The sequence below is a fragment of the Agelaius phoeniceus genome, chromosome 2 (genome assembly GCF_051311805.1).
Source record: "Agelaius phoeniceus isolate bAgePho1 chromosome 2, bAgePho1.hap1, whole genome shotgun sequence".
NCBI classification, from domain to species: Eukaryota; Metazoa; Chordata; class Aves; order Passeriformes; family Icteridae; genus Agelaius; species Agelaius phoeniceus.
This window is the reverse complement of record NC_135266.1, coordinates 47,255,163-47,399,341: the sequence shown is the minus strand read 5'-3', so window position 1 is coordinate 47,399,341 and position 144,179 is coordinate 47,255,163. Positions and strand designations below refer to the sequence as shown.

General features: G+C 34.6%; 1 long non-coding RNA gene across 2 annotated transcripts; it reads left to right on the top strand.

Annotated features, from left to right (window-relative positions):
* Positions 1-30,089: 30,089 nt before the first annotated feature.
* On the top strand, positions 30,090-131,012 carry LOC129117508 (uncharacterized). 2 transcript variants are annotated; one of them, XR_013180896.1, is made up of 4 exons: positions 30,090-30,412; positions 98,195-98,287; positions 128,515-128,567; positions 129,269-131,012. It is a non-coding gene; the product is annotated as an uncharacterized LOC129117508 (long non-coding RNA). The 2 variants fall into 2 exon arrangements; XR_008533846.2 differs by lacking the exon at positions 98,195-98,287 and having other exon boundaries at positions 30,092-30,412.
* The last annotated feature ends 13,167 nt before the right edge of the window (positions 131,013-144,179 follow it).

Sequence of the window (144,179 nt, the reverse complement as noted above, 5' to 3'; positions counted from 1 at the left end):
CCTAGTGTGTCATCTGGTCCCACCTCCCTGCCTGAGCAGCTATGGCCTCACCAGAGCTGAACAGAGCAGCAGGATCACCTCCCTTGACCTGATGACAATACTTTCCTAATGCTCCCAGGATACTGTCAAGATCCAGTTATTGAGAGATGCCTCTACCCAAATTAAGGTTCAAATGAGACTATGTGCTATAGTCAATAGTATGGATTTTATTTAACAGTAAATATGAGGGAGGGAGATAGAAAGAAATGGGGAAAGGGCAGAGAAGGGGAAAGAGAAAGAGTGAGAGAGAGACAGATTAAGCAGAAAAATATCATCTCGCATGGATCCAACTGTGTCCCATTGGATCTTTTTTCCTTGTGGGTTTCTTAGTGGTAGGAGTCTCAAGGGCACTTAAAATTTTCACTATTTATACATTTCAGCAAAAAAATAATCAATGCTTATTGGCTCCACAGTTCTCTTATTCTATTGGTTGAATAATTCCCTCACTTCTAATTAGTCCCATGCTCAGTCTTTCTCTTGAGTGCTAACTTCTAACTTCTGTTGGTGAGCTATGACCTCCCCTGCCAGACCCAGACAGAGCTGATCTTCAGCACAGTTTCTGAGCTGGCCTTCCCTGTGGACTCCTTGCAGTAGTGTATTCTTCTCTCCCAGCCTTGTTCACCTCCCCTCTAGGCCTGAGATAATTGCACAATAGTAGTATCTTTATCTTGTCTCAATTTCCTTCAGGTGGCTGAACTTACAGTCCACATTCCAGGAATTAATAGAAGCCTGTTTGAGAGGGTGGGGGTGATTGGGGTTACGGTTAGGGTCACGTGTGTAGACATGGCCCCTAGAATGAGGCACCCCATCACCTTCCCAGGGATCAGGTGAGGCTGACTGGCCGGTAATTCCCTGTGTCCAGTCCTCGGGCATCTCTCCCAGTTGCCACAACCTTTCAAGGATGATCAGGAGAGGCCTTGCTTTAGTGTCTACCAGGTCTCTCAGCACTCGTGGATGCATCCCATAAGGGCACATGGGACTTGTGAATATTGTTTTCATATGTGTTCTCTAACCCAAATGTTCTTGATCAAGGGTAAGCCTTCCAACATTCCTTTACATTGGTATCCTAGGTCAGAGATTACTGAGACCTGGTCTTACCATATTTTTTATTTTTCTGATTTTTGGGTATAAGAACACATAGTTTTATTTTTTGATACAGTTTCACTTTCAAATTTCAAGATTCTCTTTTATAATATACCAAATATTTTTCTTTCTGCTTGTTTGAAAATTTTACCAGAAAAGATTAATAAGTCTCAGCAGAGATAGGGTTTTTTAATATTTTCTTAACACTTCAGTGTACTCAGGTCCTTAATTAGTTTATAAACTACTTACAGAAATCACTGTTAATACAATAGTGGTAATAATACAAAGGATCTTCAGCAGGAATAATGTAGGCTCAAATGACAAATGAGCACCATTTATTTGAATTTATAGGTCATTAGTTCAGATGCATCCTTGGTTAGGAGATTGTCCAGATTGTTAGATGGCTTATGCAAAGCAAGCATCCCACTTTTTGATGAAGAACTGTGCATGATAAAAAAGTACCATCAAGAGTAATGTGTAGTTACAGCACAGAAACAACATTTCACAGGATGAAAGCACAAACTGACTTCTCGCCTTCTGCAGTGTTTCCTCAGATTATATTTTAAACTCTTTGGAAGTAAGAAAGGCTGGAACTAGAACAGTCTCAGCTTTGTGTAACCTTTGTTAATGAATTTGATTATCAAGATTGTCAGTCAAGTTATTTCCATCAGATAAAATTTTGCAACACTAACAATTGCAGAAAAATCAAAAATAATGTTCTATTTAATAATCAGAAAGATTAATGAAAGCATGGAGTGTTTTCCATATTTTTCTGTCATAATTCCTGTAGTTCATAACATTACAATTTTGCAACAGTCTCAATATTCTTCCAGATCTCTGTGATTTTTCCTCCTTTTTAATTTTTTTTTTCAGACTCCCTTTCAGAATAAGGAGAGTCACTTCTTTGACATCCCTGAGCACTAGTCAACAGAGAAAAGCAGCATGTATGTGTGGTCTGATTAACTCCAAATACTCATAGCATGATTAACAACAGCACTTACCATAGAAGCTCTTCGCAATCATTTTCTTTTCTCTCTACCTAGAGAGAAAGATTTGCTAGTCTTTAGCAAACTTATTGGGAATTCTTCTTTTTGAAATCTCTTCTTCCTTCAGCACAACTGAAATAAGATAATGATTTCAAGAGTTATTTAGTGAGAATTGGAAGTCACTTTCTTTGTAAAATGAGGGGGAATAAAAAAGAAAAAAAAAACAACAAAGGGGGCAACACAATTATTTAACTTATTTCCTAGAGAGTTTTGGCTGCAGATTTTTCCTGAGTGTGGAATTGGAGCTGATGGAGAGCTTCTGGTTTAGAATGAAGGAAATAACATTCAAAGATGATTTTATATTGGGTGTCTGCTATAGGCCACCCAAACAAGGCAGAAGAAGTGGATAACAACAATAGGAGCAGTCTCAAATTTTAGTCTTGATCCTCACTGGGGACCTCAATCACCAGCATGATTGTGAAGGGTCAACACACTAAGGCATAAATAATTCAGAAGGTTTCTGGAGTCTATTAGTGATAAATTCTTCCTACAAATGATGGAGAGGTGCATTTCTGCATCTGATAGTCACCAATGAGGGGATTGAGGGGATCATTGGAAATGTGAAGATTAAAGGCAGCCCTGGCTATGGGTCACAGGATGAAGGTGTGAAGGATCCTGAGGTCAGGGAGGAGAGTGAAAATCAAGTCCCACAAACCTGGACAATGGGAGAGCAGACTTTTGCATCTTCAAAGAATCATTCAGCAGAGACGCATCCGGTAAGTTCCTACAGGGGAGATGCCCAAGAAAGCTGGTTAATATTCAAATATCTCTTCATACAAGCTCATCAGACATCCATCCCAAATTAATAACTAGTCAAATAAAAATGCCAGGAGGATGAACAAAGACCACCTGGCCAAACTCAGAAATAAAAAGAGAGCAGAGTGTGAAAACAAAGGTAGTCAACCTGGGAGGAATGGGGAAACACTATCTAAGCATCCAAGGACAAAGTTATGAAAGTTAAATCCCAGCTGGTATATGATCTGGCCCTGGATGTCAGATAAAGGGGGATCTACAAATGTAGAGGCAATACAAGAAAAATGTGGCACCAATGATGCATGTTTTGGTTACAGTGTGAGGTAGAGAATACTTTTTCTGTCTCAGTCTTTATTTACAAGACTTCACCTATGTGAGAAGGCTGAGAGTGCTGGGACTGAAGCCTGGAGAAGAGCTTGGAGGGCTTGTTACTCATGTATATGAATTCCTGAAGGAAGGATGAGAAGAGGTTGGAGCCAGACCCTCTCAGTAGGGCCCAGTGACAGGTCCAGATGGATGGGCACACACTGAAATGCAAGATGTTCCCTCTGAACATCAGGAAACACTTTTGGTTTGTTTTTTTTTCCTTCGAAGGTGACTGAGCGCTGGAATGTGTTGCCAAGGAAGGTTGCAGAGCCACCATTCCGAGAGTTATTCAATACCTGTCTAAATAATGTGCTTGACAATGGGCACTTAGTGGCCTTACTTGTGCAGTGTGGTTGGACAAGATGACCTTCAGAAGTCCTTTCCAGCCTCAACTCTTCTGTGATTCTTAATTTTAAGGAAAGGTATTAATCCAGAATAAACACAATGGTGTCTTGAGATAAGAAAGCTTTGCAAGTTTAGGGTAATTTTTTTGTCTGAGAGATTGTTTCCACTTCAATATGCAGTAATATTATCTAGAATCATTAGTAATTTTAAAAGAAAATATCATCAAGTCATCTTAAATGTCGTCACACTTCATGAAAAAGTCACAAGCATAACAGAGGCACCTCTACAGCCTTCCCATACTGTGAAAACTGTGACAACCTGCAGGCTATTAACAGCAGAATAATTCAAGATGTTATCATCATGTAGAAATTCAGAAATAAGAGTTCAGCGATATTTACAATATCTTTAAGTATGACTTTAAAATTCTCTGTTAAAGCAGAGAGTTTTAAAAACACTGCTACATCTTCAAGAAACAAGACCATTTATATAGCATGGGAGATAATTTAATAATGGGTTATATTTTCAAATCATATGTATTTCTGATTGTTTTACTGAGTTTTTTTTTTCCTTATTCTCATTAATTTTCATTGTCTAAAAGCAATGGTAAAGGAATGTGAAATATGTAAAGTAGATAAAGGAAATATTCATAAAGAATTACATAATAATTTACCAGATATTTTAATTATGTGACTATTCTAATTTTTTTGTTTGAGATACTAGTTATCAATAGTTATTCAGATAGTAGCAATCTCCACATTATTTCTGGGACTCTATTGTCTACAGTTCTACCTGATTTTGGCTAACTATCCATAGGAAAGTACACTAATATTTTTTTAGCTTTGTGATGTGTAAAATCATATGGAATTATTAAAATCAGAAGTTTTATTAAAAAAAATCAGAAATACACTGCAAGAAAAGGAACTGAAAAATGTAACACATTTATGCTTTTTATGTGGCCTGCATTCCAAACTAAGTGGCTTACCTTGAGCTCTAATTTCTAGTTTAATCAATAAAAGATTCCCTCCTGGTGGTTTTTATTTGCTTTTCTCCCAGATTTAGAAATATCTTTATAAAAATTGATATGAATAAAGCAAAGATAAATAAAAATGCCAATGCATTAAAAAAAAAAACTTGAGAAAATCTACTAATTGTGCTAAAAAATTGGATTTATGTTCTTATAAAGGAAATAAAAATCAAATAAATTAATTTTCATTCATATAAATACCCGTAAAATCTATGCCATCTAAAATTGTATAAATAAAATTTTTGGGCAATCTGCAATGGCTGAGATCAATTTTTTCATAAATTTAGATTTACATAATATACATAGTATATATAGTATACGTAATGTAGACATCATAATATACATAGTATACATAATGTAGACATCAATATCACCCCAACATGGGTATCTACATAATTGATTGTAATTGGTTGCTCTTCTGTGTGTGATTAGTTTATTTTTAAATGGACTAATTTGCTTCTCCCAAAGTGCATATATATCTCTGTGAATTTGAAAAGAAGTTTGAAGCAAGTATCAGATGTATGTGTTTACACTATGCACGCGTATTATGTAAGTGACATTTATCCACTAAACCCATTTTGATTCTCTTACTTATTATGAAGTTTGGCTTTCAAGCTCTAGTGGATTTGTGGAAATGACCTTCAATAGCCTCTAGTCAAGGACTCTCTAAAGATAAAAAGGTCAGTTATTCAGTGACTCTCCACTTAAACCTGTACAGCAGATGAGTGAAAATTGCTAAGTGCAAGAACAAGTCTCTCCTCTTGCTGGAGAGGACCTTTCAACCTCTGAGTCGAATCAGAGGTACATTTTAAACAGTTCTAATTACTTGCTCAAGCAGAACTGGTTCTAAATTTATCAAGAAAGGAGAAGACATGAAGAAAGACAAGATAATAGTAGCTGCTCTTTCCATAGTAACCCAACTGTTAGGCACATACTCAGGAAAAGCTAAAACTAGAAGCTAAAACCCTCATGAAGCTCATGAATCTCAAACACATATTATAGGTGAGAGAATGATTTCATAATGGCAAGTTAGAATAAAAACAGAGATGTGGATGACTCCTAGAGGAAGATTGGACTGGGCCAAAGGTCTCCTGTCAACAGGCAGACTTTGGGAAAAGCCAAGGGCATAAAAAGCAAATGTGTCACAAGCCCTGGGGCTTTTAGAAACTTGCTGGCATGTATGCTTTTGTGTTTTGGGGGGCTCTGGAATCTTTGTTTTTGGGGGCCTTTTGGCTTGGGTGCTTTTGGGTCTTATTGTTTTTTGGGGCTTTTTTGTGATTTGCTTTTGAGTTGGGGCTTTTGAGATCTGCTTCTTTCCCTGGCCATAGCCTGCTTTTTGTCCCTTTTGCCCTAGCCCAGCCTGTGCTCTCCTGCCCTGGCTGGCTCTTCCTCACCCTCAGGTCTGTTCTGCCTCCCTATCTCCCTGCCCACTGCCCAGCCTGCTTCATCTCTGCATCCCTGCCTGAGCCCCTTACGCCCACCCTGCCCGCTCTGAGCCAGCCTATGGCCCATCCTCACCAGGACCCCATCCAGAGCTCTGGACCTCCTGCCTGAGCACCCCCTCACATCGTGCCTGTTTGCTCTGGGTGCTGTCCACAGGCAGGCAGTGTGCACACCCCCTAGCTCCTGGCAATCCCTGACCTCCAGTGGTAGCACCCTATTTACCTCTGTCTCCACTTTCTCTCTCTTTCCCCTCTCTCCCATTCCTTTTCCATTTCCCATCCTTCTTTTCTGTCTCTTTAGTAGAGTGACTCCTTTCTATTTTGTTTTTTTTTCATTATCAATAAATGGTTCTCAGGTACAGTGTTTGTCTTGTTTGACTTGATTTCATTCCTGATCATCCATTTTTAAAAGAACTCCTCACAGTTTCCCACAGTCAAACACAGCAATTTGGTAAGACAAAGAGAATTGAAGACACTCAAGTTTCTTTTCTAACTCTTCACTATTGCATGAAGAACTTCAGGTGCAGGAGTCAGTACTAGTCATATCATTATGATTGTGACTTTGAATGGATATTGCCTGATAAATATCTACAGGTGCTTGACAATGGTCAATAGTCAAAATACAACCAAAAAGTTGGCTGTGAGAAGAATTCCGACGTTTGTAATAACAATTCAATTTCTTGTAATACTCACTTCATCTTGAAGATTTTCATTACTTAAATAAACCTTGCCAAGCATGGCATTTCATTATTAGAACTCCTAATTACAAGTGAAATGTCTATTTAAAGCTCTTGTGACTCTTTGTACTTATAATAAAAAAACCATCTCAGATAATATGTAAATTACAGTGCAAGCTCCCACTTGGCAAGACTTTAATGAATTTAGAAATGCAGAATTTATCTAAAGGATGGCACCATTTAACAGATTAATTGTTTGGTAAAAAGTACCCATAATTGTGTGTTCTGTTATACTTCCTGGAAATGCACTTAGGGCTCAAAAGACTGAAAGTAAGATGGTGAGAAAATGTTGTCCTGACAAATTGAGTTTTTGTACAACTTATGGCTAAGTAAAGGCCTCAGCATAGCTTTTGCTCAATTACCACAAACTGCAATTCTAAATTTTTGAGTAAGGCCTGTATGTACATTCATATAAAAAGTCTTCAGTCAGTGCCTCTTCCCACTAATTTAAACAACCCTTATAAAAGTAGCGATCTTCAAATCGTAAATGAAACAGATAACTGGTTAGAGCAAATGAAAACAGCACCAATTTTTAATATATTTAATTTTATAAATGACACCAATTATTCATAATATACAATATTTCTCAACATATATATGGTATGTTATTCTAATATTTAACCTTGTATCTCTGAAAGCTACATATACATTTCATTATACTGTACACAATATGACCTTTTGAAGCACTGTACATGGTAAAAATATAATTTTCCTGATAGCCAATCACAGTATGTTAAGGCCAGACAAAGTTTTGTAGAAAGAACCTGCCATCAGGTGAAAAATCAAAAAAATAAAGAACACACCTAGCTCTCCATTCAGAACATACTTTCTCAGTTAATTCCTGAGTTTCTTTGTTATCTTTGAGTTTGAGTATGGGCTTATGGGCTCATGAATCATAATTTTCTCCAGCCTTCTCATTAGCTATCAGAAAAAATACCTTCAGCAACTTCTGTCGTTGATCTATCTTGTTTGATGAGTATGTTGTTTGCTCGGCAGAATTTAGGTCTGCCTTACCCGAGCCCCCAAGCCTTTGATTTATAGAGAACATTTAACATAGTTATAAATTTTAAAAGTGCTTTACTACTGGTTTTTTTTTACTTGAAAAGCAGTAATGTTGATAGGAAAGCTAAAAAGATAATTATCAGAAAATAAGAATTTCACAGAAGCAAATTTAGAATTTCTAAGAAAACGGATTTGTTTTCTGTCTGTATCAGTTAATGCTGTCTTGAAGATTTTAAAGACATTGCTTGATAAGGTAGGACAGGTGAGGAGTTTTGAAAATTGAATTCCATGAATATGCACACTTATTAATATTTAGATTTTTCCATCTTCCAGTTTTGACTCATTCTAATTTTTTCTGTCCAGGACAATGTCCAGTTTTTATGATTCTGTGGATATTTTATTGCAGGAACAGCTCCCAGAAGGCACTGCTTCCATCTTTTCACTGTCCACCACAGTATTTTATTAAATTTTGCACCCTCCTATTCTCACTACATGTTCAAGACACACCCTCAATTTCATAAAAAGATCACTCAGTTGGCATGTGGCAGCTTCACATTATTTAAATACTCCTAAAAGAACAATCCACAAAAGTAGTAATTAAGAGACAGAAAGTCAGAGGATCAGTATGGGACCCAGGAAACCATGCTGTGGTGGTGAAAATAGTCCACTCTAGGAGGTGTGTCCATGTGAGAAATATGGACATCTCTGTATATCAATATGTCAGATTCTGGACCAAACTGAATGTTGGAACTCGTGTGGTGATAATTTTATTGTAGAGGTTAGACTAATCCTTACCATATACCAGTCTGATTTATAAAAATAGGAATGACTGTACGGGTCATTATTACACATTACTACATTACTGCTTTATTACACATTACTAATTACATCTTCAGGCTACTGCCCACTCTGTAAATTAAAAACAAACAAACCAAAAAAATCAAACAAACATCTGGAAATATCACCTAAATCATATTAAAGCTATGCCACAGCTATATTTAATTTACTATTACAACTGCAAAGTGGGTTCTTGTGTTTGAAAGGAGACACAATTTAGATGATTATTTTAAGAGTTCATCAGTTATTGTGGGCAGAGATATAATTCTTAATTGCAATCTAGAAAGTAATAAAATATAAATAAATTATGTTGCATCTTAAAAAAGTCTTATATTGCTGGTTAACTTAATGAAGTACAGCTTTCCCCAAGACATGTTTTTATTTAACTTTATTACCAAAATACAAGAGCTGAAAACCAACTGCTCCATTTCTCCTCATTGACCTAAAAACTAGGATGTAAGTACACCCATACATAACAGGGATGAATGTACATACAAATTTGTTTACCATTTATTTACTTTCTAATTTGTTACTGAGGCAAATATTTTCAACAAGCAATTATCAATTAGACATTCAAAATATAGTTTCATTAAATTTGTATTTAAAATCCATATAAAATGGAGAATACAAATAATTTTTTTTATTATTCTGTAGATGAGATTCACCTTGCTTGCCTGATAACCTGAATGTTTTAGTAGCTGTGTTTGAGACAGTCAGCCCAGGTCCTATTATCATTTAATAGATACAGGCACTTTCTGGCACAGTTCGTCTGACCCATTAGAGTCCATACCTCTGCCCACATATTCTTGATATATGTCTGAGGAGTTAAGTTTAATGGTGGCTCTTACACTGAAGATTTAAAAAGATATTTTATCCAGGTTATGCACCTGTAGATAACAAGTTCTTCCAATTTAGACAAACTCTCAGTACACTTTTGTGCCTGAATTGATTTTTCCTACTTAGAAATAGGACTCAATGGTTCTATTTCCTAATTATATAACCCCCAGGTCCCGGATTACAATAATTTTGGTGCTTCATTTTGTTTATGTGCTCATTCACATCTAGTCATACTATCTCTAGCTAAGACCTGCAGTGCACTGGATAGATCTCAGAGGACATTAATCCTAAAGAAGACCCAGAAAATGTTGTAAGAAAGCACAACAGGGAAATACACACATTGTATTGTTTACTGTTATGTACTCCTTTTGACTGAAGACAAATCAAACATCTAAATAACATTAATCTTTGCTTCTTACTTCTTTACTAACACATATTTCTGGAACTGTAAAATAGAAATTAGTTAACTTCTGACAATGAAATGAGAGTAAAGTATGGCGCTATCCCAGGAATCAGTCTGAACCTAGAAGGGAGAGTGGATAGGGAAAAGAAAGTTCGGTACTGAGAAATTAATTACAGCAAAAAACATTCAAGGCCAATAGATTTTCTACTAAAGAATTAGTGCTATATTTTCATCAGCAAGTCTGATGAAATTCAACCACACCTTCAAACACAGAGATACTGCATCCTGAGGAGCCTGCACACTCACACACACCTGAACAGGCCCTATGGATCAGCACATCTGGTGACAATCTCTAGGCAGTAATACACAGCTATATTTTGACTCCATATCCAAAATTTTAATTTTCAGAACCTTCAGTCTTGCTATTTCAGTACTTTGATTATGCAAGTTATTTTCTTATGTTTTCCTAGTCTCTGGACATTTCTTGCCCAAGAATTGTAGAGAATGGATTCTTAAAAGTCTTTTTATAGAGTCCCCTAAGGATGCAGTAAAAGCCTATATGGGACACATAAACACAGTTCACCCCACATGTAATTGCTGACCTCATCTCGGTACTCCCCTGCCCTGGTCACCCGCTTCCTCTTTCTCACCCCAAGGCAGAAAGTACCATGACTGGGCAGAAGGTCTAATGCTGGGGCACCTGGTCCTGTGTTCAGTCTCTGATTGCTCAGAAACAACACTTGATAAAGACTTCTTAAATTGATGTTTCACATTGGCTGGCTTCTAGGAAAGGGGTAATAACATATTGAGCATTAAGGAAAAGAAAATGAACAATAATGGATGAAGGTGAGAGAAATAGGCAAGAATCATTGCCGGCTTACAGACTCCTGGCTGACACTGCTTACCTGCTGCTTGGTACCTAGAGTAAAAAGGTGGTTATTGCTGCCTTCATCTCCCCATGCCTCTTAGACAGACACAAGCTGCATGAAATGGACTTCTGGTGGAGCCTATATCTATACAATCTGCTTCAAAGAAAAAGAAACCCTTGAAGCTTACAGAAGAAATTCACTAAATTTAGAAGAAGTAAAGTTCAAAAATTCAGTGTGAGTAGCTCTCCTGGTCTCTAGGGGACATAGATGTAAAAAAAAAAAAAAAAGAGAGAGAGAGAGAGAAAGAAAAAGAAACTAAGAAAAAGTAATTGACCTGAACAGGAGAGAGTAAGAGCAGGGAGAATGAAGGTAAGGTCCTTGAAGATACTAACTACTTCAAGCTTAGAAAAGATAAAAGGAAAGGCTGACTTTAGAGCAGACTCACTGCAGAAACTAAGAGATAGTATAAACATGAATAAGAGTGAGGCACTGTGAGCTCACTGACATGTATAAGGTTTAACCTAGAGAGAGGACATTCAACTCCTTCATAGACATTACATCAGGTTAGGAAAACAAAACAAAACAAAAACAAAGCCAAAATAGAAACCAAAAACTAAAAACAAACCAGCCCCCCACCCCCTCTCCCCCCACAAAAAAAAACCTTGAAACCAAAAAACCCACCCAAAAAACTCAGTAGCTATTGGGGAATAAAATGGTATGTAATGGAGCAAGAAATAAACACCTATAAGTAATTACCTAATAAAATCCTTAAATAAAAGTTTAATAGGATGAAAAGACTCTCTTCTAACAGATCTTAAGAAATATATAATAATTATTATGGCATGCTGCTTTTGGGGTTTGATTAACACTGGTTAGTTCTGGACTGAGGTTCTTGAGGAGAATGAGCAATCAATCACCAAAAGTCTTCCACAGGGCTCAATCCTATAGCTGGTTCAATAGGTTTTGAATTACATGGATGCAGGAGATGAATGTACCATTAGAAAATTTTCTGACAGTACCAAACTGGGAGGTTCTGATGACTCCCTTGAGGGATGATAGGACTAATCAAGGGATCTAGACAAATTAAAGCATTGAGGAATTATTAATGGCAAATTTAACAAATCCAGGTGCTGGATTCCACACTTGTGACAGAGGCACATATAATTGGGATGGGAGTGTCTGGAACACAGCTCCATAGAAGATTGGCTCAGGCTCAATGGGAGCCAGCAGTGTTCCCTTGCAATCAGGAGGGCAAACAGCATCTTCAGCCAATAAAAAGTGGTAATTATTCCACTGTATTCAGCATTGATACAGCCTCACCAGAGTACTGTTTGAAGTTCTGGGCCCCACAGTTCAAGAATGACCTGAAGGTCCTTGAATGAATACAGCAGATAATAACAAAGTTGGTAAAAGGGCTGGAAGGCACATCCTGTGAGTAGTGGCTGAGGATGCTGGATTTGTCTAATTTAGAGAAGCGGACGATGAGGGGCGACTTCAACTTATTTGTTTACAATATAATTATTTGCAATTATTTGTTTAGAGATAAAAACATTTCTCACTTTTTAATTTTATTCTTTAAAGGTTTTGTTTTTATTTCTGCTATATGTTATTACATATAGCAGAAATAAAAACAGTGTACCTGCTACTTTTGCATAATATTCTGCCACCAATTAAATAACTGTGCTAAAGAAAATTTTTCTTGAAAACCAGGAAAACTTCAGTGTTGTGTCACCATAAGGCACTCCTGAAGACCACTGCAGCCAAACCAGACCTCTTATTCTTAATCCAGTAGGATGATAAAACATAAGGTTAAAGTGCAATGTTCTTATACACAATATGTAAAACCCTTGGTTTAGTTTTCTCTTATGTAGCATTTGTCATAACTAACGACATGAAATAGTAGCAGCTCTGACCAGAGGGCACAGAAGTATCTTCATTGGAGATGTCTTTCACTTGACAAAGAAAGGGTTTTGGTTATTCACTGTAAAAGTCCACAGCTCTTCCTTCCCAGCAGGCACTCAACTTTTTTTACTGTTTAATTTTATGGCTGATGACACATAAAAATGGCAAGCGTCTTAGCCCGTTATTTTACTATGCAGTCCTAATGAAAAAAAAAAAAGTAGCTGAGTTAGAGTTCATTAAAAACAGCAAGAAGAATTTTTTTAACATGTTCTTATCCAGAAAAAAAATTAGGTTCATTTTTGAAAATTAAATTATACATGGAGGGTATTTCATCAAATAACCTTTTAGTCAATTATCAGACACTATTCATCTATTCACAATCCATTCACATAAAAATTAATGTCTTGCAGTTTTTTTAATGAATTAGCTATACTAAAGAATCTGTAACTGCTTATCCAGCTACAGATGCCAAAAGCCCAAAATAATTGTTTCAGCTGTGGTTTGGAGTGACTAATCAAGGTCATGGTGCAGCCTTCCTAAAGGGAGTTTTTCTGTTCCTCTTGTTGGCCATCAAGAATTCAGATCCCCAATTCAGGAACACTGTTTCCTAACCACCAGAAATACATATTTACATTGACCTAATTATATACAAACAGGAATAAATTTCAAAACCAATAATTCTGATACATATAATAAATTGAGACTTGTTTTGAGATGTTTACTTGAAATTGCAACCATAAAATCATAGACCCATAGAATGTTTCGTGATAAAAGGGAGCTTTAAAGATCATTTGTCCAACTGTCATGGGAAAGGACAACTTTCACTTGATCAGGTTGCTCAAAGCCCATTTAGTTTGATCTTGGAACCTTCCAACACTGGGGCATTCACTTCTGAGAAACATGCTCTGGTGTCTTACAAATTTGAGCATAAGAAAAGTTTCTTCCTTATATTTAATCTAAATCCACCCTTTTTCACTTTAAAACCAATCATCCTGGTTCTGTCAGTAAATGGCCTATTAAAAAGCCTGACCCTTTTTTCTTTTAAGCCCCACAAAGGTACAATAAGATCAAACCAGAACCTTCTCTTCTCCAGACAGAACAACCCCATTTCTCTCAGCCTTTCTTCCTAGGAGAGATATTCCAGCTTTTTGTCATCAATGTTGCATCAGGAAACACATTGCCAGCAGGTTGAGAGAGGTGATTCTGCCCCTCTACCCAGGCCTGGAAAGGCCACATCTCGAGTTTTGAGTCCAGTTGTGGGCTCCCCAGTACAAGGGAGACACGGAGCTCCTGGAGCAGATTCAGTGGAGGGCAACAAAGGCAATTGAGGGACTGGAGCGTCTCTCTTACAAGGAAGGGCTGAAGAAGCTGGGCCTGTTCAGCCTGAGAAGAGATGACTGAGACAGGACCTTGTCGTTGTCTCAGTATCTGAATGGAGGGTGCAAGAGGATGGAGCCAGGATCTTCTTGGTGCCAAGCAGCAAGACAAGAAGCAATGGGCAGAAACTGATGCACAGGAAGTTCCACCTTCTTTACTTTGTGGGTGACAGCACACTGGAACAGATTGCCCAGAGAAGTTGCAGTCAGTCTCACTGGAGACACTCCAGAATAGTCTGGGTGCAATCCTCTGCCACATGCTTTAGGATCACCCTCCTGAGCAGGGAGGTTGGGCCAGATGACCCACTGTGATCACTTTTAGCCTGACCCATTCTGTGGCTCTGTGATTCTCTGCTCTGCTGCTCTATCAGGTCCATTTCTTTCGTATACTGTGAACCCAGACCTGGATGCAGTACTCCAGGTGGGGTGTCAGCAGAGGAAAGTAGCAGAGCAGAATTGTCTTCCTAGACCTATTGTCTGTGATGATTTTTTTATGCAAACAGGCATGCAATCAAGTTTTTGGGCTGAAAACACACATTGCTGAATTATGTTATTTTTTTAAATCAACTAGTATTCCCACTTCATTCTTTAGGGCTACTCTCAATACGTTCATCCTCCTGTCTGTACTGATACTGGGGATTGCCCTAGCCCATGTCTAGGATATTGCACAGCTGATGGCAATTTCCATTCCTATGTGTACTGGTGAAATGAATGAATTTGCATATGGGAAAAGTTTGAACCAAAAGACATGGTGCATATGAAATAGCAAAATACAAAGTAATGATCATTGCTGAAGGTGGCTTTAGAAATGAAAATATCGATGAACTGCAGCAATTAAAATAGCTAAGCCAGCAAAATAGATATGCAAGATTAGTCCTTGGACAGCTCGCTCAACAGTTTCATATATAAAAACTTGAAGATATTAGCTTCTGGATACTTAAATCTAGCCCATTTCATTGTTACTCCCGCTGTCAACATTAATGAGAACTCTTCAAGTATATTGAAGAGAAATAGATCTTTAAAGGATTTCATTTATTTTTTAAAGGATCACTTAAATCTAAATTACTATTAAAAGGAAAAGAGTGCTGAAGTAGAATTGCATTAAAATTACATTAATTCTCTCTCTCGAATGACTGCCATGAAAGTATAAATAATGTATTGAAGACAAGGGAAAGAGAAGTGAAAAAGGCAAAATAAAAGAATGTTTGCAATCAAATAAAAAAGTTTTATTTAAAGTTTATTAGAAAGTATTTTAACACCTTCAAAATGTTACCTCTATTTGTCTCCTAATCAGAAATTCATAGGTAAAACATTATATTCTCATTTTCAGTTTGATTATTATAATCACGTTTGTTTTAAATATATGTATTATTCATCTTCAAAGATCAAATATCATTTTTCTTTAATTCATATGTTTATGGTGAATAATTTTGTATATACTACAGCATAAATTTCTTTATTCCTTATATAAAGTATTTTAAAATACAATCTATTTATAGCTTACTCTGCATAACTATTTCTTGATGGGTCTTATTGAGTCTGGCTGCCAGATACCCACCCAATCACTGTCTCACTCTCTCTCCCCAACATGACAGGAGAAAAAAATAAGATGAAATATTTTGCAGGTCAAGATACAGACAGGGAGGTCACTTATCAGTTGTCACCATGAACAAAGCATAGTTGAAGCAAGTAAAATGAATTTTCCTCCTGAAATTTAAAATATTTGGATAGTGAGAGACAAAGGCATACTAAAAACTCCTTTCTTGCACCTTCCTCATTTTTCTGGACTAAATTTAATTCCTTCAAACCCAACTCCTCTGCCTTCTTACCATATCCCCAAGGGAATATGCACATATATATTTTTCAATCTCCTTCTCTCTTTTTCTCTCTCTCTCTCTTTTTATATATATATATATATTAAAAAAAAATATATATATAAAAAAATATATATACATATATATATATGTCAGAATGGGCCGATGGTAACAGAACCATCTTTTCTTCTTTCCTTTATTAAAAGAAATTTGAAATGTAGATCTTATATGTTTAAAATTATTTATAATCTATATGTATTATTTTAGATAGAACAATTTCCAATATCATTTTCCAGGAACTCCAGGATGATATTCTTCCAAATCTTGCAGATGAGAATTTTTATTGTCTATAATGAGGTTTTGGCCACCTAATCTATGCCTAAATGATAGGCATTTTGTGATATCTTACTATGAAGAATAAATATCTAATTTCCAAAAAGTCAGTGCTAGGAAGTAGATGTTATCTTCCAGTTGTCCAAAGGATTTCAGAAAAAAAATTCTCAAATAACACAATCAATTTTATTTACAATGTTAAAAATCTTATCTAATGTCTTTTTGTTTGCTTGACAGGACAGCATTTCTAACATAAAAATTTTAAATATTCACACACTGGGTCAGCTTTGCAGATGGCAGAACTAGAATGATTTATACCATCTGAAAGATAGGATCTCATGTTTTTGAAAAATGTGTGACTAAAAGTGATATAGTACAATATGTTTTCTTACATGACAGCATGTCTCAAGTGTCAGCACATGATTTATAAAGGAAAATTTTAAAATGCTATATAAAGCAAGAAAATAAGAGATAGCATGTATGGAAAATTCTATATAAAACCTTGACTAGCAGCTATTTGTAACTTGAAATAATCATTAGTGCTGATTTCTTTTTAGTACTACAAGGTGTATCAGAAGCAATATGACTGTGTTCAGCCATCAAAGATAGTCTTTTGACATGCCTGAACACTTTATTACACAATTCCCTGTCATGCTATCTTTTGCCATAAAAGCTCCTCTGTATTCAGGTTGCAAGTTTTGATATGAAGTGGGGGGTAGAGAGGTAGAAAAAGGGTATTTTTAATGGTTCTTAATATTTTTCTTCTAATACTGTTTCACAGTTTTTCATAGAATTTTCAAAGTTCTGCTGAATCTTTTCCTTATACTCTAAGATCTATGAATGGGTGACAACTGACTGTAAAGAAAAATTAATCAAAACAGATTCAAAGTTACAATAAGTTTTGTGAATTTTTCACTGTCAATACTATGCCCTGTATATCTCCAAGACCTTGATCAAAATGTTTTACCCAAGTGTTCCTGCTCACTATATGAAGAATTTCTCACTAGGCACAGAGAGCTAACAATAACAACTAGTGAGTCAGTATTGTTTTTCTTTTCAACACTCAGCATCTACAGTCAAATGTCTTTAACTGTAAATAACTAAACAAAGATTTAAATGCTAAGCAGTTCATTTAACAGCACATGATAACACCAACATCTGTTTCAGTGGAACTTCGCTATCATACTTAAGCAGGTTATCAAAGTCCCAGGTTTGCTTGTCAAGGATTATTCCTAAGCAGACGTGTAGGGCAAAACAAAAGTAAATGGAAATGTATTGAGTCCCATTGTCAGTGTTATACAAGTCCTCATATTTATTGAGGGTTGCATCAAGTTTATACACAGCTATGAGCAATAAGTGTTCTTCAGACATGAGGACAAAATTCATGACACAGCTGGCATCCATACAGTCCGTAGAGGTACTCCTGCAGAACAGGCTGTCCACCTTCTTGTTGGGAAAGTCTAAAGGCCATGTTGTTCCCTGGACAGTACTCAGGTTTTGTCTTTGATTTCACTGGCATTGATAGTGGAGCCTTGGAAAATGTTGAAGATAGAACTCTGAAAATGTTAGGCTTTGTGTTTTCTCAGATCACTGCACCTGCGTAAGCAGTATGATAAATGATGTAATTGTTAGATGTGATGATTGTTTAGTAATTAAATATAATTATTATATAATCATGAGAAGAATCATGAGAAACTATGCTGGAAATTTAAGGGGGCTATGTTTAGCTGAAATCTATGTATACAATAGGACAATATGAGTTTAATAACTAACATGAAAGTTATATAACGATAGAATATAAAAACACGATCATCTCGAATGTATGGTCGGAGTCAGATTTGAGTTGAATATTCCTGACACCCAGAGTTCTTAATAAAAGCACCTGCATATAATCGCTTATGTGATTGTGTGTTTCTGAACGCTAACAGCATGGGTGAAAATCAAATAAATTGATAATATTATTGAAGAGTTCACAAATTCTTAATTTAACTCCATGCCTGATCTTAAGTTTTAATGTAACCTAAGAATTCAACTGCATAGTTCTCACAGCCAGGAGGACATCACAAACTTAATTATCTCACAATTCAGATTGCAGAAATATGCAAAAGAAATAATAAAAAATATATAGGCAGAGAATGGCAGACTATGTAGATATGTGGCAACCAAAAGTATAGCAGAATAAGGAAGATAAACTGTCATGTGCTGTTAACATTGAAGTCGTCAGGTCATCAATATCAAAACGTATCTACTCTCAGCTTTTAAGGACATCTCTTATCAGGAAAACAATGGATAGCCTATACTCCTGCTGTCAGGAAAACATAGTAAATAAAATCAGAGTCATGGAGACTCCTTTATCTATCAGCCTCAGTCCTTGACCTTGAACTGTCTGGGAAAGAAAGCAGCAGTAATACACTGCTGCCCTCTACCTTTAAATAAGTAAGACTTTTAAAGTGTTCCTATTCCATCAGTGTGCACCTGGACAACTATTTGCTATGTGTACTTTCTATGCACAAATAAAAGGAAGAAATTATTTAAAACTAAACTTCCACTGCCATTCATGGAATTGGGTAAAACTAGTTAAGATAATATAGAGGTGTTGCACAATCTATCCCATGATCTTGCATTCTTACATTTCTAGGTGAATTAGTTCATTGGCACAGTCACTCAGAAATGCTGAGGTGAGGAGGACTTTGAATTTCATGCCTTTGATTAATGTGGATTCATATCCATAATCTTTTAATAGAATAGTTCAGTATAACATTAAAAATCCAAATACATGATAACAAAATTAAGCTAGAATCCATTAATGTACTATAGGACTGTTGTTAATACTGACACTTTCCACTGATACTAAATATATAGTAATTTAACATCATAGCCTGTTATCTCTTGATACCATATATATGATTCCTTTTCCTATTTTCTGCTTTTCCTTCTTGGTAAGTCTTGGAGCATGCATGCTGAAAATATATTGTCTTCTGAGGAGGAACCAGGCTTATTCAAGATGAGCTTTACCTGCTTTGTGTCTGCAGAAGTATTGGAGGTCTCTAGCAAGGTCAGTACAGAGATTGCAGAGCAGAGCTGATTTGAGTTCCTGAAGGTGTACTCCGCATTTGCAGAGATAGTTGACAAGTAACTTCCAAAATATTCTGTTTGCAGGGAGAGATCAGGATGCAAGCCATACCTCATTTACAGTTTCTATTTATTATGAGCATCTTCTTTGAATAACAAGCTACTACTATGATCTCTCTTGGGTAAAGGGCTGGTGTTATAATTTAACCATACTGGCCATCAGATCAGCCCCACACAGCTTCTCACTTACTCCCTTTTACAGCAGGATGAGGAAAGAATCAGAAAAGTGAGAAAAATATTGGCTTAAAAGGAAGACAATTTAGTAAGTAAAGTAAAAGCAATGAATGCAAACAAAAGCAAAGTAAGAAATTCATTCACTGTTTCCTATAGGCAGGAAGGTGATGAGCCATCTCTAGAAAGTAGGGCTCCATCACCTGTAATGGTGGCTTGGGAGGACAAACACCATCCCTCCAAATGTCCTTCCTTCCTCCTTCGTCTCCTAGCTCTTATTGCTGAGCATGATGCTGGATGTTATGAAACATCCCTTTGGCCAGTTGGGGTCAGCTGTCCCATCTGTGTTGCCTCCAGGCTTCTTGTCACCTACTTGCTGACAAGGGACAGTGAGAAGTAGAAAAGGCCTTGACGGTGTGTGAAACACTGCACATCTCTGTATTACCAAAACTGTTCTTATCAACAATTCAAATCAAACACCATAAATGCAACAATTAAAAAACTTAATGCTATCCTGGCCAAAACCACTACTGCTAGCAACATGTGCTGATATGACTGCAAGTCTTTCAAACAGGCCAAGTTACTCCCAATAAATACATTGATAGGATCCAATGACTACATTTAGTACGGAAAAATTTCCTTCCTTTAGTCCTAGCTATTTCTTTTTTGACCTATTTCCTAGGCTGCATCAGCTAGGGAAGATTGCAGAAGACATGTTGATAATTATTTTATGGACCTATCAATGGTGCTTTAACAAGTAAAGCATATCCAAGACCCTTCAGCAGCAGCTGATTTAAGTTGCTGCCATTTCCTCCTGGGTGCAGCTGGGGTGGGATAACTGCTGATGCTGTTGTGAAAACAGCTGCACAAGCTCTTCAGCCAACTGGAGCTGGCTGGCAGCAAGCTGCTGAATACAAGCTGCTGCTTATTTGCAACAACAGCATCCTACTGGCTAGCACTGCTATTTGCTGCTATAGTGGCTTGAAAGTACTGCCAGGTAGGAACTTCTGAGAGTTAAATCCTAAATCCCATTTCCAGCTGGTATTCTGTGACATTCTTAAGATTACTGAAGGCCAAAAGACTAGCTAAGTAGTTTGGGATATGATCCTGCAATGAGGAATGTAAAATGAAGATTTTCTTCTGTCTACCTAGTGGTAAGAGCCAGTTGGCTGTATGGACATAGCTGCTGAGAAATATGTGATAGTTAATGTATTCAGCTTTTTGGAGCAGATGAATATAAACTTTTTGTGAGATTTGACATCCATAAATCATATCTGTGACAGATAATTTTGTTTTGGAGACAGTTAGACTGAAAATATGCCCTCATATTTTACTAGTTTGGCTAAAGTGATGGAACAAACCCTAAAATATTAACAGAAGCTATTCACATAATCAGTACAAATAAAGAATGTTGTCTCATAAGTGAGTAGGATCATAGAGACAAGTCCTTCCTGAAGCAGGATATTTATTTTATTAAAAAAACCAGTATTTTATTAAGACAAATCTCTTAGTTTCCTCTGCTCCAGCTTTTTTTTTTTTTTAATTCAGGATATATTGCATGTTCAATTTTTTCTAAACTTCTTTCTTTTTGTTTTTTTAATTTTTTTTAAGGTTGTTAAAGGATTAGCTTTCTTATGCTTTGAAAATTTTATGTGCTAGGGTTGCATACAGCAGATGCAGACAGCATGTAACAGTCCTTTCCAGAACAAAAATGAGCTCCTCAGGAGCGTTCTTTTTATTGATGTGACACATTAATGACAAGAAATGGAGAAACATAAAATGTTTATTTATGTCATGTCCTGTTTCACCCATATGAAGGAAAAATATTTTGAAGAGCAGAGTAGTTTAAAGGCAGGTTTAGAATGACTTGGAAAATTACATTAAACTATTCAGAGAATGAGGAACAGATCCAGGATGTTGCCTTCGGGGCTCATTTTTGAAGGACAGAAAAGGGATCTCCTATATTATACTTGTAAGGTTACAGCAGAATATAGACAAAAACTTACTAGAACATTTATTTTTTTATTTTTTTTTATAACTATCAATTTCCATAACAAAACTTAAAAATTCCTGAGGGACCTTTGCAGGACTGACAAAGGGAAGTTAAGGAGAAGGGCAGTGGAATTTCCATACTCTAAATATCACTATTAAATCAGATGTCTTTTCTTTTTCTCTGGAGCAATAGGTGTGATCTTGAACTGGGGAACAATTTTTAAAGGCTCCCACTAAGTAAAATTCAGCTGTGGGAATAAAAGGCAATGTGAAGAAGCTAGAAACAGAATACAAGAGTGTGATGGGAATTAGGATTCGCTTTCATGGCACTATGTGCAAAAAAACCCAGATGACCTTTGCCACATTCCAGAAACATTTGGAATTATTTTCCTCTACTTTCAAGTGCTTTCTTCTGCAGATATTTTGGAATATTTTTGGTATGAAATATTAAACCATCCTCTAGATATCTATGTGAAGGGTGAAGAAATTCTTTCTGTATAACAGATTATATCAAGCACATTGTCTAGACTTGAGGCAGTTGTAGAGGAAAAAACATTAGAGCAAGGTTAATAAAGTACATACAGAAGTGACTAATAGGTTTCGAATAATAATCTCTAAGAGAAGTTATTTAAAAAGTATTTTGTTCTGATACTTATTTCTTTTCTACCACTATTTACTTAATGCAAGAATGGGAATGTGTATTTTTGCAAGCTAGAGTACCACACTCAAGAACAATGATAGAAGTACTCTTCAGTGGGTTAAGATGACCTTTTTGTTGTTGTTTTATTTATTGCTATTTTTTTTCATTAGATTCTTATAGATTTTCAGGTGAAGCTTTTTAAAAGGAGATGCTTAGATTTATGAGCTGTTTTGTTTAACTCTTCCAACACCTTAGCTTTTTCTCTGTCTCTTTAATTGGATTAATTTCACTTTATATATTAATTTCTTGTAAATAATTTTCTTCTAAGAATTTCTGCACTTTGCCAGCTAATTCTGTCATTCCAATTTCCCCTTTTTCCTAATTATTTGCTTTTCATGCCTACAAAAGCATGAGTCTAGATAGTCTATTAAGGTAAATATATTTAAAAAAAAGGGACCTAAAGACATAGTGGGTTCAGTCATTTACACTGAAGCAGTTAAAGTAAAAGTTGAAAACTCCAAAAATATCTGAAAGTGTCTTACATGGGTGATTTTTGTTCTCAGGTACAAAAGCTTTTGATAGCTCTTAGTATTTGTTCAAAAAGATGAATTTTTTTTGCTAAATTGTCTTCTTGAAACTGAAGGCAGAATTTAGACCTATTCTTTTTCATGTGGTGGAAAAAAACCTACTAATACTTTAAAAAGAGAAGTCACAAAAGTGAAGCTGAAAATTTAGAAAAACTTGTTTGATATCATATTAGCTGGGTAAGTTGCCATAGAATGGTGGGTCCTTAAAACATTGTTTGTTTCATTTGGCTTTTAAAACTAGACTGCAGGTGCTCTAGCAGGAATTTAGACTCCTTTTTCTAAAGAGTTGCATCTTTGCAACTCCAATAAGTAACCAAGAGCTCTTATGTGACATGCACACACTAAATTCTAAGAATGTCCCTATAAGAAATATAACTCAGATTAACTCAGATTTTAAGAAAAACTTTTAATTGATAAGGGCTCATCTGAGCCACAACACACAAAAAATGGCATCTGTAAATTGCTTGGCAAGTGCCCGTGTGGAGCTCCATGGAGATTTTTAAATTCCTTAAAGGTCAAAACACCAAAAAAGTCCTGTGTCCGTTCCCCCCTGCCCCCCAAATTTTAAAGATAAAGGTTGTTTAATAGCATTTGAAATTTCCCAAAATTCTAAATTAATTAAGAAAAGAAAGCTTTTTCCCAATTGATTTTTATTCTTATTTTGTTTTCACAGTCCTACAATTTCCACAGCAATCTTTTTAACCTCTAGAAATCGTCACTGCTGAATTTCAAAAATATACATCTGTGTGTGTGTATGTATATGCATATATATAAAAATATGTGTATATAATTACTGTATACTTTAACAATTTTGATTTAGTAAAATCTGAATTTTATAAGCCTCTACTATACTTACACATATAACAGTCTTGCCTACATGGTCACCAATAATATACAAAACATATACAAACTTAATTCTCTTTGTGATCCATATCCAGCGTAGGTATGTTTGAAACTGGAATTCAAAATATATGAGATGGAAGAAATGAAAATGGCAGAGTAAGCCTAGGAAACCAGGCTTAAATCACTGTAGTTTTGCCAATGTTTTTATCTGACTTTAGTTCTTATAAATTGTCCTACATTATGTACCCCAAAGTAGTGCTTGCTGCTTGCCCTCCCACAAATGATTTTTATATGCAGTATCTATCCAACCACTAGCAAGCTAATCTTATTTAAAGTACAGTAAATAGAACTCAAAAGCATAATGCAATGAAGTGCTAGGTTGGCATAATGCCAATTCAATTTTCCTGATTTAAAATCAACTTCATTATTATGTGCATTTTTCATTCAATAATCTTAATTATACATTGAAAACATGAAGAATGGCATAGTAAATCTGTAGTTAGGAGACTTTTGACCAGGTTTAATCTCAAATGGCATTATATACAGCAGGTTTATATATTAATATATATTTATGCATTTATATACATCAGCTGATTACTGACCACCCAGTGATTTTGCTAACAGTGGAATGACAACTCTGTGCTTTTCCTATCAGGATTTCATACCTTTTCAAAGTGATCTTTTTTCCTTTTGACTCCTTAAGTTTCTGCATAGAAGGAAATAGAATAGACTATCTTAATTTGAAGGGGCCTGCTGCAGTGATCCTCTAGTCCAACTACCTGAACTATTCAGGGCTGACCAAAAGTTAATGCTGTTAATGGCATTATCCAAATGATTCTTGAACAGTGGCTTTGGGCATTGACCAATTCCTCAAGGAAGCCTGCAATGTTTGACCACCTTCTCCTGATGCTTCCCTATATCCAGTCTGAACTTGTCCTGGCACAGCTTTGAACCAACCTTTCTTGTGCATCTTGTCACTGGATTTCAGGGAGGAGAGGTTAGCATCTCTCCCTTCACTTCCCCTCTCCAGGAAGTTGTAGGAAACCTTAAGGTCAGCCCTCAGCCTCCATTTCTTCAAACTAGACAAACCCAGACTCCTCAGCCACTCCTCACAAGAAATGTCTTCCAGCACTTTCACTAGCTTTGTTTCCCTCCTCTGGATGCATGCAAAGACCTTCAGATCCTTCTCAAATTAATGTGGACCAGAACTGCACTTAGTACTCCAAATGAGGCCACAGCAATGTTGAACACAGTGGGCTAATTCTGACTGCCTGGTGACACTGTGTTGGATGCACATCTCCTCCTAAGATACACATCCATCTGAACTTTTATGTTTCTTATGCCTGAACAGATATTTTTACAGCTTGTTCTCACCACTTACCAATTTTATTGGAAGCCTGAGCCACGATTACACAGTTGTACCATGTTAGTGCAAGACTTTAGATCCTTACAACAGAAATAGTCAAATTTCTAAGAGCCACAAAATACTGTAGTAGAGGTTATGGAGAAAGACTGTGGAGCATCACCTATTATTTTATACATCCACTGACAGAGAATTCCTGAACAGAGAATCTTGGAGAAGACAAAATATAGATACTTATTTTAGGATTTTTTTAAAGCTAGAAGACATCCTTTTTTTTTTTCCAACTTCAGCATCACAGAGTTAGCTGATGGGAAATAGCTTTAATATTGTATGTGTCTAAATAATATAAGGGAAAAATAAAAGATCTTTGTAGTGATAACTTGATATGTAATCTATATGTCATTTAGAAACCCTCAAAAACCCTCAAAATGATTAAAGCCTTCTTCTGATGGTTTACTAAGAAATATTCCTGAAAAGCTAAGCATGACTCAGGTGAAAGGAAAGGAAGGAGAAAATAAAAGAAGATAATATTAAAAGAAAAAGTAGAAGAAGAGAAGAAAGGAATATTAGCATTGTCAGAAAACCAATATCAGTAAAATTTATGCAATTTTCACAATTCTGTTGTTCTTTGCCTGGGAAAACCAGCTTTTTTTTTTAAACTATTATAAAAGGATTGTTATAAATTTTGGGGTTTCTACATAAAAATGCACTTCATAATGACAATATTCTTTTCATTTTTTCATCTAGTTTATGTAAAATGGCTTAGCTAAATTAATCTTAAAAGATTACAAAGTAATTGCCTATCAAAGATATTGTGAAATCTGTACTTAAAGCAGTTTATCAGTCTGAGATAATTTGGGGAGAAAATGAGAAATATTAGAGATAAATTATGCATGTTTTTCCAAAATTTTAGATGGGAAGAATGTGAAAAGGTAAAAATCCCACTTTATACACATAAAACATTGCTTCTAAGGTCAAGTCTTCATGACAGGGTGAGGTTATAGCATGGTTTCATACAAAGCTCTTAAGGGGAAGATCTGCCCACATACATGAGCAACAAAGCATCCTGGATAGTCTGTATTTCAACTTCAAAGCAGATCTCCACTTGCACGTATTTGCGGAGCAGCATTTCAAAATTTCCCAGGAGTAAGTTAATGACTGTAATTACAATATTGAAAGAGAAAGAATATCAATAAATGCACCAAAATCTATATGAATTTTGTGGTTGAAAAGACAGCAGAGGGTTGAATAAATGTCATTCATAATGTGTCGAGTCAGACTGAACAAAAGCAACTGACTAATATTTGTCTATAACCATACTGATCTTTCATTTCTTTGTAATGAGAATTTAAAGGGTTTTCTTTCCATTATGCTTTCCCCCTCTTCCATCTGTTTCTATGACTTCAGATCATCTAATTACTTCAGCCCTTTGTAAGTTATTTCAAATTTCTCTTGAGGTGTTTTCTCCCTGTATTGATTACCACTGAACTGCAAGAGATCTTCCATCAGCTTGCCCTCTTTACTGAAATATTGCCACAGGAGGTAAACAGTTCAGAAAGAACTTGCAGCAAGAGTTCAGTGTGTTCCTTAATCAAATTCTCATTAAAGACCAATATACTCCATGAATTGCCATCCATAATGTCATCTATCCCATGAATTTCTATACCAGACATCACTGTAATGACATCTGTAAAGCTTTTACAGACTTTTAAGGTAGACATTAAGAATTTACACCCACAATGACAGTCTTTACACTCAACTAAAGATTAACTAGCTGGTATAGACAATTACTTCAGAAGTATTTTTTTTTATAGTGGCATTGAATGAGCACAGACATTGTTTTATCTAATGTTGGTGACCTCAAACAGAATGTGTAGCAAAATAACAAGTGAAAGAGTATGGAATTGGTTTCTTGGATCAATATCCTTATAGAAAAAAGGTGTAATAATGATGAAAAATGAAAGACTTGTCAAAAGTAATAAAAATAACTGTATCTGACCTACATAATGGGATGTTTTTATCAAATGGTAACTGAAAATCATGCAGGCTTTTTCAGGTAGACCTACACTTTCTCTTTCATGATGGTCAGGAATCAGACAACCAGATAGTAAAATTCGAATGCAGAAATCTAATACAGGGAGAAACTAAAAGTGCTTCATGTAGTGGAACACCTGAATTTCCTTTTTGACCTTTTTTAGTTTGTTTTGGCTGGTTTTGTTGCTGGGGTTTTTTAGTTTGTTTGTATTTTATTTTTAATGCTCTAGGAGCAAAAGAGGAAGCTTTTGGAATCTTCACATGTTGAGCCCAGCTACTCTAAATTAAGAATGACTGTAAGCAAAGCTGTTCACAACTACCATGACTAGGAAAAAAAGCACTCTTTGTCATTGGGTGCTGATCCACACTTCGGCAGTAAGTGATGTGATCTTGATCTTATACCCTTACTTCTGGTAGTTTCATTCTAATTTAAAATGCAAAGGCAGCCTAGGTCCTCCAGGTCTGTCACTCCCAATTGTGAGACGCTATATTAGATGCTAAATATACGCTTGATCCATAGCATTCTTTGTCCTTTTTTTCCTTCTCTAGAAGATTTCATTCCTCATGCCAGTAGCAGAAGAAACTGAGGAGTTTTTACTACCAATGCCCAACACTTGCTGCTTACAAAGTATTCATGCTTAACACGGGCCAGCACAGGTGAGTGACTTAACTAGAAAACTGATATGGAAAATGGAGAAAAAAGCTGCATCATAGACTCCTATCTTCTGGTATTCAAAGTTACTACCAATATTCAGGCCTACAGGAAGAAAATATTGCAGAAAATATTGATTACCTGTTGCTGTACCTACTGGTATTGACTAGAATTATTGAACACAGATAGTATCAACTAAATTATTTCACTATTATTAAAACAAAAAAACAGGCAGAAAATTATTGGTTACAAAAGCCTTATGACTGTTGAGGAATCTGACACATAAATCCTGATTTTAATGAAGATCTGATCTTAATATTATTTTCTCCCCATCTCACAGTTGCCTTTTTTCCTCAGCTTCAATTCTAAGTGAATTAATTTAGGCTATATGATATATTCTCAGACAATATTCCAATATACAGAAATTATTTTAAAGTTGACAAGGGTTAAATGTAATTAACCAGTCTTTTTAGACCAAAATTCAAGCTTCTCAAAGTCTTTTATCTCCCTAGATTTCTTAGACTTATGTTTTAAATTAAATTTATTTGTATATAACTATGTAAACATACAAGAGTTGGTGGAGTAGGAGGGCTGATGGGACACTTGATAATATACAAAATTCAGTAAAATATATTTCTTTTTTATATAGAATTATAAATAATTTCAGTTGGAAAGGTCCTGTAAGATCATCAAGTACAATTGTAACCACAATGTTGCCACTGCAAAGTCCACCAATTTTTATTGCCTACAATGTTAGTATCATTGTATTAAAAACTATGTAATACTTATGTTATTCTTCATATAATGGTGCTTCTTAAATTCATGAGTGAATGTCCTCTTGACTAAATCTGTTCTAAAAACACAACTAAAACCTTAGAACTTCCTTTAAATAAAGTGTCATTACGTTTTATAGCTAATAATCAAAGGTCAGGAAACTTAATGCAGCAGTGCCCTTACAAGGCTGTTAATGTGTCATGTGAATTGTGTGGATGTGTTGTGGTGTGCTTATCAAAACATTAATAATTTTAGAGAACCTGAACTACCATGTATGAACTTTTTTAAGCTTCTAAGAGTAGATGCCATACCAGAATTTATTTGGGGTATAGAAAAAAAATACAAAACAAAGAGTACCATTCTTCTGGTTTTGGTTACAAAGTTTTAAATTATGATATTTAAATATTTTCTAAAAAGCAAACCATAAAAAAAAAATAGTTAACGAAAGAAGAAATTGAATGAGCTTTAGAGAAAGACCATATTTGCCTGCATACATATCAGGATTTGGTTTTCTGGCAGGTCAAAAAGGTAAAAATGGAAATTACTTAAATATAGAAAATAATGATTTATATTGATTTTTAAATTGCACTTTCAATAAAATTGTAAAAAACAAGTGGAGATAAATGTGTCTGTAATTTTCATGTCTCATAAAACTTCCCCAAATCTGAATGCCCATGCAAAAATCTGTCACTCCAATATTAAAAAAAAAATTATTCATTTGGCTTACTAGACAGAATGAACAGAAAACATAAGACATATATTTGAACGTAGTGTTTGTTGATGTTTGTGAAGAAGAAGTTTTTGATGTAGCAGAACAAAATTATTTATATTTGGATATTGTTCAAGCAAATTTGGGAGACGAACAATGCGACATCTGGTCTTGGCAAAGGAGGCTCTGGTCTCTTCTGCCCTTCAATTCCATTTTGAATGGAAATTAAAAGGTCAAGTATAGTATTTATTAATGCCTAATTAAAATATTTTAAAAATACTAAATTAAATTCTGGCAGTCAAAATTCGTATAGAAATGACCATCAAAGATTTGTTACTGGCTTTGTTTCTGTGTTGTTTAATTTTGATATTGGAAGTTTTCCAAACAAAGCCGATAAACCCAAGTAAGGAGTAAGACTGAGAAGAATCAAGACAAGAAGCAAAATTATAGATTTTTCTTTTCTACATAACTGGAAAGAAATATAAACAAATACGAGTCCAAGATCATTAGCTGGCTTGCTTGCTTAGAGATGGGGCACAGAACTAGATTGTAATATATAAAGAACTAAATTATTTGATGGCCAAATTAAAGACTGGCCTGAAAGTAAATGCTTCAGTATTCTAAATTATGAACTGAATTTTAGGTTGAGACAAATTAGAAACCCACTTAGATGTTCTGATTAGACATTGTGAATTTTGGACCAAAAACCAATTACAGTGTTAGAAGTAAATTGGAGGTGCTGAAACTATCTAAATGTATCCATTGTTTGTGTTTTAACAATTAATTTAACATGAGGAATCAAAAGAAAATAAAAAGGCTTTTTCAGAGGTTGAAAAATTAAAAAAAAACCTGAAAACAAGAGCAACCATGTGAGAATAAATCCTGCACCACTTTATTATGTTGATTAATGCTGGAATCATTTATATTCACCATTATAATCAAGCAAAAAATGACATTTCAGTGAGTCAAAAAACAGAAGTTTGGCAGATATTAGAGATTCAAATTTTTTCTGGTTTTTTAAAATATTTTGTTCTTCTACCAGACTGTCTGAAAAATCTTAGTTTCACATTGCCTTATGAATGGCAAAAGCAATTTGGAGCTGATTTTCAAGAAATGTTTCAGTGCCACTTCCCCCACATAGCGAGACTTACTACCTGTTCAAAGAATGTGAAGAGGGGAAAAGAGTTGAGGTTTCCATAGTAACCTTTAGTAGTCCAAAGTAAAATTGCATAAAATGAAATCATTATCACTCAGCAACTAAAGAAGACAGCTCAACTGATGAAGATCCAAGTTGTAAATGACTGCCGGTGAGTAGCAATTTTTTTTCCCTACCTTTAGTATTACTGTGCCTTTTATGGCAGAAACAAAAGAGAAAAATATAACAAACCAAAGGAAAAAATGCATGCTTCTGTTATGTTTAACAGTTTTGAAAACTGACTTTTAATTCAGAAACAATGTGACTTAGAATACATGGTATCCATGGTAACCCAGGAGTTCCTAAAGATCACTCTGTTCATTTATCGGGAATATGAGCAGATTGTTTGTCTCCTGGTAGACTGCAAAATGTCCTGTTACTATATGGCTTGAAAACAAACTCAAAATGGCTTAAAGAGCTTTCATTTCTCTTGCACTGCAGTAAAGAAAGATCTTTATTCACCAGATAATAGTAGTATGAAATAAATTGAAATATCTTTTAAGTTCTTAATTCCTGAGACCTCTTAAAAGAAGCTGAAACATTGAGCAAAAAATACCTTATCAGAATCAATAGAAGAAAGCAAATCCTTGAAAAGAAACAGTCTTTCTGAGGCTTTTTTCTCCCCTCTCACCAAGTGACTGAAACTATACAATCACCTCAATGCTGTTGATCCTTAATGGGTTTAATCAGTCACTTACTGTGAGTGACAAATGTATCAGAACATTTATTTATTAAGTTATTTCTTTATAGATATAATCTGATACAAAGAAACATAATTTAAGTATGTGGTGAGGAGGGGTTTGCTGCTTTGGTCTCCTTGTTTTTGTTTTTTTTTCTGAATATATATTTACTGAGAATGGAAGGAAGAATTTTGTGTATCTTACGTTTCAGGCTCCTATTATTAAAACAGCCTTATGCAATTTACTGCACCACCAAAAAGATAGAGCTCTTCAGTCACTAGAAACATAGGAAAACATATCTAGTGCTCCATTGTTAATCCCCTTTGGGCTACTCAGTAAATAATTTGAAACAAACCAACAATACCAAGAATACAAAGAATCACAGGAAATAGATGAGTTTGGTATTCTTAGGTTGATTCTGCTGTAGCCTCTACTGGGATAGGAACTGGTGTGCAACCTGTTTCTGAGGAAAATATGGAGAGTTCCCTGTCCCTACTCCATGGTCTGGATGAAGAGATGTACACAGGGACTATGAAAGCATGTGCATGTTTATAGCTTGCAGCACAGTATGGCTAGGATTTCCAAGAATCCTGATAGTAAAATAAATAAGAGGTTTTCCCTGCATTTTGCTTCTGGTATGATATTTGAAGTAAATTTTAGTCATCATACCTGAAGAAAAAATTTCCTTTTTAGACATCCCTGCTTCGATAGAAATGGGTTTTGACTGATGTTTGGGCAGTATTACTAAGCTGTGTGTTAGGATGTGTCTTCAGACAGATGTTGTCTTGACCCGTGCTAACCCAATTGTCACCAAGGTGGAAGTCGGGGCATTATATAAATCTGATACTACATCCAAGCTAACAGAATGGTGCTCCAAACTTCTCCAAGCTCTTGTGCTCCACAGCATGGCACTGCAGTAGCAGTGTGCCCACCATGAACTCAGTGCCTCATTCATTTAATGACTTGACATAATTGGATAGAAACTGAAGTAGAAAGCTTAAAAATACCTTTTTTGAGATACTGCATAAAATTCCCATAGAATGACTTTGATAAGAGTGCATCATTCTAGAATGGAAAGATGAAAGAAAGACATCCTTGAATGACATACACATATTTTTGGACTGTTTTCTTCCTATATGCTTTAGTTTTCTAAGTGGATTAGCTTATATACAGGAAGCATATCTATTCATTCATACATGAGTTGCTTTATTTTGTATGTGAATTCATAAGAGTAAAACAAGAATAAAGGACCAGCAATTGTGAAAAATTTAAGTTTTTCTTTCTCTCAGTCCAGGATCACTGATGGTTTAAAACATCAGTATATTCTATTTCTGATGATTTTCCCATTAAAGTTCTCTAAGGCCTAGTCAAACCTCCACTTCTGCTGAAATGTCTCACTTTAAACATTTCTTTACTTTATAACACTCTCAAATATCTCAAAAACTTTTTTACAATATATCATAATGAGTTGCAAAAATTCATTAAAATGAAACAAAGAACAAGAGATCCTTTCAAGAATATTTAAAAGAAACATAATTTATTAAAATTAAAAACTGCATCTCAAAAGAAATTCAAGTGCCGCTTTGTAATAATTTCTAATAGATTTTTCTAAAGAAAGAAAGCATAAGCGCAGTTGAAGTAATTGGAGACAACTAATCATTTAACTTAGTCAATATATTGTATAAGAACTTTTACAGAAATAATATTAAGGATGTTCAGCTCAGGGAAATTCACCAGCAGAACTAAATTTATTTCAAAAAAAATGTAAAATGAAAACTGAAATTGTACATTTCTGCAGAAGATCATTCAAGATTGGAAAGTCCATTTCACAAATAATTTGCCTGAAGGCTTTATAATAAAGGAAAAGCTAAAGAAAATATATAAGCCATCCATACATATATTAACAATATGCCATATATTAGCATATATTCCTGTTACTAAATCTTCAATGTTTCTTCTTACATGGATTTAGCTACTAAGTTGATCTTGTCAAATACAGCTCTACACAATTTTGCCTCAGACATGACAGTATCCAGTCCTTGCTCCTTATCAGTGGGCACTGATTCCCTGTATTCCTATGCATTTATTATCTTATATCTTCCCTGTCCTTTCTCAAAATTAGCAGTCAGCATGATTGTTTTTCCGTGGTTATTGCTCTTTTTTTCCCACAAATATGTCTGTTCCTGTTACCTTTCTGAGGAGAGCATGCATTTCATTCTTTCCTTAAACTCTTCAAGGTCTGTCTTTTCCTCGGTGTCCTGAATTGTCCTGATACAACTCAGCTGAAAAATAAAACCACGTTTCTTGCAAGAACACAGCAAGACCATAGTTAACCTTATTCCTTTACTGAAGTGTTTTATGTACTGGTAATTTATCTCAACATTTACTTACATGGAGTTTCTAGTGCAACTAGTAACCACAGGAGTGGAAACAAATCATAACCTGGCATCATTTCTGCAAATGATGTCTCATTCACACTGAGAACAAGATTAATCTCGCCCATGTTTACATATGCAGATGTAAGACAAAGCAGTTTGTTTTCCTGTAAGTAAAAAGAAAGAATGAAGCTCACAAAAGCATAATTCAACTAATGTATTTTAGATTTCCTTTAGATGGCTCTATGTGCTTAGAACAAGTGGATGATAATATTTCAGATATAAACATCTATGACTTGATTCCTCTTCCTGCACTTAAACACCCAGTGTTCTTTGAGATGTCTTGGGCTATTCTGCATGGATGTAACAGGAGTCTTCTTGAAAGGTTTGGCTCTCTATGCATCCTCTGTCTTGTCCTTTGAAGATGTTTACTATGCCTTAGGAACTCTCAGATGATTCCTACTGATTTGAAGTTCAGGATGTACACATTTTAATATCAGTGTGTAAGGCAGGGGCCAAATTTAGTTATCCAAACATAAGTATTGAATCTTACAGCTACTAAAGCTTATAGTAACCGGCCTGCTTCCAATTGTTACTCCAAAAAGGCATTGGTCCTCCATAAGTCCTTTGTAATAACTTCCAGCAGCTACTTTTAAGTCTTCTTAAATAAAACTATATGCATCTGTATAGCAAACTGAAGAGCTCTTTAGATGTGGAAGCTGTCATTATATCTAACCAGATGTCATTATATATAACCAGTGAACCAGAATTTAATTCTGTTGCCTAAATGGTGCTGATTAGAAGTGTCTGAATGTCCCAGCTTATCCTAGCCTATCTCCAGTCGCTACCTTGGAATAGCATCTATCTCCCTTCTGTCCCATGTAGTGCCCAAGAGCCTCATGCATGTCTCTGCCATGCCAGTACAACACAATTATATAATTTTCTAAAATTTCACCCCACATCAAAATGTTCAGTGTTGACAAAGGTGTTACTAAAAACAAATGAGCCTTTCAGTTACCCAGAGGTGGGCATCCATTTCCATGCATTCCCAAGGATATCCAGGAACAATACCAAATGGAGACCTGCATGGTTTTGGCCCAGATACAGGAAGCCAGACCTTGAAGCAAGAAAAATAACTCCAGGTATGTGAAATTTTGGCAGCTGAGAAGGTAACTAAAGTGCTTTGTATAAAGGTGCCCATAGGCTCCCTTGAGGGTGTTACCTAATTCTCCACTGAGCATAATAGTTGCATAAATGCCTCTTTCACAGGACTACACCTTCATTTAGAAGTTTTAATCTGCAGCTACTTTCTTATTTAATCAGATAATGTGCTGATTAGACCAAAATCAGGAAGTAGAATTTAAAATAATCATTATATCTATAAGTTCTCAAATTAGACTGCCATGCTGTGATCAATAAACTAAGTCACAGAAAGAATATCAGAACAGCAGTCTTTGAACTGACCTTAGTAAGGAACATAATCAGTCTGATTTTAAGTATAGTAAAACTTAGAACACATATGGGAGGAATAGCATAAAGATACTTTTCCCTTTGAACACCCGTTTTTCTCACCTTAAAAAAAATATGATTTTCATGCTTTTCTAAACATTTAAAAACTACTTATAGTTAACAATTGAAGATATTATGTCTCTTTATTAGTCTTTTGAATGATATTACAGTGATAACTGAGTGGTTATTGAGGAGGATGTACTGATTCTAATTTAATCAATAGTGTAACTTTGAGGGTACACAGAGTAGAAGCTTTTCTAACACTTCAGGCTAAACATATATTTTGAATGTAAACTTTCCCTTTTCCTCTTAACACTCCCATGCAACACTTGCTGCTTCTTTTTTTTTTTTTTTTGACATTTAAATACAGAAAAGGATTTAAAGCATATCAACAGCATCTAAGAGAACATGCTGCTCCTGAAATAAATTTAATTACAAAAGTATTGTCTTATTCTCTCCTGTGACTATATTAATGATTCAGCAGCTACCTCCATTATCACTCTGTTAAGTTTCAGTTATAACAGAGCAGCACACTTTTATTATATTATGTGAATACAGACTCTTTTTGGTTCTTCACTCTGTAAAAGAACTGAGAGTGAATGCGGGTGTGAAAAAAAAATAGGACAGAATACTTGCTTTTTAGAATGCTTTCAGGACTGAATTCATTCTGTTATTCAGCTTCTCCCGGTTTCATTAAAAAGCACAAAACAGAAAAACATTATTGCACTGTATTTACATCATAGTGCTGTTTTTCCATAGCTCATATATATCTCCTATGTATTCAGATGTTGACACAAAGAGTACGGCTTGCTGAATCTGTTTTGATTTAACTTCCCACCTATCTGACAAGCATTCACATCAGACAAGAATTCTAGCTACATGAAACTTCTTTGCTCCTACCATGAGTTCTGAAGCTAGGCATAGGTACAGGTAAACAGGCATACACACAAAACAGGAAATTATGGAAGTTTATTGTGACTGTGTTCACAGGGGTTCTTGGATGAGGGAAGAGACGAGAATGTTGACTCCATGTTCAGAAGGCTTGATTTATTATTTTATGATATATATATATATATTACATTATAACTATACTAAAAAGAAAAAGAAGGACAGGTTTTCTCCAAAGCTAACTAAGCTAAGAATAGAATAGAAAAGAATGATAACAAAGGCAGCTCTCTCGGATTCTGTCTGAGATAGCTCGGTCCTTGATTGGTCATTAATTATAAACATCCAAGATGGGCCAATCAAAGATCCACCTGTTGCATTCCACAGCAGCAGATAACCATTGTTTACATTCTGTCTCTGGGGCCTCTCAGCTTCTCAGAAGGAAAAATCCTAAAGAAAGGATTTTTAGTGAAAAGATGTCTGCGACAGTTTATTATTTCCTTATACATTAAGGTGCTCTCTATGTAATAAAGTATGAGCAAAATGGAAGGCTTGGGTCATTTTGCAACTGTATTCTTAAAAATGCAATAAAAATATTACATGATAGCTTATTTTTAAGCCAATGTACACTTATATGCCGTGCATGTTAGCATGTTGGTTGCGTGGTGAATCAAAGTTAAGATGAATTCAGATAGATGGGGAAAGGTTAGAAACTTTTGCTTCAACCTGAAAAGTTAGCCTTGCTATCAATTGCAGCAGAGGATGGCAGATCCCTGGAGACACAGTCCCAGCACGGCCAGCAGAGCCATGAGGATTGGGACAGGCTGACAGGCCAAGATATGGGCTCATGTGCATCCAAGTGTTTTCTGTAATGCCAGCAGAACCTCAGCACTGGGCTTCCATCTGAACTGTCCACTCTTAGCACTTTCCATCTGAAAGTGCTTGTTCCTTTCAAAGCAATCCTGAAGACCCACACTATCTCTTTAGTCTTTTAATAGATGTGTTTGCTGGCATTCTTTAGCTTGGATATGCCAGTTCTTGACCAGCTCTTGCCAGTGTTTGTCCAAAGCAAGACTGACAATAATTCTTTCTCCTTCATTAGCCCCAGCCATTCTAGTTGGTGTTATCACACTAACACTACTGGGGACAGCTAAAGCACCTTCCCTGCTACCCTCTTTCCTCTCCAGAGTCTGTCTGACCTTGTCTTTAAGGTGCAGATGCTTCACAGCAGCAGGAGAAGTGAAGGAAATGGCTGTACAGCAGAAACATTCATGATATAAACAACATTAAAGCCATTCTCCACTCCCTCTTCAAATCAGGTTGGGATGGTAAACTAAGATGTGTACTTGGTTTCAGTTCCCTTCAAGATAAGTTAATTTGAATAAGGCACCACTCGTGAGTAGATAGGCTCAACTCCTCTTTTTATTTTCCTGAATACTTAAGTGAACACCTTTAGTATTAATCTTTTACTAAAGATGGCAAAATTTATAGAAATTAAAATGAAACAGTTGCTGCTGTTTATAAAATATTTTGAAGTGTTGTTGCACATTTCTATTACTTATCTATATGACCTTTTCATTACTAGATAACCATATGTTTCATATAACATCAACAACTTATAAAAAATCATTGGTGAAAATTTCAGTAGTAATTCAAATGAATAGTATTATTTTATATGAAGAAAATGAAATAAGTCCTTTGGATTGCAAAAACCCTTACACAAATCAACAAAGAAATGAACAAAAAGCTTCCTCAATTCTTTGCATAGAAATCCCAAATCGCTGTCTTTCTTATTGGGGAAAACTGCCTCTTGCTTTCCTTTTTTCCCCCTCAGAAATAGAGTATTTTTGTTGTGGTTTTCTCTTTTGTTTTTTTACCTCTCTCTGTTGAGTAAATCAGTTTTATGGCACTGTAGTCACAATAAAAATATATGTCAGTATTCATGTTCTTCCTGCACAGGATGGTTTAGTCATTATTCATGATAAATAAAGACATTTGTAAAAAAATTAATGCAACTTTCCCTGGAAAAACTGCACTTCAGGATTTAATTTTCTATTTTATTTTCCCATTATAAAAATATATCTTAGGCTGTGAAGATTTTCACTGACATTCTCATGGCTCCAGCATTTTCTTTCTATAAGCAAGGTAACTCTGTGGCTTAAATTTAACATTGTTTTTACAATTGTACACTTCTTTTTGTATGTTTGATGCCACATTAATGGGTAACAATGCAGTTCCTTGTACTGTAGGGGTTGGTATAAATTATCCATTCCAAGCAGCTATAGGGCTGAACTTTTCTACTACAAAGTCCTTAAAAATTTTATTCTTCCACTGTGTGATTGAGACAGTAGTAATAGTTGCAGAGTAGAGCCTCGTTATTGGGAAATATTAAGCTGTGTCATAACATATAATGATCCACATTTTCAAAATAAGTAAGTCGCCCAGAGCACACAGAAGGACATTGTCTGAGCTCAACTTTAGAAATAAAGTCTTTCAACAGCTCTATGAAAAGCAAGTAGTGAAAATTGATTATTCTCTAAACTGCTAACTCATGCAAAAAACTACAAGGATCTCCTTAAATTAAAGAAATACAAATGAAAACTGTCACTAACTTTTCTTTTTTTCATCTTCTTTTATGTGATATATATGTTCCATTAAGCCTTGTGTGAAAATCAGCAGCACATTAACTGAGCTGTTTTGCTTCTCTACTTTAGACACTTTTGCTTTTAAAACATCCCCATTTCAACAAAAGGACCAAATAGGTATTTGGGAAAATAAAAGTTTGTTTCAATATATATAAATGTAAACTGGCATCTCCCCTCCCACTATAATTTGTGCACACTGTATTCTCTGTTTTCATTACTTCTTTGGTCAATAGTTGGTCTTGTTTTTCCTTTTTAGTGGAAGCCTTGTGCGTGTGTGTCAATCCTCATGCACTTGCATAGCATGCCTAGGTGTTCACGTGTGTATACTTAAGCTGAGTGTATGTGTGTGCGATTGGATGTGGGTTGAACCCGATGTCACCAGTTTTAGAAACGTTCATTACCCTTTGATACACTTTGCCTACATTTTTTCATAAAGTACAAAAAAAATTTACATCTATTTGAAGCCAACTTGCTGAGAGCGAGTCCCACCACCGCTGGCAGTAATTGTTTGCATGTGACCTTGCTTTTTGATTATGCTGAAATTTTATTAAGGAGCAATCTGCAGGCAACCATTATGGTCTGCTCACTTGAATGCGATTTATTCAGAACTTTCCTGCATGCTTTGTCCATCATTTAATCTCAGTTTCTAAGGGAATTAATCTTGAGTTTCTTAGCTTCTAAATGATTAAAGTAAACACAGGCAAGAATGAAAAGGGAAAAGAAAGAACCATAGGAATCTTTCTTCCCTTTTATTCTTTAGGGAAAGGTACATTCAGTGCAATGAATAAAACTATCTTTCATGTGGAAATACTGCTTTACCGGCAATGCAGAGTACTTTATTTATGAAGACGAGTAAGCTAATCCCCATTAAGAAGAAATATAATGAAGTGTAGGGCTTTTTTAAATCCTAGAATTTTATAAAGACATTTGGGATTTGAAATATGATGAAAAATAAAGTACAACACAAAATGAGAAGTTTTCATTACCAGAACAACCTAAAAAACCTAAGGGAATGCTTAAAATTAGTTTATAAGTTGAGATACTAGAAGAGTATCCCCACTTCCCAAATAAAAAAGTGATATTGATCAGTAGTATAATTAAGGCTAAGATACATTCTCTAGAAAACTGAAGGAAGTAGCAGGATATAAAAAAAAAAAAAAAAAAAGAAAATCACCCAGGAAAAAAACAAACTAGGGACATGGAGCTACCCCAGCCTTGCCTCCACTGGGCTACTGAACTTAGCAAGCCCCTAAAATACCTGATGTACATTTAGAGTCTCCTTTATAATTTCTTATATTTTTTTCTCATAAAACACATGATTGCTGAGAAAACTTATTTTCAGGCTTGAAGTGATATATGTAAATGTGCCTGTGGTACTTTTGAACATTTTTGTACAGGCAGCCACTTGCCACAAAGAGCTCTCATATAGCAGATTTTTCTATTTATATTACAATGGATTTTTGTTGTTATTAAGCTCTAATTACTCTTCCTGTTCTAATTACTCTTCCTAACATTTTGCAGCATTAATTTTTACTTCATGTTCATTTGCCTGTTCTTCAAGGTGAACTCACACTTTCTAGCCAGTTGTCTGATTTTCATTGATGTATTAGATTTTCTTCAACTTAATGGAGGTCCAGCTGGAGAGAGATTGATTGTCCTTCTGGGACGTCCGAGTTAGCTATCCAGCACCGCTAGCAGTACAAGGGCACTATCCGGATCTCTGTGGTTCGGGACAGCACTTAAGGCAAACACTCTGTGCTATGAAAGCAGTACAACCTTGTGGTGGGACGTGGCTTGGCTTATGGCTACAGTCAGCAGAAATAAGAGAGCGCTCTCCAGCTGTGGTGAATCCAAGTTTATTGAGTCCTAGGGGAACCAACAGCTAAAGAGGAAGGGGTGGAGTTGCAACATCTTATAAGGAGGAGGAAAACAAGGGAGAAGTCAGTCCTTAGATGAATAGGGTTTCAGAGGGGAGTGGGATACAAAAGATTGACTTAGGGAGAACACCAATGGGGATATGAGGGTGGGGCCCCGGCTCCTGAGCCAATCACTTGATGCTCTAGCTGGAAGTTTCTAGAGAGAAGGGTGGGAGCGCCGAGTGACGGACAGGGCACTGGGGAGGGATTTGAGAAAGGGTACAATAATCTCCAAGGCAACTGGGGAGGAGTTGGGATAACTGGCAGCATAAAGGAGGGACTGTCTGCCTATGGCAAGGACTCATGTTGCAGCAGTTTTGGGCAGACTGCTGCTCGGGAGATTGGAGCCATGCTAGAGAAGTTCAGAGAGAGCTCTCTTCCTTGGGAAGTGGCCCCATGGTCTCACAGTGGAAGGACTCCTCTCCCAGAGCAGTGGAAGAAAACCTCGGGTGACAAATTGACCAAAACTCCATGCCGTCTCTCCCTGTACTGTCAGGGGGGAGGAGGGAGGGAAAAAAAAAGGTGTTTTGAGGGCTTATTTTACTTCCCGTTATCATTCTCTGATTCTGTTAGTAATGAATTCACTTTGAAACTTTAAGCTGAGCCTTTATTGCCCTTGAAGTGTTTTGTCCTGGTGCTTAACTCATGAGCACTTTGTCGTTTTTTTTTTCCTCTCTTCTGCCCAGCTGTGGCAGGGGAGTGTGAGCAAGTGGCTTTTATGGGTGCCTGGCATTGGGCCAGTGTCAAACCACAGCAATCACAAATAAATTTCCTTCACAGATTCTTTTCCCCTGAAAAAATAATACATGAAATTATAAAATAGAATACCTCTTTGAGCTTATCATATCTGAATACCTCTAACAGGCTCAGTCTGACGCATACTCTCCATCTCAAAAGCCACTTGCATCACATAATTCTTACTCCAATTCTCATCTTCTCCAAAATAGCTAATGTGGTATCCTGTGTTTTACTACACAAAATGATTTAATAAATCTAGGCCAGCAACTTTTCTGTGTTCCCATTTTCTGTAAAATTTCTTATCAAGAAAGCCATCAAACTTACAATTATATACTTGCAGTAAATACAAGTGCATTGTTAATGTTTTCTCTTTGTAGTGTAGACATTGGGGAAGACTTGGCCATACACTGGTTTTGAATTGGAGAACTGGATGTGGCAGCCTGGAGTGGAAGAAAATTAGTTTGATTTTAGAATAAGACCTTGATTAATTTGGGAGTTGATTAAATTAATTAAAACATGAATTAAATGTTGAAGAAAATACTGAAAAGACAACAAAACCAAACTACAGGTTTTAATTAAAATACTAGATAAAATTTTGGTGAAATCAAAGAAAATAGAATAACTTAATTATAAACATTATTTATATAACTGTTTCTTAAACAAGTTGTGGCAACTGTATAGGAACAGCAACATGTAAAACTAAGCATTAGTAGAGCAAAATATAAGGAGATGAAGACACTAAGGATGAAATGTTCATTTTGCTAAATTAATTATATTTCATGATGAACAATCTTTCTCCCATCCAAGAAGATACTTCATACATCAAAAGCCAGTCAAAAGCAATCCATTGTCCTGTGAGTAACATAATGCATTAATGTATTCTGCTGGAAAACATCCCAGGGTACTCAGAAACTCTAAGTACTGAAATAAAGGATATAAATGAAAAAACAAAACTATGTGGCTTTTATAGAATCTATTTTTATTAATTCTGTACACACACACAATTATGTCCTTTGCTAAGCTGTGTATCATGACAGCTCATTAAGAGAAACCATGGCAAACAATTTTGATGATTTTTTTTTAATTGTCTAAGAAGGAATAACAACTTTGACAAATAAGAGGAAATAAAAAAATAACATTCAGAAAAAATCAAGTGAAGCAATTTGAATACTTCTAACAGTGGTTAATTGCCATAAAACCAGAAAATAAATTATTTAGTCCATGTGTAAACATGATATAAAAAGAATACATTCTTGAATGCAGTAACACATTTGTAGTTTAATACTAATTTTGAATTAAACTTATTCCATTTCCAATTTTCTAAGTGTCATTGAAATACCAGTCATTTAACAAAATGTTCTGTAAATTTCACTCAGCCTGTTATAGCATGGATATGTATGATCAAAAGTGTTTGACTTTGCTATTCCACTATGGGCTTTGGTTCTACTAACTTAAATAAATGAAGCAATGTTATAAAAATTACAAAATACCTTTGAAAGACACCTTCAGGTCGAGCATACTACCAGCACTGTGTCAGAAACAGGTTCAATTAACAGAGTGTGATGAACAGCATAGGTATTTTTATTAAAAATTGCTTTCAGACCTTAAGAATAAAGATCCTTAAACTTTGATGGTGGATGTTTGCCATGACTTCTGCTGTCTTAGAATCTGGAGGTATTAATTCAATAGCCTACACAGAGGCACCTCTAAACATCTGAGTTTGCTGGGTATCCTACCTCAGATCCACTTGTCCTTTCAGAATAAAAACCAAACATGAATTGTCTTTATGTTCTCTTTCATATGCCTGCAAGAATATCTCAGACATCCTACAGCACCCCAGCTCAAACAGACTTTAGGTGTGAATAGCAGAAAGGTGTTCTGAGTTCTACTTTTGTGCTAATCATCCTAGGCTGCTCTTAGTCAGCAGGAGAAATAAAGGCTCTGTAGGGCAATTAATAGAAATTTGAGCTCTGATCTAAAACTGTATGAATTTCCATTGGTGATTACCAATCTATCTACTGCCTGTTAAATTAGCCTTGGTTAATCATGGACAAAAATGATCCTAACACTGAATATTTAAATGTCTAAGGTCAAGGAAGAAGAGTCCTGCCTCCACCAAGTCTCTGCATTATCTCTGAAGGTAGAATTTACTTGCTAGGTCCTTTAAGTCTTGTAACACTGAGGAGGAATACATTAGTCTACCTTCACATAATACTGATTACAGCACAATGATGAGAGTAGAGTCTGTCTTCACATCTGCACTAAGATCTTTTCTTATTAGTTCTCTTAAAGTTCACAGAGCTTATGTCAGCTGTTTTCTTTCTAGTACTTTAGAAAGTCTTCTTTGCTTAAAGGTCAATGCCATATAAAACTATTTCTTATTGCTAGAGGGAAGCTGTAAACAATCTCAGAAGTTCATAGGACAAACAGCTAAAGAATATTCCTCAATTCAGTTAAAATTTTACAGTGTATAACTTCTTAGTGAAACACAGTTAAACTGCCATAACTAATTAATCAGATTTTCTTCAGGCTGTTCCAACTTGCACCAGAAATACATATTTGATTACCATGTTGTATATGGCAATATTTTACCTACATAGTGTTTACCTACATAGTGGATTACTCCACATCCATCAAAAATGTTACATTGAAATATTGGCAGTTTGAATCTTCTTGTAACTAATATATTTGATTAGTCTCCTTATCTTCAGGCTATAAAATAAATGGAAAGATACATTTCAATTTTATTTAGTCATTATGAAGGATTTTTCAGAAGTTTGTACTGGTTTACCACTGTCCTAAGTGCTAGTGCTACATTCTGGTCTGTAGAACTGAAGAATCCAGAGCTCTGAAGATACCACTGCCACATCATTACTGACTGTAGCTGGAGCTAAGAAAATAAATTGTGTGGTGAAGGGCAGAAACCACTGAGATTTCTAAGACCCAGCAGTAAAGGAGATGATAAAAGCTTAGAAAGACCAGCACAAGCAACACAGAAAGGCACAGTGAACCTTGTGTTGGAGAACTATGAAATGATTCCACAAAACTGGTATCAAACATGATCAGTTTAATCTTATCTCCCCGAATATTTGGGTGTACTTATTCTCTACAACGAGACATAGAATATATTATGTTTTGTTTGTGATCTAGAATGAATAAAATTAACAGCTGCCTGTACACAACATTGTAACATTTTGGGCACAGAAATAGTCAATTGGGTTCATACATTTGGCTCCTGTAAATATTGCTTTGGGACTGACCAAGTTGGGAATCTTAGTGTTCACCTAAAATTCCATCAGCTTAGCAGGTTCTAGGCTTAAGCACACACATGTAGGAAAATATAATATACACTATCTAAATGGTTAAATCAAACAATAGATGAAGACTCAGTATGATGAAATATTTTCAAAGTCTTGTTGCAGGAGGATTCACATACAACATTTTCAACATTATTAGCAATTAAATTTGCATGTTCATCTTCATCACAGAGAAGTACAAAGTTCTGAACCTTGGTGAGAGTGACCGTATGCTTGAGAACAACATAAAATGGCTGAAAAATAGTTTAGCTGAAAAGGACTTCAGTGTTAGTGCAGGCACTAAGATTATGGTAAGCCCAAAGTGTGCCTTTTATTGCAGGTTTAGTGTATAGTGGGCTACATTAGGAAGAGGAGAGCAAGAAGTTGAGTAAAATCATTATCCCATTGTTTTTATTATCTCATCTTAGCCCTGAGGAGGTTACATCTGAATTACCAGGCCCAGTTGTATTTTACTTGGCCTCATGGCAAAAATGCCTCAAAAAAAAAAAAAAAAAAGGTTGAGCAGGGCCCAGTGGACAACTACCAGGATAGTGAGAGAGCTAGAGCATGACCTGTGAAGGAGGTCAAACTGAAAGAACTGTCTGGTGGAGAGGAGCCTCATGAACTGACATTATAATTTTTTGGAGGGGAGTTTCAAAGAAAGCAGATTCAAATGCTTCCCTGTTGTTGCAGATGGTGTAGCAGAGTTGTTTTGAGGGGGAGATTAAACATCAGGAAAAACCTTTCCAGCTGGCAGAAAGTTCACCACTGTAAAATATTGTCCAGAGGGGATGCATTAAAAACCATGTCTGTGGATATTTCCTGCTTCAAATCTGACTGATCTGGCTTTGTCTTGGTGATAATCCTGTTTTGAGAATGATAATGGACAAGGCATCTCTAAAATCTGCTTTAAGTAAGCATTTCTGGTTTTCTGTCTTTCATGGATGATAAGCTCTGAGGACAGCATAGCTCTTTAACTTGAATTCATTAGATTTTAAACTTCATTTTATTATTTCTCTATTTAAAAATCATTTTCTCAGGGTAAGAGAAGCATTAAGGAACCTTTTTCGTCTATTCTTATTTTTCAGTTGCATATTTATGGTATTTAACATTATTCTCTTTCTTTACTTAGCATGAAGTACAGCTGAGGAGAAATATTTGGGAGGTTGGTTTTTCTCAGTCTGTCCGAGCCCCACAAGTGTTTTTGAAGCTTAATCTTGAAATAGTTCATCCAAACAGAATGAATGAACACAACATTGAAATGTAATGTTTACAAATGGAAGTAACTTTGTTATCTCTTTTAATACTAAACTTTATCACAGAGTTATGACATATATGACTACTTTGTTCATGACTTTCAAGTGATACAAATATTGTCTTTTGATCCATCATTTCTTAATCTAACTTCAACTATATAAATGTACATTGGTATGAGTAATTTTCATTATTGGGAAGAAAGAAATCATAGCAGCATCTTCTTTGGAAGTAGTTTATCTTTTTATTATGTTTTTACATGTTTATCTGGAATAGCCTAAATCTAATGGCTTTGTTATATGTATTGAATTATGCTCTCATCTATCGTCAGGAAGTGCAGTGGAAAAATAGACTGAAGTGTGGCTTCACTCAAAAATGTTAAATTTTAGTCTGTATAGATAATTCAAAAATTTTTATTTTATTTTTAACATTTTTATTTAAACCTAAAAATGCTTTATAACAAAAATGGAAAAAGATGAATGAGTGATTGAACTTGAAGAATCTTGGATGCAAAACTGAGGCTCATACAGTCCCTTCAAATATTAATTCATCTGTGATGAACCATATGGTTTTCTTATCTTCAATTAAAAAAAATCAATTTAGTCAGCTAACCACCTGAATTCTCAATATACGAAGTCGAACTACAGACTGAGAATTCTCATTTGATATTTATGAATTGCACTTCAAAAGAGAGGCTTGTGTTTTAGTCATGTGCAACATAGCTAATAAATATGCAAGGAATGAAAGCATACTAACATAAAAATATAACTAGAGTGATATACTTATTTAGATTTAGAGGTAAGGATCCCAAGACAGAAGTCTAGCTTTTCCCTTTCTCATTTAAATTGAGTTCAAATGCAAACCTTTTGAGAAAATGGGAAACAAACAAACACTTCCAAGGCATAAAAATACTTAAGACGAATCTTACTGACACAAAAAGATGACTTGAAATTTCAGACTACTCATAACAAAGAAGGGACATTGAACTTCTGAGAATTTCAGTGGGGACAGGAAGTGCTGACACCGTCTTTTTCATGGAAAATTTTATATGTATTTCAGTCACACAACTTGAAAGACTATCTAATCTGGATCAGAAATGCCATAGGAATCCCACATCGAGGCCATCTCTGACTAACAGTGTAGGAGGGACCATGATTTTGACCTTGTTGTACACCTGGGACAAGGATAGAATGCTACAGGCGGTAGGAAAAAATGAAGAGGTTATGTTTAAGGGCATGAAGATATTATTCCTTCTTGATGTAGGTCCAGCCTCAGTTAAAAGAAGAGAACTGAATGAGAATTAAAAGGTTTCCATGAAAGGAAAGGTTATGGTCACAGTGCTCTGTCTTGCAAACTGAGAGTAACTTTTAATAACTGCACACTGGCTGAGTAAAATGGCAGCAAATAAGCTTTCATACAGTCAGAAAAGAAAGCACCTAGGAAGACCCTGAAAGTAAAGACTGTGGAGAATGAATACACTGCTGTTTGGGCCTACTTGCATCTCTAGTTTTACATGGTCTTCAAATGTCACATGGTTTGTTGTAAGCTTTGTTCAGAATGTCCTGCTAAGTCTACAGCCACTGCAATCTTAAACAAGTAGGTAAAGGTCATATGTTAAATATATAGTGTCTACTTTGGTATTCTTTAAAGCTAGTATCAGTAGTGGAATTTGGAGTGCTTTCTTGCTCTCATATATATATTGATAGAAAATAGAGACAACTTGTTTTGTCTTTTTTAAACAAATAACTGCTTATAAATCTACTGTATTTGTAAACATTTGTTCTCCAAAAAACAGAAGAAAAAGAAAAAAAGAAACACTTCTTCACACAGTTACACCATTTTTTCCTCTCCAAATGTCAAGCAAGTATTGGTTTTGTGCTAATTTCAGTTGTTCATGACATTCTTTTTATTGCCCTTACTAGCAGCTCTGAAGATTATCATGTTAATGAGGATTTAATGTTTGTTATTTTTCTCAAGTTATTAATTTCTTTTCTAGTAGGTATAATAATATTTGTAATAGTTTATAAGGAACTTATACAATGTAACTATTTTAGACATTTCTTTTCTTAATAAAATTGCATATATATTCCAAAACATACAGGCATCTTTTCTAAGGCAAAGGTATATCAAACTCATATTTATTTTGCTATCTACTGTCCCATCAACACCTACCAGAATTATGGTTTTTTGCAAGTTTTTAATTCTCCCAAGTTAATATCTAAATTTTGTATTGTTTCTTTTGTTGTTTTGGAATTACTCTTTTCCCTCCAAAGGAAGCCTGTTTTTAAATTTATGTATATATTTATTTTCGGTTGTGTTTTAATCTCCTTAGATTAAATGTTCATGTTTCACCTTATCTTCAGAAGACCTTAGCAGTATAATTTATTTTTCTCTTTCAAAGATTTTTTTAGTTCACACTCTTTTTTCCATCAAATATTACTTGAATTCAAATTGAGAGCTGGATATGAGGTCTGTCAAGCTATTTAAGAACAATTATGGTGTAACTACAGAGAATCATAATTTGTCCAGAGAATCGGGGAAGAAAGGAAATAAAGGGGTAAGATATTTTCTAAAAATCCTTTTCTCTGTAGACAATAAACAGCTACATGGCAATAGAAAAACAAGCAAATTATAAAGTTCTTCTTTTTTTTAAAAGGAAAATTATAGAAGTCTGCATTAAATGTATTTGCTGCATATATTGACAGGAGTATTCAAGATGATTATTTGTTCTTGTTTAACCAAGAATACCAGGAATAGTTTTTTCATTTCTTTCATTTCTTTAAATTTTAAGTAGAGGTGGTTATTTATTTCCAATGAATATGGAATGCATAGAAGTATAAGAACAATCCTGCAAATACTAACACTAAACCACAATCAGTATGAAACTAAAAATTTCACTACCCTTTATTTTTAATAAATAAAAAATAATGCACTGTTTTCTTGCACCACCCTTTATATTTAATTCAAATACATGGGATAGAAGAAACTTTAGAGAAAAGGAAGAACACAGTACTGTTCACTAATAAGGTAGAAGCCAGGAAAAAATCCACTGAGAAATTACCACATGACAAAATGCCTCAAACTTGGAAATTATGCTGAATATTTCAAGAGAATGTTCACATTATTGTTATCCATGGGACAATTACTTTGTTCCCTGGCTGATGGTTCAACCATATGGCCATTTCAGCTGTTTGTAATCAAGTAAATATGTCTTTTATACTAGAAATTCATCAAGCAGACCTGATTTGAGACTTCCACGATTTTAGTTTGAATAAGACAACTCTTATTTTTTATTTCCTTTCATTTAGAGAAGATAGAACAGATTATAAATCCCTATAAAAAACAAAAATAACATATTAAATCACCCAGTATTTCTTACAATCAGCTCCTGAAAATACATGGGGTAACATCTCTCTTAAAAGCTGTTGCATGTACAAAACCTTATTAAACTGAAAATAATGAATGTATTCCTTGAAATTAATTTCCTTAATCTAATATCATATTAATTCCAGCAATTACAATAATTTTTAAAAGGAGGAAACATTATTAGAAAGGTAAAATTTTAATTTAATTAAACAAACATTAAATTAATTTTAAGCCCTAGAGCCAGTATTTTCTTTTTCTTCTCTATGGGGTTTTTCATTAATTTTGAATCAAACACATTCTATGAGAGTGCATTATAATAACTCACACTTTAATAAAAAAAATCTCATTTTAAATAATTTTCTGTTTAAATTTTCTGGTCAATGAACCTGATTATTCATGAGAAACTAAAGTCAAGGCTCATTTTACTTAATGGAAAATTTAAGTCTGTGACAGAACCTAGAATGAATTTCATTTACTTTGACCTTTAAATTACACATGCTGATAAAACAACAAAGATTGCATCTTTGAAAATTAAATTTAGAAATACTAAATTTAACTAATTCAAGGAAAATTAAATAATTAGAGGTGGATTTAAAGTTTTGATTCATATATTAATACAATGTATCAACATGTCCTTAACATTTTTAACCATGATTAATTTTGAAATATGGCTTTGAAAGATATACATTGTAGAGGATATTTTCTTTTGATGAAGAGTATTTATCTAGGAATTTAAATATCTTGCAGGGCTGTTAGTCTTCCAGGAGATGACATGCTGGCCAAATGTTGACTCTTTCTTATTAGGTATGCCTAAATTTAAAAAAAAAAAAAAAAAAGATTGTTATCAATTACTTACAGGCTACATAGAGGGCAAACATTTAGGCTGTCTTGTGTTATCCTATGTATTAATGGCACAGAAGCATTAAAAATTTCCCATAGTGAGAGTCTGAGTAATTTGGTTCTTTCAAGGATTAGCAGATGATCAGGACTGTCATTACTATTATTAATAAATTTCTTTAATTTCTGGAGATGTTTCTGCACTGTCAGCACATAGCATCTCTGATAAAAATTCTCCTTCCACATCTCACCATACAATTACTGCAGAGAAATGTTACTAGTTTATTTCTATTTCTATTATTATCTAATTAGAAGGATAAAAAGCAAAATTAAAGACTTAATTAAAAGTTTTTCTAAATTATTAGACCATGAATACTTTACTCCTATATGTGTTGAAAACTATGGAATAACAAGATGAAAAATGGGATATAAATTCTAGTACAAGAAGGTCTTAGCTGAGTATAGAATGGGCAAAACCTTGATTACATTCAATTACATCTGATTACATCCTATTTTGAAGTGTGTCAGTGTTTCAGTGTATACCCAGACTAACTGAATTCTGTTGGTGAATTTTTATTTTACTCCTTGAGGCAAATTAAATGCATATTTTTGCTTAAATGTGAAGAGATGTAATGAGCAATCATTGAATGGTTTGGGTTGGAAAGGACCTTCAATATTCATTCATAAACCTCTTGCCATGGTCAGTGACATATTTCACTAGATCAGGTTCCTTAGTGTCCTGTCCAGCTTGGCCTTAAACTCTTTCCATGATGGGGCATCCACAACTTCTCTGGACAACCTGGTGTTAGAGTGTTTCACCATACTCACTGTAAAAAAAATATTCTTTATTTCCAATATAAGTCTACCCACTTTCAGTTTAAAACCACTACCACTGTCCTATTTCAACATATTTAAAAAAAAAATAGAAGGTTGAATTTAAAAGCCTATTTAAAAGCCTGTCCTCATCTTTCTCATGAGCTCTCTTTAGTTATCAGGAAGCCCCCATAAGGTTTTCCCAGAACTTTCTCTTCTCCAGGATGAGTAGCCCTTGGCCTTTCTTCACAGGAGAGATTACAGCACTCTGATCATTTTTGTGGCTCTGACCCAGGTGGAGGACCTTGCACTTGCCTTTCTGGAACTTTACACAGCCTTTGGGCAGACTCCTACCTCCATAAATGACACTTCAAGGGGTCTGCAATGATATGTAATAAGCCAATTATTTATATACCCTTTCAGCAAGAAAGGCCTTGTTTTCCCAGAACTTTCTCTTCTCCAGGATGAGTAGCCCTTGGCCTTTCTTCACAGGAGAGATTACAGCACTCTGATCATTTTTGTGGCTCTGACCCAGGTGGAGGACCTTGCACTTGCCTTTCTGGAACTTTACACAGCCTTTGGGCAGACTCCTACCTCCATAAATGACACTTCAAGGGGTCTGCAATGATATGTAATAAGCCAATTATTTATATACCCTTTCAGCAAGAAAGGCCTTGTGGACAACATCATTAGATTGTTGCTGATTTAATTCCCCAGCGCCAACTCTGTTTACCAGAAGGAGGCCCTGAGCACTTTAATTCCATAATTCTCACAAGAAAATATTTAAACATTTCTTACCTCATCAACAAACTTCACTTTCTTATTTGGAGTGAAGATTATATATCTATATATCTATATATCTATATATCTATATATCTATATATCTATATATCTAATCTATATATCTATGTATCTATATGTCTATATATCATCTATATATCTATATATCTGTATTTCTATATATCTATATGTCTATATATCATCTATATTTCTATATATCTATATATCTTATCTTTATATAGATATCTTATCCTTCCATAGTTGGGCCTTCCATATACTGATATACTTGGTCACAAATTATTGCAGAACCACTACAATGTGAATTTTCACTTCAATTATTAAAAATACAGCTTTCCTGAGCACATATAGGAGTATTTCTTAGGTACAACATTTCTGACAGAATTAATTACAGCATTAAAAACACTTTTACATACTTATTAAAAATAAATAAAAATAACAGTGCTATTTTAAAATCATCGAGCTACATAAATATACAACTGCCAGTTTTCTCTGGAGCACTTCTCTAAACAGTAGAACTTTAAATTTTCTGTTTTAATCTCAGTGTTCTTTCAAAACTGAGCTAGTAAAGCACATCAGGTAACCAGTACCACTTTGCAGTCCTTTAGATAGTGAGGGCTTACACCGCCTTTGAAATAGGTACATTTGAAAAGGACTGGGCAAAAGAAAAGATAAATCACATTGACAAATTGATTAGAAACATAAATTCAACCTCCTATTTTTTTTTAATATGTCTCTCAAACCCAATGGCTAATACAGACATATTTCCAGAGTATTATTCATCTAAAATTTTTAGGTATCTCTTTCATATTAACATAAAGCCCTTTTCTTGTTACAAATTTATCTTTATTTGTTATGAATGAAATATTTGCAGACTAGCACAGGCTTAGATATTTATTATTTCAAGCTCAAACTCAGTTCTAAATTATCAGTCTAAGACTTGAACAGAAGAGTTCCTGTCTAATGAATACCCTAACAGTTGATTATTCAATGGTAACCTTTCTTTTTCTTTTTCATGAACTCTTTTGCCCTAGGTCTGAGAAAATTCAGCTGATGTGGTCACTGTGATCAATATTATGAATATTTCAGTGCATAGATGCTTGCTGAAACATTCCTCATCAGTTCTAACAGACTCCATTACCAACTGCTGCATGAGGAGTGGAAGTTCAGTTCACTCAGCTAATCCTCTCCACCTGTACACTCCGTCAACTTTTCATTTGTGAATTAATTCAAGCTCTCTCGGGGTTGAAGAAGAACTCGAGGCACATACCTAATACAGAGCATGTTTCTGTACAAAAGCATAAAGCCACAGATGTTTCCTCTTGCACTACTGGACATATTTCTATTTTTTCTTCACCTCTGACAAGATTAAATGACGAGGATTAGAAATAATGGATCAATAATTCCGTTAGGAGCAAGAAATTGTTTTTCTTCATTCTGACTTTACTTCTTTGAAATAGTTGCTGTTATACCACTCAGAGTGCAGCATGATAGCTTAGTACCTTTGCATGGTTCTAAGATTATAAATACAGATAAACTACTGTAATCCATTGTGGGTTGTGGGGGATTTTTTAATTTTGATTTTTATTTTTCTTGTTTCACCTATTGATTCAATTAAATGAGAATTAGGAATGATCTATAACTTTGTGTGAGTGCTTGTAACTCTATGCTAGTTTTCTACACATCTGCTCCTCCCATGAATAACTTCTGAACCTTCACAAGGTTGTCTCACAAGGGTGTCTCAAGCAGCCAAGGCAAACCAATCTAGTTGCCGAATACTGTAGGAAGTATATAACTGAAATTTTTACAAAGCCTAGTTTAAGTGCTGGTATTTACAGAATGACAAGTTTTAAGGTTAAAGTGTAAAAGCTTGTCTAATGCTCATTTACTAATTTTATAATTGTAATGATAGAAAGGAGCTTTAAATTTTTTGGTCTTTTTGTTTACCAAAAAGAGCTAATTAGAAGAAATATTATTTCTCTACAACACCTAATAATCAACTATGTTCTTATCAATTTACAAATAATAGGAATGAGTTTTTTCTTTCATTAGTTTATTTGTCCCATTAAAGCTAGCTTTCATAAAATTTACCTTTGCCTTTTTTCTTCCCTGCTCTCTTATACTGTGATGTCTTTTACTAATTCCATAGAGACTTGGAGATAGGAGTTTTACATAGACTCACAGCTCCTTGAAATTTTGTGACTTGTAGAAAAGAACAGCACAAATCATTGTTCATAAATAAAAAATGCTGCAGATACAAAGAATTGTCCTTTAGAATTGTCATTTATAGTTTGACAGGACCTAAGAGTGCAGAAGACTCTTAGGTCATTCATTACAAGCAAAACCCTGGATATGTGACAGTAGACTGAGCACATGCTAAAATCAGTTCATAGCCCAAATGTTCAGAAGACTAGCCTCTATGAATCAGATCTCTTATTGTTGTCTGATTGGTTTTGATTTTTTCACTGAGGATTTTACCAGATACACATGAACCCTTGATCTGCCATGCATAGATGAAATACTTCTTCGTTCATCATGAAAAAAATCCTTTTTTCTCTGATTTGTTCCTTCATGTTGTTAAAAAGCTAAACCAAGCCCATCACTGGGCTATAAGTATATATCTTCGATTTTCAAATGAATAGTTAAATTGTGAGGACTGCCTGTATGCTTTTCTTTTCTTTCTTTTTCCTGAAGAGTATATGTCTTTTAAAATTGCTATTGTTAATCACATATAAAATATTGTTATTCTCTGTACACAAAAGAATAACATAATTTTTAAATGTAATTTATTTTTATAATTGTTTATAATAATTCATAACTTTGACTAATAATTATGTTTTGAAATTGAAGTGACATATATTGACATTTTTTGTATTTCATATTGTGGCTTAAAAAGCTTCATAAGACAACTGATGGTTAAAAATTACTTAAATGTGTTAATTACCATGGAAAATCTGACCATCCCAAAAGCTATCTCACATAGTTTCTGATGCAGAATTATACAGACCAAAATCTGTATTGATAATACATGTAAGTAATGAGCATAAACTGTTTCTGAGGATCCATAAATGGTCAAAGAGAACAGATGTTTACAAATAGTAATGGTGGTTCAGAGAGGTTATGCAGTCCTTTTAAGGTAATAACTATAGATGCTGCAGATGCATGGTCACACAGGACCATGGATCAGCTGGATATAAAGATTCATTTGAATCAACTTGATAAATCTCATCTGATCGTGCTAAAAACCCTTCTACAGAGACCTTTGCAAGGAAGAATCCTGTAACTCTGGAAAGCCAAAGAATGCTGTTTGAAATTCAGGATCTGCGTTTCCCCTTAGTGACTCTTTATGATATGTCATCCCTACACTATATATTTCTTTTTATTATTGCATCCTCTTTTCCAAAAAGGTTCCTTAGCTGTGCAACCCCAGTCTCCATTATTTTTTTTCAATTAGGAGAGAAATTCCCACTCTTCATCTCTCCCACAAGGAAGATTTCACTAGAAAACAAAAACTAAACCCTGCATCACCTTTGTTCAGCCCTGGCTCTTTAAGAAAACAACTGTAGGTTTATATAATTGCACATGTCTTTCTGCACCTGTATATCTACATACGTGTTTATATAGATTTATAAAATGGTTATTGACATATATGTGTATACTGGTATATATGGCAGGAGGGATTGGAAATAGATGATCTTTAAGGTCCTTCACAACCCAGACCATCCTATGATTCTATATAGAAACCAGACATTATTTCCTGTAGCCAACAAAGTTATTCCAGGTTCTACTATTTCCGTGTGTTATAACATGTTTTAAGGTTGGTGTATGAATCAGCACAGGCCAGCGGCCGAGAGCCACAAATACACAGCTAAAACACTGACTAAACATATTTCCATTGCCTTGCTTATGAAAAGTATCTGTTTCCTTGCTTAAGGGGGAATCCCCCAAGGAACACCTGGGCAGTGGTACACAAGCAGAGACCCAGGCACTGCTAAAGTTGTTCTATGCTGGAGGATCATTGGCCTCTTGTTCATGCAGATTTATCAAGGGTTATTTCAAGATGAAAGGTCCTTTACAATCCTACTTGCCAGTGTTCTGCTTGTAACCCATTCCTCCCAAAGGCTGATTTGTTCCCCGTGAGGCAACAGAAGTCTCACATGGTATATATGTCCGTATTTCTGAAGAAAAGATTGTCAAAGGAAAATTTTGAACACTGTTTGAGCACTACATATTTCCTAACTCTATCCCACCTTGATTTTGAGCCAATCCAACTGCATCTCTAGTATAAATATGCCACCGAGGCTAACCGAAAATAAGGTTCAATAAAATGAACTTATACCACCTTAGATTTCAGAGTCAGGGACGTGCATGGATTGTTTTATTTTTTAATTTATTTATCATAATAGAGAAAGGCAAGCTGTTTGGCTCTCCTAGACTTCAGGAGCACATCAGACTACATTCATTTTTGGCACAAAAGTCAACTATTCAGCAACTGCCAAATCAGCTGTGACTCTGCAATAGGTCTCATGGGATATGAAAAAGATTTAAGTAAGCAGGGAAACAGATGCTCTTTGTACAGGTGAGAGCATATGTTGTTTTCTTCATGTGTCCAGAATTTCACAGTGTTATGGTTTCAGTACTGGAGTTCAAGCTCTGATACACATATACACATTTAAACATGCACTGATTTGTATTTAACTTGGCTTCTGAACAAGCTTTCTTCTTACAGTTTACTGTGAACTGGTAGTAGAAGTATTTACACACCAAAACAATTATCTGGAGATGTTTCGGTTTTCATCAGCAAATGGTATTCAAATGCATTTTTTTGGTGGTGGTAGGATATTTCTAGTTAATGTCTGGTTTCATTTGTTTGTTTGTTTTCCATCCTCTGTATTGGTCTTTTGGTTTACAGTCAAACTACACATTAACCTCCCCAAATACTATCATTTCAGCTTTCTCTGCACAGTTTTTTCCCCTCTGATCTACTTGATGGTATGTATACTCTATTTTTGTCAGCATTTTCTCCTTAATTATGCCTTCTTAGATCAAACACAGACATCTGTGCTGTCTTAAGCATTATATGAAGAATTATTTCTGGTATAGAATCCCTTATGCATAGCTTGAAATCAAGAGCTATTACACTAGTCATGTTCCATACTAGAATAATTTTGATCAGCTCTCACTGCAGTTATAAACTTTGTAAATGTTGGAGAGAAAATGGATATTATAAAAAGATTTGAGAGACAACAGCTGTGGACAAGCTGTACAGCTGGCATATTCCAACTCATCATAGCTGTAGAATGCAACAGACAAGTGTAGTTCATTCCCAGCTTTTGATTGATTTCCTTAAAATGTACAATAACTCAATACAAGTGATATTTCTGTCTTTTGGATGAAAGAAAGGGAAAGAGAAAGAGAAGAGAGGAGAGATAGAGACAGAAGAGGAAACTACACGAGGAAGGATCTGTCTTTATATAAAGACATAAGAAGTAAGACATTATGTAAAGATTTTTTCAGTTGTTTAATGGTTTAGACCTCAGAAACATTGGTTGAGTTTGGGGAGGAGGAGAATATCTGCTGCTCTATCATGAAAAAGTGCAACATTTGGCTCAAAGACATTTTTAGCCATATTAGTAATGTAAATCCCCCATCCTCAGCTTTGTATAGAAAAAAATTAAATCTTTTAAGTTTTAATACCAAAAACTTCTGTAAAGATGTTCACCTAGCACATTTAAAGCAAAGTAGATATCTTGAAAAAAAAATCTAATAATTTAAGCGATGGCTAACTCAGCAAAGTTATATAGTCAATTTAGGTGATTTTTTTACGGGTTCTACTGTAGCTATATTAATTTTAAACCTGCAGAAACACTTTGGAGAGAAGATATTAGGATTAACAGAAAAAGATCTGTAAGTAAAAACAAACTTCATTAGACAAAGACATACAACCAAAGTCAAAAATACACTTCAGCACTCGATTACACATATGTGCAATTTTCAATTTCTGAAATTGGGTGTTTGTCTGCAAGCTGGGTGTCCAAAATTCCCACTGTATTTAATGACATCTAGAAGTCTATTCAGCTCAGTCTAAAAATATTTTTGTGTGTTTGATCAGCTGAAAATTTTCCCAAGGTTCACTTATTGTATAGACAAAACCTTCACTGACTACAGTGGGATTTAGATATCACGCCCCAACATAACTGAAGTGGAAGAGAGTAGCTTAGACATCACCACACAATATACTTGTCTATATATTAAACAGATGTGGATTTGATGAGTGGAATATTTGATGGATGAAAATTTGGCTGGGCAGCCATATCCAACAACTTCTAGTCAATGACTCTGGGTCCAAAAGGAGAATGCTAATAAAATAAATAATGTCCTCAAAGCTCTATATTGCAGCCAGTATTGTTCAATATCTTTTTTGAATACATAGGGAGTGGGATTGACTGTAATCCTCAGCAGGTTTGCAGAGGACATCAAGCTGAGTGACACAGATGATTCTCTTGAGGGACAGGATGGTGTCCTGAGAGATTTTGACAGGCTTGAGGAGGCAGCGCACATGAAGCTCACGAAGGTGAAGGTGAAGGAGCGAGGTATAATCACAGCCCAGAAAGCCAAATCCATTCTGGGCTGCATTAAAAGCATGACCAGCAGATCAAGGGAACTTATATTCCCCTTCTACTTTGCTTTTGTAAGACCACTGCCTGGAGTACTGCATCCAGGTCTGAAGCCCCTCATTCAAGTCTGGAGAAAAAAGGACATAGACTTTTTAGAGCAAGTCCAGAGGTGGACCACAAAAACTATCAGACAAATGGAGAACCTCTCCTATGAGAAAAGACTGGGAGAGTTGGGGCTGTTCAGCCTACAAAAGAGAAAGTTCTGGGAAGACCTGATTGTGATGTTTTAATATATAAAGTGGACTTAGAGAAAGATGAGAAGAGACTTTTTGCCGTGGTCTGTACTGACAGGACAAGGGACAATGGTATTCAACAGAGAGGTGGTAGATTTAGATTGGATAAGGAAGAAATTTTTTTACATTGTGAGTGATGAAACACTGGAACAAGTTTCTCAGAGAAGCTGTGGATGCCCCATCATTGAAAGAGTTCAAGGTCAAGTTGGACAGGGCTTTGAGCAAACGAAAATGTCCCTGGCAGGGGAGTTGGAGCTGCATGATCTTTAAAGATGTGAGAGAAAAAAATGTTATAGTCAATGGCTTAAACATTGTTGTGAAGAACTTTTTGCCCATTAAGGCAAAACTCTATAAAGAAGCTGCAACCACCTAAGCTCACCTCTCCCTGAATACACCTTCTGAACTGGAAATTCAGACTGTGAGTTAAGTTGCCTAAGGGAATTTGAGATAAGACAAAGGTGACACTTCTGTCCATTTGTCTCAGGTCTAGACAGAAATAAGCAAGGCTGAGGGAAAAGAATTTACCCACAAGAAAATCAAACCCAGCAGCTGTCCTGAAAATCATTTCTCACTTGCTTTGGAGGGAGGCCACAGCCCATAACCCCATCTTCTGAGGCCAGGTTTGTACAGATTCCCCCATAACCAAGGGGGAAGGAAATGAGTTTTTGGAGTGTGGCATAACCTCTGCTCAGAGGGAGTGAACACCCATCCTCTCTTACACAAATTGGCTCAGTTGTAAAACCCCCTACGCCATGGTGGAGGATTTTACATCCATGGGGCATTCATGTGAGGAGCAGGTGAGGGTGTGTCATTGTCCATAAAGACCTCTGCAGTATTCCCAGACTGATTCCTGAGGCCTTGCACCAGAGCACTGCACACAAGGCAAAGAGATGCTACAGATCCAGTCTGTTGCAAGAGACAGTGTCAAGCCCGCCCCTCTCCTCCTCAGAGGAGGTACCTGGTCATTCCCACCTGCATATTACGTGGTCCAGAATATCTCTGATTTGTTCAAGTTGTCTGCATCGTTATGACTCTTCCCTGGCTATTCTGCACCTCCTAATCTGTGTACCACAGGGACAAGGTGAGCAACAAAGTAGGTCTTGATGCTGTATCCACTTTTCAGCAAAAATTAGAATGTTAGCGTGTTGCAGACATCTTTTCATGAAAATCCTTTCCTTAGGATTTTTTCCTCCTGAGAAGCTGAGAGGCCTCAGGAACAAAATGTAAACAATGGTTATCTGCTGCTGTGGAATGCAACAGGTGGATCCGTGATTGGCCCATCTTGGATGTTTATAATTAGTGGCCAATCACAGCCCAGCTGGCTCGGACAGAGTCTGAGACAGCTGCCTTTGTTATCATTCATTCCTTTCTATTCTTAGCCTAGCCTTCTGATGAGAACCTTTTCTTCTATTCTTTTAGTATAGTTTTAATGTAATATAAAATAATAAATCAAGCCTTCTGAAATATGGAGTCAGATCTTTGTCTCTTCCTTCAACATAAGACCCCTGTGAACACCATCACTTTAGTGTGTTATCAGTACTGTTTTGGATAAAAGGTCTAAAACACAGCAACATATGAGATGTTATGGAGAAAATTAACTCTGTCATAGCCAGACCCAATACAATATTTTACAATTTAACTTGCAATTTTGCTATTTTGCACACAATTCTTATTGCAAAACAATAAATCAATAATTCTTCCAGGAGTTCTACTGTTTTATGATACTTCTGTTTTTCTTCCTTGCTTTTTTATTTTGTTCCCATAAACAGTGATTTACAATTTAGTATCGTGAAAACCAAAATACAAACTCAGTGTGGAAATTTGTGGTTAATCTGCAGTCTTATTTATCATTTTGTTGATAGCTTATGACTGGAGGTTTTTTTTAATAATTTAGTAAGCTAATTTTTTTTGTTTTGAATCTATAAAATGTGACATAGAATGATGTATTTTTGTTATGAGTATTGGACCACTATAATATGGATCCACATGCCAACACCAGAAAACAGGAAATTGCTAGCAGTATAAGGACATAACTTGATTTTTATTGTGTGCTTTTATTTAAAAAATAATGATTTATTTGTTGGACAACTTCTGGTAAAGAACAAAATAATGCCACAGGAGTAATTCTGAAGAGCCAATATTTAAGAATATAAATCTTTAAAACCAGTTTAAAACCAAACCAACAAAAAACCAAAACAAAACAAAAAAAACCACCAAAACAAAAATAACAACTTCATAACAGCATTGAACTGTGTGGGAGCAGCAGATTTCTGAGAGCCAAGAATTTTCATGGGGAAAATAAAGGCCTAAGGTATCCCTCATACATTTCAAATGTTACTAGAATGATAGCACTATGGGTAGGATAACAGCAATATGTGTAACACTCAGGGAGAATATGAAGTTTTAGAATATGAGATAAAGTTGTGCATTTGTATACACACAAGTCTTGAGGGTGCTGTTACTACAAATCTTGGTACTGAATGCCAAATAAACAAATAAGAAAGAGACTGCAAGTTCTAGATGAAGTTGAAAGAGTTAAGACCAAAGAGCAATGATGTAAATTCATCCCCTTCTCTCTAAGAGAGAAGTGATGTCATAATTCTATTTGAGCAGCATGTAGCCAGAAAATATAGTAGAAAATAAGTTGTATATTAACTTCATGAAAAGCATTGATATTTTCATTATTTGGTCACAAATAAAATTGACTACAACCACTTTAAAATACTGTCAGGAAACAGTTGTAGTGAAAAGACCCAATACATAACAAAAGTTGCTAAATATTGATTCAGCAAAATACTACTTACAAACACACATGCACACACATGCACACACAAAAGCATCCTGACATAAGATGTCTAGAAAGTAAATCAACTGAGCAAATAAAAGTAAAGCAACACATAAAAATATATTTTTAAAAGAGAGAATATGAACATCATGCAAAGAAAAGAGTAAGAATTTGTATATAAAAAAGAATAAAGCACAGAAAGGGCTAAAGGTTCTCTGTTAATGACCTAAATAATGAATGAATTAATTTAGCCAAACATGAATGAAGGTTTTTTTTCTAAGCAGGTAGGAAATACCACAATGTATCTACATGCAAAAACTGACAGACTAACATGCAGAAAACAGAGAAACCTAAGATCTTCATTACTGTAGAAAGCACTTAAATGCTGAATTTATAACTTTTCTGAGGATTATAGCTGATAGCAATAGAAATGTAGTAAGACTGATGCTAACTCCCAAGCTAAAGCAAGAAAAGCATCTATTAAAGAACAAATGGGTTACCTGTGTGCAAATTCACATTATCTGCTAAAATATACCTTCAATAATTTTTGAAGTGTCTGTTTATATCTGAAATGCTGGTAGTTATTCATAAACTCTATCAAAATAATAATGCATTTTCTCTTGGATAGCCAGCAAGTGTTATCTATATTGGTTTTATTAAACTCTTTGATGCATTCACCCATCCTATTGTGATTTTCAGAATAAGGCTTTTCTGAGTTAATGGCAATTATAATTAATATGGTGTTTGAAAACCATTAATTAGTGTTGAAATTAACTCTCATAGCTCACCCTCTCCCCGATGTATATGCATTGTAAAAACTAAAATTTTGATTGCATTTTTCATTTCAGAAGCAGAAAATTATGTTTTTAAACTTTCATTAAGATATCATTTTTGTTTTAAATATTAAACAGAAGTACTTTTTATATTCTAAAAAATATTTTGCATACAATAAAATACCAGTGCTCTGAAAAGCTGATATTTTAATCCCACTCAAAAGAGACAGGAAAAATAATTTCTGCTTGAACTGAACCAATTTTTTTTTAAAAAGGCACAGTTGCTGTGGCTGCAGGGGACCCAAATAAATGCCAAGTACTGGGGAGATCTCATTTCACTAAGAACTAAACCATTGTTTCTCTATTGAGAAGCTTGTAAAAATAGCATCTGTTCGAAATTTTTGATTATGATATCTGTCAAAGTAAAATATTAATTTATCACTCTGTTTGATATCTAAATTAAAATATATATGATGAAGAGAAAATCCATGCAGGAGAAATGCATAACTGGTTGGCAAGAACATCCTTCCAACAGTTATTAGTAATATGCTTCCAAACTGGAAGATTATATTCACTGTCGCACCTCAAAGATGTCTGTTTTATTTCCAGTGTTGTTTACTGATTTACAATTTTCTTAATGAAAAAAATAAAAATTTTAAACACCTTGCATGGCTAGACTACAGTTCAGAATTTTCTAAGTGAATGAATTTAATCTCTGGTCCATAATATTGATGTATACAGTTAAAAGCATTTGCTTGGGAAAAAAAAAAAAATTCTTTATAGTATTGACTTCCAGGCTATACTTTAGTAATAAAATACCCCAAAGACCAAGGATATAGGTTTAAATGTAGGCCTATACATGTCAGGAGGAGCCTAAGAAAGGTAATATTACTTCTTAAGAGCCAAATAGGGAGACATGGGAGATGAGACATCCAGCCTCCAGAAAATTAGATATTAATTACTTATTCCATTCATTTAGATGAAGGAGAATGTGAAACATAAGGGAATGAACTTTAGGAAAATTTTAGAAACAATAAAAAAGAATAAAAGAATTTAACTTGAAAATTAGTTACACATACATCTATCGAGTAAAGTTTCAGAAAGTAACCTGAAGGTTCCTCAGGCATTTCAAGACACTGAAAATTGTGCTGTTGTTTTAAAAAAGAGAAAACCTGTTTTGGGGGTACTAATAAAAATATTACATGAAAGACATGAAAGATCCTATGGCTCTTTTCTGGAAAGATGTGGTCACTTTCTGTCATCCTCTCTTCAAAGATGAAAGGACACTGAGGAGTGATATCTTTATTTTGTGTGCACACATAAAGACATACATACTTTTGCAGACCATCCAAGTACAAGCTCTCATGTTCCAAATGCCATGGTGCAATCCAGCTTCAGTCTAAAAAGTGTGTTGCTACATTGGATGTCAGTGTGATTGAGATAATCAGCCCAGTTCCTCAAGTGTATCATTATGCTGGCAGCTGAAGAGGCTTTGAATTAAAGCTCTGCCATGTTGAGCCAGTTTGGACAGGCAGAACACACTTGAGTCTATTTCTCTGAGGTATTACAGATATATTTCCAGGGGTACTGGAAGTGAAAGATAGTCAACATACTACAAATGAAGTATGAACAGTTTGAAAAAATATCGAAATAAAAAAAATAACCTTGTCTTTTTTTAAATATTTTCACTGAATGAAGAAAAGCAAAAATTGTGGGTCATAATGTGATTTTCTCAATGTTATTTTAAGGTTAATTTTGCTAAATTCTTAGAGTAGTGGGAAACCCTCTGTAAGTTTGTGCCAAAGTGTTAGTTTTCTATCTAATATTTCCCTGAAGGCATTAAAATGTGATTCACTGACATGTCTCAGGCAGCACTTTTTAAACATTTGTTTAAAAAATCTGTGTAAAGGATATCATAGCAGGATAGTAGCTGCTTCACTTGCAAACACCCACCTTCTAATCCAAGGCAAAAGGTCACACTTTTCTTTAGTTCTCAAAAACATTATGTGATACCCTTTCCAGCTTCTTGACTTCTTCCTTAAATTCAGTCACGGGCATATTATGATCTTCAGCTTTGTTCTTTTACAAATAGACTTTCTTCTAATGTTTCTTCTAGCTACATTAGTAAATAAAGAATGGTTAGATTATGTCAAAAGCCTTGTTTCTAGTCAAGCTGTTACTTCATCTGGCTCACAGTTCCCATTTCTTAATCCCAGTACATTACCTCCCATCGTTACTCAGGATTTATCTTCTGTATGTTTCAAGATTGCAATATAGGGCTAGTTTCAGTCACATATGTTCTAACATTAGTTCAGTAAAAGAGAAATTAGTTTAGGTTTCTCAATTACTTTTATCTTTATCCCACAGGAATGCATTACTTTTTTAGGACTTAAAAAAAAAAACAAAACAAACCCAAAAGCTTGAATCATTTGTGTGTTGAATCATGGTTGAACTCAGATCCCTCAGTATCTCACTGGTTATTAGAGTATTGAATTTATGTATTTCATAGAATTCCAGAGTTATAGAAAGCTTTGGATTGGAAGGGACCCTAATGTTCCCCTATTTCAAATCAACATGTCACTTGCCACGGGGACACCTTCCACTAGACCAGGTTGTTCTAAGTTCCATCCATCCTGGCCTTAGACACTTCCAGGGATGGAGCATTCAAAGTTTCTTGGGACAACCTTTTCCAGTGCCTCATCACCCTCAGTGTAAAGATTTTCTGTCCGCTAATACTCATTAACCTGAAGACCTCAGGAACATATTTCAGATATGGGTGTGATTTTGTTCCCATTTGTAGACAGATAAATTTAAAATAATTTCATTGTTTTTCTTCAGCAGAATTTAAATGTTTTCTATGAAAGTTTATTCAAAAGATGCCTGAGTATCTCCAGCATGAAAAATCAAGAAGGGATCAGAAAACATATGATTAACTCCTAAAGGATACTAGTGAATGTAGTAGTTCTTTAGCTCAGTAATTTTGGAAGACTTATCTGTGTGAACTTTAGTTTGAACAACATCTTTTAAAATAAATTATTGGGCAGTGCAGTAAAACTGTAAAGTGCATATATTTAAATTAAATTATTTTGAAATTCAGTTTTTTTCATTCCCTTTTGTCTTACATTGTATGTTGCTTATTTAAGTCTCATCCATTTTCAACATGGCCACAAAAAACTGTACTTTGATTCTCACACCTTGTCACACAGTGATTCTTTAATATTTTAATAAATTCCTTTAAATGGTCTGCTCCTCAAGGACTAAAGTCTAGTTTATTTACAGATTTCTGTAAAAACATGTTTTCATTCATGTATCATTTTAGTCTCATCTGTTCAGGGCAGAACAGGATACATGAAAACTGACATCATGTTTTGGGGACTAAATTGACTAGGGAGAAAAGTCACTTTATTCTCATTTAAGTTTATCTGCAGCATAATAGCTTCTTCCAAAAACTGGGTTTCCACAGGGGACTACTGCTAAGAACTAGATTTTTATACATAGGAAATTATATTGTTCTGCTTTCAGAGATAGTATAATAAAACTGAAGCCAATTTGCTTACACTAATGTAAAATCTGAGTAAGCAGAGGTACCTAAGGAGGTGTAGAGAAATTGCTCTTAAAATCATAGAAGACTTGCATGGGGAAAAAAAAAAGAAAAAAACCAAAAAAACAGAAATGCCTCAGTTTATTTAGCAAATATAAAAAAACTAGATAAATAAGAGACTGAAAACTGGAGATTTTTATTGGCAATATGGCAAGCGTTATTAAATATCAAGATGGACTCCAGCTTGCAGAGAGGTAAATTTGCATGTAAAATTAGATGCCTAATACAGCAGCTGTACTCTGTACTTGGAAATTGGTTCAGCATCCTAAACAGAGCAGTCTGATGCTGCTTTAGATGACTTGAAGTGTGACTCCCAGATGTTTTTAGCTACCATTTCAGCTACTTATGTATGGTGTGACATGTATGCTACATTCATGGAGACATCTTAAATCTACCTAAGGCTTCTTAAATGCTATTAAACCCCTTTACCTAGGTATTTGGTTGCAATATGTACATGTGAACTAGGGAAGGAATGCAGCTGCCTGTCATTGCTCTTCCTGCAGGACTAAGGCCTCTAGCAGTTCCAGGCTCACACCAGTCAGACAGGAGGAAGTGTTGACTCAAATACTCTAATGGCACTAACCATAAGTTTAATTGGTGAAGCCCATGTCAAAGAATCTAAGTTGCTGCTGCAGTAGAAGTAACTTACTTAGTAGTAGTTTTCAGTAGTGTAAGAGAGAACATTTCATTTTATTTAACAAGTTCTGCTGTATCTCATTTACTTTCCAGATACTGCTCCAGGAAAGTATAAATTTCTGTTGTCAGAATTATCATTTTGCAGTATTCCCAAGAGCATTCCACCTAATGGTATACGCCTGTGGTCTAGAAACTGAATCATGTCATTGGACTCATGCCTAGCCAATTACATTTGAATGCTAAATTTAGATCTAAAACCTGGTGATGAGCCCACCTCGAGCCTTAATTCTTTAGCCAGATCTTAGGCATTTGAGTTACTAAAACTGGATGCATGAATTTTAATCAGCTAAAATTTTCTGTGATAAATTTTACCATTGAAACCAACTCATCTAGACTATCTAACAAACAAAAGGTTATGTACCTAATCCAGTATAGATAATGTTTACATTCTTACATTTCTCATAAAACATTTTGGTTTATTCTTTGTATTTTAAAGCAGTTAAATGATAAAAGAAGCCACTTAGGAAGGCAAAACTTGCAGGATTTTCATTAATTAATAAGTTGGGATTTTTATCTAAAATTTGTTGTATCTATGGATGACATCCAGAGAGGAGCTACTTTCAAAGTAATGGGTAATTTTTAATGAATCTGCCAAAAATAAAGTATTAAAATGGAAGCGGTTTAGGCTCTTAGTTCCATGTACTTCCTAGCTCACTGCCCACTTTCTTAAGCTGCCAGGTATAATGCTTAGTGAGGTCTTCACACAGTGGAAAGAAAATTGAATTAGTTGACAGAGTTGATTTACTCAGAACAATTTTATAGTGTGTATTAAACAAATGAAGAAAAGGGATTAAAATGCACTTTCCAGTGTTTTTCAGATCTACTTTAGTGCACAGCACTAGTAATTACTTGATTAAAATCAAATCTGACATGTTGATAATATTTTAATTAGTAATACTTCTGTGACTTGCTGGGAGGTGACATGCTAATTTTGGCATGCAGCTTGAGAGACTGGCTGGGAAGCAGATGGAGATAACTTGCCGAACTGTCTCCCTCCTGCCTTCCATTTTTATGATCTGTGGTAAAATGAGGCTTCTTTGGTGGGGCTGGAAAAGGTATGAATTCACATTCTCAGAAAACCATGGTCAAGCTTTGCCTTTCTGGTTTACTTTAGAATTTATCAGCAGAACAGAAATCTGTGTAACACCTATATTGCTAAGAATGTTTATAGAATCATAGAATAGTATTATTTGGAAGGGACCTTTAAAGATTGTATAGTCCAATGCTGCTGCAATGAACAAACATCTTCAACTACAGGTTGAAGGTTCCTCAGAGGCCTGGAATGGGGATGGGAATCTACCAGTTCTCTTGGCCACCTGTTCCAATGTTTCAACACCCTCTCAAAAAAAAAATTATGACATATATCTAAATCTACCTTTTAGTTCAAAACTGTTGTCTCTTTTCCTATAGCAAAAGGCCCTATTAAAATTTTTCTCCCATCTTTCCTGTAAGACCCCTTTATATACTGAAAGACAACAATATGATCTCCCCACCTTCTGTTCTGTTGAGCAATCTCAACTCCCTCAGAGGTTTCTCATACAAGAGAGTTCTAGCCATCTCTGTATATTTGTGGCCCTCCTCAGGACCCACTCCAACAGGTCCATGTCTTTCCTGCATTGAGGGCCCCAGAGCTGGATGCAGGGTTCCAGACAGGATCGCACCAGAGCAGAGTAGAGGGGCAGAATGCCTTCCCTTGTCCTGCTGGCCATGCTGCTTTGGATGCAGCCCAGATACAATTGACTTCCTGTGCTACAAGCACACATATCCAGTTTTTAATCCACCAGCATCCCCAAATCCTGAAGTCCTGCAGGACTATTGTCAATCCTTCTGTCTCCCAGCCTGCCCTGTTACTTGAATTGCCCTGACCCAGGTACAGAACCTTGTATTTGTCCTTGTGAACCTCATGAAATTCCCATGAGACATTCCTATGACAGAAGGCTAAGAGACTTGGATTGTTCAGCTTGGAAATGAGAAGGCTTTGGGGTAATAACACTTCTCCAGTCCTTGTTTGCAAGAACATGTAAGAGGTATGTTTATAAATGCCTTGGCTAATTGTCATAGGTTTTCTCTGTCTCTGCTGAGGTATCAGTCTCATTTATCTCAGTTCAGGGGTGAGATCTTTGCAGATGAAGTTTACTTTCAACTTAGAAACTTCAAACGCAATACAACAGGTTCATAACTCTATTATGAAATGCCCTTATTATATTATGATAATTTTATTTTTCTCTCAATTGGAATTATTCCCACTTATATTATGCATGTAAATTATTTTCCCTTAAACAATTTGTGTTCATTTTTTCCTCAAATTATATTATTATCTGTCCTTCCCCCTACTACCCCCTCTACATTTACATTCCATATTTGTAGTAAATTGTGTATACATTCGTGAGCTACCTCTTGACTGTATTTCTGTTAGAGGTAAATGACAGAGTGGAAATATATTTAATATAATAAACAACTCTGTTTCCAAAATGGACTATTAGAAAATGACAGGCATTTGAGCATAAGCCAGCCTGGTTGAAAGTAGCTAGGTAGAAGGGCCAAATTAAATCCAACAATTCTATGAAGCTAAAACAGCATCTAAGATTTTAATTAACTAAGGAAAACAGTCCTATTTTGTCAGACTCAAAATAACTGGTAACTCCAGAGGCAAGTACAACAAAGGCATTGAGGTAAGTCAGTGATTCTCACTAGACTTTAGTTAAATTACAATTTCACAGCTGTACAAGTTTTCAGGAACAGACCTTCAATAATTGTTTTGCTAACATAAACTTTATACACTGAAGTTAGGTACTGCAGAGACTTCGCAGTGGCCTTCAGCATGGCCACGGAGAGGAAAGAATTGCTCCTGCTCTGATGCCAGCACGGTGAAATTGTGGAGGCAAGCAAGACAATGCTGATAGAAGATGTCACTCCAACAGTAGCATACCTTTCGGCTGGGGGGGTTTTCTTCTGTATTATGTGCTGAATCCTTGAGCAATTTGAGGGAACAGGCATGATATAACCTAATAAAAGCAATTGAATAGATAGAAAATGGAGCCTGCTCTGGTTAATTTTAGTAGGAAATGTCCGAAGAGAACAATGAACCACAGACAGAAAAGAATAATTTTCTGCTATTTCAAAAGTCTTCCAGAAAAAAGAGAGTGCTACAATGGAACTATTTTCTGTTAGAGGTTTTATATACTAACAGAAAAGAAAACCCATAGTGTTTTATTTTTATAGTTGATTTACTTAGTTATGATGTCTAAAGGTCTAAAGATATACAGATAAAATCTGCAAAATGTATTCTTAAAATGATGACTGTGACAACACAGAGCAAAAATGTAGATGTTATAAAATTGGAATTAGGCTGCCTATTTTCACTGACATCCTTGAAAGATAGAAGCACATTCATAATGCAGATATTTTATTAAAAAATAAAGAAAGCATAGTAAAGAAGAGTTGAGCATTCTATTAATAAACTTTTTGTATTGGCTGACCTCTTAAAATTAGCCAAGTTTTGTTCCAAAAAAGGAAAAAAAATCATATAATATGAATATCAATATTCAGTGCATTTAACTATTTACTGTATGACAGAGTGGAGATGGATTTGTAGCTTCTCAGCTTCATGGATGAAGATTTATTGCAACCAGTAATAAACCAGTAAGTTATCAGTAACTTACATTGAGAATTAATCAAGTTAAAATTAAAACCACTTTTAATATAAAATAAAGGGAGTGAAATCAGTGACAGGGAAGGAAACTTTCCATAAATACTTAAATCATAAACATTAGGGAAAATTCTCAATATTATTAATGTTTGAATACAGCTAGAGATACCTGGCTTATTTTGCTGTTAAATAGAGAGAAGGCTCTTTTGAAAACATATTAAATATCCAAGACATATATTAAGAACACTTATCATATGAACTGCATTAAATCTATTATATAATATGTTATTTATTTCTGATAATTGATACTTAAATACATTTAATCTTAAATATATTTATGAATATATGTATGTGTCTGTATGCACATGTAAACACATACCTTTATATGTATATATGTATAACATAATGGTATGTGTTTACATGTGCACACAGACAAGTAAATAATAGAATAAGTGTGTATTTTCTGAAAGCATAAGCATAGTGTATGCTTTTTAAGTTTTTTGGGGGAAGCACTATATAGTTTTTACATTGGATGCATCTAAAGAAAGTATGAAATAAGAAAGAAAAGAAAAAAAAACAAAGCATCAAAAAAATTAAGGAAGAACTGCTCAGATAGGAAGGAGAAAAGGGCCAATAATAATGTCAGATATTTCAGCAAAAGAAAATTTGGAGCAGCTGGAAATAAATAAATCCATACATGAGTACATGAGTACTGGGAAGCATCTGGAGAAGAGAAGAGCTTGATGATCAGACAATTGAAAATTAACCGGCAATTGTTTATTGCAGAAAAAGAGGCCAGTAACTTCCCAGACTCCATTAGGAAGAACATTGTCAGGAAATTGTGGGAGTTAATTATTCCCCTTAACTCAGCACTGGAAAGGCCATCTCTGGAGTGCTGTGTCCATGTCTGAGCTCCTCAGTAGGAAGGAGACATGGACATAGTGGAGTAAATCTTGCAAAGGATCATGAAGATCATTAAGGACTTCAAGTGTCAGACCTGTGAGGAGAGGCTGACAGAGCAGGAACTGTTTAGCTTAGAGAAGAGAAGGCTTGGGGAAATCTTACCAATGTGTCTAAATACCTGATGGGGTATACACTGCTGGGGGTGGGAAGAAGAAAACCAGCTCTCAGTGATATTCTGTGAATGGACAACTGTGGTGGGCACTTGTTTAAGATACAAATTTATATACAAAAAATCATGTGTAAGCACAAGGAAAGGCTTTTTTTTTACTGTAGAATGGTCAAACATTGGACCAAGTTTACCAGACAGGTTGTGGATACTCCCTTCTTGGAGACATGAATAATTCAACTTGGACACAGCCCTAAGTAGCCTACTGTAATTGATCCTACTCTTAAAAGGAACACTGAAGTACAAGAATTCCAGAGGTTCTTTCTGACCTGAACAATTCTATGATACTGTGCAATACAATCGCATTTTAGCACAAGAAGCACTAATATGCCCTGATGATTTCACAGGTTCTCTAGCTGTGCCTTTATACATTGTTCAAATGGGTGAGATGAGATTGATATCAATCTCTCTAGAGATTGATAATTTCTAGAGACTTGTTTTAGTTCTTGTTTCCTTTATTTTATAGTTTGCTTTTGTGTAGAAAGCAGAAAAATGAAAATGTATTTTGGTTTTATTCTTTGAAAAACTGAGAATATTAGTACCCTTTCTTCTTTTCAAAAGGGCTCAGTACCTAATTCCAAGTCACATTGTGATTTTTTACTTAGATGAAATTCATGCTGAGCATTCTCAGTTTGCCAAAACACTCAAGAACTTTCACAACAAATGCAGTGTAAGCTGTAGCTAAAAGGACTGTGACTGTGTTGTCAGTTTGATGAAATAAAGACAAAAACTGTGGTAATGCCCAGGGTATTTTACTGCCCATTGTGTCTTTGTTGCAGAACTTTTGCACAAACTGAAATAGAATCTTTCTCTGTCTTTTGCATTAATTTAAGGCTATGGGACTTTGCTGTCACAGTGACACAAATTAAATTAAATTGATGAAATAGTCTTCTTTGCCTCAAATAGACAGTAGAGAAGTATATATGTATATGAATTTTCTTCTCTATTTCATGTGAAATGAAAAATAAAATTTATTTATTTATTTAATATTTCTAGCCTAGGAAAACTGTCTGGCAAACACTGTTGGAATAGTATGATAAAAGATAACTACAGCATTTCTTTCAGAAAAAACCCTAAAGCTTACCTGTTATAGGTTTGAGAATATTCTTATTTTAAATCTTTTTTCAAGATAAAGCTATTATTTATACTTAAGAAACTCTGGAAATTGATTTACTGATATAGGAATTTAATAAAAGTCAAAATTTTAATGTGAATATGTATTTATTTAAAGTTTGAATCTTGTCTAATTTAAATGCAAACATGTTTTGCTTGTCCCCTCCTACCCCCAAAAAAATCTGAAAATTCAAAATAATTAAAAAGCTAAAAATACACAATCTCCCTGAATTGTGTAGATGCTGGAGATGTGCAGTGCAGCTGACATTCTTACCAATTTCCTGGCTATAAAGACAGAATGTCAACTGTGCCTGGTATACGTCAGCCTCAAGTGTTTTCAAAAGGTCTTGGAACATAGCTTGTTGCTCCAAGTATCTATAATGTCATTTTTTTAATCCAAGCTAACCATTCAGATTAACTTTAAGGAATTGGCACTTCTAGAAATAATTAATCTTGTCATAAAATGTACTTCAGCAGCTGATCGTCCATTTGAGCTCTGTTCCTGACTGTGTGCCTCAGCTGTGAGGAGTCAAACATAAGTAGCTCAAGAAGAGAATATGCTGAAGATGGTTAAAACTACCTGGGAAAAAACACCCAGATTTCTTGGCAAAAACTAAAATTTCTGGAGGCACTGGATAACCAGCCATTGGGTGATCCCAATAGTTTTTTATAGTATCAGTGACAATGGCATTTCAAAATTTGTTAAAAAAGAAAGACTATTGAATCAGTGCTGGAACTGAACTGCTTAGAACAGTTTTGCCCAGAAGGCAGAAACATGGTTATACCCAATGTTTTTCAGACAGTCTTTGAAGCTTCCACAATTACTATTTTATGTGAAATGTGCCTGAAAACAAGTGATTGCACAAACTGTGGCATTTTATCATCTGTTCTTCACATTTATTTTTATTTGCTTGGCAGACATTTAAAGCTAACATTGGTAGCAAATTATGCCATGAAATATATATGGCAAATCCTGAGGTTAAATAGGCATAAATATAACCCTATATGTGAGCCTCAGAAATCAAAGCAAGGCTAAGTACACACAGGCACAATATATATAAGGACTATCCAAGAGATAATATAGAAAAAAAAGAAACATAGCAAGACCAAAGGCATACCAGAAAGACCAGACTGTGCTTACAGAACTTGACAAAAGTTGCAAATGCAACAAAACTGAGGAGCATTGGCAATGTGACAGAACTTTAGAATGTTATTCATGGGAAATAGGGTGATACAATTGAATTCTGGAAGAAGGAATATATTTCACTGCACTAAAAGGTAGCTCTGGTTTGTGCAATGTCAGTGTTTTCTTGAAATTTGGTTTCCATGAGTTGAGGAAAAGAAAGGATTGACACGTCCTAAGAATCACAAAGTAGCAAAACCAAAACTAAAACATAACCATGAAGAAAGCACAGAAAGACATACTCTGCTATTTACCATGCTAAAGGTGATCCTGGGGCATCACTGGTTGCACCAAGAGAAGAAGTATTCTACAGGTCCTCGACCATATTCATCAATCCTCTGATGATGTCTAATTTACCCCAGCACATAGGTAACAGATCTGGGTGGATTGAAAAATCCTGACCTTCAGCTCTTTAGACAAAATTAGCAATACCAGCAGCTCCATCAGGAGAACTAGGGAGCATAAAGGTATCATAGGATGTCAAAATTACATGTCAGGAGATATGTGAGATGCTGTGTGCTTTACTAGTTTCAGTTACCAGGCTGATTTAAGTTTAATTCCCTGAAGAGCTCATTATCATAGTCTAGTTTGGAGTATTTAAATTACCACCATGTAATTGAATAATAAGGAAAACAGACACCATATTATCAAATTACAGTAAATACAGGAATTTCAGAATTCCCTAAAAACCACCTCATCGATAAGTCCATTAAAGCATAATGCAGTAAAATTAAAAAAAAAACTCCAACCAACAACCCCCCACCCAAAACCTAAGTGACCTAATGGATATCACCCTTAGCACTTCAAAGACAAGCTTTAAAGCTATTCAGATTGCTTTTTTCTCACTTCATACACCAGGCACGATGCCTAAATTCATAATCAGTTTTGTCAACTATTTATAGACAGCTAGGAATTATTCAAAGTGTCCTCATTAAATGTTTACCCATCATCTCTGTTAAATATGCTTCCTTTTGCCCATATTAATAGGAGTATTTGACATCATCTCAGTATTTTGAGAAATGCAAAGCAATTTGTAATGAGAGCAAAAATACTGAAATCAAGACAGGAACTGAGATATCATTAGCTTTCTTTTAAAAATGCAATAAATATTTTTCCATCATGTAGATAAGTTTTTATTATTCATAAAACCATAGAACTGCTAAGGTTGGAAAAGACCTTGAAGATTATGAAGCCCAGCCATTAACTCAGCACTGCCAAGTCCACCAGTAAACAATGTTGCTAAGCACCACAGCTGCAGGTCTTTTAAATATCCACAGCAATGGGGACTCAGCCACTTACCCAGGAAGCCTGTTCCAAAATTTGGCAACTCTTTTGGGGTAGAAATTTTTCCTCATATCCAATCTAAATTTCCCCTGGCACAATTTGAGGCCCCTTATTTAATCTCATCATGTAACTTGCTACCTGGGAGAAGAGACCAACCCCCATATCATCGCATTGGTCAGAGCTTGATGATAATAATGCCAAGGTTGTGGATTCAATACCTGTGTGGGCCATTCACCTAAGAATTGGACTTGATGATTCTTGTGGGACCCTTCCAGAATATTCTGTGGTTCTGAACTCTGTGATTCTGCACCTACTTCCCAGTTGTTGTAGAATGGAATAAGGTTTTCCCATAGCTTCCTTTTCTCTGGATAAACAATCCCGCAGCCAGTCCTCCCAAGACTTGTGCTCCAAACCCTTCAACAGCTTTTTTAGACACACTTCAGCACCTCAATGTTCTCCTTGTAAAGAGACACCCAAAGCTGAACACAGTTCCTTATGTCCCCATAACTTGAAAACTATATTTTCATTATTTTTATGCCCAACATGGCCTTTATCCATCACATAACCCACCAGTTCTTGTGTTTTCACAAATAGCAGGTCCTTGACTCATTCACCAGCTGTGTCTGCAAGTTATCTTCTTTATGGAAGCTATTTTGATGCAGGTTGTAGGACAATTTAACCTCAGCAACATCCCAACCTAAATGAACTTTTGTGCTTGCTATTGTTCAGTTTCACTTGCAAAACTCTGTACATGTGAAGTCATGGCACTGTTCAGTCATGTGTCTGCTGTGCCATGCAGGAATTTATCACCATTGCCCCTGACTGCTTGAGTCAACACATTCAGCCAGGCAGAGAAAAGATAGGGAATCCTCCATACCATGTGTCCTGTCTGCCTGTCTGGCCTGTCCCAGGGAAGGCAGAGTGTGATTCCAGTAATCTACCTTTCAGGCTCCCTCATGCTCCTCCCCTTAGTCACTTCCTCCTTGACATCTGTTCCTAAGCAGAGGATTTCCTGTACCAGGACAGTCATCCCACAGGTGTGCTCACTTCTGCATGTTCAGTATTGTCATGAAAGCAGGACACACCTGCAGCTGAGGTCCTGGGTGTGCAGCAAGTTGCTGGCCACCACTGCTTGTGGCCCTGCTCAAGCCTGCCAGCTGCTGTGGCACAAGCTGGGGGCTCCCAGTGGCTTTCTTGGCTGCCCCTGAGGTTGCTCCAGTTCAGAACTCCCCAGTCCACTGTGCTAGAGTGCTCTGCTGCATATCATGCTGGCACTGGAACTGCTGGTTCAAAGCAGTTAATGCTACAAAGAAAGATTACTTGTGGTTTTATTCTTAACCAGCAGATGATACTTATATGCAGTAAATGTGGTGGGTATGTGAAGTAAAATTTTGACTTTTTTTTCACCAAACAGAAATCTGGTAATATGGAGCAAGACCACAACTAGCAGAGAAATTTTACCAAAAAAAAAAAAAAAAAAATCAGCAACTGAGCAATAGTATATCTAGTAGGAATAAAATAATAAAATAAGCCTTTCTTTCACTAGATTCTTGTAACATTTTTCCCTTCACTTGTTGTCATCCTTGAAAACTCTACCTGTATATATTATTATTAAACACATTGAGATAAGGCATTGTTTGAAACAGAATAGAATTGGATTTATTTAAAAGCTTGAAATAAAAGGAATTGGTAACAAATCTGCCATGTTTCTTTCTTTGTCCTTCCTAAGTAAGGGTGTGCTTTTTGTTTAGGTATGAGTTCAGAGACTTTCAGGGTCTTACTGAACTGCAACAAAGTCAGTCCCCAGGAAAATTTCTTTTACCCTTTTTGCCCGTTTTACCCTTTTTGCCCGTTTTACCCTTTAACACTTTTTTGTTTGCTTGTTTGTTTCCTAGCTTTTTTTAAACTCTTTTGTTGTATGATTCCATATTACCTTCATCTCATCTAACTTTTTGGATTTCTCCAAACTACTTTTGATATTTTGGCTACAGACAAATAGCAATCCCTTTCACCTTCTCTGCAGTTTCATTCAATTCAGGAAGTATTATCCAACAATAAGGTAAACAGCTGGTTGCCTTTTTTGGTATTCTGCCATATGCTTTGAACAGAATACAAATAAAAAGGACATGAAGTAAACACCAGAGAAATTAAACAGTTACATCACACACCTCAGTTAAGAAATTCTTATCAGACTATGTGTAGGAATTTGAATTAAATCTTTCATTAAAATAGCTGCAGTAACATCCTCTCCTCAAAGTCTTTAATAACCATCATAGTAAAATGTGTGGTAAAACTAGAAGTATAAAAACAAATAAGAAACAACCAAAAAAAAACCCAGCAAAACAAAACATAATAGAAATAAGAGAGGTGTGCTTCACGAATCCAAATATTAAAACTATTTAAATATTTATACTTTTTTTGAAGATTTTCTTTTATGTGAAACCTGATTAGACCATTAATTAGTTTACTATGGTATAAAATCCTCCATCATTATCATAAAAAAAACCCAAAAACTTTAAGCTTCAAAACTGTGTAGATGGTAAGGTGAAATCCATCTGTCTATAGACAGAATATTAAGCACTCTAATGCTACTTCTTCTGTTATATTTAAGATGTTTGATACACTTGTTGGAATTAGATGTAAGATCCAATGGATGTAGTCTCTTTCATTAGAGTATTGTATCCTTTGTAACAGATGCAGAACTGTCTGAAGTGTTTCCTGCCATTCCATTAGTGCAGCTGCAAAGAAAGATGTTCCATGAGAACTTTGGTTAGATCTCTGAGCCGATGCAGTTGTGAATCAATTCAGCAGTAAAACCATTTATTAAAAAAAGTAGTAAGAGGAATGATTTTTCTCTTGTCTGTTTAGATTAAAGCCTGAGCATCTGTATGAATTTAGGCAACTTGATAAAATAATAATGTAGTGATGAACTTTTCAAGACCTCGCTCAGCTCTTTCTAAACCTGAAAGACTCCCAGACAGAAATATGTTTCTGTATGTTTTCCAGAAATTCATGGCAACTTGTGACCCAAGCTGAACCCAAGTTTATTCTCGGACCAGCAATATCTACAGATAAATTATGGTCAGAATTGGAAATGATACATATTTTTAGAGTCTATACAGGAAAAAACCTTCAGGTTGTCTCTTCTGGACTTGAAGAATCCAGATGAAAAATCCATGTTTCCTCATGTAAGGAATTAAAAAAAATAGATTAATATGTATTTCAGGTGAGGATGAAATTTTGTTCAAATTCCCTAATCCCTCTATTTTAGCAGGAACTTGTATCTACAGCAGACTTTGCAAAGCCAGAAAAGCCAGAAAACAAAATGATCAAGGGATCAGCTTGGCAACATGTGGATCACCATTTCACATTTCAAAAGCAAATGGAAAGATTTCTCCCTTCTCTCCACAAGTCTGTTTATTAATAGAAAAGCTGCTTATTGAGGAAAAACACTTTCCCATCTGCTGTATGTGAAAAAAAAAAAAACCACCAAAAAACCCCCGACACCCCCCCACAAAAAAAAAGGAATCAAAGAAAGGAGAAAAAAGTCATTAATTTTGAATGTAAACTCATGGAATCTAACTGGATGTCTGTGTGTTTGTGAGTAAATGTGCTAAAGTGAGTTCTTGAAGTTTCAAGGGGAAGCCTGATACTTGCTAGTTGTCCCTGGTATGAACTTGTTGCAAATTTGGAAAACACTTATATTAAACAGAAGTGAATCCTCCAATCAATACAGACAGGAGACAAAGCCCCTTAAAATTACAAAACTGAGAGCATTTGTTTATCCACACTGTCCATTTGATTGTGAAAACCAGGGACTTGATGTTCCAGAAAGAAAGTGCTACAAAAAATAAGGAATTCTGAAACAAAGAGGAGGCTGAGAAAAGAAGAAAGAAGTCCAGAAAGAATAAGGGGAAGATCCTAGCTGTAGGAAAGCTCTCAAAATTGGAGAAGGTCCTGGAGATAGGAGAGAAGCATAGAGGCAAGTGCCTAATCTAGTGATGCACAGGACTGGTAACTACCAGCAGCTGCATAGCAGGAAGCAACAGAAATTTATGCCTGACCTTCCTAGAGCAGCAAAAATGTTCCTGCAGGGAAAGGAAGGCAACATCTAGTGAACTAGTTTATGATCTCTAAAGTCTTTTTCAACCAAAATGATTCTGTGAGTCTGTAAACTTAATATTGTGGGAAAGTGAGGAAGATAACCAAGCAGAATGAAAGTTCTAATTTCTTTTGTTTATTTTCTATAATAAATTTACTTGACTAAATAAAGGTTTATTAGATCAGGGACTCATCCCATACCTTCTGTCATCCATATTGGTCTCCAAATCACAATATTTTTATTTTTCATTCTCTCTCTTATAAATATTTTGGCAAAAACACCCCAGTATACAAATACTAAACTGGAAAGGTGTAAGACTTCTATTAGCATATCCAAAGTCTTCGTAACTAAGGCTTCCTCTGAATGTTTAGAATAATTTTATCTACCCTTTTCAAATTGGGCCGGCAACAGTTGGTGCTCTTGGGAAGGATTGGTAAAAAAATGAAATATTTGTTTTCCTTCTGTCCCACTCCAAACCAAAATTGCAAAATTATTCACTTCTAATTGCTACTTAAGTAGAAGAATTTTGTGAAATTCCTGAATAAGAGTAGGTCAGCACTCCTGACTCTAAATTACCTATTACCATCTGTTCCCCAGAATACAGGAATGACAGTAACTCACATGGACTCAATGCACAAATAATCCCATAATGGACCAGGCTACTGTGATTTTCTGCAGACAACAAAATGTCTTGTGTCTGACTTGCTGCTTACAGTCAGGGACTAGAAATTATTTTTTATTCCTTTCAGCACAGTGGATGATATAGGAAAATTACTTGCCTAAAGAGAAGTTATCACTCAAATTGTAGTAATTGAGTTAAATAAACACCATCAGGAACTTTCTCTATCATCCACGATCACTCCTCTTCATAGAAAAAACTGTGAAACATAATTCTGAGCATAATGTCTCTAGAGAATTCCTTTTTATTATTTCTTTGTTGTTGCTGATGTCTTGCAATCAAATAGTCAAAAGTTTATTTGAGAAAAGAACAAGTAATATACACACCAAACACAGAACTTCACCTCTCCTCTGACATAATTACATGGTAGAAAAAAATGTAATCTCCTCTTCTCAATTTTGATGGTCATTAAAGTGACACAAAATATTCCTAGTATTCCTTCCCCATCGCCCCACTCCCAGTATCTTCTAGGGTTAAAACAGGTGTCTGCTGTCATTGCTGTTGTTATTATTAAGGGTTTATTATGTCCAACAGAGAAAAGGCATCAGTTGTAGTAATGCAGTTATCTCACGACTCCAGCCATGTAATTTCAGAGTTTTTTGAAAGTACTCTCTTTTCTTGGCACTTCTCAGAAAACTGCTGAGGAGAAATGCTCATTTACTAAAGTGACTGAAAAACATTGTCACTCCAAATCAACACAGCCATTTAATGGAAATGGGCTTTTCAGTAATATAATAGATGCTGCCAAAGCAGTGATCAAAGAGAGAAGAAAGGGAGTGAACAAAGGAACATGAGCTGTTAGAAACTTCAACTCTGTTTTGCTAAGCTGTCTGCCAAAAGATGATATCTGCCCTGTTGAATAATTTTCTTCACCAGCTTCAGCTACTTGAAAATATCTTCACTTTTTTTCATGGACCACATATTGGCTAATAAGGTGAAAGGTTTAATTCTTTTCATGTTAATATGAATCATTAATACAGAAGCATTTTTAAAAGTGCTTTCACTGCAACTAGTGTTCAGATGATGTCCAAAAAACATATTTTGGGTTTTGTCTCTTGAATTTTTCCTTCTGAAACTATTGCTCCATCTTCTAAATTCATTAATTAATATGAGATTTACATTTAGGTTTCTATAATAAATAGCTGGTTACATGTCTAACCTTTTCTCCCACAGTCTTTTATGATAAGGTCCAATATTTCAAGATTTTTTCCATCCCTATTGAGGATGAATTTCTGAAATATGCATTTATTTGATGAAGTAAATTTACATGATGGAACTCCATACCTTAGAATCCTTCTGATGCTATATCATGAGGGAACATTCAAAACTGTAAAAAATCTATCCAGAATAAGAACAACTGTAACAATAGGAGTCTGGTGATTCAGCTAAAGAAGCTAAAGAAAAAAAACCAACTCTTTTGGGGTTAATCCAAGTGGTTTTTCTCATTTTGAAATAAAATATTTTATTAATTTGCCCAATTCTCTAATGAAAATTATTTTACATGAAAATTAAAATGTTCTTTCTTTCCTTTCACTTGAGTACAATCCAAATTCAGGAACAATTCTGGCTGACCAACATTGTATGTTTCAAAGAATATTTCACCCACTAAATCTTCATTGGTCTTCAATATGTAATGTTAGGGCACCTCTAAAGAAAGTCTTGTGTTCTAGGGCTGATGAAATTTATCTTAAAACAATGAAGGAGGCCCAACATAGGAACAAAGTACTCTAATCTGTTAATTAAAACCTTATTTAATCTTGCTTTTGAAAAATCTAATTCAGACCTCTTAATCTTGGGAAAAGGTTTTAAAAAAGGGGCCTGCTTTTCTCTTTACTTTTTTCCTGCTATGTGCAAGTAATTCCATTACCTCTGTTACACTGTTGTGAAATCTAAGTGAAATAATAACATGGATTCATTTTGTTTATAATATGAGCAATATATCCAGAACCTAAATATATTTTTTTTTTCCCCGAAGCATATAAATAACATTTGTTTTTACCAGTGTCACAGCCGAATCAGTGATCAAAACCAATGATCAAATTATATTTGTTAGAAAACTCTCAGTGGAGAGAGGATGAGAAAATATTCACAGTATTTTCCATCACATTCTGTCATTCTAACTTCCTAGAAAATCTGGCTTGCACATACATAATTGATGCCCATCTTTGCAGGTGATAAAATCTAACATCTTCAAGGTTGTGTGCATAATTGAAACTGAAGACTCTGCTTAGCCAACTTCATGGCAATCTTGTCAGGAAGAAGAGGCATCTATGAAGATGGGGAGGAATAAAAAGGGATTCTCAAGTTCTTAAAATAAGATTTTTCCTCTCTGTGTCAAAAAATGTAAATGCTTCAGGCAGTCTTATTATTCCTACTCAGATTTTTTCTAGGTTTCGTAGATGGAGTTATTACCCCTGTCACAAATACATTTGCAATCATGTTAACATCTTTAAAAATCTCAGTATCAAGTTATGAAGAAAAAAATGTCTCTTCTATAAATGCAGTTCATTCTAAAGATGCTGAATCACAAATATCTCCTTCCTTCCGTTTGTATTCCTGTTCTTTTTTCATTATTTTTTGACCATCATTTGTAAAGATACTGTTTTTTCTTCATTTAAATCCCTACTTCCTCATCTAACTCACTTCTGCTACAACAGCTACTAGTTTTGAATCTTTAAAAAATGTTAAAAGTAATAAAACATAAATGACTTATCCTCAATAAATATTAGCTTTTTATCTGTTTCATGGCTTGTAATTTTCAGGGGGTTTGGATGAAACTCATCCTCTTTCATTATTGTCACAGCAGGAAGCTGTGAATATGTAGTTTTGATTTGTTTCTGATTCTCTTTAATCTGTCTCCAGTTGCCCCTCATATCTTCCACTCCGTGATACAGTGTATATTGATAATCCTTAATAGTTAACACATCCTTTTTCCTTTCCATAATACCCTGAGACAGAGCACTGAGAAGTAATTTAATTTCTGTCAGAAAAGTGCCATTGTTTTAAATCTGATACTGTAGAAAAAACAGATGCTATCAAAGTCCTTGAAAGTTGTACCTGACCATTTACGTCAGAAGATTCTACTTCCAAGTGGTTAAAATTAGGTCTGTTGGAAGCAGAAAATAAGTCAGAAAATATAATTTTTTTCTAGACTTCCCTAAATCACTAATGGAAAAAATTGTCAGTTTTGAAAAAGTGATTTTGAAAGGAATGGTGCTGGCAAAGTCTTATATGACTGGTGTAGCCAAGGGTGTATCACTGAATGGCCCCATACTTGCAAGGCAATAGCTGTTAAAAAGCCTTTAATTCAGAGTGCAAGAGTAAGGGCTTAGGATGCATCCAATTTTCTCTTTTCTTTGCTCCCTTAGCTGCTCCTCATGTCAGTTTTATGTTGGACTGATGTCATGATATCCTGCTGAATAAATTTTTTCAGTCTCCCAACTGAAAACAATGAAAATTATGATAAAACCATTTGTTATCCCTTTGTTTCTACATCACTAATGACCCAAGACATTAGTCAAATACACACAGTCCAACTGTTCATTTTAATGCTTGGAATGGTACTTGAAGTTCAATGCCATATCTTGTATATTGGTTTGTCAGCCCTAGACTGCAGTCTGTTTTTTGTGAGTTACAGATTAGCTGATTAAAGCCATTGCAGCATGAAGACAAAAACTAATCCTTTAATAAATAGACAAATTTAAATTTAAAAAAATCTAGTGAATATTCTGATTCACTCTTTGTGCTTGCCTCCTCACTTGGGGTTTCATATTTCATTCTTCGCCTTTTGGTAAATATTTGTTGCTCTGTGATTTATGTCTGCTCTCTGTAGATTCTCAATTTGCAATAAACTTCAGCGGACTTGACTCCATCATTAGTTGTTGTCTCTCACTTGCTTTTCCTTCATGATAGAAGTTTTCTATGTTTCTGTGTTTCTGTATTACAGTTAGGGCTATGAAGGGAAGGCTGGGGTGCACTACTGCAAAAGAAGGAGTATCTGTGCTCTGGGTATGTGCATCTTTGTGAAATCAGTGCATATGAATAAAATCAAAGGGAACTAAAATCCTCAGGGAATTAGAATACCCAGAATGACAAGCACTGAGATACCTAAACCCAGGAAACAAAAAAACACCAGAGGCTAGTGGCAGAGAATCTACTCCTCAAATGAACAAAGATATCCTAGTGAAAATTATAAAGACAGTGTGCCACAAGGAGAGAATTTGAATTACACTACCATAAACAGAGAAGGGTCAAAATTAGCCATATCTTGTAGCAGGATCACAATTTCTCCTAAATAGTTTCACCTATGTTTTAATTGATTCTAATTAAGACAAAATGTTCCAATTGATATTTTTTGTAAGTTTACAGACTACAGGTTTTTACTTTGAAATCTCTACATAACATTTCAAATTAATTTTTTTCTTTAGAGAATTGTTTTAAAACTCAATATTAATAAAATAGAACCCCTATTTAAAAAGTCTGGGATGAAAATAGACATCCAGAATTTTCCAGGTTTACAATTCTGTGAGAGGATTGGTATTTATTTCTTGTCCTTTCTATATTTTAAATTTTTTCTAACAACACACTCACTATTTTAAGGCTTTTTTCAGCAGTGAATAATAATTACAAAAATTACTACTACTTTACTAGGTTAAAGAGACTAGTGCATTAATGAGTTCATTTAAACATTCAGTCTCATTTCTAGAGAATTTTCAATCAAAACTATTATGCAAATTTGCATCCATTATTTGCTTGATTTTTGCTTACTTTTCCATTTTGTAACAATTATTTCCTTGGCCAAATATGTCAACACTGAAATCTGGAGATCTTTTTTTAAGCTCTCTACAAACAAAAGCAGAAGGAAGGTAACAGTTTCCTGACATTCCCAGGTGCTAGGAGGGAGTGCTCAGTGGGAAGAGTTGTTTGTTCATTTATGTGGGTGGATTAAGGGAGAATGAAAAGCAGGGAGTCTCTGTGTGTTCCTTCTATACTGCATTTTAAAATTAATAACACCTACAAATACTGAGGAGGAGACAATGAAATTCATCAAAGCAGAACAATAAACATATATATATATGTGTGTACAAATACATATATAAAAATTTGTATACATGACCATACTTGTGATTGCACAGAGACAGATTCATAGGTTAAGTAAACCTGCTCCTCTGCTGCCTGTCCTTGTTTGACAGGTATCAATCAATTTTAAAGTATTGAGTAAAAAGAAGAAAGTGCCACTGACCTGATGCATGTCTCATAACTGGATAACTCAGGAAGCTCTGAGAAGTTTATGTGACCTGTAATGAAGTTTATATCAAGACAATATATAGATTTATTCTAGAAACTCAATTTCTGTATGCATTTTGCACCTGTTTCTGAAATACTATTTTCCTCTTAGAAGAAAATTCATAATATTAGCATAAGTGACTTCTCATGAAGTCTCAGAGAAATGCTGATAAGAGAACTAGAGTGGCAGAAGGCATAAATGCCACAAGAAATATAGAAAAAAGATTTTCAAAATTTTAAAATCATTATTCCATTTATTACTTCATTACTTCATTATTTCTCTACTTCATTTTTATATTTTTAAGAGAGAAAAGAATGTATTCTGAGCAAATAATATGCTCAGGAATTCTCATCAATCTGGGAGTCTTTAAAATTCTAGAAATTAATTTTCTGTGGTTTTTGTTGTTGTTGTTTGTGGTGGTGGTGATGTTTTTTGTTGTTTTTTTTTTTTTTGCTTTTAAGAACAAGAAAATCTTCTTATTTCAGGTTTAATTACTGACTTTTAAGTAAATTTTTTTCTTTCTGTTCTGATTATCAAACTTCATTTCACCCAAATTGTAAATTTAGCCCAAAAGCACTAACTTCCCTAGTCACTTGCAAAAGATAGGAAAGTCCACTAGATAATTCAGAATAAGAGGACAATTTTAGATTTTTTTTGTATTACATCTGACTCTCAGTAAGTCCTATAGAGACAGCTCTATGAAGTCATCCTGTATAGTATAAAATTAGCTTTTGTGAATCCATCTTTCGTGTCTGCTCTCTTGGCTTCACCTGTGGTTTTTGTCTTCTCTCAGTTCCTTTTTCCTGGGAGTTCTCTCCTACAGTAGGTCAGGTTAAATTCCACCTGTTCTTTAAAAGCCATCAGAAACTTTCAGTATCCTCCTATGCTACTCAAAACTTTAAATCAAGGAAAGCCAAAAAAAGTACTTCAAACAGCTCTTCTCTTTCTGTCTCTACTTGCAGAGATGTGGGAGAACTGAAGTTACTTTCTGCTTTTCTGATATCTTATAACCAGAAGAAGGAACGTCTTTTTTTTTCCCTTAAAAATAATCAATCTTTCTTTGAGAACATAGAAGGTCAGTGTCTGTCAGCCTTATTTTTACTGATGTGGTGAGAAATATTGGATTTCTAGCTTAGACATAATTATATTCTTAGCAGGTAACTTGGTTTGAACCTCTCTCCTTTGATTCTGGGTCTCCTAAATCATTAACCTTTACTAATTGTCCTCTGGAGTTCTGTACAGAGTCCTTGACATTGCTCATTGTTTCCCATATATTTTCACTTGTGTCACAAATGAATGATTTGGTTGGCTTAAAGGATTAGTATCAGAGGTATTAGCAAGAAAAGGTTTTAATATAATGTTGAGTGCATCCATCACAACTTGACTGATTTAAAAAATGTCATAGAAAAATATTCTGCCTTTGTGGAGGGGGAAAAGGGGAATTAAAAACACCATTGTTTTTCTGAATATTTTCCAAGTTTATCTTCCTCTTGGACTGATCATTGACCTGGAGGCCAGCCTGTACACACTGACTGGGGATTGTGGTCAGACTGCTCAAGCTTAACCCCTTCTTGAGAATCTGGGCTACACCTACAGCACTTGGCCTTGAGTGTCCTTGAGTTGTCTGTGGCTCCAAAACCATGTTGGCTTTTCTATTTCACAGGATCTAAAATAATATGATTGTCTCACCGCAGTGGTGACTGTAAGAGCAGTGTTTCTCTGAATTCAAAAGAGCAGTATGACAACACATGGGGGAGTTTGGGGTTCAAAGCCTGCTGGAACTGTGAACGACAGCTCAGAAGGCTGGATGGGCCCAAGTCCCAGCTACAACTCTTCTAAATTTCACAATGGGAGTTGCCTTCGTAGGCTGTTCATAGAACCAAGAACATATTTCAGAGGGAAAATGCTGACTGACTTCAAAGCAGTAAAGTTGCATTCATGAAGCATAAATGGTGAGGCTACCAACAGCCAGGGATCAGCTAGGGAGATATTAATTAGCAGTGTGAAATAACTACTGAGAAAGAGCAAAAACACTTGTAGCAGACAGTAAGAAAGATAAAATGTAACTTCTCTCTCATTAGACTGAAAAACTTTAACAACTATTATTTATTTTTTTAAGAGACATTTGTGTAAAACAAACATGTTTAACTCCAATTCAAGAGGTATGTCAAATGAATTTTATTCTGGAATATTAGGAAACTGTGCTGTCCATTTTTAGTGCTTGTTACCCATTTTAAAATCATATTTTACAAATTATGTTGACCATTTCTATTTCTTGAAATTAACAGTTTTAAATAGATAGTTTTTTTCTGTGTAAAAAAAGGCAATGTGATACAAAACTTTGATTTTGATCCAGAATGGTTATATGCATTAACTGTAGTTAATTTTATTAATTTATTTTAGGTCAACAGTCTTGCCAGAAACTAATATTTCACTTTTATTACAAAAGATAAAATGTATGTTCTCTAAATACAGAACAAGAATATGGAGTGGCTACCCCAAGTCTAAACAATTTTCTTAGGAAAATGTTTCCCATTCAAAATTAATAAGTCTTCTGAGATTCAGAGTGTTTCAGCCACTAAATCTAGTTTCACTACTATTAGATTGAGTGTTAGAAAAAGATTCTTCACCCAGAGGGTTGTTGGACACAGGAGCAGGCTCCCCAGTGAAGTGGTCACAACACTAGGCTGACAGAGGTCAAGAAGCATTTGGATGATGCCCTTGGGCACATGATGTGACTCTTGGGGATGGTCTTGTTCAGGGTCAGGAGTTATACTTGATGATCCTCATGGGTCCCTTCCAATTCAGTGTATTCTGTGATAATCTTTCAGACCCAATGTTTAGTGCATACAGTAGTGCCACCTTTTGGTTGTAATTCTCACTGCTAAATATAGGTAGCCACATTACAAACATTTTGTCTCAAAAACTTCATCATAGTCAAAACTTAAACATGCTAGATAAAATATACAATTTTAGGAATTCAAGTCCTTCAGGATTTTCAGAGCAAGATGTTCAAGTTTATGTAAATTTACTTGTGCTATTTGCCATTACATTTCTAAGTTAGCCAAAGCCTGTATGTGAGGCCCGGGTCTACAAATTTGATGATTTGGCTTCCCAAAAGGTTACTTACTCAATATGTGTTTTTAAACTTGTGACATCAGCCAATGCATTTTCTTTCACTCTGTTTGAAAAACTAGGCCTTAGGGGACAGTAGATCTTGTAAAATACTTACACCTTACCTGCTGCTTCTAGAGATCCATCAGAAGGCTAGAACAATCACATATATTTCAGACTCCTGCTTTCTGGCAAGACTTAGAGGTAATCACAAACTTTCACATTTAAATATCTATGAGATAACTTGGGACCCATTATTTTCAAAGATGTGTTTTGGTAAAAATATTCACCCAATATAAATATGGGTGAAGGAAGTAAAAGAGTAAGTGAAAACTGTGAAGGTTTAATGTGTGTATTTGTATCATTCACAGCTGATGTAATTCTAAAGTAAGGCAAACATTACTGTCGTGTTAAATCTTAGACGTTACTGAAATTATGTAGTCCTTGTGACATCTACATGTAGATGTCTACATGTAAACTGCATATCTAAGTTCCTGTTACAGCCAATGTAAACCTTGGTTTTGGTTCAGTCGTTGCCCAAACAGTGGGAAATATATACACATGTATATACATATATATATGGAATATGTGACACGAGGTGTTGGAAACAATCATGCTTTCTGTAAGGTCAGATGAAGTTCAAACAATATATGTATGTTAAGGCATGTGAAATGCCACTGAGCATTTATGTTCAGTCTTGTCCTTGTATTACAGGTAATTTAAATGCCCAGGTGCAGGTGTCTACTTCTGTACCTGACCTCACCCCATACTGTCTGTTGAATTTGAAGTCTGTTCTTACACTGACTTCAATACATATATGTAGATCCAAATGTTAGTCAAAAAGGCTTTTAGGGGAAAAAAAGTGCTTACTTTGCCTTCTTAGAATCTCAGCAGTGTAATGAAGATATAACAAGTAGTTGTTGCTAACTCAATTACAATAATACGAGAGTATATGAAGGGTGGCCTCACTCTTAACAGACTTCAACAAACAGTGCCAACACAAACAGACCCAAGTAAGAGTAGGAAGATTTGCTAATAGGCAAAATCTTTTCAATTCCTAACCCTTTTCTTTGGTGTTACAGTCATCCAATGTTCCTCTGGGTCCAGAGGGAAAAAGCTCCTGGGGTTGAGCAAAATAAAAATTTGTGCACTTATGGTGGAGTTAGACCAGTACCCCGCAGTCACAGCCAGGAGAAGTGGGGTGCTTGTGGCCCTCCCAGGCCAGGACATGACTCTGGGCTCCCTGTGTGGGTTCAAAGAAAGAGAAAAACTCTGTATAGCCGTAGGTAACATTGAAAAATAGACCAAAATGGGAATAACAATGTGTTAATTAATGCTCAAACCTGTTATTTCTTAGACTGGAAGTCCATTATAACCATGATGAGATGTAGCATATAAAAGAACTATAAATCAAAAAAAGCAATGTAACATAAGGAAATAATGATTCAGGATAATTGTCTCTCCAGAGTAATCTGCAGAAAAAGTGCTATAAATTAACAACCAGTTCATCAGAAAATAAAATACGTTATTTAAATTTAAGAATCTATTTCAGGTGAGAATCTTGCAACATAATATATATTTCAACTAAGCACACTAATTTATTTGGACACTTCAGCCAAGTACAATGTTTTTATTAAATGATTCTTTTAGTACTGCATTTTAATATAATTTATTCAGTATTGTTATACTTCAGATTATTTTTCCCTTTTATTCAATTTATTCTGTGTATCTCTGTGTTGAAATCCTTGATGATCTTACAGAAAAGATAGGTCAGCAGTTTTAATACAGTTTTTCTCCACAAGACATTTTGCTGGTTTCAAAAAGCTGTAGAGAATACCACTTACAACATGACCTTTATCACCTGAAGAAGTTAAAGTTATAATGAGGTTTCCCAAGCTATTTGCAGGAAGTGTTATAGACTTGATGTGATATATACACCTGAATTTTACTGACATCATGCTATTTGGGATTCTGAGATGACATTTTAAGACAAATCTTTCCTCATGACCTTCTTAGTTACCAAAAGTTTAATTCTGTTTTTATTTCTATATAGAATTTACAGTGCATTGAGTAGTACTTGGAACTAAAAAGCCATTTGACTCCAGCTGTCTTCAGCACCGGGTGCCAAAATCTAAAACGTCTCTTGAATTTTTTTCTTTACTTCAACTGGCCTTTTCAATAGATTGGATTGGACTGCTCTGCTCAAGAATTCTGGTCAAGGCAGGGAAAATTGGTCTTGTGTCAGAGTTATGGCCTTAATAGCATTTAAAACAGCCTGTTTTGCTATCCTAGGGAGTAAAATCCCTTAACACATTTTGGCCCCCCCAAGGGGACTGTCACATTATGATGTGTTGTGCCGTCTCCCTGACAACTGAAGAAACAGATCTTGAAGTCATGACAGGTTCTTCTGACTGGCACTTGCAGAAAGTGTCTTTTGAGATGGGGAAGATATTTTGGCATTTTTTTTATGACTGTATAATTATTCCCACAGTGTTGCCTGTGTAATAAAAGTGCCTTCAAAAGATCTGCCCCATTATACTTTTCTCACAGAAACATCAATCAGCAATGAACAAGTAAGGACAGAAAAATAATAAAGCACAGAGAAATGAATCTCCAAGAAAAGCTTCCTGTTTTAATTGGTCAACTTAGTATAAAATTCTCTGTGATCTATTTCAGGTCTGTCAACTCCCACTAATAGATACTCAACCCTTGCAGAGATTCATTGGCAGATTATTCTAAAACCTAATAAATAAGATGAAAAAACTGTGCATTTTTAATTTTCATATTTAATTTTAACACGCATTTTAAAAAATACCTGAACAAGAGACGAATGGAAAGAGAAACTAATATGTATATTGTTTAGACTTTACAATAGTGAATATGTTTAATATGGTATTGATATGGTTTTAATATTTTTATTCAATCAGCAAATCCTGGTGAAATACTTGGAGGAAAACCAATCACAACAGAAACAAGTATTGGTCTTGCAGAAACACAAGGAATCTGTTTCAGGAAGACTGTCTATTTCATTTAGAGACTTCTGCTTTGAAAAAATAGAGAGGAAGGCTTGATTAGTAAGAAAAAAAACCCTCTCACAAACTATAGACTGCATAACTGAGCAGCTTTTACGCATGACCCACTGCTGGTTAGCTATGCCCAGGTTACAAAATCCAGAAAAGAGCATGTGCATTAGTCACAAGTAAGCATGGAAAAATCTGTTCTTTCAAAGAGAAAAGAGGAAAAGTAAGATTTAAGAATTCTTTTTTTCCAAATTATGTAAATTGGATTAGCTGCCATTTATTTCTATTGAAGATTCAATACTTCGATCAATAAGAAGAAATGTAATCTTTGAAATAATAATATATAAAATTTTCTACTGAAAATATTATGCAGGGGTAAACTAACATCACTAATAGATATGTTAATCAAACATGAATGATTTTACTAGGCAGTGATATTCATCATCCTTAAATATTGTGGGGAGCTTAATTTTTTCATAAAAAATTAATGTCAGCATGTCTGACTATTTATATTTTTATGAGAAAATATTGTTTTAGAGACATCTGTATTTGTATTTCAATCTTCCAATTTATTAAGAAGGCACAGTTATTTTATCTATATCTATCTATATCTATATCTGTACCTACATCGATATCATCTATGTAAGTATCTACATCTCTCTATCTGCATACATCTACATATATATGTATATATAATTAATTTAATAAAAATATAATTATTAGTCTTTAATTTTATGAGTTTTGGAACCAAATCAGTTTGAAAATAATCAAACAACACGAGATTTTTTTGACTGACTTTAATTTTTTCCAAAATCACTCTTTCACTAAAATCCAATGTACAACTCAGCAGAGCTGTCATGTTTTATTTGTGTAAGTCCTGGAATACATAAATAACACTTTTGCAGTGAAGAACAAGGTAATTTGAGGGAACATGATAGAAAACTATCACAACAACTTCCTGAGCAATTGTGTTTTGTCCTCCTAACTTACCTGTTAGCTTCTGGGAAAGTATAGAAATTAACGACATTTTATGGTATTATTTACGCACAAATTATTTTAGGATTAAAACCTTTGTTATGAAAATCTACCAGCTTCTCTTTTGTGTGTATTCATGTAAGAAAGTACTCATAAATAATTTTATAAAGAGCAGGGATAAGAAAGGCTTGATGGACAGTGCTCTAAAAAAGTGTTATTGCTCTGAGTCGCTCTCTCTCACAGCTGGCTTTTCCACTCCTAATTACTACCTTAAGGAAAAATCATCTTATCTACCTGCTATCCTTGCAGGCTGCTGGCTGCTGTGCTCCTTCTCAGTGTCCCACTTTTCTATTTATAGGCTTGGATATTTTTCTTTCTATTTCATGCTCTCCCAGTGTATTGCACCCATACTCTCCACAGGAGTAGACTGCCATGTATGTGCTCAGAAGGGCGTATGTACATTTCTTTATGGGTTGGAGCTTAGATCTGTACAGGTCTGGGGATCAAACAGGGAAGTGAACCTGAACTGCAGTCAAGTATTTACAGGCAAATGACTGACTTTTCTGCAGAAAGAAGGATCCTTATCCTCTTGTATGTTTTGATTCATTGCCTTTACTGCGTATTAGGTGCTCCCATAGGAAAAAATACCAAAAAAGCCCAAAAAACAAACAAACAAAAAAATCCTACCCATAAACCAAAAAAAAAATACCCTGCAGAGATCTAATCTTTATAACTTTTACTAAGTCTGGGGGGGTGTAATTTGCATTTCCCGTTTCAGAGCTGTGTAAAAGACTGGCTGTATGGTTAGAAGATGGGACCCTGTTCCTCTTCCCTTCATATCCAGACATGCATTCCTATTCCCCTGGTGACTTTGCCGCATGAACTAGCTCAATGTGTGAGCAGATGTGCTGCTGCAATACAGGCAGAAAGGAAGGCCAGGAAAATCCCTGTGAATGAAAACTACCCATAAGATGCCTTTTCTTGTACTGTCAAACCTGAGTTATATTTTAGGAATGGGTGACATTGTGATCTCATTTTCAGATGGCTCACCTTATGCAAATTAATGAAAGTCATTGTCCCACTCCACAGTTAGTGTGATTCCTTAGCCTTAAATGAACGTGAGTATCCCACATGGCTCTGGCTTCAGGACTATTTAAACTTTTACTATTTAGATTTCTATGGACAACTGATTCAATAGTGAAGGGATGATTTGATTTTGGTTTTCCTTCACAAATTTTGTAATGATGATCTTTTTCCACCAATTATATTGGAGTTTTATACCATATTTTATATATGTTTTGGTCTAGAATATGGATCAGTAGTTTAGTTCTACTTTCTTCATGTCTTTAAGCTCTACTTTTATCTGTTAGCTTTGAAGAAATTTTTATAGGGATAACAGAATCTTTAGTTTTTCAGAATACATAACACATTAATTTAAGACACAAAGCTCCACAGTTAAAGGAAATCTATGGCATTGCCATTGATTTTGGTATGAAATAACTCAATATATTAGATTTCTGGAATTTAATATATTTATGAGGATTAAGTTAGCAAAAGCAGAGGATATCTCTTCTGCTTCTCTTGAGGTTGTTTCCAAGTTTGATAATATTTATGGCACACCTGCATTTTTGGACTAACAGATGTTCATTCTTGATTGAACCAGGAAAGACTGCACAGAGGTAGTATCTACCAGTGTCCTCACATCCATTGGCTGGTCATATCATTAGGATTAATCAACAGAAATAAATTATCCAGAGGAAATTATTAAATATAGAAAACTACGGGGGATATTTCTGGGGATTTTACATATGAATTATAATGCTAGTACACTGGAAGATGAAATACTCCTGTTATATGAATGAAATATTCTTGGTAATGTTTTTGACAATGAAATATAATTTTTGACTTCCAAACAGGAGATGGAAAGAAAGTCCCTTTCATATAGCCATATTTCAGAAAAACTTGAAGGAAATGGGAAGCATAAAACTCTACTCTCATTCCAACCCTATTGGATTCACTAATATCCCTGCCCTACCCCCCTCCAAATCAAATTTTTCTTCATTAAAATTTTAGTGTGATACTGTTTGGATCCATTTACATAAGTGGAGCTCATTGTTTGTTGCTGGGTTTAAAAAACAACAAAACAACAAAAAAACCCGCCAACAATTTATTCTGTGAGAAATAAGAAATAAAAGCCATTAAAATTTGCTAGCAGATTATTTCTACGAAACTTTTGCTTGCATAATTTCCCAATGGATCTATCTTCTGCTTATTCTCCTAGGCCCTGCAAAATTAGGTAGAAGAATACGGGCAAATACCATATAGAATGTATACATTTGAAGAAGAGACTGAAAACCAAAATCATTCAAAAAGTAGCAACATTTTGCTATGGATATTTGAGAACATTTTGAAATCTACCTCAGAGTGGAAAAAAACCCCAGACCAAATCAAACCCAAACTCAAAACCCAGTGTCACCTAAAAGTAGTTTTAAGAATATGCTGATTTTTTAAAAAGAATTTCCAATTATTTCATTTAAAAATCCAAACCATGTTTAGTAAGATTATGCAAATGGTCACATTCTATTTTTTTTTCATAACTTCTTTTATTATTAGGGCAAAGAAATTTCTAGTTTCTCTCTGGAGCATTTAAGTTAGGAGCAACAACTAGGAAGGATAGAGGAAAAAATTAAGAAGATGTAGAGAAGGCTTATTTGCATCTCAGTAATGGTTCCTACAGAGTGCTTTAGCAGTGGCTAAATTCAATCAGGATTTAAAAATGTTTGTCAAGGACCATGTACTTTTTAACACTCCTCAAATTTTAAAGTAGACCAAATATCTTCTTGTTGATAAATTCTGCCATTAAGTAAGGTTTTTCTACAAAACATTTCTCTTCGCATATCCTACCCTTTCTTAGTTTTTTTCATGTTCTAATAAAGATTACTAATGAGTTTTCTTAGTAAATACCATCATTCCAGTAATACCATCATGCCTATTTTTAATTAATGGGGACTTTGTTCAACAATAAAGAAACACAGTGAAAAGAAAATTGAACAGAACAATTTTCATTTTCAAGCTATTAGGCAAAAAAATCTGAATGTAGAGTGACATCCCTCACTTTACATGACTTATGCACACAAATAATAGTAAAGATAAATGCACTGAAAAGTGTAAATACTAGACTCTGTAGAATGCCATAGAACTCAGGACAAGTCAGAAATAATAATAATAAAAAAAAAACAAACTGAAACCCGAAAAATGACAAGCTTTTCTTAATCATCCTAACTTATTCCACCCCTTATAAGAGAGCATGTGCCATAAATTTTTTACCTAGAAAACATTCCTGTCCTTGTATGAATGGCAATACATTCCTGTCCTTGAAATGAATGGCAATACATGATTTCTTTCGGCACCTTTCCTTATTTTTCCATATTGTGTTTCTCTAAGAGGATCTACAGAGATTGTCATCAGTCCCTTTCTAAAGAAACAAACTAGAAAAGTCACCTCCAAATGCTAGGGGGGTTTATATAAGGATTTCTTTGACTGGCAGGAAATTTGCAGCCTTTCCAGTTTTTCTTTTTTCTCCAAAAGAACAACTGATAAAAAATAGTTAAAAACAAGCTGATAATGCAGTCAGAAAGCAATCTTTCAAAAATGGAAGAGGCTGGAAAAACTTCTCCAAAATGACTAGATATTTCTGGCAGTTGTGTGTGCCCCTTTCACCTTTATTTGGATGCATTCCTTATGACAGAAAGCTTTGGAAAGGAAATCATATAATAAAGTAAAATATATTTGCCAAGAGCATATGATAAGCAAGAAGATAACAGCAGTCTTTATGGGCAATGTGGTTTTATATTCAAGAACTTGGAAGAAATAAATAAATTCACAAGAAGGGACAGTCATACATTACCAGAATCTTTCCTGTGCTTCAGATATTGCCAGAAAACTGAGATGAGTTTTGCATTCACAAATGAAACACGACACAATCTTGTTTTGCATGGGCTTGCTTTCTGTAATGAAAGTTTTACACAGCTTTGCTTCATGAAGTAAAATGTTGATTGAAAATATTTGTGACAGTTGTGGGTAGTTAACAAAGTTACTATTACAGTGCTTCAATAAAATGTTGCCACTTTAAATGCTAGGTACTAAACTGGTTGGAGTACACAGCAGCATTTTAGACACTATGCTGTGTGTGAACTCACATTTCATTAAATGAGTCACTTCTTCTGACTGACACCCCATTTGCTCAGTGGAAACAGTGAAGTTATTTACTGGATGGAAAAATGAAGCCAAACATGAATTTATATCCCTATACTTTGTGACAGCAAAAAATCTGGCTTGCTTGTCAGGATTTGCAGAGTATGAAAAAGCCATTTAAAATTTGTTAAGCCTTCTGAAAAAGTATTGATTGAGAAGCTATAGTCTGAGTGAACACAAATATTGTTACAATAGTTTTATGACATTTATGTGTGTAAATGGGTATTGAAACTCTAGATTATGAGAGATAATATGTCTTATAACACAGCCATGTCAGGGCTTTTCCTTTACTTTTTACAGTTTTTATTTTCTCAGGGTATTTGAAGTTATGCTTACAATGGATCAAATAAAATAAAAAATAAAAAATTAGTGTTCCAATACAAGAAATTCACGTTTATAGAATTATTTTCACGGGCTTTATACTCTTTAATTTTTTAGTTGTCTTACATTAAATCAACAATTTCACACATTTTCTTGCCTTTAGATATATTGAAGATTTAACCGACTCTAGCTAAAGAGTTGATCAAATGATGCTGTATATTTTCTAAGCTCTTCTACACTAAGTATGCATTAAGAAAGTATCCATAATTCAATCACATACATTGTATAGGAGCTGAAAAGTTAAATAAGAGTCTGATCTATTCCAGGAACCTTATATCTCCAACAGACAGGAATTCTATAAGAAAGACTTGCTTCTATCTCTCTGTCTTCTTCCATTTCTTTTTCTTCCTTTTGGTTGAAAGAACTACAGAAGTTCTTAAAGGGAGCCAAAGAATAAAGGATACAGCTGTGTACTGGACAAGGTTAAAAATCTGCCTGGGGTGCAGTTAAAAGCAGTTTAATATCCTTGTAAGTTAAATGTGCATAACTAATCTGACAGTGTTACAGGCTGTGCCACAAAGAATGTATACTAGAGGTAGACTGGGGGGTAATGGCCTGGAATCTGTGCCTTGCTGTCATGGAGCATAGACCAATAGTAGAAAATTCTTGTAAGACCACACAAAACATTATAAACTGGGTAAGGCAAAAAAATGTGAATCAAAAAATGGAGAGTCCGAGATTTTTTTTTCCTTTTTCCTTCCCATTGTCCAAACTTCTCTCAGAATAAACAAATAAGTAAGTAAATATCAAGTGCAATGCAAGTCTACTTAATCTGAAATCAGAAGCTATGTTGTGTTTATACAACTGCAACAGGAAAATTGAAATTCTGATTTATATTTTTTTCACAGATCTGATAACTCAAAGTGAAGATTCAGAGACACTTGGACTCTCAAAAATGTAGTCAAAGAGTCATATCAAAGCTCTTTTTCAAGTTAATGAGAGACATTTCCAGCTAGTGATTCATTCTGTTTTAAAGCAGATAAAGAATGTTAACTATGCCCAGGGTACAGCTGCACTGATTATTGACAACTACTAAAATGTGAGTTATGCCTAGATACTTAGTTACTTTCTTATGCTGAAGTTAAACAAAAAATATCACTCTTAGCACTTTTCCTTTCTCATACTTCTCTAAAATATGTGGGTTTGTACAGACAATTTAAGGGTGCTTTTTCAAATTTAATATGTAATTTTCCATCTTGTCATAAGAAATAAGATTAATTTTAAAGTCTAACACTGTAAACACCCAAATATTTCTACGTTACAAAAATTTGAATGTCCTTCTGCAAGCCACTACATTTATCTAGTTTTATAATATTTCTTTATGGCTGGCATTCACAAGAGAAAATATAAATTGGAAGTTCCTCATAATAAGCATAGTAGATGAAAGTCAAAAAAATAAAGAAAGAATGTTGAAAAGAACAAGAATAATCAAGTGGCAGGTCACAACACCAGAACATGTATCATGTGTGTATTATTAATATATATTCTATTCTATTCTATTCTATTCTATTCTATTCTATTCTATTCTATTATATAAATACTGTTTCAGCTGTTTCTACAGTTTTAATAAAGCTCATTAAATAAACTTGGAAATGAAAATCTTTAAGTTAGCTACCAAAGGCAACTGGAGTTCAACTCATGTTATGCAGTCTAATTGTTTAAAAGAAATACAATTTTTTTAAATTAGTGTTCAATGTGAAAAAAAAAAGAAACAAACATAACAGAAATATTGTCACTGGAAGACTGGTCTACAGGGTTCTGATGACTGAAGCACATGGGTAAAGGCAACTGGTTGTGAATTGAATGCTTTATTATACTTCATTGCAGCATTAAATTACTCTTTTCAGTGTCTGCCTGAGTCAAGCAGAACAAAATCTGTGACATCTCAAACCAAGCTGAGATTTTGAGGAGATGAGACTGAACAATCCTATGGTGGACAGGTACAAACACATATTTTTACAAAGTGGGCATTTTTTTCGAGCTTCTTCATTATTGTTATTAGAGCTATAAAATAAAGATAATATATAAACTACTCCTCTCCAAAGCTCTGCATTAATTTTTGAGAATTTACTGACTTTACCATGTTCTTATGTAAAATTTGGTGTGCTTAAAAGACCACAATGTTAACAGAATATGTTGATGAACCAGAGTCATTCTGGTAGTTCTGTGGATTAACTTCAATAGGCATTTTACAAAGAGGGAGTTGCACTTGTCTTTCCATGCCTTTCACTTTATGACCTAATTACTGGAATAATGTATTTGTATTAAGGAATTTTTTTTTTTTTGATGAGCAATATTTTGTGGTATCCTGTTTTGTTTTCAACATGTTCTGCATATGTACCCATGCATTCATTACTTCTTTTTCCTTATTTATAATATAGAGTCCATGACTTGTCAGATGAATAGATGGACCAAGTTCATATGATTTTGATAATTCAGGGAGATAGATCTTGCCTCTCCAACATCTTTGGAACAACCTGCTTACTTTATATTCCTTATACTAAGAATTTAAGTACCCTCCGTTTCTAGATGTGCTGTTTCAGCTAGGCTATATCTATGCCAGAAAATCAGACACTCCCTGAAAATATTTTCATTTAATGGATCTCACTCCTCTGAAATATTAAGCTATTTAAATGATCTGCAAGCATGGCTCATTCCAGTCAGTATTTAACCAAGCAATTCCTGGATTTGATTTGGGAGCTGGCATGAATCAGGTACCACTTACAACGTATTGTTTGCAAGTAGTACCTTGGTTTGGAGAAAAATAGTGTTTAATAATATGGAAATTTTTAATGTCAGCCACATTACAGTCCCTATCATATTTATTTTAGTTGTATAAATGTCACTATATATACCTAAGAAGGTTCATAAAGGTGTTAGTAGATAACTGGGTTATTGCTGGGTATCTAGATCTCTACCCACAGTTCAAGATCTTTTGAGATATCAGCATGTTTACATTTACATACACACATATTCTGTACCTTACAAAGACTTAAAAAACAGCAGTGCCCATTGAATCACATGGTTTACCAAGTCTGCAGAGAACAGAGATCTACAGAAGTAAATAGATGAGATTGACTATAACATTTATTATTTTTTTAGTTGAAGTGGTTTGCAAATTTAGGTATTATGAAGTGGCACATCTAAGAATCTTCCCCCGACTACATTTCTTTAAGAGTGGAAGTCCTAATTTTAAGACAAAACTGACAGCACAAAAGAACCTTGACTGACACTAGCCAACTGGTAGTCTTTACTATGATCTGAGTGCTAATACATGTTTAACAGCTGACCCATATATGTCAACTTGAATTTTATCTCATGTCTTTGGATTTAAAAATTGTTTAAAATTTTATTTTATTCAGCAGTATTAATATTTTGAAAAAAATATTTAGAGAAATTCATATTGATAGTTTCATAGTTAAAAGGGGGGCTTTTACATGAAGGACACATCTAGAAACACAGATTAGGAGTCAAAATTAAAAAGCAGGTTACACTACTGTGAGAAATTCAGTATAACAAAATCTGTCTCTAAAGCTATAAAATATTTATCTAAATTAAAAAATGAATCTTTCACCAGTGTATTTTAAATACTAATAATGATTTTTCCCTATTTACAGTTCTATAAAAATGGAAATGGTTGATTATTTTTTACTGTAAAAGGTGTTATTACAAATTTATTGGCATTAACATTCAGATTATTATCTCAGATATCAGTTTAAAATTGATTTAGACTATTTAGGTGTCTAATGGCAAAATGCAGTGGATGTATGTAGGTTGTATTTTGTGCAGATCTGTAGGAACCAAATGAACATAAGATATAAATGAAACTCATACTGGAAAAAATAAAAATACTCTGTGAAATAAAAATAGGGAGAAATAGTATTTAGTCTGACATTCAGATAGGTATTCCATAAATGCTAGTCATTTCTTCTCGAAGGGTCAAGAGGGAGAATTTCTTACAATTCTTTCTAGGAGCTAGTTTGTATGGATAATTTTTCACAGTGCAGAATGCATTGATCAAAAAGGACTGAGTATTGAAAGTGTTATAAATCAAATTTCCTCTGTTACTTTGAAGTAAATTCTCAAAATATGCTTACTTTCTCTACCTCTATTAAAACAGATCTCAATTTGTTAGGTACATTTCTGTCATAATTTTTCCTATATTTTGAAGTGCAAGGATTTAATCTTGAAGCAGATCTTAAGCAGAAAGGGGAAGGGTGGATCTGCAGTTATTTTAACACTGGAAAACCTCTAAATGTACTGGCTTGAATGTATTGGTGAGCCAAAAATAGGCATTCCAGGTCATGCACACTTCCTGTATGCCTTGATAGCAGAAAATAAGAATAGGGATTACAGGCACAGACCCTTTGAAACAGGTCATGCCCTGAACCTTAGGAAATGCAGTTAAATTTAAGTCTGATATAGAGAAGTTTAAAAAGTAAGGTTTCTAGCAATATGTTAATGACTTATAATGCTTTTCTGTTGTTTTTTTTTTTGTCTGTACTATGGTTTCTGCAAAATTAGGAACAGTACTTCAGATTTTCATTTTTTTATTTCTCAGGTTCTTTCATATCACAATATTATGATACTTACATTGAATTGACAGAGACAGTAGTAAGAAATTAAGATAAGAACATTTTATAGCTAGTGAATGAAACTAGGTGCTTGTGAAAATGTGATAACTATTGAGAAGAAACATTTGAGGGTCTTTAAAATGCTTGCTACTATTGGAAAATAAAACTGGCAATTTATGTTTATATACTTAGAAGACAATATACTAAGTCTGAACAGTTTTCTAGTAAAGAACCTGAATTTGAACAAAAATTACAGTCTTTAACCCTATGGATGCCAGAGACCTCCAAAAGTAAAATAGGTGAGAATCCCCTGTACTTGTGCTCATTGACCTGCCTCTAAGTATGACCCCATTTCTGATACTCAGAGAAGGATCCAGTGCCAGAATTATTGGAAGTTGTTTGAATGTCATTGCTCTGTACTTAATGAAAACTTCCTGCCCTTGTGCTTTTGGAGCTAATACAAGAAGTTATCCATACTACAGGCATCACAGAAAAGCTCCTAGTGCCTTTTAAGAGAGTTTAACAAACACAGTATTTATGAAATACTGAAATGAAATCAGCGTATCATCAAGACATGCTTGCAACAGCTGAGGAAACCTTCAGGGAATGTTACTGGTTATAGCACCTTTAAAATGGCAACTTCTAAATTAAACTTGTCCTACAGGCCTTATCTTCAGCACAATATTCTGGCATTCTCACTTTGCTTCCTGACTACATGGTCATTGACATTCTAGGGGTTTTGACGGGTTTGTGTTGTGGGTTTTTGTTATCTGTTTGGTTTTTATTTTTAATGTGCACATAAAACTATACTGTTGTTTGGGGTTTTTTCCCCTCAAAATAAGTCATAGCCATATGAATGGAAAACAGTTTTTTTTTTTTAAGAATTAACTACTTCAGAAAAAAAAAAAAAGCCTGTAATACAGTTTAACATTAATATATAATTATTTCTAAACACCACTCCAAAGAAAATTACACATTCAAGAAGCAAAATACTGTATTACCCCTAACAGAGTATTAGCTCAAAAGAGATACAAAGTCCTATACAAGTATACATATTTTCTGGTCTTGAAAAATGCTGATTTATTTAATTAGGAGGGTAAGCATAGAGCATTAAGCCACAGAATCTAAAATCAATAACAAAGAAAATCATTCTCTGCTCATTTTAGTAGAAATGTGATTTGCACCAGAATTTAAATTAAAGTCAGAAGTGTGCTGATACAAACAAATTTTCCTTTTACTAATTTAGTTCAGAGAAACTAGGACACATAGAAATTGTTCATGTACAAATTTTTTCAGAATAATTAAATAAAATCTATTGGTCAGCACAGTTAGAACAATAAAAATGAAAACACCCTGACTATAAGTTCAATTTACAGGCTTTTTTTACCCAGCTTGTCCTCTTTATGGTGATCTTTTTTTCCTCTGTGGTGATGAACAGCTAGAACTGGCAGCATTCTGTGTCACCTGCTTGAAATTTTCTGTCTCTAGAAGCATCTTTTACTGACATATCACAAATGTTTGAAGCCGCATCTCTTCATGTACATTCCATAAAAATTCAGGATTTTTTCTAATTAATTCCTTTCACTCACGTGGAAGAATAATTAGCTCCTTTATGGTGGCTTAGGGTATTAAGAAGTATCCTGCAATAAGGGAATTCTTTCAGGGTATTGGCCTTGTATGAACCTGGCATTTGGTTCTAGGGAAGCAATAACCTTTACTCTCTGTGAAATAATGCCTTGCTCTTGGTGTTTTTCAAGCTGTGTTTAAGACACTTCTATAACTGGATAAAAGTTGGGATTCTCCTATAAATGCATTACTTCTCTGAGTGGTAAACATTTCAAAACGCATGAGAAGAAACCTACTTTTTCCTTTTTCCTGGAAGAAAGAAGCCTTGTTTCTCATTTAAATCTGCACCTTTTCTTAGAATATTCCTCTTCCTTCCTGTAATCAAAACCTAAATAAAACTGGGGCTTTGGTATTCATTGCTGAACTGTCCCAGCATCGTATTATGAAACCCACTTTGAATGCTGCCATTTCAAATAGATTTTTTTCCACTTCCCACTGAGGAAGATTTGGGATAAGCAATAAATGAGAAATACAACATCTTACTATGATAAACTTGTTGTTAATTGAGGAATGTTATATTTGCTATATAGTTCAGCAGCTATAGATTAGACGTGTTTTGTTGCCAGGAATTTTGACAAATCACTTGTAAGGTTGCTTTGTTACAATAGTAATGGAAAATGCATAAATGATTAACATAATGGTAAAGGAGTTCCTCAAAAAATCTCCAGAATTAAATATTCAAACATTGTAATCAAGTGTTGACTTGGAAAATCATGTGTTAAATGATATAGCAAGGTAGGCTAGATATCAATAGGAATGCTCACTTGCTATTTCCTGTGAAAGAATTCCTATACCTTGCTATCCCTTTCCACTGCAGAGGGATGCAAGTCACAGCTGATCTTTCCTATTCTATTCTAAGTCTATATAGACATAAATTGCTTTGATTTTGGCAATACAGGATCATTGACTTAATTTCTGCACATTTTTTTGCTGAGTAGAAATATAGGATTTTATGAAAATTTTAGGGTTACTTTTTGGTGAATTGGACTGAAGGAAATACTCCACGTTGAAGTGAATTGATTAAAACTTATTCTAAACTTTAATTTAAAAAATCGTATGTTACATTAGCAAAAATAGCTGTTGATGGGATTAGAGCTTTAATCTGAAGTCAGCTCCAGCTTGATCTAAGAAGTCAGTTTTTGCTGTTTGACTGGTGATGATTAAATTTACTTTCATATGTTCTAGTTAATATTTCTTCTCAGTATTCTACTTTCCAAATATCAGGAAGTACCATTACCACCATAACTGCACTAGTTCAAATCCAAATCCTTAGGCCTAGGACTATACACACAGATGTGGGAATTCAAATATTGGAAGCATTTGCTTGTTAAGGAAAAGTTCAACTGTTGTAGGGTAATACACCTTCTCTTTTTATTGATTGTGACTTCTAGTAAGTAGAAACATTCTCACTCTTTTCAATCTGTCTAGAACTAATCAATCAAAAAATCTGTTTTCTGGAATATTTTCCTTACCATTAACTTAATTTCTAAATCACTCTTGGAAGTATTTAACTATATGAAACTAGGATATAACCTCAAAATCCCTTATTATTATTATTTTTTTTTGTATACTGGAATGTAATAATGATAATCTATTTTTCATTTAGGTATTTTATATACTTTTGGAGAGATGATTAAATATACCATCTTTATCTACAGTTATCCATTTTTTGTAGCACTTGCTTGTGTGGCACCTTGTCACAAGGTTTTTGAAAGTCTACTAAAATTATGTGGACTGTTGTACCTCTACTTAGGTTTTTTTGTTTGCAGTTCCTAGGAATTCTCACAGACTGATACAATTCCCCTTTGTAGAGACTACAGTGATTAGTTCCCTTTGAAAGCTCAAATGTACTGAAGAACAATTAAAGGAGAATAGAGTTGACAAAGGATCTTTTTAATGAAACTAAAACAACTTCCTTTTTTTCATTAATAGACTACTTAGAGGTAATTAAGGAACTGGCATCTATAAATTGGAACACTCCTAAGCTAGATTAGCATATTAAAATAATATGCTACACGAAAGTCAGAAAGTAATTTCAGGAATTTCTCAGTGTCTTATAAGATGTCATTTTTATCATGGGTAGGCTTTCTCCTCCTCTTAATACTTGTCTTCAAATCCTCAATTTTTAAAGGCCATTTTCATATGGATGTAAAAGTGTTAGCACACAGCTTTCTAGGAAGTACCAAGATGAAAAAAGTATACCTAATTGCTAATAATGCATTTAAAAATTAATATTTACTTGTATTTCAAAGAAAAACATTTGGAAAAATATATTATTATTTTCCTCTAACTCTGAGTAGAAATTTTTTTTCCCCAAATTTTGATAGATGTGTTCTGATCATCCACAGTGACAATCTGAAAATGCATCTTAATAGTTTTTATAACCTAACTCAGCCACAAAATTTTCCAAAATGTTATCTGGAAATAGGACAGAGGAGAGAAGCAATTTATGAAGTAATTACGGGTAAACGAAAAACACATATGAAGGAGAAAACCACACAGTAAGTAAGGCTCAAAGTTGTCAGAATGACAATAAAAAAATCCTTCTCCTTCATAGAGTATCAAAGCAATTAATTTGGTTTATCAAGGCAAGTCAGAATTAGTTTGTTTAACTTTCCTCTATAAATCTGTATGTACACTATAGTTGCCCTAGTACTTCATGAGTCCTGTAATTTTTCTACTGAATTTGTTGGGCCTAAGGTCAAAGAATTGACAACTCTTCTCATTATGCATTGGTTATTTGTTTTTCAAAATAAGCCCCAAAGATACAAGCAGAACTTAGCATGTACATGTGGTTTATAGGTCAGAGTCCATTCCCAGAAAGACAACAGAGACTTGTGTTTTGTATTATGCAGGATAATTTATTTTAGTCACAGTAACAATCCAGAGAAACTCACCTTGATGTTTAGTCAAAGTAAAACAAAATGGTTTCACTCAGCTTAACTACCAGAAGTATTCTGTTTCGAGATGGAACAAGAAAAAGACTAAATTGAAAATTCCTAAATGTGAACCTTCTAGAGGAAGGCATAATATGAGAAAATCAGTCTTTTCTGTCAGCAGCATTTTTTGTTTTCTTTTATTATTTGATCCATTTAGATATTCTCCATAAACCTTCTCTAGGGTGTCTCTTACTTGTTCATGTGGCTTCTTCCTTCGTTTGTCTATAAACATTTCATGGAATATTAAGTTCATCTTGTACCCCTAGAAATGTGGAATACACATAATTATCTTCTATGATGACACCATGAAAAACATAAATTATTTTTTGTGTGTAGCAAAAAAAACCCCCAAAATTAAAATATTTAAAACTAAGTTTTATATAAGAGTACATTGATGATGTAAGTTTTTGAAGATATTATTGGTGAGACTACTAATAAAATGCTGTGATCAGTATTCCTAAAAAAAAAATAAAATTAATTTAAAAGTTGGAAAGATTTCAAAGAACAGATCAAATTTATCTTAGGGTTTAAGAACCATCTGGGAAAGATATACTTATCCAGTTCCACTGTCTTTGTTGTAGTCTTCTCAGACTTTGTAGATTTCATTTAAAAGATTAAGAGGGATAAATTCCATCGATGAGAGAAATTAAAAAGTAGATATAATATCCCAAAAGCTCAAACGTGAAAAATAAATAACCAGAATAAATATTTTACCAGTAATAGTAAGTAATCATAAGTGAAATAGAAATAGGATATTAACCTTTTTGTCATTAAAAAGGAAAGAGTGTCAAGGATCTATTGATAGTCAGTAATATAGGAGTGACGGGGAGTCAGCACAGTAAGAACGTCCCTGTCTTCAAAATGTTACTTGTGTTTCCACCTAGAAAGAAGAAACTTATCTGCAAAAAGAATAGGTAGTTAGTTATGAAGTGTTTGAAGGACAAGGGAAAACTTCCAGTGCTTGAGAGAGAACACATTTTGATGCTTCTGAGTGAATCTAATTATTTCCTAGTTAATGTGTATTATAGGAACTTAGGAGATGCAATCAGAAATCATGAGGTATATATCCAAGAGTAAATGAAATTCAGAACTAGAAAAACAATTTATTTATTGCTAGTTTCCATGTATGTTAAAAAAAGAAATTAGTTCATAAGGATTCAACAGATTGTGATCCTTGCTAAGAGATTGCTCTTAAAATAACATTCATATTGCTCTATATGGTATTCTGCCAACAGAATGAAATCCTTGTCAGCTGTAGTATTACAAGTTTTTATTAGAAAATCTACGAAAGCTTTGCTGAGAATTCAGTTTTTGGAAGATTGTATGACCTTGAAATTCTCTCTTCTGTTCTTAGTTTTAAATAGATAATGGAATTTCCCTCTGGATATATTTTAAAGACCAGTTCAGGACAGAGAGGGAATTTGGAAAACAAATTTTGTCAATACTACTCCACTCAGTAAATTTGATTCAATTTAAAGCTTCCTATAAGTGAATGAAAGCAGTTTCTCTTTTTTAGTTCATGTATCATCAACACATTTATTACAGAAATGTGAAATTTTTATCGCCATTGTTAATGCTTGAACTAGAAAGAACAGAGCTAAACTGTTATAGAAAAAGTCTATTTTTATTTTAAAATATCTGTCATTTCATATCTGTATTATAGTTGGTTATGATAGTCACTGTGAAACAAGCAAATTCTACTGATGTATTAACAGACATGAGAAAGGACTCTAGCATTAGGCAATTTACATAAGAAATGGAAGACAAAGGTTCAAACCTTAGTTCTGAATAGTCAGTGTAATTCCAGAAAGTTTTTCATTCAAATTCTCATCTTTAGATCTATATTTTTCAGTGATATTATATGTAAAATTGTAAAAAAGACAAACCATATATTAATTACTTTAGAGATAACAGAAGAAAACTTCAAATCTCACAGTATTACATGGAAGACCTTTTCTCTAACTGAAAACTTTGCTGAATAATGTCACACATCATTTCATTAAACTTATCAACCTGTCTTGTTATTTAAATACACACTGCTTTATCTGACCAAATATTGGACTTTCCATCATGCTAATTACATAGAGAAGTCCTGACAGCTATAAATCTGCAGCCAGAAATAATATAAGAAAGAAATCATCATCAAATAAGAGAAATTTTTTTTGAAATTTTCTGATAAAAACGTTTTCATTCTTGTATAGTTTTTCAGATACCACCAGAAAGAAAACAAAAACAAAGCATACTATACATAATTCATCTAGGAAAGAGTGGAATATTAGCTTGCCCCATTAGCAGTAATTTATTTTCTGCATTAATAAAACTTATTCTAGCAATAAATTAAATGAAATGAACTGTACACATTCAATTTCTTAAGAAATCCTGTGTTCTTTATCTTGTGGCATTCAATTTATAGAAAAGATATTTATATTTTAATGCCCTAACTAAATAAATCTTTTCTGTATTTTAGGATAAAAAGCTTTAAATAGAGTGTGCACTGTTTTACTAGAAAATGTTTTGTCTAGCTAATTCATTAATGAAAGGCACAAAGTTATGAAAACCTGCTATTGTCATGGTTTAACCTCAGCCAGCCCCAGGCAGCTGCTCTCTGACTACCCCACTAGCAGATCAGGGAGATAATTTAAAGGGTACAAGCTAGAAAACTGTTGGATGAGATAAAGGCAGTTTAATAGAGAAAGAACACAAACAAAGCAAAAAAAAAAAGGAATTAATTCACTGCCTCCCATGAGCAGGCAGGTGTTCAGCCATCTCCAGGAGAGCTGGGTCCCATACATCATCACACATGATGGTGGCTTGGGAAGACAAACACTATCACTCCCCAAGTCCCTCTCTTCCTCCCTCTTCCCCCACTTTATGCACTGAGCATGATGCCACATGGTCTGGAATGTCACTTTGGTCAGTTGGGGTCATCTGTCCTGGCTATATCTCTTCCCAACCTCCCATGACACCTCAATTTCCTCATCAGTGAGACAGTAGGAAAAGCAGAAAAGGCCTTGGCTCTGGGTAAGTCCTGATGAACAATAATGAAAATACCTCTATATTATCAACCCTGTGCTCAGCACAAATCCAAAATACAGCCCCATATAAGCTGCTGTGAAGAAAATTAATTTTCCCTCAGACAAAAGCACCACAACAATTTAGAAGCTGTGGGATTTTTGTGTTGACTTAAAATACTGCGTAGGGGAAAAAAGGTCTCCACACTGCCAGCTTTTTCTTGTCTTACCTCATTTACCTTCCAAAGTCAGTATTCCAGATATTTGTATTAAATGTATAAAACATCCTTTCAACATTCATGTATATGATATTCATATATCATTCCTAGCTTTTTGCGAGGAAGATTTACAGAAAAATAAATCTTTTAAATGTCAGCATTAATGAGAAGTTAAAGTGTTATGTCAAATGTGACAGCACTCAAAAATTTTGTGCCTCCTTGTCTGCTTTACTTGTATCAGTATGTAAGTGGTACTTTTTTCTTTCAGTGCATTAAATAATTTAATTAACTTTAATAGCTGTTTGACTGTGTTACTTGAAAATAAAACCAAATTTGATTTCTGTAATTCTTCAATATTTTTTGGATGAAAAGTTATGAGACCCTTGGAGGTCTGTTCAAATTAATGCTGTGTCACTTCCTAGGTTCTGGCAACACTGTAGCTCAATCGGTTCAGGGTCGACACCATGCAAGTAGAATACCAATTAAATGCCCTGTTCCACAAATGGTATTATGACTTTCTTGACCTTCAGCAGAATCCTCCTGCTCTCTTCCATCCTTTCTTACCTGAGAAAAAGCAAAAGTTGTATCTGCAAATGCATGAATCCTGCAGTACTCTTCCAGTGAGCATTCTGCTCTTCTGGAGAAAAGAAAGAAATCCTGTTGTGAATGTCATCTATTTATTCCTTCTGAGGTAAGGTAAAAATTACTCCTAATCTGAAACACTAACTGATTTACAGTTTCCATGGAATGGTATGTTTTTCTGCTGTCAGCTACCTTAAGTTTTCAAAGAATTTTTATATGACCAAAAAATACACACAGGCTTACTCATGCTTATATGTTCTTTTTTGAAAATGTGCAAGAGGCACAAGAAGCATATATTTTATAACAGTTGGCCAAAATAATCTTCAAACACATTTCTTTTTCAACTGAATTCTGCTCACCAAAAGGCTCTGTACAACACCCTCTATGTAGCTTCTCACAAATCTTTGGTCAACTCCAGACATAGTTCAAATCTAATTCCTCATTCAATCATGGTCCTAAGTGTCACATTATTTTAATCACACAGCCATACTGATTAGATTTTATCTTTTCCCAAGCTTTAAAATCACTGCACCAGCCTAAAATTGCTGTAGAAATTGTTCTTTTACATACATAAAGCTTGATATTATAATATTGGAATCATTTTAACCAGCTTAGCTGTCAAAATTGCCTCTATATCTTCAGCACATGTTGAAGCAATCCTCTGAAGAAGGTGCATAGGTTCTGTATGTAGTCGATGGACAGCAGTGGATGTACTTGAAGATTTGCAAACACTGAGCACTACATTTAAACTGCCCCAATTTCTTCCTGGAGTATATATAATCATAAAATGTAAGGTCAGCAGTTATTATACGGCTGAATGTATGGCACAAATTAAAAAAAAAGAAACAAAACAAAAAAACTTGCAAGACTTTTTTTTTAGTTTTTTCCCCAAATATGAGAGTTGGCCTAATAAAAAATACCGACTCTCCATTTTACCTTACCCTGAGAATGCAAATGTGGTATTGTGATAGTTTTCCCACTGAGAAAGGATTGTCCCGGGGTTAGTCTTATCCTTTAAAAATCCTCTTAATAACTTCTGGCTCCCAAGATAAGGCAGTCAAGTCAGAATCTATTAATATTTAAAATTTCTATTGACAAAGTAAAAGATTATTTCTGTAACAATCATCTTTGAAGAAATTAAGTAATCTTTGATTGAGTGAATCTGCTTATACAGAAATAATGCTTTCAATGTATTAATTAACTAAATGTTGCTCTCAGGGTGCAACACTAATAAATTTTGTACTTTTCGTTATGTGATTAATGTAAAAATGCAGGTAGGTGCTCATTCAGATTTTAATTTATATTATTGTTAATAAAAATCTAATTAGAGTAATTTAAAATAAAAAAAGATTAGTTAAATAATACACTACTGAATTCTTTATTTTAAAAGAGTTTTATGAGAACAATAATTCAATTGTGGTTTGTTTTTGCTTTTAAAGTGAAAAATATTAGGGGTTTGGGGTTTATGGGAGGTGAAGCGCTGAAAACCACTGTTCCTAGTAATCCTGGAATTCTCCAAAAAAAAGAACCCCACAATAATATTGACTCAATTAGAGTAGTTACATGTAATATTATTTTTTATTAAAAAAATAACATTTTGGTGTTTTTAATTGGTTTGGTTACTCAGCATGGCCAAGTGCCTTATAGTAAGAGAAAACATGGATAAAAGCAATAATTGACATATGGCTCATTGGAGGAAAGAGAAACTTGCCAAGGCTAAAGGATCAAGGTGAATGTTGAAAATATTAGGGAATATGAGGGGAAACAAAAAGCTAAAATACGTCTGAATTTACCTACAAAGAGGATGAGATATTAAAAGGGCATGAGAGGCCTTTCATGGAGCAGAAAATTGAAACGAGAAAGGGAGTCATGGCAGAGTTGAATAAAAAATAAACTCTGAAATACTGTACTTGACAAGAAAGAAAACCCAGAATATTATGGGTTTTTATAAGCCTAGAACTTGATTTTCACTCAGATAAACCTGAAGAATGTGCATGAGCCCTGTGGTCTGAGAATAGTTACAGATATTGCCTCATGGAATTTTTCTGTTGACAAACAGATTAGAGAATATCTTCGAGAATACCTTCTTCCAGTTTATTTGCAAAGTTTTTTGTTTGGTTGTTTTGGGTTTTTTAACTGTTTAATCTTCAGAAGAACTTTATTTGGGAAGGTGTATGAGAATCATATGAATACAAATTTGAAAGAAATGAGAACCACAGATAGGCAGAAAATATTCTTTTATAGCATTATACTATAGCATAGCTTTAAATTCTCTTGGATACATCTCTACGTAAATTTCAGAATGCTTTTAGTGAGGTAGACCGTAAATACTTAGGACATGATGGACTAGCATGTTCCCTAAGGCTTAAAGAAACAAGAAACAAACAAGCAATTTCTCTATTTTTTGTTTACTTTTATATTTCAGAGCATGAGGCTTCTTGTAGCATGTTAGGATTTATTAGACAGTTGCACAGACCAAGGACAGATTTTGAGAGCTCTGAAGTCAAGCAATGTTTATTTGATTTATTTATAATATACATGAGGCAAGTTAAAGTCCCTGCTTTCTTGCTTCCTATCAATGACTCTTTGGTCTGCATATCCCAAAGCATTTTGAATTATGAAAGTCAATGTTTTCCCTTTTCTTTCAACTAAGAGAGAAGGAATCTCAGATCTGAGATCTTTGCCGGTCAAGTATAGACAGTGCTTTTTGCTTATTTTTAGGCCAGACATTACTTTTATCTTCTTCCCCTGAACTTTTTCAAATTGATTTTTTTTCTCATTGATGATTTGAGATATTCAATATTTACCCAGTTCCAATAAAAATCCGGAGCGTATGTATGAGAAAGGGATATTTATTCTATCTGTAGTCTTCTTTTACTGAATGTTAAGAACTTTCACTAGAAGAAACCAAAAACTTTCACTAAAAACAACCAAATAAAAGCAACCAAAAACCCCCTAAAAAACAGCAACAACAGCAACAACAACAACAACAAAAACAAACCACAAAGTCTTTTTCTAAACAAGAACAACTTACCAAAAATAGCAGCTAGGTATTTTGCCAATGATAATGTGCAAAGCCAAAACAAATTAATCCTGATCTTTATTTGTGTACATCTATATGGACCACACTGAGACATCTATTTTTGTGATGATAACACAAAGAAGTTGTATAAAGCATAAGGGAGCACTTCTACCTAAAACATCATACCATTTTTATGCCTAGATTCCACTTACAATCATTTGCATAGGGAAAATTCAGAGCAATACCTAACCTTTATGAGGTATGCTTTATTTCTACATGCAGTAGAATTCTAGCATTTGAAAGTGGATCAGCTTTAAATGTCTTTAAAGCAATGTGCAGAGTTCTAGGAGCTGTGATACACAAAATATTATCTGTGAAGCCAACAGCAATTCAAATGGGAATGTGTAAATTTCCAGTCCTTAGGCTTGGTCTTGAACTAGCACTACATTTCTTTTCAATAATCATGGCTGAAAGTGGAATCAGACCATGACAGAGATCAGCCAAGAAATCGTAAAGCCACATGACATTGAGGGGAAATATTTTCCAGATTTGTCATCTGATTTTGTTGTTAGAGAGATATGGAAAGATCTCTTTTCAGAAAAAAAAAGTGTAAATCACTGTAGAGTTAAGTCTGACAATACATATCAGCTGATTTAGCCCATTGGTTGTAAAATTAACTACTGGTAAAATTTAGAAACCCATATTTAGGAAAGCTGCTGTCTTCATTTATTTATCTCAGAATATGGATTGGCACCCAGCATAGTGGAAACATGCACAGCTTCTTTTATTTATTTGTTTCATTCATTTACAAAATGTGGAAGAAAAGTTTTTCATGTCTTGCCCTTCATTATTATTGTTATTATTAGTGCTGTATTTCAAATCCTTTGCAATATATTTCTTGTTAAGTAAGACCAGACTATAAATCACAAAAAATGACCCCAACAACTCCCCAACCCCCCCAAAATTATGTACCTATGAAATACATGGTGAATATATATTAATAATTCATGTATACATATAATGGTTTGTACCTATATATAAATATATAAAAATATAAAATATATATAGATATATATATTTCCTAGAAAAATTTGATTCAATTATGTCAAAAAGACTGGAAAAATATTATTTTTAAAACCAAATTATCAAAATTCTATATTATTTGTAAGATTTTTGCTATTCATGTCAAAAATTGGGAGAGTATTTCTTATTCTAGTAAAATGTTGATGTTAATTTCTTTTCATTTGTTCAGAAATCATTAAATTCCATTTTTCAATACCTATGTGACCTCATAGAAACATAAAAAAGCACAGACAACATAAATTGGCATATTTTAAAGCACTTTTTTCCCTGAAGCAATTACTTTCATGTGTAAAATAAATGTAAAACATCTGTGTATCAGTCAGAATTACTATGAAAATACATATGTACAGATGTGTATCTACACTAAGTGAAAAATTTTTAAATTCTTCAATAATGCTTTCCATTTATTTTATTTTTCTTCATTATTTTTTTACTGTTCTCCACAATCTTAATTGTTATTTAAAATAATTGTATTCAAGCTGTTTGCATTTTTCTTAGCTTTCTTCACTGTGACATATGCAGAGTAACTAACTTGAAAAGTTTTTGACTAGCAATTCTGAAGAACATTTTTTAGGCTAGGACACTGCTAAAACAATCTAAAAATTTTCTTCTGGAGAGCACTACTAAATAGTTTGGAGGATAAAAATGTTAAAGTAAATGTGATTTTAAGGTTAGTATTTGTTTATAAAGACTGAATTTGTGGCAGTTTGGGAAGATGTACAATTTTAGGTTTCTGATGTCTGAATTCTGAATTCATTGCCTATGCACATCTGTAAGAATTGTTTGAAGACCTTGAGGACTAAGAATGGCTGAATGACATTCAGACATCCTGGTATTTTTTTACCTTAGCATGCAGTACCACCCATTGAGATACTCTATTGATTTGCTGATTTTCAAAATTTAAAAAATGCCCCTCCCCCCAAAAAAATCAAAGCTCTACAGTGTATGCCAAAAAAGATGCTCCAAAATAAAAACACTACCTGACATTTTCATTTACTTCTGAAAATTGTACTGGGTTTATCTCGGTTTACGGATTTATCTCAGTTTTTCTTTTTCTGCTCAGGCATCAAAATACAACTAAAAACTACAAGATAAAATTGGATAAAAGCTAAAAGAAGACTACTTAGAAGCTCCTAGCATGTTTTCCTTGCTGTCACAACAGCTATGTCAAGCCAAAACCAACAGCACCTTCAAGGTGACATTCTAAATGGGTTAATCTTGACAGCTGTCTCAATAAATAATATATGATAATTTAAATGCATAAAATGTATTAATTTACATATATGATGATAATTTTTGCAAACATAAGTAAATTCATAGAAAATTAACATCAAAATCTCTATTGGAATGACTAATTTTTTCACTGACTGCAGCAATGCTGCAGTTAATACTTGTCAATCACAACACATTAAACTGAACATTTCATATGAAATGTAGTAATGTGCCCTAACATTTGACACTTATAATAACAGCAGCTACAATAAGATTTTTATTTACATTTCATTATTTCAAAATTTTGCTTCAAACAGACTTTGAGGGAAGTCACTGAGGAATGTCTAATATGAAAAAACATGAAAAACAATGTTATAATTTTCTTACTTTTTCTGAATTTTCAGATTTATGACTTTTTTATTTGACAAATATTTCACCAATATGAATTTAAATTCTATTTTTTGGTTCCCCAAATGAACATCAGTTGCAAGGAAGATGAGAGGAAGGAGTTAAATATATTGTTCTGTATTCATATTTATATTTGTAAAAGTATTTCAATTATGTTATCTTTTAAAGGTGGATAGCAATTAATAATCATGGGAAATCTCTTCCTAAATTTATCCCACTAAGAGTTAGACATCTAATCTAAAGTAGGTGTCTATAAAGTCTATGACCACTTCATAAATTTTAGATGCTTAATAATCCTGAATGCTACAAATCCATCTTAGGTTGTGTTTCGGAAATTCCTCCTCAAAGTTAAACAAAGTGAATTCTGTCCCTATTCTCTTAGGATGCATAAATACTGATGCAATACAATTTGAAATAAGAGCTGTTAAAGAAAGCATTCAGTCTGTACAGCTTAAATTCTTTGGTCAACTTGACTGAACTCTGTTTAGTCACGCTGTGTGGGATTCATTTGACCATATGTAAACCTGTGCAATGGCTATCTAAGGAAGTCTGGCTCACTTTCCTCTGAAGCATATACCACTACTCTTCATTCTACCGTGAAAGCATGGTTTAAACTGAGAAATCTAATTTTCAGACATGAGAATCTTCATGAAATAATTCTTTTCAAAGAGCATGACAAATATATATTGCAATAATCTTTGGAGGATTTGCCCAGTATTTCCCTGAATTTTTTCCATTTAATCAGACTTAACTAATATCTGTGTTAGTAAAACATTCATGTCTCACATGTCAACATCATTCTTTAAAAACTGGTATTGCATAGATTTGATAGCCCTTCTTGATTATCTTGAAATGGTTGTTCACATATATTCAACTAGAACATTAATATGAGCACCAGCCAGAGGCATACAAAGTAGTTGCATCAGGGAATTCAGGAGACACAGATATAGATTGCAGAGGTCGAACCCTGTGATCACATTTGGTATGAAGGATTCTGTTACTGTGCTTTGTTATGGCTGTGGAATGTTCTTTGGGTGAAGAACATCTCAGTTTGCCCTCACTAAAACGTTACAATCATGGAAATGCCCATCACCTCTTTGATCACTGAGGAAAGATGTAGCTGACTCTGGAAGTCAGCTGTCAAGCAATCCCTAGAATTGTGAAAAGAATTGCTAAAAGGAAAGCTTTAGGTTGAGCATATGAATAAATTCCTTCCATTCTCTAATTCAGTTTTTAATTATATTATGGATAGTATTAGAAAAATTAATTTGATCTAAAATAAATTTTATCTCATTAATTACAAGAGAGACACTTTTATGATCTTGAACTTGTGTTTCAACAATTATTTGAGTGCCTGTACAAAATCAAGGATTAAATCAAAATAAATGGAAATACCATTTTAGTCGGTAGATACATCTCTGTGTTAGGAACACTCTCATGACTGAAATATTAAAATCAGGAATATTATTCATAGCATTTGCAATTAAAACTGAATTGGGACAAGGGGAATGAGAGTGCATTTTGTCAAGGAAGGTTTTATTGTTTGGACTCCATTACCAAAATATATCACAGCAAGTCCCCAAAACACACTAGGAGGAAGTTAGCCAGTGCATGAAACAATAGCTTACTGATTTTCAGCTGAAAAATAAAACCTGCAGTGTTCAAATCTGTGATATACTCTGATGCTCAAACTTCAAATATAAAATATCTACAGAATTTACAATTTGCAGAGAAAAAATTGTTTTCCTCTGTAAGACCTTTATGCAATATGGGAGAGCACTCTGGTAGATCTCAGTTTTATGGTGAAAGGAAAAGGCCAGCTTTACAAAAGTGAATCTTGTGAATTTGAAAACTATGGAATTTTAGACAAAAAAGATATGAGTAGAAATGTACCACAACAGTTGGTAAATATTTAAGACATTTCCAAAGAAATCAATATCTGGAATTGCAAACTTTAATGTAAAAATAAATAGTGAAAACATACAAGCAAAAAATCTATACTTCCTGTGAAGCAAATGGAAGGAGGCTATAAAATATAAATGACACCTCTTTCCCCCAACATAGAGGCCTTCAGCATATACAGACAGAAAACCATGAAGGTTTTATAAATAAATAATAACCGGAAGCTAGAGGAGAATGTAAATTTGGAAAGAGATAAGAAAATGCAGTAAGATTTTCCCAGAACAATGCTGCATTATTTAATTTAACATAATTATAATTCCACAACTGAATAATAAAATATTTGAATATAATGCTATTTATAAAAGCATACATATTAATTTAATTTATTTTAATGATTTAATTTTAAAAAATTATTAACTAGCACAGTGTGGTGAGTTGAATTTGACTGGCTGACAGACCAGCCAGTTGCTTTTCTAGTCCCCTTCTTCTAGGGGGGTGGTGGTGGGGAATAAGATGCAAAAGCATCTTATAATAATTCATATATAAGTGTGAACAATAATTCATAGTTCACACTTACCATCACTGGCAAAACAGACAAAGCTTGGGGAAAATTAGCTTAATTTATTGCCAATTAAATGTAGAGTTGGATAGTGATAACCAAAGTAAAAACTGAAAACACCCTCCTTTCTTCATTCCTTGCTTCCCAACTCTTCCATCTCCCCAACCCTTAAGTCCAGCTGAGAATGGGTGGCTGTGGTCAGTCCATAACAGGACCTTGTCTGCATCTCTCTCCTCCTCACACTTGTGGCTCCTCTGCAAAGCAGGCTGGCACCAGTCCCTGCCTCCTTCTCCCCTGCTACCCCTGCAGCCCCCAACACACAGGACTTGACACATGAACCCAATACATCATCAAAGGTGGCAGTGTCATAACATGAATGAATGAATGAAGGGTTGTGAAAAAGAAGTGCACAGCCTCTAAGTTGCTGTTTGCAACCTGGACACAGGATTAGTGGGTCTAGTTGTTAATTGTCAATTTATTTTGTATTAAAAATTTTCTTATTTTTTAACGACTAAATAAATTCACATCTGGCTACAAAGTTGGCAGTTTGTACATACACGTGATGAGTGTACCATGCATTGACCACAGCTTCCTGTGAGCAAAGAAATATACTGCTACTCTTGCATTGCTATTACAATTGCGTTACTATTGCAATTGAATTACATGTATTGCATTTATCCTGAGAGTTAAAATAAAATGGAAGTTGGCAGGTTGAAATAATGATTTGGTAGAAAAGGAAGTAAATTATGTTAATTTCCTCTCAGCACTCCATTTCCATCAATCATGGTGTCTCCTTCACTTGAAAACAGGGTGGTCTTTAAGATCCACAGAAAAACACAAACTGGACATATCAGGCCATTTAATACTTTTCTACATACAATAAAAACACAAGCTTTCATATCCATTTACTGATATATCTTATACATGTTTTTACCTATAGATACTTATTAATAGTGTTTTTCAGACATACGTAATCACATATGCTAAAACATAACCGCAGAATGACTTTTATATCTTCACATTATCTATGAAATATATATAAATACCAGTAAAGTAATTGAATTTGTCACAACTGTCTTAAAAATATATTTGAAAAAAATTAAGCTTCAGAATCTTTTTTTTTTCAGGATTTTTTTTTCAGTTCTTGATATGAATTGGAGAAATAAGACTACTGTTCCTCTTGAAGATTCAAATGTAATGCATTGATCTTTGTCATCTTTCCTACAGCTGAATGTTTCCCTACACATAGAGGAATCTCACAGGAACTGATACAACTGTTTTCTGCTAAGTATAGCCTATATTATGCCACAAAAAACAAGGTCTACAAATCTATGAGTAACTTTACACTGTTTCTGTCACACAAATCTGAGACAGCTCCACGACTGCTGCACTACTGTATCCTGTCAAGTATTGTGTAGATTTTGTTTGAAGTGCAGAATTTATAAGCCAAAATAAACAGTAAAGAAGCAATGAAGAGCTCTGCCAGACTGAATATTGAACTGCCAAGCACCAGTCTTCCCTCCTCTTTATTTATTCACTTAATTTCTGTTTTACTAATTTTGGCTGTAAAGATTGGCAGCAATAGGAAGAACTGAAATTAAAGTGGCATGTATAGAAGAAGGAAACAAGTAATTAGGGGAATAAAAGAAGGCAACAGAATTTCCAGAATGTGGTATATTGAATTACTGGATAGGAATATTATCTTTTTCAGAGGGTGCGAGATAATAGCATACAAAATGAGACCATAGTATACTAAAACAATAAAAAGGAATATTTGAGCATTCTATCTGCTTATTCTATAACAGAGAAGTAGTTATATGATAATAGTATTCAAGTAGATGAAAGGCTGCTGTGAATGTAAGTGGGATAAATTGTTTTCCAAGTCTCTTGTAAATAACTTGCAAAATCGACTTAAGTTACATTGAGAGATTCAGAAAACTAAAAGAAAGGCAAACAAAAAAGGCACAATCAAACACAAAAATCACATATGCACACAAAAAACCCCCCTAAAATCTACCAAACAGGAAAAAGCCTAACCAACTTCCTAAGTCTAGCTATAGCTACATCCTAACTGATAGTTAATGTGATAATTACCTGCCTGTAAATTGTGTAGAATAAAACGTATTCAAAAGATAAATTAATATTGATAGAGTAATATTAAGTACACATTAATGAATTAAATATTAATTTGCCTTCAAAAAAACTTTGAAAGTCTTGTAACAGATGGGTTCTCTGCTTTAGCTAAGCACCTACAGAGCAATTAAAGTTCTCAGTAAGAATGCTTTTTGAGAAATGTCAAACACACTGACTGAAATGCCACAGAGCAGAGCACCAGCCACATACTAGTTTGCTGATTCCATGGCTATGACAGCCTAGTGGTAGCACCTCTTCTTTCTGACAGGTTATATTAACCTGAGCAACCACATAATGGCAGGGAATGGGTTTGAAAAACATTCTGAGATTTTTCCTGAAACATCTTTCTGTGTGTGTATGTGTGTGTATGTGTGTGTATTCATTTATGTATCTGTTTCAGCATGCTACACAAGCTGGACAGAAAAGAGAACACATCCTGGAGTATCACAGATAATGTGCTTTACATAAGACAGCTGAAGTTTCTTCAAATGTAAACCCTCTTTCTGCCTTCATATCTCCACTTAACATATTTCTTAAGGCTAGAGATTGCGGGTGCCATGTGCCATGTTATTGAAATAATTAACATTTACTTAGATTTTGTAAACACATTTTTGAACCAGGGATGGTTAATATAGACTGACTGTCATCAGTGTCAGGTATTCCACACAGTGTCCATTTTTATTTCCACACGTGATTTAATTCGGAGTTTCCAAATATTTTTTGCTTTTAATAACAACATTTTCTATTGTGGATTCATACAATCTTCAATTCCTTGATGAAATAGCTCAAAATGTGAGCAACTTTTTCCTATTCTTTGCATATAGTCAGACAGTGAGACCAACAGATGTCACCAAATGTGCTACCAAAAACAGTTTTGTTTTTTCAGTTCTCATTGTGAACTGCACAGGACAAGTTTAAGATATGAAAATATAGTCTGATCCTTATAATTTATTAGTAATTAATTGATACAGTTGATGAAACTTGAAGAAAAATGAAGAAAAATGAAGAAAAAATTCTCATTCATGGTAGAAATAGAAAAGATTTCTTTCCTTTTTCCCTATTCTCAAAGATATATTGCACGTCACATTTCAAATCAGAGTATAAACAGTGAGATAGTGGGGTAACATACTTAGTCTAGCATTACATTGAGCTCTGCTTTGCTGTAGCAGGTAACTGCTCCCATAAAAGTGATGTCTTATCACTACCATAAATTGACCAACTAAGGTCAGGTTCAATTGCTATTGAGTTTAAATATTCACAATCATTCCCATCCTAGAAATGCTGATGAAAGTTATTTACTCATGAGTGAGATACAAGGGCTCTTATAACAGGAAATTAAGTGTTCTATGATACTATTCCAGATTTTCCAGTAAGTGTGGACTAATTTTTACATACTTTCTTGATATTAAATCCTGAATGTTTTTCAGCTTCCCTAGCTAATAGAGCTTTTATTCTTCTGTTTGTTTTTTGGTTTATATTCTTGTTGCCATGACCACCTGAAGCCTTCATATGGGAAAAAACCAGTTTCTCTTTCCTATATTTTTCATCATCTTATGTGGCATTAAAAATTTTTTTACCCTTTTTTTTCTGTTCTCTGATATTTTAGTATAAATTCCAAGTCATTTGTTTTTTAAAGTAATTAGTCTGCCAAGTTAAGTGTAGGTAAACCTGAATTTTAGCTATAAAACCTCCTTTCTCTTTCTGAAATCTTTTTTTTAAAAATCTAAGTGTGAGTTGTGATATTTAATGAAGCACTAAAACAAGATGTTGTTTTAAAGGAAAAGCCTGGATAATTTTTTTTGTAACATGCAAAAGCAATAACCCCCAGATAATTACCTGATTGAAAAAAAAAAAAAAGATAAAAAAGAATAAAATTCTATAGTTTTATCCATGTGTTTATTCATGGACTGCTTTCACACTGATGCAATACTCATTAAATATCACTTAATTGTTGTAATAGCACCAAGGCGTTCCTTAATATTCTCTAATACCATTAAGGCCTTCTAGTTGACTTTTAACAATCTCCAATGGCACAAATTCCACACTTTCTCTAAAAACTTCCTCTAACACTTATCACTTCCACGGTGAGAGAGATTTTCTGAACAGACAGAATTTCCCAGGTTTTTTAGATTTTTGTTCATTGTCTCTCATCTTTTTACTGTCCACCTTGGACAAAAGTCTTCCTGCCAGCACTATGATGTTCTACTAGGTAGCTGCAAAAGGAAAAAAAAAAAAAAAGAAAAAAATCCCCCTTGATCTTCTAAAGGTAGAGAAACCTTTAGTTTTCTCAAGTGTTAAGGAAACTTCCCAGTCTGACCATTCCCAAGGCTCTGGCAGTCACACTTCCAAATATGTAAATTTCATAGCTCAATTTGAGATGCTTTGTTTAGCTAATTCTCATCAGGACAGGCTTAAAATGAGAGAAAAGCACAGAGGATATCTATGTTTGATAACCAAGTAAAAATTGAATTTTAAAAAAATTAAATTTTGTAATGTAATGTACTTTGCTGTATGTCTCCTCTGCATTCAGCATATGTTTTGGAAATCTCACATGTGAAACAAAAGAAATATATGTAAGAAATCCAGAACTGATTTTTAAGTCAAAAATGTTTCTTTTTATTGTCAAGTAATTCTGTCTGTGATTTATTATAGTTAATATTTTCTTTTTCCTTTGACCATGATCATAAGCTTACAATCATCACCTGAATATTCATTTTCATGTCAGAGACAGTGGCACTAAGATAAGAACCCTGTTGCTTTGTTCTTTAATTTTTCTAGAAGTTTTAGAAGAGTCAGGTTGTCCCTCTGAGTACGCGTCTGTTACAAAAGCTCAGCATAAATGGTCAAAGACAGTGTTTTGGTTGTTTGGGGGGAAAAAATGTATTATTGAAAATGTTGCACTCTTTCTGCCATCATGTAACAAACCAAAAGTAACCCAAATAACTAGAAGTCCTGTATAATATGTGCCTAATTATATCACAATGGAGGGCTATAATCCATTTCCAGATTCCTAGATGAGTCAAAGAAATATATATAAATAAATAAATAATCCTTTGACTGAAGGGTTTTGTTTAGTTTTTTTTTTCCAATTTCTGCTAATATTCTGCTATATCTGTGTATGCTGCTCCACAAAGTTGGAAATGACCTTTTTCAGTCCTAGTTTGAATCAGTATATTAACAGCAGTAATTCTGCAGTCCCAAGACTGATGATGCTGTAATTTTCCAGCCTAATCACACTGAACTTCAAACATATTCAAAGCAATTCTATTGAAGTTACTGTCTCAGAAGTATTTTTGCAATATGTGTGAATTACACATGAGGACACGACCAGTAGACAAGTGCTTGTCAAGCTCATTGGAAATGAAATAAAGAAAGATACTTCCCAAAGGTAACAGCTCATGTGAACCTTGTCCCAGTCTTTGATCATATTTAGACCTCACCTAAGTAGAAACTAGAAAAAAATATAGAAAATCTAAGCAAAATCTGACTTTTTTAAAGTCATCATTGACAGCTCACACCAGCTATTAAACTTGAGAAGTAATGAATAATTAAAATAAGTCTCCATGCATTCACACAGCCCACACACCTCCATGCACAACTGCCATCATGCCAAAGGGCCAAGGTGACATTGAAACTGTTGCACATCTCTCAGTATTTGGAGAAATCAACAAGCTGGAGTGAATAATCTGGTTTTTCAAGACCTGGTGCCAACACTTCTACTGTCATGTGTGTGTTATTTACAGACCATATGGGGGAGATAGAGAAATTATTAACAACGTACTATTCCCATCTCACTCACACCTCAGTTTTTATGTCACAGAGTAGCCTAGATCTCTTCTTGAGGTTACCTCACTCTATATTGCCTTGTGGCAACAAAAAACACCATAATATCTTCATAATCTTAGTCATTATGTAAACAAAATTGACATTATCAAGTCAGGAGTCCTCTGGAGACTATATAGTCCTACCCACCTAACCCCAGATGAGTCAGTTAAATTTTCAATCCCCCTCACTCTCTACATATCAAATCTGTACTTCATCAGATAACTTTAATATTACGTTATGAAAAGCCTTAATAAAATAAAAATTGCATTCAATGCTCTCCATCACACAGAAACAAGCTCACAGATGCAGCCCTTAGCTTTTTCCAGGCTAATAATGAACATACTGAAAAAAAAAACAAAACATTATACCACGCATCCTGAGAGATCTTTCTGTTATCTTTCTCTGTTATGAAAAATCACCATACTTTTTTTTTTTCAATTACTTAATCAATTCCTCTAGTAAATCTGGCTGTCATCCCCCTGCAAGCTCAGGGACAGCACCCACAGCTTGCACTGAAGGGTCTTGTGTTGATGGCCCAAAGGCCCCAGGGACACAAGCAGGGCTCTGTACCTGGAGTAGTAGAGCTGCATTTCTATATATATGCTTCCTGTCTTCATGTAAAAAGATTTTGTCTACATCAAGTCCAAATACTCCTCCATGCCTGTTGGTTTTCCCTCTGTTTTTACTGAAAATAATGCTGCATGATATTTTTATTCAGGTTGGTTTTCTTCTAGTTAATGGGAAATACATCTGTCCCATGCAGTTTCTTTCTAAGTTTTGCATATGCAGCCAGCAGTATTACACAAGAGATGCCTTGTTGACAAGAGACTTGGACTCCCTGCTGGTCAGAACCATAGCAACCTGAATTTCACCCCTAAATTTCCCACCTATGTTTCCCATTTCTATTGTTGCCAGCATGGGTTAGGACTAATAGTTCTGCCTTTCAACATCAAAAAGATTTATTTGGTAATTTTCACTGCCACAAAATCAGCAGTCAACTTGAACGGTTACCAAAATTACTGCTACAGACATGTTCTGCCACCCCTGAAGATGCTCTGTTCCTTTGCAATATCTCTTGCATAAGTTAATAAAATACTGGTGTTGAAGGCGACTTATACCTCTGATTCAGACATACCTAAAAGTATAAAGAATGGAGGGTGAATTATATACTCTTAGAGATTCCCACTCCCAACTCAAATTATCCATTTATTACAGTCTCTCTAAAGGTTGCATGTTGCATAAATGGTTGCACAAATTCAAAATTCATCAAGCTTACCAGCTCCCAGAAGTCAACCTCAGATCTTCTTGCTCTGGCTCTTCCAAAAGCAAAATTGTCATGAAAACTTCACTGTGTCTTTTTGTTATTCACTACTTTCTCTAAATTGCTGAGGAAAAATATTTTAAAAAATGCAGCAGCTCTAAACTTAAAAGAGGTTCAGGTGCAATTTGGATTTTTACCCTTTCTCTCCCACTGCCAAGACAAAAATATCTAATTGAATCCCATTTTTCCCCATTGTCAGCTGTGACTTAAAGGATATTTGATGGAGATATTAATGAGAACTGACATAAATAAGTTAGATTTTCCAGAACAGGAACAAGACTGTAGTTAGATGACACCTGTAAAGGGTTTTAAGCAAGTATGGGTGTAAAGACCATTTTTGTAGTAAGAACTTTGAATTTGGGTTAGTTCTCTGTTTTCTCTTTTTTCACAGTTTAGCCAGTTTCTCTCTTGATTAGACATCTTGTCTACAGCTCATTTCAGACACAATACTCACAATATTTCTACTTACATCTTCCCACTCAAGCCCTTCTGTTACTGAATTTGTAGGCCATGTTACCTTTTGGTGTCTGCTCAGTGGTGTTAAACACACTGTTATTCTACCAAAGGTTCAATTCATCAGCCATGTACAAATGAATTGGAATATATAAATTATGATGATTTTATTAGAAAAAAAGATACATCAGATGCATTACTGGGGGCATCAAATTCCCTGTTAAATCTCAGAGAGTAATAACAACAAAACATCTGACAACAGAAAATTGAGTGCTAGAAGAGATTAAGCTGATAAAAGAAAAAGGAAGGAATTTGGTCATGCAGAGGTGACACGAAGTCAGAATTTTGAACATTAATAGCTGAACTTATTTCAAGGAACTGAAATGCTAAAATAAATCAGTTTGTGAGCTGTTTAACAATTTAAAAAAAGTAAACTATTACAAGTTTGTTTAATATGTACATTCACTAAAAAATAAACTTGGTGAAATTACATATAAACATTATTTGCAAAACTGATTTAATCAGCCTCGTGTTCTGAATGCAAATACCAAATCTCACTGTTCTATGTAAGACATATTGTTATCATAAAATCACTAATGTGAAGCTATCTGAATATAAATGTTTCAAGAAAATGCTCTTCATTCTGATAATCTGAAGTCAAACTAGTGCTAACTAGTCCAATTTGATCATTCTGTGTTTAAATACATCTAAATGTCAGCTGTGGAACATTCAGCACCTCTTAAGTGTTCTTATTTTATCATTATTTCCATTTCATGTGTTTTCCTTATAGTATTACTACTTAATCTAACTTAAGTTCTTATGCTAATATAGGCTAATTTATGCTAACTAATGCAGCCTTAGACCTGTGCAAAGTGTTTCAGCATTTTCTTGATCTGTACCAGGATACTCCATATCTGATAAATTGTTGCAGTTTTTCTGTGAAAATCATCCTGATATGTAATGTGGCTCCAAAGAATATTGCTTCAAGCTCATAATATATTTATGTATGTATATGTAAAATACATAAAAAATATGTATATTTTATCTTGAACTATGGTCCTTAAAATAAGAATAATCTGGGTAGCTGTGAGGCAGCAGGGTAGTGTAAATATATGCCTGAAAAGGTGTGCTGACTCAGAATCTGTATGTAAGACCATGATCTGTAGGATGAGGACTGCATGATCATATATAGACAACTCCTACATCAAAATATATCCTTGGTCAGAGACTTCTTTTTCTTTTCCATATATATTTTTCCATTTTTAAGTGATTTGAGTGTGTTTGTACTCAGGGTAATTCACTTCCATCACCACCTAGAGTAATGATAAATGTCTTCAGCTTAGTCCTCAAATGGCCTTTGTTAAAACTGCAGTGCAAACATCAATTGACATTTTGAAGGTCATGACCAACCCCATTTAAAAGTAAGATTAAATAAAAGTTCAATTCGTAATCTAAAAACAAAAGTGCAGAGTTCACAAAATGTTACTAACAGCTATATTGTAGACACAATTAATTCTAGTATCTGAATCTCAGGATAAAGCCCATCTTGAGAGACCTGTATCTTATTTTATGTAAGATATATTTACATTTTATATATTTCATTGTAGCATTTACAAACCTAGAATAAAAGTTTTGAGAGAAAATAGTGTTGTGTTCAGCTGCTGCTTTTCTTGTTTCAGTTCTTTTGTATCCCAAAATACGCAGCACACAGTTATTAATTTTTTAAGTTCTTTCATGGTGGATTCTTTACAAGGTATTTATGCCTTCATATACTGTTCATTCTTGTAAACTCCTTGTAATTTCAAATTGTATTTGTCAAAAATGATGCATATGAAGTAGCAATGGTAAAGACAAATTTTAATAAGTATGGAGAAATAAGTCCACACTTAAATCACCTATTTAGTATGCACACATCTACCTATTGGATGCCCAAAATCATCAAGTATAATGTAGATCTTTTTTGCTGATGTTTTTTAAAAAATAGTTGTGTGCAATCCTAAAGAGAAAGGAATTAAATCAAATTTGTTCTGATGGTGTTCAAAACTTCAGTACTACAGCATGTATTGGAAAACAAATATTTATACCAGATATTGGTATTATTCAAAAAATTAGATGGAAGGAAAGCCATTCTCTGTGTTAGTAGTTTCTTAAAACTACAGTCTTTTCCCTGCTATTCCTCATTATGAATTACATTTACTACTGTGAGAACAAAAGACAATACTAGAACAAGACTATATTACCAATGGAAATATCAGAAGGAAATTTGCAAGGATAAGCTGTGTTCTTGAGTTTTTCTCTATTTTCCTTCAAAGTACCTCGTATTCTCATCCAGGAGATGCTGAGAAGGTAAGAGTTATGTAATTCTAAGTTCTATGAACCCATCTCATCAACACCAAATATAGTTGCTTATTGTGGAGGGGTTTTTATTGTCTTTTACAATAACAAGTATTATTGTATTTTTATGTATTTCTGTGGTCCAGTACTGCAAGGAAAGAACAGTATGTTTGCTTGTTTGCTGTTATTCTGCTATTTGCCCCATCTTTACTTTTCCTTATATTAATTTCTTACTCGCAATCTTGCGCAGGTTAGATATTTGATAAATGCTCCCATTCTCATTTTCTGTTCATCTACAATTTACCTCTGTCTTACTGCCTTTGGTATCCTCTGCTTGTGGAATCTTGACACTCCTCAGTCATTTCTGCTTGCCTGATTCTACTTGTGCTCTCCCTAATCTCTTTCTGCAAATATGCTTCATCTTCCTGAAAATGTTAAAGGATGAAACTGCTCCACTGCTGAAATTTTATCTTGTAGCAAATCCTGCTCCAAATATTAAGAGGTTGAACAGCTTTTTACAGCCTTTTACAACTATAATACATCAATTTATATGTTACATAAATATAGGAAATTATAGCAAGAAATTCGAGAGATATATTTTTGGTATTTAAATTATTAGTAAATTTTATTTTGAGTGATTAAATGATTAATGCAAATTGATTACTAAAAAGAATTAATTAAAAGAAGCATATAAGACCATAATATATAGTTTCAGATTTAATTTTCAAAAAAATTGCTCTCCATTTTTTGGATAATCTTTGTGATTATGTATTGTAGTATCAACTTCAAATGAAAATAGTGCAGGAAAGAGAAATTTCCTATTCTAAATAACAGAGACTCAGAAAGAATGATGTATGGAGTTTAATTTATGGCCAGATTTTAAGAAATGAAACCCAAAAGCAAACAAAAACAACAAAGCCCCAACCAAAGAACAAAGAGCTAATATGTTATGCTTTATTGTACAGAATGGAACCTGTAATACAAAAGGCAGCATTAGTTCCAGAATGGAGACAAACAGGTAAGAATGATCCTAGTATTTCTTTCATGGTTTATGTTTGCACAAGGAATATTTTCTAGGCAGGGTTTTTTAATAACATCAGCAGTTTTTGAAGTTTGGCAGATTTTTGAAAACAGACACTGCATCAGTTAGACCAAATTCAAGAATGAAGAGAAAAATCCACAAAAACTGTCAGCTGATAATTTGTTGGGGAAATGGAAAAATGAATATCAAACAATTATTTTAAAATATGAAGTTAGGGCTGTGTGAAATTTTGTTAATTCTAATTCTGTATTTAGGTTGAATGCCCACGTAAAAAATTTTTTTTAGATTTCTCAAGTCACTTTTGAGCCCGGTTCCTTAGTATCTAGGGCATTGATTGTGCAGGAAGAGACCTGAAGTTATTTTGCCACACATATTGAATTACAAACACTTTACAGAAGCAGTGGGAGGTATTGTAACTCAAGTAGAGTTGAGGGTCTTGTAAAACCATCTGTCCAGTTAAAATTGAAAGGGAGGAAATGATGAATAGTTGATCCCTCACCCACAAATGCGCTGTTCATCTCCAACCCAGTTTAACAATAACTTAAACTAGATTTAGGATGTCATGAAAGTTATCACACGTGAAAAGGAATGTGAAGCAAGAAATTACTTCAATCTGTAGTGGGCAACCAGATACCTGTGATTGGAAAAAGTAACCAGTTTTGCACATCCCCTCGCAGGTTACACGAAGAATGACTGCTGTGGAAGGATGATGCAGAGAAGAAATTAACAAGCTGCTCAGTCCTGGCCTAACATCATTTAAGAAGAGTACCAGGGCCCAGGAAAATGCATTGGACTTCAGATTTCTTTCTGGAGATGGGGAAGATGTGATCAACAATTTCTTAAACTAAGATAAGGTGATATCTTTGTAATAGATTAGAGCTAAATTGACACACTGTATTTTATAAAGCTAGCCCACAGGTGACAGGTTGTACTACTATATCTGCAATTTGTATGTGTGTTATGGTGAGTCAGAGCACCTATTTGTTGCTACTGTGGGATTCCTTTGACCAGCTTCTGAAGAAAGTAACTAGAGAGGGCACCCAAAATATTTTCCCAGACTATCAATTCTGTAAGTGACAGCATTCCTCCTGCAGTATGAGCAGGAGAACATTCCAGATCTTGTATGCTCTAGCAGAAATTATAAAAAGAAGAAGGTCTTTGGAGGAAGAGCAATGGGAGGGCCTCATGCCTTTTCCAGAGTGTTGAACCCCTCACAGGTGGCATGTTGAAAGAATAATTAGAGCATACTGTATACAATTTGTCATGGAGTGCAAAAAAAACCCCTATCTTTACCCTCTTTGTTTTCATGATTATTACTGAGCAAAGAGTAAATAGGCATGAATAGAGGCAAATTAAGTAAATCTTTAAAATTGCAAAGGTTAAATCTCTGCAGTGTTCAAAAGCTGTTTCTAGTATGAAGCAATTAAAACTGAAACTAATTTATACAATCAAGGTGAGTGAAAAATTTTAACTGTGAGCTATAGTTATGTCAGATCAAAAATCACAACTATGTACCGTATTTGAGAGGCTGAAATGTCAAAGGCTAATGACTCAAACAACTGGCTATTTGCAAAAGCAGCAGCTACTTTGCTGAGGCCAGGTTTGCCCCCCCAAACTGAAGGGGAGGAGGAGAGGCTTGGCTGTGTGGTGATAAAAATTCTGATCCACATGAAACAAAGGGGTCAACACCCACTACCAGAGTATGAGCATGATGAATTCATTTTTTATATACAAAATGACTGAGCCCCAGAATTATTGTGTACTTGATAGCCTGCAACTAATGCCTTAAACAAGCTGTTTTCTGGCCAGATAAGGAAAAAGATCAATAAGATGCAGATTCTTCTGAGGTGGTGTGATGCTTTTCTCATGCCATTTACCCTCTGATAGGCACTGCTGACTCTACTAAAGTGAGAGAAGCAGGGCAAAGCAGCAGTCATGTCATTGAAAAGTGCTATAAGCCACCAGAGACCACTGAAACACCCCCAGGCTCATTTCTAGGGCCTTCCACCATAGAACTTAGCACAATCCACAGTGTTGTAAAAGGCAGTGTGAAAGTTTATCTGCTCACAGGAGGTACCTGAGCATTCCCACCCATACCTAAATGTAGGTCAAACCATTGAACTTTGTGTTTCATGGGCTTCCCCCACCCCCAAGGGATAAAGATTGCACCCATCACTTCAATCAATGGACCTCAAAACTGTCACATTTGAGTCTCATCACTGCTTCCATGGGTAGTGACATCTCCCTCTCCACTTTCTACTTTTATCCTTTGTTTCTCTTTCTTTCTTTCCCCTATGTATTTTCTTAAGCAATACTTTTATACTTCTATGTTGCTGTATAATAAATAAAACAGTTAGATACCTGCTTTCTATTTCAATCAAATTGTTCTGAAATAAAACTATATATACATATATAAAGGTACAGGTCTGTCAGTGTTGTTTCACTCTATTTTTCCCCAAGTGATCTATTAACAAGAACTCCAGTAACCCCGTGCCTTCAGGTGCAGGTCGCAACACCATGTTGATTGTTAAGAAACAATTCCAACACATAACTCCCACAGAAATTATAAGCATGTTGGGATATCATCTCACAAAATGATTTTGGAACTAAATTTCTATGGAATCTTCATTCCTCAGGCTGCTCAAAACACAGATGTACAAGACCCAGAACAATCTCATCTAGCCCTGAAGTTAAATTCTTATCAAGCAAGAAGTTAAGCTGGAAAAACTCATGGGCTTCCCTGCAAAGAATTTTTTCCCTGTTTTTCTACAGGTCTTCAGAACACACTCATTCCAAAACAAATGGTATGGGGACCCATGCATAAAAAAGTAATCAGTAGGAACAAAGGTATTGCCTGATTTTGTTTGCTTTCTTTGCAAACTCATTTCTTGTGTGAGATGGTGACTGTAGTTTTCTCAAAAACAGAAAAAAATTATGAGACCACATGCCTATGGAATTTGTGATAGCAACATCAGAGGAGAAAAATTAAAAATAAAAATAAAAGAAATGGAACAAAATAAGAAACATGAAAATAGAAGACAAAGCTTTAGCAATCAGTAGACACGCAAATTCATGTAGTTTTATTTCAGGGTTAAGTATATGCACTGGGAACATGCTATTAGTATCCATCTTGTACAGACATCTTGAGTTCTTATTGCTGTTGTATAGTAAGTCAAGATTTATATTTTGAAGTGTTCATTTACAATCCTTTCTACCCACACTAAGTACCTTTAAAAATGCATTATCTGAGACAAATGATCAAGAGCTCATTGAAAAATTGCTGCACATTTATAACTGACTACGACTTTATTACAAGTCACAGACCATACATTACTTAAAATCTGGTCAGTACAGCAGCACGTCAGGAAAAAAGTCTTTATATCCTACTAAAAGTTGGGGTTTTTTGGTTGTTGGAGTTTGGGGTCTTTTTGGTTTTTATTCCTTACAAGGTGGTTTCCTGGTAATGATGATGTTCTTAGCATCTCTGTGGCTACAGTTCTGCACAGACTGCTTGATGAATTTTGCAGTGTCAGAAACCCCTGACTTTGCATACTCTACAGACTTGGAACATATATAGCAACACACACAGCTTGCGGGATTTTACTTGATACATTCTCTCTCTATATATCACTGGCAATAAGTAGCAACTGTCTGTCTCAGCAGTCTATATCTCATTACTATTCATGCTGGGCTGGCCTGAACAACTCTCCTTTAACAACATTATCTATAACACAGATTCTGTTTTCTGCCTAAACCTCATTTCCAGAATGCAGGTGTTTTTGCCACTTCTGAATCCAGCCTTATCCATTTTTAACCTCCACAGCATGGTTAGGACTGAATGCAACTACCATGTATCCTACCTTGTTTCCTTAAAAGAGGAACTCAGGCTCCAACAGGCATCCAACCTTCTTAATTAATGGGAAAGACCTCTGGGTTTTTTTGCAGCATCTCTGCAGATAATAAGTTCAAAGACATGTGAAAACCACAGATAAAGACCTTGAAAAAATTATTTCTGACTTTTGCAGGAATTATTTCATATATTAATAGAAGCCTGTGACTGTAATTGTGTCACTTCATGAGTTTCTCATCAAAAGAGCAATAGCTCTGATAGCATTAATGAAATGTGCAAAGCATGCAGTGTTTTACTCTCCTTACTAGTCCACTCTTCTTCATTTCTGTGATTCAGTGATTCTGTAGCTGCCCTTAGAAATAGAAGGGCAGATTCTGGTAAAGCAAGACAAAAATCATGACATGCATCTGAGGGTATGAAAATATTCTTATCTCTAATTAAAATCACTGAAACATACACTCATGGACTAGTCATAGTAATTGTTTTGTCCTGATCACACATTATGAATTCACCATATGGGCTGTTCTGCTGAAAGCTTTTATTTCCGTACCCTCCAACTCTCAGAGTTAAGAAAATAACACATAACATTGAACAAGACTCCAACAGTGCATTTATATTGTTTCTCAGCTTGGTTTTGTTTCCTGTGGCATTATCATCAAAAAGGACAGAGCATGCTACTTCTATTATGAGCTAAATGTGGAGACTTAGATGTTTAGAAAAATTTCCCAGATACCAGAGTAAAAATTCACATTTGTTTTATGTCCATGTTCAATTAAAATTTTAAAAGAAGAAAGATATCAGATAATAGAATTTATATACACTTTAGCCGAAGGGCACTCATGTTCACTGAGAGGTTGCTGCTTTTTTCTTCCCTTTGGGCTCTCTGAAGGAGCTCTTGACTCCACGCAGCTGGCTTGCTAAAAGCTGAATAAACCCACACCGCAGAACATGCAATCCTGTTGGTAGCTTTTATTTAAACAAACAAAAAGAAATTACACTAATAATCATTTCCCGAGGATGATTTCATGTGTCTTGTTATTCTGCTCAATGCATATGGGTAGATTTTGTTTAGTTACATAAGGACTGAAGTAATTCACATTATTCTAGCTTTAGATCAATAAGAATGTGGTGGGTTTACCCTGGCTGGGTGCCACATGCCCATCAAACCTGCACAATCACTCTCCTCTGCAGCTGAACAGGGGAGAAAATATATAATGAAAGACTTGACAGTTCAGATAAGGATAGGGAGAGATTACTCACTCATTACTGTCATGGGTAAAACAAACTCAACTTTTGGAATTGAATTTAATTAATAATCAAACAAATCAGACTAGAGTAATGAGAAGTAAAAAACAGATCTTAAAAAATATCTTCTCCCTGTCTCTCCCTCATTCACAGGCTCTACTGGCCACCCTCCTGAGAGGCACAGAAGATGAGGAATGGGCATTATAGTCAGATCACGTTTCTTTTGCTGCTTCCTTCTCAAGGGGAGGAGACCCTGTTCCAGTGTGGGGTCCAGTACTTCATGTACTTCTCCAGTGTGAGTCCCTTCCACAGACTTCATGAACTGCTCCAGCATTGGTCCCCCATGGAGTCACAAGTCCTACCAAGACACCAGCTCCAGTGTGGGCTTCTCTTTTCATAGGTCTCTGGGTCTTAACAGGACCTTGCTAAAATGTGGGCTTCCCACAGTGTCACAGCCTACTTTCAGTCATCCACCATGGTCCTTCATGGGCTGCATGGGGACAGCTGCCTCATCATTATCTTCTTCACAGGCTGCAGTGGAATCTCAGCACCTGGAGCCCCTCTTTCCCTTCCTTTCTCCCTGGTCTTGTTGTCTGTATGCTCACACATATTCTCACTCTTCTCTGACCTCTGTCATTTCTGTGTCATAATCCTTTTTTTTCTCTTCTTAAATATGTTATCACAGAGGCATTACTACCATCTTTGATTGGCTTGGCCTTGGCAAGCTTTGGGTCTGTCTTAAAGCACCTTGTATTGGCTGTCAGACATGGAAACCACTCTGCCAAACTCCCACAACTTGCCCCACTAGTAAAACCTGGCCATGAAAACCCAATACACAATAAAATGAGAATCCATAATTTTGTGTTCAGAAAAGCCTAATTTTTGTTAACTAGAAATTAATATTAGACATAGAATTGCAAATGTGAAACCATATCCTCAGTCAACATAAATCAGTGCAGCTCCATGGGGTTCAATTGAGTTATGCAAATTAACCCCACCTGATGATTTTCCAGTCCTCTTATAGTTAGGATCGTAATCGCAGATCTCTGGCAAGATATTGTTCAAGAAATGGGGGGCAGTAAGAAATGGTGTATTTACCAACTTTAGGAAACCATATACAGGCTTTCAAACAGACCCATTCACATATCTATGAACAAAGTATAGATCTGGAGTTATAACAGAATTTAAAATGAATGGGAAAATAATTATTTAATTAGCTTGCACATTCAATTATAGCTAATAAAGTAGCCATATAGAAGAGAAAACAAAGTTATCTCTTCCTCCTTGCTTTATAATATTTTGCTGTACAGGCATTGAAATGAAAATTGTATTTTAAACAGATAGAGTCACACTGGGATATATATAAAACACAATTAAATATGCTTAATTTACATGAAGTTATATGAATAACTTCTGATGAATGTATTAACAGGAAAATATTCTTACATGCTTGAAGGCAGATGCTGATTTTCCTAGAATTCATTTATGGAAATATACTGTGGTTTTTATTTTCTTTCTCAGTAATGATAAAAATAAATTTCACACGAGGAATTGCAATTTACCTTTGAATATTTTCCATAATCTTTTTTTGATGGATCATGATAATAAAAAAAATGAAGATGGATATTTCAGGGCAACTAAAGAATCTAGTTTAAACCTGGGAGGTGTTGAATGGTCTACTATTGTCGGACAAGCTGGTGACCCTACTCATAGAGTTAGGGAGTACCTAATGCAAAGAAAAAAAACAAGAGCAATAGAAAAAATAAATCTCTATTTTTTGGACAATATTTTTAGTCCTTTGACCTAGTAAGCTAAACTAATAAAAGTGTAAAGGCTACAGTGGAGACTAATGTTACTCTAAAATTTTCCTCTAAAGATCAGAAGCTATTTCCAGACTTTTCATAGTAAATCTTGACTATGAGACCAACATGGAGAGAAGTGATAAGTGTGAGACCCTTAACATATTACTAATAGCAGTTAGAGCAGTGAAAATCATTGCTCTCAGCAGTTGATTTGCACAGAAACCTTCTTCAGGTAGCTGCCTATGACAAAACAGAGCACATGACCACTGATGTTAAGCATGGATGAAAATCAAATCTGGCTTCATTGAAAGTTTCTGCCAGAAGTTAACATGGAGGCTTAAAAGCCATCCTTCATTGCCTATTCATTTTCTTTTTCCTCCAGCCAGTTATTTAGGCACTACCTACTACAGAAGCTAATTAATGACTATGGGAACCATTAATTAATCTGAAAATTCTTAAAACTGATTATATTTTTTACGTTCACAACACCTTTTTGTGCAAATATTTTCACAATTTAATGGGCCATTCACAAGTCTGGATAAAGCAAGTATCCCTCAAAAGTGGGAAGTACTATGCAGACAGTAGACACTTAATTTAAAACATTATTTCTTACAATAAGTCATCACAAATCACGTAATCATTATTTTTTTTCTCTATTAATAACTTCCCCAGAGCATGCATCTCACTTGAAAAGGATGAGATAGTCTGTATTCTTTTGCTGTTTGTTCTCAGTGTGCAGAAGATCCATAAAAGTCAGGAGATAAAGCACCCACCAAGAACTGCTAATAAGGCTACTCCTGTGATTTTCTACAAAAAAATTCAACATAAATCTTTCAAAACCTGAAAATAATCAGACAAGAACAAAGAAAATACAATATTGGCATGCAGTCTGCAAACAGCTCTACAGAAGCTGAAACTCCTGCTCAGCAATGACCATGTAAAAACAACATCCTCCTAGTCACCAGATTATTCAGAAATATTGTTTTTGCCATATATTAACACCTATTTAAGTCTTATACTACCTATATGCACACATACATGGCAGTTGTATCGAGGGCTCATGGTAACTCCATATAAGGGACAACTGAAGTTCATGTTTGGCCACACAGATCCAAACACATTTCTCTGAGACAAATCTTACATTCCACCTGAGAAAGACAACATTAGTCTCCATGAAAATCAAAGTAAGTTATGAATATGAATTCTAGGTAACATCCTACAATACCTGAACATTCCACACTCAAAACCACTGATTAACATAAAAAGTTGCATTTCAATAAGAAACCAAAAAGAAACACAGAATAACTCCCTTAAGGGCTGTAGTATTTCCAAGAACTTTTTGTTATTTTTATTTTTTCAATGAATTCTTTGATCCTTTCCAAAGTACGTTATTATTTCCAATACACCCATTCTGTATTTTCCTGGTGATAAAAATATAACACCTAGTAGGAGTCTGATTCATATGACTCTGTAGATACAGTTACATCCTGAATCTTCATTTAAATTTAATTTAATTTAATTTAATTAATTTAAAGTAAAATATAATTTTATACCATTGCTTTTTTACTCCTTGTAATTAGGTTTAATCAAAACTGTAACCCAGCAATTTATTAATTTATTAGAGGTGGTAAGAAAGTAAGACTATTTCTATCTCTTTTCTGTTTTTCAATGTAGAACTCAGAGTTTAGTTTCTATATCGATAGGCTTTTACACTCATTTAATTTCTTAAATTGATTTGTTACCATATTAATGTATTATAATTTTAAAAAGCATTAAATATGCCACTTATGTTTACTTAAAATGACCCAACCCATTGCACTTGTTGCTTGAGACTATGATCACACAAAAACTGAGCCAGGTCCTTAAGTCTTCATGTTTATAAACTAATTTTCAGATAACCACATCAATGTTTGGCACCTATGGAGAATTTAGTCACTTCTTTCAAAAGCATAAGTTTCAGTTAATGCACAAGTTGAAGATAACAACAGAGACAAATCATCTTAAAAGTGAAAACACTACACCCCACTGCAGGTCACTAAATGTAAACATGTAACTTCACTCCTCTAAAAGAAAATGCAAACAGCCCTTAGAGTCTGGATTTGCAAACACAAGCTGCAAAACATACATATGATTTTTTGATTGCTTCTAAATTTTGTTGTCTTCATTTTTCCTTTTTACCTTTCCTATGTGTTGCCCTTTCTTCTTCCCTGTTTGTTACCTACAAAATCCTTCTCTCTCATTCTTTCCTCCACTCCCTGCTCTCCATACCAGGGAGGAGTTCTGGCTCCATTTTTTCCATGCTCTCTCATTTGGCAGTGTGGACAACAATTAGGTCCCCTGGAGAATTTTCTTCTTCAGAATGAACAAACCCATTTGTCTCAGCTTCTACCCATATTTAATGGGGGCCTGTGGCAAATGACATAGGCTGGGAGTGGCTGAAATTCAATCATAAGGATTAAGACTGGAGTAAGATTGTAAATTAAAGCCAAGAGACACACCAGTCTCTGTGAGAGATGCAAAGAATCTTTAAGAGCTGACTGAGAACACCTGCAATGATGACAACCTGTTCAGGTGTTTCAAAAATCTGAATCAGCTGATCAAATATTGATATTCTCTGCCCAACCCTTTATTTGACAGGATCTGGAGTAACTCAGGGAGAAACCTGTATCACACACAGCACAGACAGACTTTTGCACTGGCCAACATGAGCTTTCTCTGAGACTACATTTTTTTTTCTTTATGGGAAAAGCAGGTCATGTATCACTTGCCAACATTAAACATATCTGTAAGGGAGTGTGCATTGATGTTCAAGTCCATTTACTCCCTGCACAGTCAATTTGGTATTAAACCACGAGAACGAATGTCGATATCAGAAGTGGAATGCCATTATACTAACCAGGTGTCTGTAACATGGGAAGGGGTGAGTGTTAGGATCTGGAAGCTGATGCCATGGCAGAAGCTGTCTCTGGGCTGTCTCTGAGCAAGGGATATCTGTCATGGTAGAGGGTTGCACACAGATGCCTAATCCCAGGTTTGGCCAGTGAGCTGCAGAGTTGTTAATGGCCTGAGGGCAGGCCAAAGAGATGGAGCTGCTACTCATTGGTGAGCCAGAGAATAAAGGGTAGATGTCTGGAGACTTACTCAGGACATAAATCATTGCAAACTATATGCCAACATAAAAAACCTCAGCAGAGAAAACTATTTGCCATCACTTTCTGATATAGTTTTATTTTTGCCTTTTGAGATCATTTAGTACTCTAATTTGTTTGGTAGTTCAAAATTATAAATCTTAATAAATGAATAAAAAATCTAATGTGGAATGTTGCAAGTACATAAATTACATGAAAAAAATTCTGGAGTTTTTACATAAAAACTTCTATTTTCCCCCCAAATAAAATATATTTTCAGAATGTCCAAGTTTACTTTAAAATATCTATGTATCTATATATATATATTTAATCAAGAATTGGTGAAACAAGTAATTTCACTAAAATTTTGTGTTCAGTTTAAGGACTGTTAATTTGTGTACTATGAGTACAGCAAACTGTTGCAATTTTCTGTACATTTACTTTGTTGTAGATATAGGTGGGTTTTTGTTTATTGTTTTATTGTGAGGAAAAAATATGTTGTACATCTCTTTTCTGCACCCCTTATGCATGTTAACGTATCCGTCTCTTATTCTTAAGCTATTAGAATAATTCATAACTCTCAAAACCATGGGAAAATATTTGAAAACATTTGTAAATCTGCCATACATGACAAAAATTGTATTTGCCTTTCTTACCTCTCTATTATATGGATTTGGACTTTAATAGTCCACATGGATTTGTTGAAAACAACACTTAAAATTAAGGGAAAGTAAGTTTTTCACTCTTCACCAATAGACTGACACTTTGTCAATTCTGACATAGTCCTTTACCTAAACTGATAAAAGCTTGATTTTTTTTCCATTTCCTTATGAAAAATAATGGTAGAAAAACTTTTAATTGAGGTCAAAGAACTCTCTCATCTTCACTGTAATAGTTAATAATTCCAGTTTGACAGTTTTTATGCACAGATAATATTTTTGTATTTTAAAAAGATAACGGTTTTTTTAGAATATTAAGATATTATTAATTTCTATCCTCCTAGAGGAATTTTATCCCAGAGAACAATTTGAAACAATATTCTCAATCGCAAAGTTTTTTTTGAATTAAATTTTAATTAAAGCATCAAATAGTACCATATATTTCACATGCTAGTAAGAACTATTCTACAAATTCTTTCAAAGAAAGAAATTATATTTGATACCTCTTTATTTTATAGTCATTTGAAAACAATGAATTTAACTCTTTTTTTTTCTGCTTATGAAAAATTAAATCACATGGCAGACTGTATTATTTTCTCCAGAGATCCTAGTGGCACAAGTTCACATGAACTTCATGATAAAGACCAAGATATATATTGCCTCATCTTTTCATCCAGAGACCAGTTAAAAAATTTGATATAGGTAAAGTTTGCTAACACATTTTGGGGAATATTTATAGGGCTTCATTATCAAAGGTTAATCTAAACATATCATATGATTATTACAAATATATAGATAGGTATAATTTCTTGAATATATATATAATAAAAATAAAGTGATTTGTAGTAATTGCAAACAATAGTTGCTGAAAATATTGTTGATGACAGAGAGATGTTTTAGTTGTTGCTGAGCAGTGTTTAGACAGAGTCAGGGCATTTACCAGTCCTCATACCTTGCCACCAGTGAGGGGACTGGGAGTGCACAGGAATCTGGGAGGGAAGACAGCCAGGGCAGTTGACCCTAACTGACAAAAAGAGTATTCCACACCATATAAAATCATGTTCAGTAATCAAATCTGGGGGAAGAAGAAGGTCACAATGGCCTTTGTCTTCACAATTGACCATGGGATGGAATCCTATTTTTGGAGAAGCTTGGACACCTGCCTGTGGTTGGGAAATAGTGAATGAATTCCTTATTTTCATTTGCTTCAAAGTTCAGGTTTTGCTTTACCTATTAAACTGTCTATATCTCAATCCATGAGTTTTCCCACTTTTGGTCTTCCACTTATTTCCCTAATTGTACTGGAAGACATTGAAAGAGTATCTGCTTTGGTTTTAACTGCTTAACAGAGTTAAACCACAATAGTCAATTATAAGCTGTTTTTAACTAGTTTTTGTGCTGTCATTTTTTGAGATTTTTTAAATTAGGTCATTTTTTTAATAAAATATTTGCTATATTTCTTTTAACTATGTTTATTGCACATTCAAATACTTCATAAGGAATTTTTTCTGGGAACATTGATGGACAGATGCATTAAAAATGTGTGGTTTGAGCATGTTTCCTATGAAAAATTTTACACTTGTTTTATCATGGATCAAAACCCACTTTAATAACATTTTATTTTTTAAGTTCCTTAAATTTCTTTTGTTTCTGGTAGTGAAATATCTGCTCTTTAGGGTGAGAAGACTTCAGTCTCTGCAGAGGTTAAAGAGTAGCTTGCACCTTTCTAACATAATAAGACTTTTAATTTCCATGAGTGGAGAAAGCTCTGAATGATCAATTTTACTTGAACAGTCAAGAGATGACTCCACATACAGGTTTGAAGAGTTCCATTTCTACAAGCACCTCTTCAAGCCACCCGTGGAAGCAGGATTAATCTGTGCTAGGTGAAATGTTCATGTCAGTCTATAAACATGTTAAAGCATGGCATAATTCATTTACAGTTCAGTTTCTGCTTTTAAATATTTTTATTGCTGTCTCCAAAGCTTATAATTCCACATTCTAAGATTAAACAGGCACAATTGTTCAAAACAGTAATTTTTTTGTATGATTGCATGAATATAAACCCTAATGATTCCTCATCTTCATAATTCAGCACAGTTAAACTTACATATGCCTGAGATGCATATAAATAAGTATCAATGCATTTTCTTAAACAATTTTATTTCTACTACTGTCATCTCTGCTTTTGATCCACTTCTGTCACTACCTCTGATTTTGCTTGAGTCATCTGAGGGTGTTCATTATATGAGAATGTATTTTAAAATATTTTTTCTTTTAAAATAGGATGTATTCATCAAGTAGTGGATTATACATGTCAAAGTAGACTGATTATGTAGTAATTTATAAGTTAAATTATTTCTCCTTTTTTTTTGCCATGCATTTCAAAGCTCTTCTCAAAAAAAATTCACAAAGGCTATTTTCTAATAATAGGCTAATTCAAAAAGAGAAAGCATAAACTATTTCTTATTTTAAACTGTTTCAGTCTTCACTTGATCAAAAATGAGTCCAGAGTATTCATTGTATTTAACATGTATTTTACAAATATATGTGAGAAATCTTTGTTTCATTAATAACTATGAAAACTGTGAAATTACTGCAAAAACTCTTTTGGAGTTCTGTTTCATTTATTAGTAGATAGGCTTTCCTAGAATAGACAAAACATTTTTCTGATATCGTTGCATTTCTGAGATGTTTTTTCTTTTTTTGTCTGTAAGGCTGATATATCACACCTGCTAAGCATGCAAAATTTGCAAGCACAGTAATTCCTGAAGTGCCCAGGGAAGTTTGACATGATGTTAAGACCCTCACCTATAATAAAGAAGAGATGTCAATGCATACCATGAAACTCAAAGACTTTTGCATTCCAGAAACCATGGATTAGAAGCTTCCTAAACAAGCATACAACACTTTGTGGTTTAGAAAACCTGATTTTTTTTTCTGAAGCAATAGGTGAATGCTGTGAAGAACAATTTAACATCCAATGCTATGTCATGCCTTTGTGTGGGCAATAAAACTGAGACAAACTGTCTTAGGCTACTTAAATCAGACAAAATTAGGAAGAATGAGATTGCCCTAGATACCCAAGGATATATTTACAAGCAAGATTGTAGACCAAAGTTTGGCTGAAATTCAATCAGAGAGAGTGAGGTTCACCCATGTCAGTAGTATAATTTCAGTATGTCCTCCCACCAAGAATAACTTATTGTTTTAGGTAAAATGAAATAGTGTCTTTGTTTTATCTCTGCTGGCCTGTGTCTGGTTAGCTGAAATAGAGAGTAGGAATTTTCCTTGTGCTTCTTTAAATAAGCACAGTTTATGTCAGATGAGGAGTCTCTGGAAATCCCTTCTTACAACTCAGCCTAGCTCACTCATATATTTGGATATGGATGACGGCCTTTCTTTGCTATTTTAAACACTCCCAGAACCTGTCATGTTAGGTGAATGAAATAGTCCAGGAACTGAGATATTAATGCTTACTTCTTAGCTTTGGGCTCATACCTAATAGAAGTGGAAAAGTTGAAGAAGTAAAGTTGAAACCAAGCTGGAACACAGACATACAATGATTATTTGATTAAATATGATGATAACTCACAAAGTGACCCAGGAAGAAACAGGTGAAAATTATATTCTAAATGTAGCAAGGCCAATTTAAGATGTGATTAGTAGTATGTTTCAGTTCCTGCTTCCAGGAACATGTATGCAGTACTGTAAAAGTCATATTGAGAAAGAAATTATCCTATCTGCTTTATAACTCCTTAGAGGGAAAAAGTGTGATATAAATTTCCATGTATTTAATTCACTTTAATGATGTCTTCTGCACTGCAATAGCCACTAAATATCTTCCTTATGGAGATCAGTATGAGAAATCCTAGCATTGTAAAGGTAACAGTTTTCTGCAGATAAGAAAAGAGGGATTCCAGAAATTCTTCATCTGTAGATTCCCAGGGTGTGCTATTCCTTCATTTTGAGTTGTTTACAGCAGTACATCAAGTAACAATAGAAACATAATAACTGCTCTGCATCTGTCTTGAAATAACACTTGCTCTGAGAAACAACTCAGCAGAAGCAGAAAGTGCTTGAAAAGATGCCAAAGATGTAGGCCATAAGACAGATCTGAAAAAAAAAAAAATTACAACCCCTACTGAAGGTTACTTTCATGAGTTCAGCCACACAATGCTGACTCTATTTTCTTAAGCATGTATGAAAAAAGTAATATTTTGCTTCTGTTAAAAATGTCACTATTTCAGCCATTTCATCCACCAAAACATTTTAGAATAGAACTGAATATACTTGTATACAGTATTAACTTTCCTTTACTAAAACCCTAAATAAAAATTCTATTATGTCATTTGGTCTTTCAAGTATGCCTAATCTGGTTTGCTGCTATGGTTACTGTCAAATACAGTTTTTCAGAGGATGGAACAGAGCATGTATGAATTAGGTATCAAATCCTATGTATGAATGTATGTATGAATGCATCTATCTGTCTACCTATCTATCTCTATCCATCTATCTATCTATTACATGCAAAAGATGCTAGGACAGTATTTCTAAACTTCCAGTTGCTGAATTCCTGCATAATCTTTCATTTAACTACGTGCTAGACCCCATTGGGATATTTCATTGTGCCAGGAATTGCTACCTAACTCCCTCTCAGAAAGAGTGGGATCGCTCATACTCCCATTATCCAATTTGCAACTTACAAGGTTCACCAGCTTAGCTGCCCTTATCTGGACATGGTCCAGCACCTCAGTGTCTTTACTGTAGTGAGGGTCCCAAAACTGAACATAAAACTTGAGGTGTGGCCTCAGCAGGGTCAAGTTCAGGGGAACAGTCATTGTCCTGGTCCTTGCTGGCCACACTATTGCTGATATGCAGGCCAGGATGCCACCAGCTTTCTT